The sequence below is a fragment of the Dreissena polymorpha genome, chromosome 1, assembly GCF_020536995.1.
Source record: "Dreissena polymorpha isolate Duluth1 chromosome 1, UMN_Dpol_1.0, whole genome shotgun sequence".
NCBI classification, from domain to species: domain Eukaryota; kingdom Metazoa; phylum Mollusca; class Bivalvia; order Myida; family Dreissenidae; genus Dreissena; species Dreissena polymorpha.
In genome coordinates, this window is record NC_068355.1 from 178,224,888 (window position 1) to 178,337,060 (window position 112,173).

General features: G+C 36.4%; 5 protein-coding genes and 1 long non-coding RNA gene across 18 annotated transcripts in view; 3 read left to right on the forward strand and 3 right to left on the reverse strand.

Annotated features, from left to right (window-relative positions):
- Positions 1-6,181, forward strand: part of LOC127863001 (citrate synthase, mitochondrial-like) — a 21,011-nt gene extending 14,830 nt beyond the window's left edge. Inside the window, exons 7-11 of the mRNA XM_052402341.1 lie at positions 1-71; positions 1,048-1,177; positions 1,717-1,818; positions 4,186-4,395; positions 5,267-6,181. The exon at positions 1-71 is cut by the window's left edge and continues 129 nt beyond it. Of these exons, the coding sequence (XP_052258301.1) occupies positions 1-71; positions 1,048-1,177; positions 1,717-1,818; positions 4,186-4,395; positions 5,267-5,437 (684 nt within the window). The 3' untranslated portion in view covers positions 5,438-6,181. The remainder of the gene's footprint in view (positions 72-1,047; positions 1,178-1,716; positions 1,819-4,185; positions 4,396-5,266) is intronic.
- A 2,369-nt stretch (positions 6,182-8,550) lies between these two features.
- On the reverse strand, positions 8,551-13,533 carry LOC127863056 (mitochondrial ribosome-associated GTPase 1-like). The gene is made up of 2 exons (XM_052402464.1): positions 13,390-13,533; positions 8,551-9,466 (listed from the first exon to the last, which is right to left on the reverse strand). Exons 1-2 carry the CDS (start codon positions 13,472-13,474, stop codon positions 8,580-8,582), a joined length of 972 nt encoding a protein of 323 aa, XP_052258424.1. The 5' UTR covers positions 13,475-13,533; the 3' UTR covers positions 8,551-8,579.
- Positions 13,534-16,590: 3,057 nt separating this feature from the next.
- On the forward strand, positions 16,591-25,119 carry LOC127863072 (uncharacterized). Its single transcript, XM_052402465.1, has 5 exons — positions 16,591-16,839; positions 19,967-20,078; positions 21,472-21,585; positions 23,007-23,085; positions 24,018-25,119. The coding sequence occupies exons 1-5, from the start codon at positions 16,748-16,750 to the stop codon at positions 24,107-24,109; spliced, it is 489 nt and encodes a 162-aa protein (XP_052258425.1). The 5' UTR covers positions 16,591-16,747; the 3' UTR covers positions 24,110-25,119.
- LOC127863088 (acyl-coenzyme A thioesterase 13-like) lies at positions 24,351-28,972 on the reverse strand. Its single transcript, XM_052402466.1, has 3 exons — positions 28,816-28,972; positions 27,406-27,590; positions 24,351-25,846 (listed from the first exon to the last, which is right to left on the reverse strand). The coding sequence occupies exons 1-3, from the start codon at positions 28,903-28,905 to the stop codon at positions 25,690-25,692; spliced, it is 432 nt and encodes a 143-aa protein (XP_052258426.1). The 5' UTR covers positions 28,906-28,972; the 3' UTR covers positions 24,351-25,689.
- A 5,436-nt stretch (positions 28,973-34,408) lies between these two features.
- LOC127863114 (uncharacterized) lies at positions 34,409-96,422 on the reverse strand. Of its 12 annotated transcripts, XR_008040939.1 has the most exons (10): positions 96,354-96,422; positions 95,950-96,071; positions 94,733-94,949; positions 94,064-94,183; positions 90,763-90,965; positions 89,243-89,443; positions 39,274-39,312; positions 37,523-37,645; positions 35,400-35,509; positions 34,409-34,933 (listed from the first exon to the last, which is right to left on the reverse strand). It is a non-coding gene; the product is annotated as an uncharacterized LOC127863114 (long non-coding RNA). The 12 variants fall into 12 exon arrangements; XR_008040937.1 differs by lacking the exon at positions 96,354-96,422 and having other exon boundaries at positions 90,763-90,962; positions 95,950-96,338; XR_008040927.1 differs by lacking the exon at positions 96,354-96,422 and having other exon boundaries at positions 89,243-89,410; positions 95,950-96,338.
- LOC127862989 (polypeptide N-acetylgalactosaminyltransferase 13-like) lies at positions 38,598-80,418 on the forward strand. Of its 2 annotated transcripts, XM_052402293.1 has the most exons (16): positions 38,598-38,732; positions 42,493-42,720; positions 49,185-49,307; positions 56,272-56,437; positions 57,861-58,033; positions 59,644-59,748; positions 60,642-60,744; positions 61,469-61,639; positions 61,996-62,113; positions 63,839-64,019; positions 64,808-64,947; positions 65,269-65,367; positions 66,254-66,268; positions 71,424-71,549; positions 75,926-76,004; positions 80,348-80,418. In XM_052402293.1, the coding sequence occupies exons 2-16, from the start codon at positions 42,522-42,524 to the stop codon at positions 80,401-80,403; spliced, it is 1,854 nt and encodes a 617-aa protein (XP_052258253.1). In that variant the 5' UTR covers positions 38,598-38,732; positions 42,493-42,521; the 3' UTR covers positions 80,404-80,418. The 2 variants fall into 2 exon arrangements, with proteins under 2 accessions (XP_052258253.1, XP_052258264.1); XM_052402304.1 differs by lacking the exon at positions 66,254-66,268.
- Positions 96,423-112,173: the final 15,751 nt, after the last annotated feature.

Here is a 112,173-nt window from a genome sequence, read left to right on the forward strand (position 1 = left end):
TTTGCCACCATGCTCGGTTATGAGAACGCGGACTTTGTGGAGCTCATGAGGCTCTACCTCACCATCCACAGGTATCGTACCAGTGTTGTAATGCTCCCGGTAGGGTGGCATATAGCAGTTGAACTGTCGGACAGTCCGTCTGTCTGTCCGTCCGTCTGAAAACTTGGTCATACCTTTTGCAATATTAAAGATAGCAACTTGATATTTGGCATTCATGTAATCTCATGAAGCTGCATATTTTGAGTGGTGAAAGGTCAATGTCAAGGTCATCCTTCAAGGTCAAAGGTCAAATATATGGCCCCAAAAGCGGCGTCAAACTTTAACCTTGGTCATAACTTTTGCAATATTGAACTTAGCAACTTTATATTTTGCATGCATGTGTATCTCATGGAGCTGCACATTTTGAGTGGTGAAAGGTCATGGTCATCCTTCAAGGTCAAAGGTCAAATTTATAGCTTCAAAACGGCACAATAGGGGGAATTGTGTTTCTGACAAAAACATCTCTTGTTTTATAATGTAAACTGCCATTCACCCCTGACCATATCATGTATAGCTTGAGTGGAGATAAGTCATTAAATAAGCCTTGTTTTGAGAAAACTTAGTTAAATACATGTGCGTACAGGTCATCCAAAATTAGCCGGTGCAGTCTGCACTGGCTAAGCCGGGACGACATTTTCTGCTTAAACTGGATTGTTGCTAACTAGAGACTTCCTTTAAATATAGACTACCATAAAAGCAAAATGTGTCGTCCCTGATAAGCCTATATAGACAACACTTTATACTTTATAAAGCCAAAATCAGAGCTCATATAGTAATTAGCCAAGTACTACCTTTGTGTGCCTCATAGCAGGTATGGCATCTGCCTAGCAACCATAAGGTGATGTGATCATTGATCCCTATTGTGGAAGCTTTCTTTTGATCGCTCCCAAAGAAATCAAGTACAGGTTCCACCTAGGAAATAGACTCAAGAGCATTTCAATAAGTCATAGGCTTTCGATGCCATCGAGATAAAATAAGTAGGTTTAAACTAAATCAAATAAATTTCAGTGATCATGAGGGAGGCAATGTGAGTGCCCACGCCACACATCTGGTGGGCAGTGCCCTGTCAGACCCTTACCTCAGCTTTGCTGCAGGAATGAACGGACTTGCTGGACCTCTGCACGGATTGGCTAACCAGGTACACAGCTGCATCCTTTCTTTAGCAGGGCCTTATATGATCTTATTTTCCTCAAGTATCATGGTTACTTTGAACTTTGTTTTCCCGTTTTTGTTTTTGTAGATTTTTAGTCAAGCCCGTTTAGGGAAATCTCATTATAGCAGTCACTATGTTAAAATGTATAAAGGTGTCTGCGTCAGAGCTTGTACTTGCTGCGCTCGACTGTATCTTTGTCATTTATTGTGCAATTTTTAATTAACTGAACTGTTCACCATCATGAGATGCTGTGTCTTGTGTAAAATCCTTCTCCCTACCTCAAATGTCAAGGTCACACAGAGATCAAAGGTGATAAAACAACTGTTACTGTGTCATTCATTCATCATGTCGAGAGATACAGAGATAAAAGGCGATAAAACAACTGTTACTGTGTCATTCATTCATCATGTGGATATGTTGGTAACGGGCATCTAGTTCATTGCTAGATCTTTTATAACCAGAGTTGTTGTACAGGAAATGCTTTGTTGTTGTTGTACAGAAAGTGCGTTGTTGTTGTTGTACAGGAAGTGCTGGTGTGGCTGACCAAGGTACGAGAACAGGTTGGAGACAACATTACTGAGCAACAAATGAAGGACTTCGTGTGGAACACACTCAAGGCAGGACAGGTAGGCACACAACTGGTTTCGGTAGACAGGGCTTTTTATGTCTCCCACCACTATAGTGGGGGACATATTGTTTTTGCCCTGTCTGTTGGTTTGTTTGTTGGTTTATTTGTTTGCCCCAACTTTAACATTTGCCATAACTTTTGCAATATTGAAGATAGCAACTTGATATTTGGCAAGCATGTGTATCTCATGAAGCTGCACATTCTGAGTGGTGAAAGGTCAAGGTCTTCCTTCAAGGTCAAAGGTCAAATATATGGGTCAAAATCGCTCATTTAATGTCACTTTTGTAATATTGAAGCCAGCAACTTGATATTTGACATGCATGTGTATCTCATGGAGCTGCATATTTTGAGTGGTGAAAGGTCAAGGTCATCCTTCAAGGTCAAAGGTCATATATATGGGGACATGGTGTTTCACAAACACATCGCTTGTTTTCCCTGTTTTTGTCCAGCAGCCTTTTGTCTATCGTTTTGTGAAAAAATGAGTTGCAAACTTTTTAAATTGTGGGTCATTTTCCCATGTGTTTGTGTTAAACTCATGGATTGGTCAACAAATGAAATCAACAAAAATTGATGTCATACCAGTAATAATTATTTTACAGTTTTTATGTCCCCCACTATAGTAGTGGGGGACATATTGTTTTTGCCCTGTCTGTTGGTCTGTTGGTCTGTCTGTTTGCGCCAACTTTAACATTTTGCAATAACTTTTGCTATATTGAAGATAGCAACTTCATATTTGGCATGCAGGTTTTTTTTCCCACTTTTTGGGAAGATAACCCATGGCTTTGGAATTGGGAATTTTATCGGCATTTTCATGAAATTGGGAAAATGAATTCATTAGCCTTTTTTTCCCCACATGAAAAGTCCACTGATTAGGGAAATACTAAATTTGATATAACTCTTTATAATCATTCAAATTAAAAGAACAAAATCATATAATACTTTGTTAGATGTAATTGAATTGAAATTGAGATGAAAAACGCATTAGACTTCTTTCTAAAAAAAAAAAAACATTTGTTTTTTGAAATTGGGAATCTTTTGCCACATTTTGGGAAAAAAGTATACTTTTTGAGATTGGGAACATAGCCGAATTTCGGCTATAAAATCGGGCCAAAAAAAAACCTGGCATGCATGTGTATCTCATGAAGCTGCACATTTTGAGTGGTGAAAGGTCAAGGTCAAGGTCATCCTTCAAGGTCAGAGGTCAAATATATGTGGCCAAAATCGCTCATTTTATGAATACTTTTGCAATATTGAAGATAGCAACTTGATATTTGGCATGCATGTGTATCTCATGGAGCTGCACATTTTGAGTGGTGAAAGGTCAAGGTCAAGATCATCCTTCAAGGTCAGAGGTCAGATATATGTGGCCCAAAACGCTTATTTTATAAATACTTTTGCAATATTGAAGATTGCAACTTGATATTTGGCATGCATGTGCATCTCATGGAGCTGCATATTTTGAGTGGTGAAAGATCAAGGTCATCCTTCAAGGTCAGAGGTCAAATATATGTGGCCCAAATCGCTTATTTTATGAATACTTTTGCAATATTGAAGATAGCAACTTGATATTTGGCATGCATGTGTATCTCATGGAGCTGCACATTTTGAGTGGTGAAAGGTCAAGGTCATCCTTCACAAGGTCAAGGTCATCCTACAAGATCAAACATCTTATAGGGGGACATTGTGTTTCACAAACACATCTTGTTGAATGCTGTTTAAACATTGGCTGTATTTATTATTCTTGAGGGTATCGAAAGTGTATAAAGGTACTATAGTCTATTAGAACTCAGAGTGGTGAGAGTACGTGTTGTGGGTTGTGCTGTATAAAGGTACTATAGTCTATTAAAACTCAGAGTGGTGAGAGTACGTGTTGTGGGTTGTGCTGTATAAAGGTACTATAGTCTATTAGAACTCAGAGTGGTGAGAGTACGTGTTGTGGGTTGTGCTGTGATACATATAAAGGTACTATAGTCTATTAGAACTCATGAGTGGTGAGAGTACGTGTTGTGGGTTGTGCTGTGATACATATAAAGGTACTATAGTCTATTAGAACTCTGAGTGGTGAGAGTACGTGTTGTGGGTTGTGCTGTGATACATATAAAGGTACTATAGTCTATTAGAACTCAGAGTGGTGAGAGTACGTGTTGTGGGTCGTGCTGTGATACAGAGGCTGCACTCTGGAAAAACAGGGCTTAATTCTTGGCATAAAGTGTCATCGCAGCAAAGCATGTGCAGTCCACACAGTCTAATCAGGGACAACACCTAAAGCACATGTATTAAGCCCAGTTTTCCAGTGCAAGGCTTGCTGATTACAATTTATATAAATTCATTAACGAGTCCCTGTAAGTTATACCTGCTTTTCAAGGTTGTGCCGGGCTACGGCCATGCAGTGCTGCGTAAGACCGACCCCCGATTCACCTGTCAGCGAGAGTTTGCCCTCAAGAAGCTGCCCAACGACCCGATGTTCAAGCTGGTCTCCAGCCTCTACAAGGTGGTACCGGACATACTCCTGGAACAGGGCAAGGTGCAGAACCCATGGCCCAATGTGGACGCACACAGCGGTGTACTCCTACAGGTAAACATCTCTAGGTGGCCAACCCATGGCCCAATGTGGACGCACACAGCGGTCTAATCATACAGGTAAACATCTCTAGGTGGCCAACCCATGGCCCAATGTGGACGCACACAAAGGTGTACTCCTACAGGTAAACATCTCTAGGTGGCCAACCCATGGCCCAATGTGGACGCACACAGCAGTGTACTCCTACAGGACGGTAAGGGATCTTCATTTTATGTCCCACAATAGGGCGGCATATTGCAGTCACATTGTTTGTTCGTCTGTTCTTCAGTCCATCTGTCCATCATTTGTTTCTGGAGTGTTTTCCTAAACATTTTCAGATATTTATCCAATTTATGGTGTGCGAGTCTGAACAGGTCTTCAGTGAAACATGTTAACCGGTTAATATCTTGTTTCATTTACGTTTATTGATCAATGTTTTAGAAGTCTTAAACATCCCTAATTGTTTTTAATTCAAGTCTTTTAATACGATTAATATTAGTAACTAAGCTACTTTTTAAAACAACTATCATTTATACCTATCATTTTTCTGTAACAAACATATTGTCCTTAAGGAATGAGCGTAAAGTGTCGTCCCAGATTGGCATGCATAGCATAGGTTAATTAGGGATGACTATTTCCCCTTGTATGGTATTTTTGGTTTATAGAAAGTCTCTTTAGCAGAAATCAAGTTTAGCCAAAGTGTCTTAGCCTGTGTGGACTACACAGCCTAATCGGGGATGACACTTTACGCACATGCATTTAGCCCAGTTTTCCCAGAAAAAGGCACAAATGTTCCTCAACTTTGTATTACAAATTGTCAACCCAAAAGCCACAGACTTTTGGCTCCAAATTAATAAGAAAAGAATAATCTGCCCTTTGCTTTCAGTACTACGGTATGAAGGAGATGAACTACTACACCGTTCTGTTTGGTGTGTCAAGAGCCCTGGGAGTGTTGGCTTCTCTCGTGTGGGATCGCGCGCTGGGCCTGCCCCTTGAGAGACCAAAGTCTTACGATACACCACATCTCATAAAGCTTGCACATGCTGTCAAAAAATAGACTCGCCCTTAATGTTCCATTGTGTAGATTTGCTGTTAAGCGTAATGGCAAGAAAAAGACTATATTCAATTCTGATATCAAACCACATCGTCGCATAGCGCAATTTCTCTGCAGTTAATTGTGAAATATATCAATGCCAATATGCCATACTTTACTGTGTATGACGCACAGTTTTATAGCCCTAACATGGTTGCATGTAATACATGTTAAATTAGCTTAAGTTGTTATAACGGACACAAATATAAATGCATCTTCATAGTGTGTGTGTTAATTTTAAAGATTTAAATGTTAATATTTAGTAAATTATAATTAATTAATTTCATGAAACTAAGTTTGTGTATATTTATGATGAATAAAAAATATTGTTGGACATTTTGACCAGCATTCTAGCATATGGACACTTGTAATTTACTGAACATTATTTATAAGAAACTTTTGTTACTTATATGCAGTGTTTGTTTTCTTACCATTCTTCCTCCTTGACAATGCTTTCTGCCTCTTATGATAAATGATTAAGAAATGAAAATGTGTAACATGTTACAGATTGTTATTGAATACTAAAATTAAGATTGTAATTTTTCATGATAAATATGCAATCTTTGTTTTCGTACTTTTTCTTCTGGATAATAGCGAATAATTTCTGCTTCTTGTATTGTGTGTCACCCTATGTTTGTTTTAATTAGTAATTGTAAATTTGGTATAAATAGTTGTTTAAACGAATTGAACAACTATTTATTTATTTTCCTTTTTGTTGTTGTTGTTCTTTATAGCTGATGTGGGCACAAAGTGCTCACGGGGAGCTTTTAGGATACCGTGTTGCCAGTTGTCCATCAAATTTTGGTCAAAAATGTCAAAGTTGAAGGACATCAACCAAACCTCATTTTCTTAGTGAAGATAGAAAATACCAAAATCAGGGACCACATTTTCTGTTTTATGGAATTTTTTGTTGAAAGTAGGTATTTTCTAAAAGAAAATCCACTAAAGACAGAAGGTATCATTCAAGATAAGCCTGTGCGGACAGCACATACTAATCGGGGGCAACGGTTTATGCACAAGCAATTAAGCCCTGTTTTCCCAGAGCAAGGCTCATATTAAATGGGCCATAATCTGTGAAAAAGGGGTTAAATGCATATGCGTAAAGTGTCCTCCCAGATAAGCCTGCGCATTCTGCACAGGCTAATCAGGGACAGCATTTTCCGACTAAACTTGATTTTTGCTAAGAAGAGTTTCTTGAAACTAAAAAATATAAAAGCGGAAGGTGTCGTCCTTGATTAGCCTGTGCGGTCTGCACAGGCTAATCAAGGACGACACTTAACACACATGCATTAAACTTCAGTTTCACAGAGCACGGCTCAAATAAAAGTAACTTGTCTTCATGTCATCGGTGTACAAACTGAAGAAATATCTGCTCATTTTTAGCTCATCTATTTTTTGAAAAAAAATTATGAGCTATTGTCATCACCTTGGCGTCGGCGTTGGCGTCCGGTTAAGTTTTGCGTTTAGGTCCACTTTTCTCAGAAAGTATCAATGCTATTGCATTCAAACTTGGTACACTTACTTACTATCATGGGGGGAATAGGCAGGCAAAGTTAGATAACTCTGGCGTGCATTTTGACAGAATTATGTGCCCTTTTTATACTTAAAAAATGGAAAATTTTGGTTAAGTTTTGCGTTTAGTTCCACTTTTCTCAGTAAGTATCAATGCTATTGCATTCAAACTTGGTACACTTACTTACTATCATGAGGGGACTGGGCAGGCAAAGTTAGATAACTCTGGCATGCATTTTGACAGAATTATGTGCCCTTTTTATACTTAGAAAATTGACAATTTTGGTTAAGTTTTGTGTTTAGGTCCATTTTATTCCTTAAGCATCAAAGCTATTGCTTTCATACTTGCAACACTTACTAACTATCATAAGGGGACTGTGCAGGCAAAGTAATGTAACTCTGACTGGCATTTTGACAGAATTATGTGCCCTTTTTATACTTAGAAAATCGAAAATATGATTAAGTTTTGTGTTTAGGTCCACTTTATTCCTACAGTATCAAAGCTATTGCTTTCATACTTGCAAGATTTATGAACTATCATAAGGGGACGGTGCAGGCAAAGTTATGTAACTCTGACTGGCATTTGGACGGAATTATGGGCCCTTTATACTTAGAAAATTGAAAATTTGGTTAAGATTTATGTTTTGGTCACTTTACCCCTAAAGTATCATAGATACTGCTTTCATACTTGGAACACTCACAAACTATCATAAGGGTACAGTAAAAGGACAAGTTGCATAACTCTGGTTGTCATTGTTACGGAATTATGGCCCTTTTTTGACTTAGTAACTTTTAATATATGGTTAAATTTTGTGTTTCGATCCACTCGAAGTATCAAGGCTATTGCTTTCAAACTTCAAATACTTACATGCTATCATGAGGTTACTGTACCTGGCAACTTGAATTTTACTTTGACCTTTGAATGACCTTTACTCTCAAGGTCAAATTATTAAATTTTGCTAAAATTGCCATAACTTCTTTATTTATGATTAGATTTGATTGATACTTTGATGAAACTACTCTTACCTGACATACCACTATAGACTTCACCCAAACCATCCCCCGTGCCCTCCCCCCCCCCTCCCCCCCCTCCCCCCCCCCCAATTTTTTTAATTTTTTTTTTTTTTTTTTTTTTAAGATCATCTCACAAATGACCACCACACCCTCACACTATACCCCCACCCCACCCCCCCCACCCCACCCCACCCCCCAAATTTTTTTTTTTTTTTTTTTTTTTTTTCGCTTTTTTGGAAGATAATGTAATAAATGTCCACAACCCCACACTATACACCCCTCTTCACTCCACTCCTCCCTCCTTTGTGATTGAAAATGAGAGTCCCTTCACCTTTAAAAAGAAAATAGATGAGCGGTCTGCACCCGCAAGGCGGTGCTCTTGTTATACGTAGACGTAGTCTCTCACACGATTCCAGGAACATAAACAAATGCAATATATCTTGATTAAAGTTTTAATAGATAGTTGCTACAAATAATTGCGTATGTTTCTTTCATTTATGTCAAAGACGCAGTCTCTTTCAAGATTCCACAGACATAAACAAATGCAATAATTCTTGATCATAACTTTAATAGATAGTTGCTACAAATAATCGTCATCAAACATCACCAGGCCTAATGTACCCTGCTGAAAATCTTTCAAAACAATTCTACTCGCTGCCACAAAGTCCACCCGGTATCTGTTTCCTCCAGTCATCGAGATTTCATTTGATTTCATAACCAACTTGTGTTTTAGAGCAATATGTGATAGGAGCTTCAGCACGTCATCAGTGGGTTCGGACAGTCCGTAATGTTTCACATACTGAAATAACTGAGATTTATTCAACTTAAAGAGTAAATAGTCCACCATAGTGTCCTCTCCCACACGTGGGCTGGGTATACACTCGCATAAAGTCAAACGCAGACCCGTGTCCACGTTGCCTATCTTCGGACTCAATATTCCCGGAGTGTCGACCACAAACATGTCCGGGTCAAAGTTCACGCGCACTTTATTCATGACAGCTCGTGTAACCCCCGGCATCGCACCGACAGGTGCTGCCTTACGATTTGTAGTAGAAGCCTGTCTTAACTTGTTCAATATCGTTGATTTACCCACATTCGGCACTCCAATAACCATAATGTTGTAGTGATTGTGAACGTCCGGTCGAAATCTCGGTCTTGCCTGAACTTCACGTAGCAATATCGGCGTCACAACATTTTTCATCACTTTCAGAATGTCTTTACCACCGCATGATATAAACTGAACATTAGCAATTCCCTGCTCGGTCAGTTTGGTTTCAATTTCACCCTTCCTCGAGAGGTCTGCGAGATCACTCTTGTTCAACAGCAGGACGTGTGGTCTCACATGAATGATGTCTCGAAGCTGGTTGTTTCGACCAGAGAACGGGATCCTTGCATCATGAACTTCTAGGACACCGTCGATATTGTGCAGTGCCGCCTGGATTTGTTCAACCCCCTTCTTCATGTGACCTGAAAGGTTATCGTCAACTTTAACATTTATGAAATCTATAAGGAAAAAAAAAAGTTAATCTCCACTTAATGCCTGTAAATTATAGCATATTTCGAATATTTCGGCAATAATGGCTTTTAAATGGTCACCAAAGTTCATGGACAAAAATTGCTGAAAACTTGACCAGGTGATCATCAGGATATAGAGGGTTTATCATGTTTGTCCAAACATGTGAGGGCATCAGTGTCTGACACATTTCTAGTTTTATTTGCATGATTAAAACATGTCTAAGCATTTATTTTAAAAAAAAATCATAAAGTCTACAGAACAACCAATTGTTTGTTTTGACATTTACTCTGTTAGTCTAAATCACTCCCAGACATGTGCTTTCATATCTTTATCGCATAATATTTACTGTTGTTAGACAGCATGTTGTCATGATCACAAATATAATGAGCAAATGTTGCAATCTAACTACTGGGTATATTCAGAGTTTCTCTACAATGCAGGAATAAACCTGAAACCTGAAGTAATATGCGTTCTGAATAAACCTGAAACCTGAAGTAATATGCGTTCTGAATAAACCTGAAACCTGAAGTAATATGCGTTCTAAATAAACCTGAAACCTGAAGTAATATGCGTTCTGAATAAACCTGAAACCTGAAATAATATGCGTTCTGAATAAACCTGAATCCTGAAGTAATATGCGTTCTGAATAAACCTGAAACCTGAAGTAATATGCGTTCTGAATAAACCTGAAACCTGAAGTAATATGCGTTCTGAATAAACCTGAAACCTGAAGTAATGTGCGTTCTGAATAAACCTGAAGCCTGAAGTAATATGCGCTCAGAATAAACCTGAAACCTGAAATAATATGCCCTCAGAATATACCTGAAACCTGAAATAATATGCGCTCAGAATAAACCTGAAACCTGAAATAATATGCGTTCTGAATAAACCTGAATCCTGAAGTAATATGCGTTCTGAATAAACCTGAATCCTGAAGTAATATGCGTTCTGAATAAACCTGAATCCTGAAGTAATATGCGCTCAGAATAAACCTGAAACCTGAAATAATATGCCCTCAGAATATACCTGAAACCTGAAGTAATATGCGTTCTGAATAAACCTGAAACCTGAAGTAATATGCGTTCTGAATAAACCTGAATCCTGAAGTAATATGCGTTCTGAATAAACCTGAATCCTGAAGTAATATGCGTTCAGAATAAACCTGAATCCTGAAGTAATATGCTTTCTGAATAAACCTGAATCCTGAAGTAATATGCGTTCTGAATAAACCTGAAACCTGAAATAATATGCGTTCAGAATAAACCTGAAACCTGAAATAATATGCGTTCAGAATAAACCTGAAACCTGAAGTAATATGCGTTCTGAATAAACCTGAATCCTGAAGTAATATGCGTTCTGAATAAACCTGAAACCTGAAATAATATGCGTTCAGAATAAACCTGAAACCTGAAATAATATGCGTTCAGAATAAACCTGAAGTAATATGCGTTCTGAATAAACCTGAATCCTGAAGTAATATGCGTTCTGAATAAACCTGAAACCTGAAGTAATATGCGTTCAGAATAAACCTGAAACCTAAAATAATATGCGTTCAGAATAAACCTGAAACCTGAAATAATATGCGTTCAGAATAAACCTGAAACTGGTCTTGAATAATATTAATGAAATATCAATATTGTAATTTTATGGGAAAAATATTTACATGTAAATCTAGATGTTGGCGGAAAAAACAGAACTCTTATATTAATCTAATTTACCTATAGTCAAAATAAAACCATTTTCACAATGGATTAGTTTCTAAAGGGCAACAGTTTTGTTGTTGTTGTGTTTTATTTAATAATTTAGTTACAATCAAGTCTTAGTAACATCGATATTTCATACTGATCAATTTTTTTTATATGATCCTGTAATTATTAACCATCTAGCATAATTTTTGTTTTTTACTGATTATTTAAAAATATGTTTTATTTAGAACGCATTCAGTACAAAAAGTAAGAGCATCTATTTAAAACATAGTTGCTCATAATTTAACCTCAATTTTGTAAAAGGCATACATGTACATTTGCAAGAAGATTTAATTTTGGTTTAAACAAGTTCTGCTTTAAAGGGATCTTTTCACGCTTTGGTAAATTGACAAAATTGAAAAAAGTTGTTTCAGATTCGCAAATTTTCGTTTTGGTTATGATATTTGTGAGGAAACAGTAATACTGAACATTTACCATGCTCTAATATAGCCATTATATGCATCTTTTGACGATTTTAAAACCTAAAAATTATAAAGCGTTGCAACGCGAAACGATTGAATAATTTGGAGAGTTCTGTTTTTGTCGTTAAATTTTGTGAAACTACGAAGATTGCTTATATAACGTATAAAATACGTTTAGCATGTGTTCTCGGCGGAATAGCTCAGTAGGTTAAAGCGTTTTTACTTCAGGACTCTGGCAGGACTCCAGGGGTCACTGGTTCGAAACCTGCTCCGGGCAATGTTCTTTTCCTTTTTTTAATTTTATTCTTGATTTTTTACTGGAGCTTTTACGATCCAATGTTTACATTTATCAATATAAAGCATTTAATGAATAAGTTAAAAAAAAATGCCAAAATCTGTGAAAAGGCCCCTTTAAAGTTATACAAATGATTATTTGATTTGTTTTGGTCAAAATATGGTTACAAAAAGGTTTATTTTTACTCATATTTGAGTAGTGGAGCAGTGATGCAATCAAAATTGTGGTGGAAACTTGCCCTATAAAAAAGAGAAGAGCCTATTGACTCCAAAAGTATTGCAGACAGAACTTTTCATTGACTATTCCACTATGCTGACCAATAATTTATATTGAAATAGCAGGGATTTTCTTCTTAATAAAGTACCTGAAAACTGTACTTTTCCCAATTTGGCAAAAAAATCACTGAAATAGGTACCCATCTCTATTGGATATTATTGTTTTATTAGTTTTATTAGCAGACAATTAACCTCTTGTTTTGAACTTGTAAATGAAATTACCCATTTAGTTAGCGAGGGCCAAAATGCCCTGCACATTACACAGCACATGGTATCAATTTTATAGTTTGCACTTCAAATATGATTTATTGAACAATTGATTTTACAGTCAATAAACCCTCAAAGAATTTGTAAATATTTTTCCTTCTACTAAAAATGGACTGTAAAGAAAATGGCTCAAACCATGTCTGCTTGCTTTGGATTGTTTCATGTAAAGCGCCGGAAATGGCATGATAATGTGTCACAGGGTGAGAAAATTGTGCAGCCAGTCTCAGACTTGAGCCCAGGACACCTCACTAACAGGGCCAATGCTCTCTCTAATGAGCTAACTGGGCCGTTACACAACTTCTCCCCTAACGTGACCAAGTTTAGACCGTGACATACACCCCCACTTGAAAATGTATTTGTCCTCTAATATAGGATTTGGGGCGATATATATAATTAACCATGGGCCTCCGTAGGAGCATACCCAGGTAATGTAACGGTCCGGCGTTGGGCGCCAAATGTCACTGGGTGAGAAAATTGTGCTGCCAGTCCGGGACTCAAACCCGGGACACCTCGCTACATATTCAAGTGGGGGTGTATGTCAAGGTCTAAACTTGGTCATGTTAGGGGAGAAGTTGTGTGATGACCCGGTTAGCTCATTACGGAGAGCACTCGCCCTGTTAGCGAGGCGTTCCAGGTTCAAATCCTGGACTTGCCACACAATTTTCTCACCCTGTGACACATGCACAAGGTATTTTTACATATTTTTGTTAACTATAAATTCACCTCCTCTGAGTGTTTACGTTAAGAGGCATACAAACTTCAACACTCCGGCAATTTGGGACGAATCTGACTGAGGGCTAAATTGTAATTTGAAGATCAGAGTTTTTATGCACTTAACATATGAACATGAATGACTGCAGAGTTACATACCTGGAAACCACTGGATCTTATTTTTCTCTGGCATAATAAACGCATTGCGCATTGCGAAAGTTTTGTTGACAAAATGGTTCGCCATGTTTCTTGCTCAAGGTTACATTCCACTAAATAATTTCGTATGGAATTTAGACTAAGAGACGATACGGGCCGTAAGGACAATTCGATACGGACAAGATTTGCACGGACCATATCTGAAATGATAATAATTTCGTATTCATTCAATATTGTATTCATCAAATCAATAAAATATTAAAGTTGCTGTAAATATAAAGCATACTTTAATATGATTGCATCCTAAATCGACACACATATGGATAACCGCACGTGTGCAAATTCACGTATTATTCGTATAATTGTATGACACACCATTCCGAAAGACGATAAACAACAAAATGAGGCAACTATCTGTTATACACGTTTAAAGAAGCACCTTTATTTGTAAAATACATTCAGTAAAATAATACATTTCTAACGATTTTATGACATCTAGAGAAACGAATGTGCAATAACAAACATTACAAGTACATCGATCATATTACAAAAAGAAAACAAACAAAAATACACATATATCTACACTCAATCATTCATATAGGACAATACATTTTACAAAACTCATCAAATAAATCACTCGTACTTATTTCCTTCAGCCCGTATCGGTTCCAAGCCGCAAAAATCGGCCCTGCACGTTACGGGTCTGTTTGGCTTGGTGACATTACTTGCGCTCGATTGGTCGTTGTCGGCTCGGGTACTACTGAAATGAACCCCGGGTACTCTTAAGTATACTTAAATGTACCCCGGGTACGGAACATATACGTACACGTACCCGGTCAATTAAGACTGTACCCGAGATGTATTTCCGCCTAAAATCCGTTGTCGTAAAACGCGCTACGGAATACAAAACAAAATTATCTTTGGAAAAAATAACTTCATCAAAATGCTTTTTGAGCAGGAGTTCCGATTATATAAAGGCCACTTTACAGAATATTGACATAAACATGAACACAATTAATTTGAAAAAAAGCCAACAACAATTAAGCGTTAGAATTCCTAGGTTCGTTTCAGTATATTTTCCGTACTCGGGGTACATTTAAGTATGCTTAAGAGAACCCGGGGTACATTTCAGTAGCACCCAAGCCGACGATGGCTTATCGAGCATTACTCGCAAGTGGGCTTTACTCGCGAATCATTAAATATTGCAAAGAAGTATAAATTCTCAAATGTGGACGAACTTAAAAAGCGTTATCGTTTAAAAACATGATAATTGCTGATATGGACGGAGTTTCTGTGATATCGATCAGGGATATTATAACACTTACAAATATTTGGTCAGCGTCCAAAATGCGACTGTGCACTAATGGCATAATAAATTACAAAACGATAGTGTTTAACCTGTTATTGTTTTTGTCTATAAGTTGAACAACGTTTCTGACCAAGCACGACAGCTCAGTTTGTAAGAACGACGTCTACACTCGTTTCACTGAAAGTCTCCTACGTCAGGAGTCCTATACCTACTTAGTTTTTTCTGACTTTTTGCGTATTTGTCATTTTTGTATTACATTATATTTGATTAACTTAATATTAACCCCTTTGAGTAAAAAGTTTTTATAATTACCAGGTACTTAACACGCGGAGTTAAGTTTGTATTTGCGATCGTCTCTCTAAGACCCTGTCATTTACATGTGTACACACGTGTATTTATATTTTTAAGAATTAACAACTCAATATCAACGAATATTTCGTACAATATTTAAAAAATAAATAAAGTGAACACATAACAAATCAACTTTCCTGATAGCAATAGCCAAAATTCCAACGCTAGATGTGGTCTGCCTGGTAACATAGATTAAAGCGATACAAATTTCTCGTTTTTATTTTTTGTGTCACAATATATCTAATGTGAATTTCCGGCTGTGATATACGAACATTCACGGGCCAACGCTAGAAAGGCTTCGGGCAGTTTCGGAAGCACGACGTAGTTGTTATGAATATGTCGTGAGAAAGTTAAATACGAATTGGCGTAATACATTCGTCAGTGCTCTGAAAGATACATTTAAAACCGCTGAATCTTTATAATGAATGGCAGTATTCCAAAAACAAATGGCTGAATGCATGTGCGTAAATTATCATCCCATATTAGCCTGTGTTGTATCCCATATTAGCCTGTGTTGTATCCCATATTAGCCTGTGTTGTATCCCATATTAGCCCGTGTTGTCCGCATGGACGACACTTAATATCCGCTTACACTGAATTTTCTTAAATAAGATACGTCATTAAAAAAACATCAATTATTAAAGCGAGCTGCACAAGCTTATCTGGGACTTTACGTACATGCATTAAGCCCCGTTTTCCCAGAACGCGACTTGAAGTGTTATTATGCGCATCTATATAACAGTATAATCTATGCTTATAGGTGTCTATCGCAACCGTTGTTTATTTTTGGTGTTTTCACTTCATTTACTCTTATATTTGTTAATGCAGCACCAACATACTAAAACAATCTTTCGGAACGAGAAAAATAACGCATTATTATGAATATCAACCGTGCTTTCGTTTGACAACTGATCATGCATGAACGATGTGAATCTAAATTTAGTTCTAGTCCAGATTCGTTCATACGACAAAAGACACAATTTTGTTTTACGGATTATTTTAATTTCCTGCAACGATATCTATCCATACGACACACGAACACTAACTCCGATCCTCATAAAAAGACAGTTTCGCTCGGCTTAGAGGACTGGGACAGTCATGTAAAATATCGAATATAATATATTTTTTTATAAACAACTGGAAGCAAGATGAGTTGCAGATAATTGGTCAGTAACCACGTTTTAACTTACTCTTTTGACCTGTTAATTCTTTTCAGCTAAATTCAACAGTGAACATGCGCATAATATCACTTCAAATATTTAAATAATGTAGTATCAATGTGACATGAAAGAACAGACACGCAGCATGCTGATACGGTAACTTTATCATTGCATTTCAATTAAACCTAGTTTACTACTACATGTAAATAATGCCATAAGAAACCACCCAATATGAATGACAATTCACGCAGTTACATATGCATACGTTGAAAAAGCCTCATTTTAACAATTGTGGACTGCAATCTTTATGCACTAATCTGGCCTGCATTTAAAAACTTCCGCAAATACATGTACACGAATATCGTATATTCTATAAATAGACAACACTATAGATCATGTGACTAACATTGATTGTGTAACACACTCATGACTCTTGTTCCAGTTAGTGTTATTTCACGGATTCACTGATAAGATTGCTCAAAGTGCAGGATTTAGAACTGTGGCAAGACTCAGTTTATTGTTCCTCTGTATACTGTACGCTATGGAGATCTGCGCTGTGTTATTTACCTGCCTCGTCGCTGGACTTGCGCTCACTCAGGCGTATCCGCTTCACGCATCATGCAAAGTTCAGTGGTATGTAGCCTATCAATGTACTTTAATATGTCGGGATGAACCGCACAATTTACAATGTAAATACAGACAAATATTTTAATTTTCAATTTCTACTATTCCGTTTAATTATATTTGAGTCGCGTTCACAGAAAACTTGGTATAATGCATGTGCGTAAAGTGTCGTTCCAGATTAGCCTGTGCAGTACGCACAGGCTAATTAGGGACGACACTTTTCGCTTTAAGGACATTTTTCGTTTAAATGAAGTCTCTTCTTAGCAAAAATCTAATTTAAGCGGAAAGTGTCGTCCTTGATTAGCCAGTGCGGACTGCACAGGCTAATCTGGGACGACACTTTACGCACATGCATTAATATGTCCAGTTTTATCAGAACACTAAATTTTAGACTCTTATTAAACGTTTTCAAGAAAAGGTCGGAACGGCGCTTTATCTTTTAAACAAACGATTTATGTTCAAGAACATTGCGTTCTTGCGAGAACACGATAGCATTTAAGAGAAACGAAAATATGACTTTGATTAAGAAACTAATGTATTATAAATCCAAAAACGCACAGTAGTCTTAATAATACATTTTTAAGGCGACTTGAGTATAAAGTATATATGAGCCACGCTCTGGGGATTTAATGTATGCGCGTAAAGTGTCGTCCCAGATTAGCCTGTGCAGTCTTGATTTTTGCAAAGAAGAGACTTTCTTCAAACGAAAAATATCATACAAGCGTAAAGTGTCGTCCCAGATTAGCCTGTGCAGTCTTGATTTTTGCAAAGAAGAGACTTTCTTCAAACGAAAAATAATATACAAGCGGAAAGTGTCGTCCCTGATTAGCCTGTGCGGACATCTTGGACGGCACTTTACGCACATGTATTAAACCCCTTTTTCTAAGAGCAATGCCCATGTGTTTTACCATGTGTTAACAGGTTAGACTTTGATGTTAGGCGTTTTTAACACTGAAATGTAAAGGTTTGACAAAATAACAACTCATAGAATAAAAAAGGTATTATGTTCAAACAAGCACAATAGAACAACCGACTAAGAAAAAAGTTGAATATTATACATGTATGTTGATTTTATTGAAAATGATCCATCGAAATCAGGATAAATGGCATACGTTGTTGAAGCTCTTCATCAAAAACGTTTATTACCGACTTGAAATTTAAACCATTCAAATTTATAATAATGCGTAGCGTAGTGGTAGATAGATTTTGCTTCAACATCAGTGTCTGTTATATAAACTGTATCATTGTATAACATGTATAATGTAAACAGCTTTTTTTCTTACATACGCGTAAGTGTTTTGTTGCATGATTAAATTTTATAACAAAATCAAAACTTTCCTCTTAAGTGAGCATCTGCACATGTTAGATATTAAACATACACCAACTATATATAAAGTGTTAAATTACGAAAGGCGTTGTGTTTTTCTCTACTCATTAGTCAATCACGTCAGTCAAATGATCCTATAACACCCGAAGTGTTTGTACTTATGTTGCATGTCTCTCTTGTATTTTAATGCGGATATTTGTATTGTGATCGTGATACAAAAGGACTGACTTAGTAAGATACACGAAAATCACACATCTTAAAGGACCTCTTTCACATATTTCGTACTAAGATATAAAAAAGTTTTTATGTTCCTGTTTTGTTAAGGCTTGCAGAAAATCACATTCCCTGTGCGACTTTAAATTAATGACGGCAATGCATTGTGTGTTTTTGTGGAGAAGTGTTGCCATCTCATTAACGTACTCAAGTACAAATGTCCTTATTTTCCATAAAATGCATCATATACTGTACATCAAACTAATCTATGGTCTGCAATCAAAACGACAGTTCCGTCAAAACCTTTGGTAAAATTGTACATGTTAATCGCTCATTTTTAAAATTTGAAAAATATTTCTTTGAAAATATAATATTAAAAATAACAAATAGAAGAATCATAATCTCAAATGTATCACTGAACAGAACCTAGCATCTCAAACGTATCACACACCATATATCATGACGTATCACACACCATATATCATGACGAAACAAAGCGTAGCAACTATGTGTAGTCAAAATACTCATATATGAACAAACGCAGCAAATCATGGTAGATTTTATGGATTTATAGGATTACAGGGACGCACTGGGTATTTTTCGGCCGCGGGATAGCCGGAGTCTCCAGTACAGTGTGTGTACATTGTGTTTTTTTGTCATTCAAAATCGGGTCCGTTAATCGGCCCCATTCCCAATGGAATAAACAGTATATATTTTATTTTGCCCTAATGGAAGTTATAAAGCTATAAATTCCAAATAAAAAGTTTCAAAATTTTTTTTTTTGGATCTCAGTATTTTATTTAACGCCCATCCATATAAGTTCAACCTTAGTAAATATAGTAGTGGAAATACTTGAAACTCAATTTTGACGCATTTTTAAGCAAAACAAAAGCAACACTAAATTCCCAATTTTAGTCAAAACTCCGCAAATTTTCCAAATCCAAAGGGACCCGGCCCATTCCGAAAATGGTGAAAAAACACTGTTTAGTACCGCCGATGAGACTCTTGTATCTCTCTGTAGAACGCAACGTTGAAACATTTGTGCGATCGGCTTACTTGTATAATTTGATGATTTGATTCATATAATGTTGTTTTGTTTTATTCATTGTCAACATATCTTTATTTGCTTGTCGTTAAATAAGACAAGAATTGTTAACAACTCGTCACTTTTAAATCACCTGAATGTGAAGCTTTAGCAAACAATGAACCAGTTTTCTTGAACATTTGCTACTATTTTACTCTTAATTTTTTGGCACACCGCAGTCTTTCATCGTTTATATATAATAACAGTTTTTATGAAAATAGGAGCCTTTTTTCTTGAAACAAAAAACTGGGCTTAATGTATGCGCGTAAAGTGTAGCCCCAAATTAGCCCGTGCAGACCATACATGCGAATCTGGTACGACACTTCAGATTGATGGAATTTTTCATTTTAAGGCAGTCTCTTTTGTATCGAAAATCCAATTCAGGTGGAACGTACCGTCCGAGATTAGCATGTGCGGACTGCACAGGCTAATCCAGGACGACACTTAATGCACATCCAATAAACCCAGTTTTCATTGAACGAGAACCACATGTCTCCATCATTTCTCTACAGGAGTCTGCCGTCAGTGAGTTGCCAGTCGTTCTCTTCCAAGATTATTGCGCAGGCTAAGCTATGGGAAAAGGAGGACAACTGCGCAGGGGGCGGGGAGAGGTGTCTATATAAGGTAAGGAAATCAAATGACTACATGAGGGTCGCGCTGTGAGAAAACCGGGCTTTATGCATGTGCGTAAAGTGTTTCCCTGGATTAGCCTGTGCATTCCGCACATCCGAATCTGGGACGACACTCTACGTACAGGAATTAAGCTCCGTTTCTCTGAGCGAGGCTCATGAGTATTTATATTCGAATATTCGATTGAATGGTTTAGCGAATATTCGAATACCGATATAAGTATTCGATGTCATCCCTATTTAATAGAACATGGTACGAAAGAAAAAATGTTACGAGATTTACATACGTGATTCAGATAAATAAGGGAGAAGACAGATTGAATGTTGCGCATTTTCAGTAACAGTACATGTATAAGCTTAACTTAGTGACTATTGCCTGACGTTATCAGTAACGATATCAGACCCAAAGACGTTATTAGTCTGGTTATTCAGTCCTATGAAAATGTCAGCCATGTTATGCAGACCGAATAGCCAGTTATAAGGTTGGCAGGCAAGTTTTCAGCCTTAATGATGCTGTTGGTCTAATTCAGTTATTCAGCAACTATTACTCGTGTAATTATTATTAGTTTTATTATTATTATTATACCGGATTTATATAGCGCCCTTTTCACGCAGGAGTGCACGTTCAAAGGCGCTTTACTAGTACTCTAAAACTCAAACTATAAGTACTACGTAAAAAAAAATGCACAATAACCATAGATTAGAAAGATCAGCAAGACAAAACATAGATAAAACAGAGACAGAGACACGGGTAACGTCAGGATACCATTACCACGAATCCACAAACCCCCAAAGGAATAATCATGCTTCCTTTAAAAGGGTTATTTCAAGTTCATGCTGATTGAGACAAGGGTAACGTCAGGATACCATTACCACGAGTCCACGAAACCCCAAAGGAATAATTATGCTTCCTTTAAAAGGGTTATTTCAAGTTCATGCTGATTGAGTATTAAATGTATTTGTCACAGTGCGTTTTGATAGTAATGTATGTAAATGACCCGGTTTGTTCTGTCAGTAGAGCACTCGCCTTTATAGCGAGAGGTCCCGGGTTTTAATCCCGGACCGGCTGCACAATGGTCACCCCAGCATCTTTATGAACCTCGTTGTGGAAAACCAGGGCTTAATTGACGTGTCGTTCCAGATTAGCCCATGAAGTCCGCACAGGCTAATCAGGGACAACACTTTACTCTTAAAAATTAATGGCGATTTTCGTTTTAAAGACATAATCTTCTTTGCGAAAATTTTGTTTTCGCGGAAAGAGTTGTCCATGAATAGCCTGTGCGGACTGCACAGTCTACTCTGGGACGACACTTTACGCACATGCATTAAGCCCCAGTCCCTCTAGCATATTGGGAACATGTATTCAGCCTCTCCGACATGCGTTCTAGATTACAGACCAGAGTGCACAGGAAATCAAGGGGACTCACATGACCCCGGTCAAACACTACGTGGACGACATCAGCTTCAAACTGACACCCGCCGGCGCCGGCTGTAACGTCGAGGTACAGTAGACCAGAGATGAAAGAGTTTAACCCATTTATGCCTAGTGGACTCTCCCATCCTTCTAAATTGGATCAATTTATTTTCAAAATTAGGGATGTCTAATATATATATTTCTATATTTATAATATTTCTTACGGAAATTCCTTTCAGCAAACAGCGCAGACCCTGACGAGACGCCGCATCATGCGGCGTCGCATCTGGGTCTACGCTGTTTGCCAAGGCCCTTTTTTCAAGACGCTAGGCATAAATGGTTTAATACATAAAAATACAAACAACGCGACATAAACATAACAAATGATTAAAGTTAGTTGAATTTAAGATATGTATTTGGTCTCATAGGAATCAAAGAATGTCTAGTAACGCGTCACAGGCGCTCATGTTTCAAAGGAATATTTTATCATGCATTTTGCAAACGGTTATTAAAAGAACATGCGAATCTATCTGCGGTAAATAGAAGTATAATTATTTTGATAGTTACAAGTTGCAAAATTATCTGAATAGTCTGTTTTTCTAAGGGTATTTATCTATATATTTAGCTATATATTTATAAGAGTTTTAAGGAAATAAAGTCGATTGATTAATGTGATACAGTGTTATTGTTAACGAATATTTGGCAATCTTAAGACTGTTTTGGCTACTCGCGACTATTTGATTGTGGCGTTACTCAGTCAAGTTTAAGGAAATCAATTGAGTCATGCTCTGGGAGAACGGGGCTTAATGCATGTGCGTCCCAGATTAGCCTGTGCAGTACCCATAGGCGAGTGAAGGGCGACACTTTTTGCTTGTATTGTATTTTTCGTTTAAAGGAAGTCTCTTCCTTACAAAGGTCCAGTTTGGGCGGAAAGTGTACTCCCTGATTAGCCTGTGCGGACTGCACAGGCTTATCTGGGGCGTCACTTTACCCATATGCAATAAGCCGGGGTTTCCCAGGACGCAATTCATTTGTCCCAATTGTCCGTGTTGGCACAGAGCATAAATGGGCAAGTAAACATGTGGCGGAATCTGGTATGTAATTGCTTTACAAAAACGTTGAAAAAAGCATAAGGGTTATTGAAAAAATAAATACGTCATGAACTATAAAATTTATCCTGCCGTGCTGTGCTTTTCCCTACTGTTTTATTCAATAGGGCCTCGTTTAAGGAAACTTGGCTTAATGCGTTTGCGTGAAGGGTAAATCCCAGATTGGCCTGTGCAGTATACAGACGCTAATCCGGGACTACACTTTACTCCGAGACTGGAGTTTCTTTAAGAAGAGACTTCCTTTAAATGAGCATTTCCATACAGGGCGAAAGTGCCTTACCCGATTAACCTGTGCGAGCTGCACAGGCTAATCTGGGACTATAATTTATGCAAATGCATTTAGCCCAGTTTTCTCAGAACGTCTCCAATATCCTGTAACGAGTGCGTGTTTCTCGTGCAGGGTTTCTCCACATCTGAGACCTGGTACGCCTACCTTGACTACGGTACCAACTACTGCAACCTCGAGAATCTGATTACAGGTACGAGTTCATGTGGAACCCGATTTAATTAACCCATTTATGCCAAGTGGACTCTCTCCTCCTCCTAAATTGGATCAATTTATTTCCAAAATTAGGGATGCCTAGTATATTTATTTCTACATTTAAAATATTTCTTACAGAAATTCCTTTAAGCAAACAGCGCAGACCCTGATTAGACGCCGCATCATGCGGCGTCTTATCTGGGTCTGCGCTGTTTGCCAAGGCCTTTTTTCTAGACGCTAGGCATAAATGGGTTAATTTAGTATTATTGTGGTACTCTATATGTATTTATTTCATTATTTTGGCAACAGACCTTTGCTTACCGGTACTTTAGGTAACATTCTGGTACCCGATCTTTGCTTTAGTGATGAGCTGGTACCCAATCTTCACTTACTGAAGTAGTATTCTGGTAGGTATACCGCGTGGACTTAGTAGCGCATAAATAGGAACATTTTCAGATAACGTTTAAGTGATTTAATTTTATGTAGGTCGGCATGAAATTTCGTGTTGTTTTTTTTCAAAAAATGACTTGTGTGGACACAAACATTCGTGCAATTCTGATTTTGGAAAAAAAATGCTTCGGTCTCTGTCGGATGTGTTAAGTTTAGTTTAAACCTATTTATTTTAGCTCGGTTGCATAGAAAGCCTTAGGCTTATTTGAAACGCGCTCGAGTTCGTTTCCTGGGACTATAATCAGTAATTGGTATCTATGGGGGAAATCTTCAGCACGCTTCCACTTTGGGGATCGAACCCGTGACCTCCCGATCGCTAGGCGGACACCATATCCACTACACCACCGTCGGATGTGTTTCTGTTGAATTCGTGGATCTGTCAACCCGCGAAATCAATGAAAATTAATTTCCCACGAACAATAACGCTTTAACAGTATTTCGAGGCAGCAAAATAACCCATATACTGCGATGTCGTTTCAGGTGCCGGTTTGAACACCTCTCAAGGCTACACGGAGACGACCAATGACAACGTGTGCACGCAGTTCTCGAGCCACGACTGCGACAAATACTAGGCCACCTTCAGCGACACCCATAGTTATATCAGCTGCGTTTTGGAAAAACCGGGCTTTATGCATGTTACATTAAAACGTCGTCCCGATTTTATGATTTTTTTTCCGTTTTAAGAACGTTTCTTGTATAATAAAATCCAGTCTAGGCGGAAAGTGTCGTCACTGATTGGCCTATGCAGACTGCACAGGCTTATTCGAGACGACACTTTACGCATATGCATAGATACAAGTTTTTCCAGAAAGCTTTTCATATTGTTATGTACGTTGGACCTACCAAATGAACACAGTTATCAACAAAGTAACTTGTATGTTTAATAAAGTTTGTTAAAACTTAATTTACAAACTGCGGAATAAAGACCAACACATTCGGCGAAAATAAAGAGCTTGTACTGAAGAGAAAACTTATCTTACATTGGAAAATACAGCAAACAAAGAAGTGGAGATTCGTAAATACATATAAGTGGCAAATACAAAATAAGACACGATAAATAATACGAACAACGCTGGAATAGAAGAAAACTTACAACTGGAGAATAAAACAACAAGATGAGATTTTTTTAGAACACATAACAACATGCGATTGGAGAACTTTGTAGAACACGTCATAACATGCAATGTTTTGAAATCATTCTATATTTAGTTTCAACATGTCCTTATTCATAAAAATGTTTTTATACACTAATCTTGAAAACTATTTATCTTTGAAGCAATATGGACCGCTCCCTGTGAAAATCGGTCTGAATGCATGTCCGTTAATTGTCGTTCCAGATTAGGCTATGCAGTCTGCACAGGCTAATCAGGGACGACACATTTCGCCTTAATTGTATTTTCCGCTTAAATAAAGTGTCTTCTTAGCAAAAATCTGATTATGCAAGTCCTAACCCTAGTTTTTTCCAGAGCGCAGGTCGTGTCAACGTAAAATGCATAATATAACATGTATAACTGTACAGGTTCACCGGTATATAATGCTGGAAATTTTATAATTTGATTATATTAATAAATCACAAAATTTACTTTTAAACTTCTTTAACAAATGCTGCACCAGCCTAAAATCGAAATTTAATGAGGTAGATATTATGTAAATATTCGACCTGCTTTTATTGGCTTCTCTTCTATTTGGATGATTACTTGATAACTAAGATTATGAACTTATCCATTCGTGTCCCTCACCAAATGTTGTAACAAAATAAACTCTACCGTCAGGGGAATTTCGCGGTTTATTAACATAAGTGAACATGCATGGTCGGAATTTATTCTTTTTGTTGCTTCAAAATTAATCTTACATTCAAAGCGAAAACTCAAAAAGTGAAAAAGGATCATGCGACTGGCGTATGTTGTATAGGACCGAACTTGACATTTCAGGCTTACTTTGTTGCTTACGCTTACATTATCGTAATTTTACGGACAAACTCGGAGACCGTTCGGGATGACGGAAATGAACGAAATATGGTGATAATAAACGAAGTTCATTTTAGGTTGAGATCCTTAATCCGAGCGTCAGGTAGGAAGATGATCCTTTTAAGTACGTTTAAATCCTTAGCCCGAGCTCTTGCTCCAATGATTACCCTTTAAAGTACACTTCACTAGGAGCCTACATATTTGGTGTGCTTGCCCTGGGCTAGAAGTGTTCCGTCAGCCATGTTGGTTATGTCCACGGACAGGAAGGCGAGTCGCTTGCCGCGTTTCAATATCCGGGCATCTACCACAATCTCCTCGCCGACACGTGCCCCCTTCATGAATCTGGAATTTAAACAAACTGTGAAGCCATAAATAGCCGCTCTCTTGGAAAACGGGGCTTAATGCATGTGCGTTAAGTGTCGTCCAAGATTAGCATGTGTAGTCCGAAAAGGCTAATCTGGGACGACACTTTCCGCCTTAACTTGATTTTCGGTAAGGAGGGACTTCCTTTAAACTAAAAATACCATAAATGCGGACAGTGTCGTCTCTGATAAGCCTGTGCGGACTGCACAGTCTAATCTGGGACGACACTTTACGCATATGCATTTAGCCCAGTTTTCTCAGAACGCGACTCATATATTACTATAGCAGTTATAATAAATACAGGTAGCTCTATACTTTAAATCATTATTATAAAAAACATCAGGGCATTTTTCCTTCTGTGAGAGTGGCCATTTTTCAAAATGTTGGGAAATTCGCGACTGAAATTTTCACAATTTCAAGAAGTTTGCGTCCCTAATTTTCACAATTTATGAAAGTTCGCGACTCATTTATTCACAATTAATGAAAGTTTGCGACTCTTTTTTTCACAAAATTGGGGGGGGGGGGGGGGCAAGGCCAATTCACAAAAAGCCCTGTTATAAGGCAGGCATTAACATGACTAATTTTCGTTGATTTCGTTGCTTGATCGAGCCGCGAATGCAGCACAAACACATCGGAAAAGGACCAAAGCTAATTCCTATTTTTTTCCAAAATCAAAAATCTATGATGTACACGTCAACTTTTTTTTCTCGAAAAACAGTGAAAGTTCATGCCGTAAAATATGAATTAATTTACAGTTCTTTAGTTGTGACTATCGAAAGTTCATATGCTTTATTTCCAAAATGTCTTGCGGCGATTGAATCAATACGTAAATATAAGTTTTCTGTACTAAGCAGAAGTTTATCAGGCGAGGCTAAGAAACAGTGGCGAAGTGTTTCGTGCTGAACATACAAAAACCTAGCGCCGAACTGGATAACCAATGTTATCTGAAGCGTTATGACACATGTTCGTGCCGTTTGAATGATTTTGTATAAGTAATTATATAATCAATATATCATCAGGTAAGTAAGCAATAAGAATATCCGGTGATAGGAAACAAACGAGCGCATGGCCACGATAAATGGAGTCTCGTTTTGAGAAAACTGGACTTAATGCATATGCGTTAGATTTCGTCCCAGATAAGCCTGCGCAGCCGGTCCGCACGGGCTTATCAGGGACGACACTATTCGCCACTGTGTTTTTTTCGGTTAAATGAAGTCATTTTGTATAAAAAAAAAATCAAGTTACATCGGAAAGTGCCGTCCCTCATTAGCCTGTACGGACAGCACAGGCTAATCTGGGTTGACACGCACATGAATAACCCAGTTTTCAGAAAAGGCGGCGCACATTATTTTTGATAACAATGTGATTAATATGTTACTCAGACCAGGATAGGAAACAGACTGACGACGTGGAGCAAAAATAAATAGTTTGTTCGGCCCCTGTTACAATACTCACGTTCCCTGTTACGATACGCACGTCATCTGTTACAAAACTCACGTCCCTGTTACGACACTCACGTCCCCTGTTACAATACTCACGAGACGCTCAGGTCGACGCTCACGCCCGCTACCGGCTCCTCTGTGGCCATCAGTGCCCACGTGGACACGGCGTCTACCAGCGTGCACGTGAGTCCGCCGTGCAGCGTTCCGCCCCTGTTCTGATGCTCTTCTCCCACGTGCAACGCACATTTGCACGTGCCACCACCACCACTTAAAACACGCACCTGCAGGCATATTGAATGAGTAGTTATTATTGTTGTGAAAAATTGTGTCAAAATAAGCGTCATTTATAAAAACGCCGGAAGCCAGAAAACCTTCTTAAATGATAAAAAATAAATAAACGGAAACGTTAACAATTTCAAATAAATCGAACCAACAAGAACGCCGACAGTCACTTATTACACTATAGACCTTGAGTAAATAAAATGTTAAACAGGTGGTTTATGATTTTAATTTGGAGATTTCTATAAGAAAACATTCCCCACCCATCCCAATTGAGAGGTTAACTGGATATTTCATGATTGCATGTTTTTTTCTTTCTGTCCGAGTGTCCGTCTCCGTTGTCCCATCTGTCTGTGTCTGACTGTTGATACAAACTTGTCATCCGTTCCCAGACACTATTCAACGAACACAGCCTGATAATAATTTAAGTTGTACATGTTCAATATATTTTCCCACGAAAAAAATCTAACAGTGCGCAATAGTTAACTGTCTTAAAAACAACTACTTCTATACGTATTAGCTCATGCGGGGTGGGCGGCATTTGTCACGTCTGATGCAAGATGAATAATATTCACTGAATAAGTTGTTATATAACTAAGTCAAAGACTAATAGATTTACTTTGAATGGTATTTTCAGTTCTCCTGAAATCAACCCATGCCAGCGAATAAAACACACATTTCTGTAGAATCATTATTTTCGTGGGACATTAATTTTCGTTGATTGCGTGGGTTTACCGAGCCGCATATTTCACTTAAACACATCGGTCAATGACCGATTCAAATTCTATAGATCTGTTTGCTGTTTCAAAATCAGAACTTTAATGCCGACAGATATAAATGATATGAAACATTCGTGGATAAAAAGCCATATCCAAGGAGCCATTAGTCAATATAAATTGACGCCTAGGAGTCTTTTGATGATTTTTGCTTTGGCAGACCCTCGACTCAGATTTATTCTGAACGCGAATTATTGTAGCTAAGGAGCCATAAGCCCCTAAAATGTGCTGGCCCCTTAGATAAAATGTAAACACTTCTAAGTAATCTATACCAGCACTACTGGCAGAAAAACATGTGTGTAACTATGGATACTTGTTAGTTTATATCACTCCTAATGTTACCATTATAATAAAGTTTGTCCGAATAATCAGTTATCCGAAATAATATGTCGTTTGTAAGATAGCAGGTTTCGGGCTGTTTTATGCTATGTCCCTAGTGTAGCGTTCTTACCGACTTCAAAACGTTCTCGAAGCCTTTATATTCCCTGGTCGATTGTTGAACAATCTTCCTCAATATCTGTAGACCTTGAGATGTACTCATTGTTAATGGACTGACAGCTGCATTGAAGAGTATTTTTGTTTGAGTTTATTTCAGTGCAAAATTTCAAGGGAGATCAATGTTAAAAGTTTGCGGACATGATGTACGCTTAACTCCCTTGTGTTGTAAAATGATGACAGTGATGATGATGATGATGATGATAATGATGATGATGATGATGATGATGATGATGATGATGATGATGATGATGATGATGATGATGATGACGATGATGATGATGATGATGATGATGATGATGATGATGATGATGATGCTGATGGTGATGGTGATGATGATGATGGTGATGATGATGATGATGATGATGATGATGATGATGATGATGATGATGATGATGATGATGATGATGATGACGACGACGACGACGATGATGACGATGATGATGATGATGATGATGATGATGATGATGATGATGATGATGATGATGATGATGATGATGACGACTGTATAAACGTGTAACCATGTGTGGACTTATAATGATATTACGTTGTACTTGAAGCTATGAAACATGATTTCAGCGTTTTCTATTAATTTGTATTTCGTTCAATAAGATGTAAAAAATAATAAGACATTTTAATAAACAAAAGTTATGTGTTTGTACGATTTATTTATTTTTATTGTTTAATAAGATTCATATCGAGACTTTAATCGTATGACATGTGAAAATATATATGATCATCGCTCTGTGAAAAGGGGGTTTAATGCATGTGGGTAAAGTGTCGTCCCAGATTAACATGTGCAGTCCGCACAGGCTAATCTGGGACGACTCATTCCGGTTTTATTGTATTTTTCGTTAAAAGGAAGACACTTCTTTCAGAAAATCCAATTAAGGCGGAAAGTGTTGTCCCTGATTAGCCTGTGCGGACGGCACAGGTTAATCTGGAACGACACTTTACGCACGTTCATTAAACCCCCTGTTCACGGTGCACGGCCCATATCTCGTGCTAAGAGTTTAGAATTGTTGTTCTCTACATTTCATCCCACGAAAATCCCTCGAGGAACTTTCTTTTATCGTACATGGGTTCATTGTTCGCTTCATGATTTCTTTCTTCATTGTTTTACATAATACTGCAAATTTTTGCCACGTATATCAAAGTATTATGGGCAAATTTAGAAGTATCATACTACGGTATTTTTTGCATTGATTGCAAATTTCAAAAAAAAAAATGATTACCATACCATGTACATCACTTAAATGCGGAAATTTATTAATAAAGATTCCGCTTTCATATGATCAGCATCAATGCAATTATAAGCTCGAGTGAAAAACATCCGAAAGGTCATAATACATTCTACTTCATTAACGCATGCAAATAGACAGGAAATGAATTCATAATTGAATTAATGAACCGAACGAACAATATAATGTTATTTCATACGGCATTTGCTATAAATGTCAACATATAGTTTGTAAAACTTTTTTTCATCTTATATGTCGAACGAAAAGAACTGATTAAACATAAATATGTATTCAATAGCGTTTTGTGTTTAATAATGTCGTTTAGATGACGAATAATGTCGACACCATAGGCCGTGGTGGTAATTTTAAGAAACTATAGAAATAAAAAATCCATAAATAATAATTGTTGCCACGTTAGTTAAAGAAACCTCTTCACAGAATTCGGCATGTATTAAAGTTTTTCGTTAAATGCTTTAAATTGATAATAAATATTAATATTGGAACTACATAGCTCAAGTAGAAACACAAGAATTAAATTAACGAAAGAAAAAGGTAAACCTCCGCAAGGCTCGAAGCACGGACCCTTGGAGTAAAAGTCTGGCACGAAAACCACCCGGCCATCCGTGCTCAAACAGTGATCATTTTTATATTGTATATAAGCAATTCTCGTAGTGTCACAAAATATTACGATTACAACAGAACTCTCCAAATTATTCAACCGTTTCGCATTTGAAACGCTTTATTATTTTCGGGAGGCGGAAAACTACAACGGGCGAGGCATGGTCAGGGGTGATAACCCCAAAAAAGGGTTAGGGTAAGGGTTAGGATTAGGGGTCGGGTTAGGGTTAGGGTTGGGTTTAGGCTAACCCAAACCCTAACCCGACCCCTAACACTAACCCAAACCCTTACCCTAACCCTCTAATCCCCCCTTGCGCAATACCAAACCATGCCTCGCCCGTTGTAGTTTTCCGCCTCCCGAATTATTTTCAAAAGATGTATATACTAGTAATGGACATTTTAGCGCATGTTAAATGTTCAATATTACTGCTCTCTCACAAATATCATAACTAAAATGAAAATTTGCGAATCAAATTTTTTTGTTGGCAACTTACCCAAACGTGAAAAGGTCCCTTTAAGAAATAATTTCCTGCTAAGCGACGGTTTATGCACTATAACCGAAGGTCAGGAGTTCCGAAGCGTAGGAATTAGACCATAGTGCATCAGAAATTATAATTCTGGTGCTCCGGTTTGTATCCAACTATTAAGTAGTAAAATGGTAATTACATTGACACGTATTCCCTTTATATTGCTATTCAAGGTCATTGGAATCGTGACGCTATGAGATTACAGGGACCTTTACACGGTGTGATAAATTGACAATATTAACAAACAAGAAATATCTTTAAAAAAGATATACGGCGTTGATTGTGGTCGATGTTTATGAACGATCAAAAGTTATCTCTATGAGATAAAAAGTAGCGGATGCCTTTTTTCTGCGCAGTTGTTAGCTACATCATAAGCAAATCAATTACGGGGTGTTGCGCCAGATTTCGTGGCTTATTTTGCTTTATGTGATATCATTACTCAGATATCTATATTTACAGAATAGAAAAACACAAGAAACATGAAAATAAACGAGTGCATATAGGTCAGCCGGCAATACTCGAATCTCATTTAATTGCATAATTATAGTATAGCGAATTATTGTGGTCATGCTTAATAAACTGATCTAAATGGATAAATATTTCTAATTAATTTTATCAAAATTGGTCCTTATCATGCAAATTTTGAAACCATATTAAAAATCGATGATTGACATACCACAATAATGTCGCCGAATATCTTTATTTAGTATCTTTCTGATCAAAACAGACTTCAAGTGCACAAAGTTTACGAGACGGCGTTTATATAAAGATTTCTGCAACTGACCGCAAACTGACCTTGATACCTTGCGGATTGGAATGCAATGCATTACAGTCACTACGTTATTGTCAGTAAGACACAATGATCGCAACCCCTTTTGCGAACTCCGGTGATGAACTGTATATAAACTCTGACTTTCACAAAATGACCGCGTGTTGACCCGAAACCTCGCGGGTTGAAATGCAATGCAAGTAAGTACTAAATATGACAACATAGCCTTTAGTTAAACGCTTTTGCGCTGGTAATTCTCTGAAAATAAAAGGTGAACGCACAAACTGTATTTATGTCGAAAATTGATTGTAAAACTGTTCTATCTATTGGGCCTTTTTATTAGAGATAAAATTGTTTCATGCAGTAAAACAGTGTTACAAAGACGCGGATATGTTTCCAATGTTCTGGTGTTATACTCAAATCAGCCAATGGAATAAATGAAGTGTATTCATTCGTACCTAGCCGCGGGAAATTTTATTTGAGTATTATTGGACACTTACAAAGGTCAAGTCAGGGTGAAAAGCTGGCTTATTCAGCTTACGCCGAAAAAATGTTTCAGATTAGTCACTTTTCGTTGTAGTTATATATTTTAGATGTTAGATATTTACGAGGGCATGTTAATACTTTACATTTACTTTTCACGAACATAAACATTGTGTGCATCTGTTGACGATTTAAAACCCTTAAAATTGTTAAGCGTTACAAACGCGAAACTATTAAATAATATTGGCAGTTCTGATGGCATCGTTACATTTTGCGGCACAACGGGGATTTTTTTAAATAAAGCATAAAATGCAGCAGTATACATAATGTATATGTGAGCACGGGTGGCGGAGTGGTTTAAATGCTAGACTTTTACTCCAAGGGTCAGTGGTAAGTGCCCAGTTGAGGAGTAGAATTTTCATTCTTTAATGTTATTCTTGTGTTTTTTTCCTAAAGCAATTTAGTTCAAAAGTTTACATTTATCAGTTTATAGCATTTCATGACAAACTTCAATACATGCCAAAATCTGTGGTAATGTCCCTTTATTTTTATTTGCACGTAAATGTTTTGTGAATAATTCTGGGTTAAATGTGAGATTTGAAGCATAAAAAAACGGTTTTAACGCCCAGTCATTTACCAACCTCCGCGCAGAAGTTTGACGGGAACCAGCATAGCTTGATCAAATCCCTGCCTTCATAACCAACCACGTGATGATAGCCTAGCCACGTTGTACAATAATTTTACCGTTGTTATTTTTACTTTTGTTAGTTTACGTAATTATAATTGTTTTATTATGAATCTTAATTTATACACTATTTTCAAAATGTAGAATAAAATTATGCTACTTTTCATAATATAATATTTAAATCACTAAAATACAATTCTACCAAATCTGGATGGATTTTCTTGTGATGGCAGAGATTGCATGTGAGGAACGACAACTCTGTGTGGAGATCGATCCTTAACCCATTTATGCTGAGTGGACTCTTCCATCCTTCTAAATTGGATCAATTTATTTCCAAAATAATGGATGTCTAGTAAATTTATTTCTTTATTTAAAAAATTTCTTACAGAAATTCGTTTAAGCAAACAGCGCAGACCCTGATGAGACCCCGCATCATGCGGCGTCTCATCTGGGTCTACGCTGTTTGCTAAGGCCTTTTTTCTAGACGCTAGGCGTTTACATCGACCATTCTTAGGCGGTGACTCCCAGTTTTGTTTATTTGTGTATGCTTGTTGTATAGTTGTCATTTTCATATGTTGTCTTTTGCCCATTAGTTCATCGCCACAAATAAATAACCGTTTGTTCTAGCACGAGTTACCTCCTGCTGGCGAAGCTCAAGGTTCCCTTTGTGTATAATTGCTAGATCGCCAGTTAAACCACGTGCATTTTAACTAAACAATTTCTTTGAAAATTCAGAACTTCTTTCACAAAGCTCCGCCCAGAATATACCACACACATCTTTCTTCTTTGTCTACATATAACAAGTTGCAAATCGTAGTAGAATTTTATTTTGAAAATGTGGAGTGCGAAAAGTGTGTATAACCGTCACATAGATGCTGAGATTTCTGCATGTTATTGCATATTATTATTTAAATAGGGAATTGATGTGAATATAACACAATAAAAAACATTTATCCGACCTACGTACCCTATGTTTTCAAGCGACGTCTGTGGAAACAAATTAAATGTTCTTTTTGAAGTAGGTAACAATCAGCATTCAAAGATTTAACTCACATATGGGGTACACATTATTTAGCAACATATCATCAAATTATATGCGACACTTCCCATTTGACATCCTGTGCTAATACTTTTTGTAAATAAATGAATTAACATACCCATTTTTTTTCGCTCAACCATCAAAACATTATAAATAAATAAATACATTGCACGTCTACACATTATGGTAATTTTCTAGTATTTATTTTAGCCTATTTTGCCAATGCTTTCCAATATACATGGAACATATACTAGATGCGTCTCTGTTGTTGTTGTTGTGTTGTTTAGTTTAGTTGTTAGGACAAATCTCACAGTAGAACGAAACACAAAACTTTCTGCTCGTATATTTAAGTTATCTATGTCGATTTTACGGTGCATGTACATTCTGCGTCGATGGATGCCTGCTGTTGAAAAACCTAGGGTCGGTAGGCTCGATAAAGGCCCACCTTAAAGCGTAGCTTTTCCTGTCTCTACGTCCAACTTTTTCGCGCTCACTGATTCTATGGAATACCCTGCTCCAGTCAAAGTTGCGAACGCCACTAATAGGTTCGTTCCCCGCTCTGTTGCTTTCTCGTCCATCGTTTCTGTTGATAAGGTAGTCCGTTGCGCTCCTCCAACGTGGTCCACCGTCTCTCTTAATAAGGTAGTCCGTTGCGCTCCGCCAACGTGGGAAAAGCAGCGCGTTCTTGAAAAAATCTTGGCCGTAGATAAACCTAATCCATGTATAAAGTTAAAAGATGTTTATTATATGTGTCGTGTTCTGAGAAAACCGGGCAAAATGCATGTGTGTAAAGTATCGTCTCAGATTAGCCTGTGCAGTTCGCACAGGCTAATCAGGAACGACACTTTTCGTTCTTATGACATTTTTCGTTAAAATAAAATCTCTTGTTAGCAAAAATCAAATTAAGGCGGAAATTGTCGTCCCTGATTAGCCTGTGCAAACTGCACAGGCTAATCTGGGACGACACTTTACGCACATGCATTATGCCCAGTTTTCTCAGAACAAGGCTCATATCTATTTAATTTATAAAAGATTTGCGTTCACTGATAATATCGCCGATTGTTTATTCATTAAGCACATTAAATAACTTTTCGAGAAACACATGTATGATTTATGATTAATGTTCGTGCAATCAATAAATTATCATGATTGACAACAATTATTTCCGCGTGTCTGACCTGTTCCAACCGGTTTGGCCAAATGGCACCGCAGTCACGTGACTCAGGAGCAGAGTAACAACGAGCATGCGCACTCCTACCAGTCCGTCCATCTTGTCTGGAGTCTCCGACTGGAACAGTGAAAGGCATATTTAACACATTTTGCAAACTCATCATCACTCGCATTAACCCATTGAAGCCTAGTGGACTCTCCCATCCTTCTAAATTTGATCAATTTATTTACAAAATTAGGGATGTCTCGTATATTTATTTATATTTTTAGAATATTTCTTACACAAATTACTTTAAGCAAACAGCGAATCATGCGGCGTCTCATCTGGGTCTACGCTGTTTGCCAATGCCTTTTTTCTAGAAGCAAGGCATACATGGGTTAAAGCCCTAACACGAGGGGTAGCCAATACATAACACCAAGGAAACTGGTTAAATGATTCTAATGTTTAAGTCTAATAAAATGCGTAAATTTAATGACGCAATTTCCCATCAATATCCGTTTGCATGGTGTTTTTTGAAGCATCAAAGAACATAATTAAATCGAAATCGACTTACAGCTTATACTCTATTCCATCTCCATTTTGATGAAAAGAAACTGGGATATTTTTGTTATTACCGTGCGAACCTCAAAAATAGATCATCCATTGTAAAAGGTATCGCTTAGTACGTAGAGCTTAATTGCAACATAGCTAATTTGATTATATTTACCCTTATGAAAATGTTGCGTCTGTCAACTTTTTCACAACAATATGACCCGCGTTCAGGAAAATCGGGTCTTAAAGCATGGGGGTAAAGTGTCGTCCCAAATTCAGTTTATCACTATGTACTAAACAACTGTTTACTGTGGTCACATATATTAACTACAATGTGAGATTAACCCTTTAGATTACTTTAATTTCAATAACAATACATAACCCTTTAGATTACTTTAATTTCAACAACAATACATAACCCTTTAGATTACTTTAATTTCAATAACAATACATAACCCTTTAGATTAATTTAATTTGAAGAACACTACAAAACCCTTTAGATTACTTTAATTTTAATAACAATACATAACCCTTTAGATTACTTTAATTTGAATAACAATACATAACCCTTTAGATTACTTTAATTTGAATAACAATACATAACCCTTTAGATTACTTTAATTTGAAGAACAATACATAACCCTTTAGATTAATTTAATTTGAAGAACAATACATAACCCTTTAGATTACTTTAATTTGAAGAACAATACATAACCCTTTAGATTAATTTAATTTAAAGAACAATACATAACCCTTTAGATTACTTTAATTTGAAGAACAATACATAACCCTTTAGATTAATTTAATTTGAAGAACAATACATAACCCTTTAGATTAATTTAATTTGAAGAACAATACATAACCCTTTAGATTAATTTAATTTGAATAACAATACATAACCCTTTAGATTAATTTAATTTGAAGAACAATACATAACCCTTTAGATTACTTTAATTTGAATGAAAAGCCACTACCTTTTCGATCACTATAATTTGAATGACAACATATAACCTTGAAGATCACTATAATTTGAGTGACAATACATAACCTTTGAGATCATTATGGCTATAATGACAATTCAAACATTATAGATCACTATAATTTGAATGATTTGCATAAAGTTCAAGTTTATGTGATAAATACAATACATGTACATAAACCTTTGGATAAGATATTTCTTGTATCTTATTATGGTTATTAGCGGAAAACTTTTGACAGAGTTCCGCATTACTTTCATCGTTTGATTCGTTACCTTGAATTATATATTTTATTTCTATCGCTATCTTATGTTTTTATTATGTTACGTATTTATCCATTAGTTTCATGATAATTTCGTGAAATATCATCATCATCATTATCATCGACATCATCACCACCAGCACCACCAGCACCACCATTATCTTCGTATTCAGCTTCATTATCGTGGTTATTATTATTATCGTAATTATCAGCAGCAATAACATCAGAAGAAGCAGCTTGCATTCGTTATTAAAATAACGAGTTATTACGACTCCTGCAGTCTCTTCAATTTCAACATTGTTTTCATTATATTTTCAAACAATCGATGAGAAAGATTTATACATACTATATTAAGCCTACCTGGTTTATTTATTCGCTCCTCCTTATTTTTCCAGTTAGTTCAGAAATGCGGTCGGGCGCTGGCTGTCTCTGATCCTCATTCAGCGTCATATTTATTGCCCATCGATCTATATTGAGCGTCGACTTATTGGTGTGAGTTAGAGATATTAAAAAAAGACGTGCAGTTGAACAAATATAAGACGCGCTCTTGGAAAAAACGGGGCTCAATGCAGGGCTTTCACTGTAGTCCAAGATCGATTAGCCTGTGCAGTTCGCACTATTCCCTTTTTTTGTATTTTTCGTTGAAAGGAAATCTCTTCTTAGATAAAATCCTGTTTTTTCGGAAAGTGTCGTCCCTAATTAGCCTGTGCGGAATGTAAGGCTTTTCTGGACAACACTTTACGCACATGCGTTAAGCCCTGTTTTCCCAGAACGAGGCTTTTATCTATAAAAACACTTGTTTATTTATTTACAATTGAATTAAATATGAAAATTTCACTATTTTCGGACGGCAATTTATTAGCAAGACAAATCAGATATTAGATATGCGAGACATATTTTTATGTGAAAAACAACAACACCAGCAAAAACAAATAAAACAACAACGTTTTCATAATTTGGTTGCAATGTACCGAAAACCCAAAGTCAATATTCTATTAAAGTTGCTCTAACGCATGCTCTAACTATGGAATGGATGAATCCGACATGCAAGAGATTGACTCGAAGTACATGTATGGGTAATGATTTATTCAAACTGTTGCTCAAATATGTGATCATATTTTTAATGCATTAATAATTTGTTAAATTAAAAATCACGTTTAAGTTTTTAGCATATAACTCGTTTGTTATTGTCTTTAAAATTGTATATGGAATTGTATTAATATATAAAAATAAGAACTAAAACCGACACACGGTTATTTATTAACAATCTAACAGTTTGTTTGATTTATAAACAATGGTTTAAAAACAATCTATTGTAGAGTTTATCCTCGGATATTAATAGCACAACTTTATAAAGCTCTCATATAGGAGTTTACGTACTTGTGCATTAAAGAATATGATCGTTAAAACGTTTAAACATACTTTCGTTCTGCTACGAAAGGAATGCCAACTTTCGACGTGTCGATAACGATCAAATTATTAGTGTGAAAGTAGTGAAGAATCATTTCCGGTTTTGAGACGTGGAGAGTTGTGAATGTAAACGAAAGCCTCATTTGAAGGATTTTTTGAGGTATATAGCACTTTTATTTATGGAAATGATGTGTACAAATAAGTCCGTTTATACGAAATTATAACCATAGAAGAGTGCCATCCATTTTTATTGAATATTTTTATTAAAACACTTAGAAAGCGAGTGTCAAAAATTATTGTCAGTGTCACGACACAACTTCACAAGTGACATTGTTTTCTGTCCCTGTAATTTATTGTGACAGTCTTGTTTTGTAACAGACACGTGGTCATTAATTTGAATAATTCAATATTTCAGTAACTAAAAAAAGATCTTAGTTGATTGAAAATTGTTTATATATTTAAATGAGATATTGGTCTCAATAAAACAAAGTGACTTTTAGGGCTTGTTTGGGACTAGCCCATATAAACTGACCCCCAGAACCTTTGATAATTTTTGCTTTGACGGCTCTGGGAGTCCATATGCACCCCTTCATAAACACAATCGCAGTTCTCTGCAGCTGAACAATTTGCATCACTAAACTGACGTCGTTCGTGACAAAGGAGGAAAGCTATTAATTAATTTAAAAACACATTAAATTTACCTGAACGGCAGCCTTCAGAAGTTATTCTTCTCATGCACACTATAAAAAACAAGACGATGTTTCAACACACTATTCTTGTTGACTTTTTATGTTGAAATTCAGAACAGAACAAGTATTTGACATCTGCTTTACATCGTTATAGACTACATAAAAAATCACGATGTTAAAAAATTGATGTATGGTAGTGTCTTGTTGAGTTTTGGGTTCTTTTAGAGTCGTGGCTATATAGATCGTGGGAAATTATGTGATAGAACGTTCCCACATTATGCAGTTTTTATGGAAAAAAGATTTGACCAGGTCACCATTGTTTTGCTGATCAAAAATGCGAGAAAAACAGGTCAATATTGTTATTCCTCAGATCTATTATCAGCTATTTCCTGTTCATAGGGTGTTCCTTAATAACACAAAAAAGTTTATTTAGTAGTACTTTCCATACCTTACATACTGATTGTAGTAATCGTATTATCCCGAGTCTCTGGATTTCCCGATACATACGTGTCAACTGTCTTAATCACATACATGCAACTTTTTCCATCTTTATCCATTACTCGATAATCCCATATATGCCCGATTTCCATTTTTAAAATCAAATTATGGGTGGGTAATAAAGACGATAAGAGTCATAAACACAAACGTTTGAAATTTTTCGAAAGTGTCGAATGAATTTCGGTATATGATTCTATTTAAACTTTGGTATGATGAAATAAGCTCCCAATCAGGACCGTTGTATTGCAACATGTGTAAATCACCTGACACTGTTTGAATGCATCGTGTACAGCTATTTTAGGTTACAAATTCTACATGAAATAAATGAATTTCTTTGTTCTGATTAAAAGAGCGCGAAAATTGGTGTGGGTGTATTTATTTGTAAATAAAATTTTTGTAGGGGGTAAACATTGAGATCATTTAATTTCCACTAAAAGTTTTGTTGTGAATTTCAACTTAAGTACCGGGGTATCTCGCGAATTATTCAGCATTGACATTTCCTCTTACTAAAATATCATTTAAATACGCTGTATCGTTACCGTTATGCTGTATCAGTTCCTTCATTATTGAAACAATTATTGTATTGTATACTGACTGCACACAAGTGTCGTAACATACGGATGCAATACGTAAATTCGGACAGTACTTAAAGTCGGACACAAGTAAATAAATGATTTAATACTCTCTTGATTTCTTTGAAACTCGGTATTTGTTGTTAAAAATGGCAATTGCATTGATTAACACCATAAGAGTTAATAGTATTGATCATCTTAACGCTTTATTTATGTTTCTGACTTTATGTACTGTCTGACTTTAAGTACGCATACATGTGCACATACATGTAATATCTACATGTAGTATATGATTTTCTTTTTTACATTAACATTTAAAACGCGTGAATGACTCTTGCAGACAGGTGCGCAGCATCGCGGTAATCACGGGTGTTCCCGCTTACGATATCGTGCAATCGCGGCGATTCAGGTGTTCGCCGAACACCGAGGTCAGTAGCGTGTCCGCCCCCCGTGAATTGTCACCCATAGGGAAAAGTTAACACCACAGACAGGCGTTTTTGTTTAAGTACGCAGTGCCTGTACTGTAGTTTTGGACATATATTCGACCTATACCTCCTGCATATTTGCCCTGTAAAGACTTTAAAAATACCCTCTTGGTGTCAGCTGACAATACCTGACCATAATGGATACAAATTGACAAAGTTTGAGGAATTTTTGTGTGAACTACAAGGCATACTCAAAAAGCATGTTGATGCATTTTTTTTTAAGAAAAGTTTGTTTAAGATAAACCATACTGTTTTACGGTCATCAGTAGAGCGTTTTACGGCATCAGATTTTGGGCAGGAAAACAACTTGTGAACAGTCTAATATAGACCGGTTACGTTTAAGTATATTTACCATTCCCAGGGTACATGTAAGTATACTTAAGAGTGTGTGAATGTCAGAGTTTATTTACAGGTCATCGCTGAGTCTTCACGACTACCTTATGTGCTGACCTGCAAGTAAACTTAAGAGTACCCGGGGTACATATAAGTAGTACACGAGCCAAAAATGACTAATCGCGCCATTTAATAACACATACACCAGGGTTCGACACTAAGGCACGTCCGACAGACATTGTCTAGTAAGATCGGTGGTCGGGCTAGTAAAACTGCGAGCTAGCTTGTCCGACCGGTCGTACATAACAAATCTATACTGATTCATATAACTATACCTAACCGAAAACCTTTTTCTCTTAATGTGTAAAATAACTCTCGTATCCGTTATTTACATCAGAACAAAACTAGCGTATATAAATAAACGCGGAGAATTCACATGATTCATCGCTATTTTTAGACGCGAATGAGAGCTTCCCGCAGAAATTGCTTGTTTCCATTGGTCAAGTTGTCATGAATATTAATGATTTTCTGAAGTGTCTTAGAACTTTACATCATGTTTTTACGACTTCTATTGACAATCGGTATCATCAATGTAAACATTTTGGCGTAGCAGACGAGAGAATGTTATTTAAAGAATGGCTTTGTTCAAGATTGGATTTTGATCCGACAAATAAGTTAATAAAGAAGAATCCGACGGTAAAACTGACACAGATTATGCTGGAAAAAGGGCCTTGGAGCTGTGGTTGCATGGAGCACAGCGGTCAAGGAGGCCAGAATTTGATGACCTTGAATAAATGTCACCTGCTGTACAGACATCATTTATTTAACTGGTGATAAACAGTGAAATTATAACAAACAATTTATGTTGTTAAATAGTTTTATTTTATTTTTTACTCTTTGCATCAAAATGACTTTCTTGTGTTCACTAATTATTTACTGATAAATAATTGATTAAACAGTTACACGACACAATTGTGTTTATTTGTTATGTCATTTATGGTCTAGTAGACATCATATTCGGGCTAGTACATTTTAAGAGGAGCTGGTCCGATGGTCTGGCTGTAAAAAAAGTTAATGTCGAACCCTGTACACGCACATGAAAGCGTACAAACTATTGTCAAAGCACTTATTGTTTAGTTTAAAGTTTAACCCTATTTATTTTAACCCCAAATGCTTTGTACATGTATTTACTGTTCAAAGGTGATTATCTCAGTATTAATCAATTCATGCTTTTTAGAAGAATTTCTCTCCTGATAGTTTGTGTATTTTCACTGTTTGCTGTAATTTTTTATTTTTGTAAGGTGCTGATGACTTGGATATAGCAAAATTCTTCTGTCTTGCAGGCTAAAATTAACCACCGTCTAGAATAACCATGGTGAGTCGATTGAAACTTCAGTACTGCAAGATAATCCTGGCCACGTCCCTTGTCTGGTTCCTGCTTGATGTCGTCCTACTCATGTACTACACAGACTGTGCCACGCACGCGTCCGTTGACTGTCAGAACACAAATAACAATGAGAAACCAGTCAAAAAATCTGAGGAGTCGTTGTTGCAGAGGATTTTACCAAAAGGTATTCAATATTCCATGTTCTTCAATTAGACATTTTAGTTGTTTATCTCCCCTGAATACTTCCTAAAGACATTCTGGTCCATGCAGTTGTTTGACTTGGTTTTTGACGTTGGTCTTCATTATCAATACATGGTTCACATGTATCTCCGATATCTCTGCAAAATGGAGAACTATTTGATTTCGTATAAATATATGATTGGAAAAAGGAAAAACTATTTGGCGATCAACTCTGGAAATATTTCCCTAGAAACAGACACATGGACATAGACATGCAAACACAGGAAGCTCCAAATACAGTCATCGACTATCAAGTTTTCAATTTGACTGAGATGGATTAGTTGATTGATATGATCACATAACATGAATTATTTTCCTGCCTTTTTATAAACACAGTGTATTGGCACCTCTTCTTCATTGATGTCTGGGACATATGTAAGTTGTTATCTTATCTCCAGGTTATGTAGGTTGAATCCAGGTCCCTGGCTGTTATTGATTTAACATCAATTTTGGTTGTTTTACCGGTCTAATTAATCAGGAGATTGTTGTAGCTAGTACCGTTCTTTATCATGTTATAACGCGCAACCCATGTATAACACACAGCAGAACATTTAATGCCAAACATGGTGTCAATTATGGATATTTAGGATAGCACAATGAATTTTTCGCAAATTAGTACTCAGAATAGCCTTGTATCGATTTATGAAGTGCACCATCTTTTGAAATTGAAATTTGGGGCTTTAAAACTGCACATAATACATGGTTCTCATTACAAGTCAACTTTATTTGGTCCTGTTTTTTGGTGCATGGTTTGTTTTGATATTCTCTGTTGAACCTTTGTATAAATTCAATTAATTTTGGCACTTGACAAGTGCTATTGCTATTTATTAGGGTTGATCAATACATTATGATACTAATGTATAATATATAATTCTGTTTGCACATTTGAATATGGACGCTTGATTTGTGATTTATACAACCACGGGTGGATGATTGAAACATTCAGGGATAAGTGGTTAATGCAATCAGGGATTAATAATTGGTAAAATCATGGATACAAAGAATGGAGCACACAGACATGGGAGAACCTTTATTTTTGTTTGTTTTATGTGAGTCTCTTCTGTAGTATTGCTGTTGTAACCTTGTAAATGCTTTACTTTTCTGCAGAACAGGGCTTCAGTTATATGGTTCAGTTCTGTGTTTTATGATTTAAGATTTCAACTTTGCATTTTGTGCTTTTTGCATTAATGTTTTGGTTTGGTTATAGGCAGAAAAGACTTAAATATATATTATTTATCTGGGTTTATTTGTTTTCTCTTGCTTGCTTTGAAATGGCTACAGTGGTCAGTTTCGAGCTTGATTACTCAGGGAATTATCCAAGCTTTTCTACTCATCCAAATGTTTGTGTCAGCATTATGCTCTCGTTAAGGCAGATATACAACATCTTCTTATCAATTTTTCTAAGGCAGGTATTCAACTGATTTTTGAGACGCTCTTAAGCTAAATTTCTGGGCAGAACCAGTGCTTAGCATCTTTGGTAGGTAGAAAGAACACTTTACATTTGGATTTGGACCTGTGACCTTCTGGTGGATAGGCAGATATAGTACAGCCAAGGCGGAACAAACATATTTCGCGATCCGCGGCGGCAAGGCGCAACGAGGCGATGCTGAGTCGGCTGTTGAAGACGCATCAGTATGCGGCGGCAAGTCGCATTTCGCAGTGAAGCTTCGCATCTGTCCGCCGAGACATGCTGAGGCAAGCCGTGATCCGCAACATGACGCCGAGTCGATGCGCATCTTCAAATCAAAATCTTTTTTAAATGATTAGTTAGTAAAAAAAATATTAAAAGAACAATTATTATATTTAAAATCATAATTAATTTAATGTGCCCGTATTCAAAATAGTTAAATAGTTAACAAAAAAGCATGCTGGTGTTTTGTGTTTAGTGATTGCTTTTCGGTTTTTAAAGAAATTGCTGTAATCCGGATAGAAATAATAATTGTTTTTAAAGAATGCAAATAAAAAAAAATCGAATTTATAAAAACAAAACACGATTATCACGGATTAGTGCTGCAACAATACGCCAAAAAGTGTATTGCGATATATTGTCAGCTCAAAAACCCGTATTGCAATATATCGCAATATATTGCTTACTTGTACCAAAATTATAACTCGCCAATTACCCGATAATCCCGTATATTCCAGTTTTAAAGCAAATTCTGGTAAATGTTTACTATAAAAATGCTCAAGAATAACACAAAACACAAACATTCACCAATTTTCTTAAATATCAAATACATTTTGGCATTTGTTACTATTTAAAGATGTGAAGAAATAACTTCCAATCGGGCGTTTTTTTTTTCCTCTGAACACGCGTAAATCGCCTGACGTGATGTTCCCGTATTATACAACACAAATACACCCACACTTTGCACGCGACGTTCTACATGTCTGTATAATTTTTGCGCGCTTTCGCTTTTTATTGAGAAAAAGAATAAAGTACTTTTTTTTATTGTCGCGTTAGCATTACATTTCGGAAGCATGTTTCCGAAATTCGGATTACAAATTTAATAATGCTCATTTCAGAATCGAACGAAACATTTAGTTGTGCGTTATTAATTCAACGATAATTCGTTTAAAAGCATAGAATGAATGCTCCCATGTAACAATGCTACTCTGTATAATAGACTTTTTAGAATGCCATTTTTACGTAACAATTAATTTTTACAAAATACCGCTTTGTTTTGTTTACCTTGATATCATTATTTTGGATGGCTTTTCTGAACGAAATGTAGATGCATGTTTGTAAAATTTTCGTACCGGTATGACAAAAATCGTATCGCAATACAATATGCGGATTGCGTATTGCGATATATACCGATATACCGGTATATTGTTGCAGCACTATCACGGATATGTATTAATAAAATTGCAATAATCATTTACCCTTGTCATTTTTAGAATCGGCTAAAGTACTTTAAGTTACTTTGTGTGCGTTTATTGAGCGGTATGATTATTGTCTTTATATTATATTAAACGATCAACAAACATATTTGTTTTGGGTTTTATTTTTATGTCAACATGTATTACCATATAAGCATATTTAATGTGTCTGGCCAAGTAAGTTTGTTTCCCGCCCGTAGTGTATGTATTTCACACATAAACAAGGTCATGTAATTATGTACAATTATTTTCCCTTTCATATCGAGACATCAAGGAGACCAGGCATCTGTTTTCGCACCTAGAAGTGGTCAAGGCTCCAGCAGATGGTGGCTTTATAATTGCTTGTTGTTTTTGCTATTATATTTTGGCTGAGACAATTGGCAGTTTGAAGCCACATCAATAATCAACACTTAATTGTTCTTTTGTTAATGATCAGCTTATTATAACTATTGTTTGACTATGCGTATATAAAGTTGTTTCATTTTGTTTATATTATACAGTTGATATCGCTAATCATTACCCGATAATCCCGTATATTCCAGTTTTAAACGAATTCCGGTAAATATTTACGATAATAGTGCTCAAGACACACACACATTCGCAATTATTCTTAAGTATCAAATAAATTTCGGCATTTGTTACTATTTAAAGATGTGATGAAATAACATCCAATCGGGGCGTTTTTTTCCCCACTGAACACGCGTAAATCATTCATGTGTTATACATCACATAATACACCAAAACTTTCCATGCGACGTTCTACATGTCTGCATAATTTTCGCGCGCTTTTTATGGAGGAAAAGGATATTTTAGCACTGTTTATTTGACGCTAGAATTTGTTAATGTTGCATTAGCATTAAAATTCGAATGCGTGTTTCGGATTACAAATTTAATAAAGCTCATTTGAAAATTAAACGAAACATTAACATTGTGCGTAATTAAATCAACGATAATTTGTTAAAGAACATTACGTGCCATATCGCTTATTAAAAGGTGAAAATAATAACTATGAAAGTAGCGTAAATCTAGGTTTCTATAATACACAAATGTACATGTAGGTGTATATCTTTTCACACAGTCCGCTGCAAACGTACGCGGCGGATTTACTCCGCGAAAGTACTCGGCGTCCTTGTGCGGATCGATGCCCCGTGCCTCTGCGCCCCGTGAACACACACGAGGCGGCCGCCGCGTACTAACGATTCTTGCCGTGGCGTGACTGAGGATTATGTTTGTTCCGCGTTGGCTGTACTGTATCATATCCATGTTGTCCCGCCCTCCTTTTTGTATGCCCTTATTTTGACTTTAAAAATCAGTTTAATGTTTGTGTGTAACTACTGCATATCGCTGTTTCTCCTACAGATTTGTGATATTTTGTGTGTAACTACTGCATATCGCTGTTTCTCCTACAGATTTGTGATATTTTGTGTGTAACTACTCCATATCGCTGTTTCTCCTACAGATTTGTGATATTTTGTGTGTAACTACTCCATATCGCTGTTTCTCCTACAGATTTGTGATATTTTGTGTGTAACCTCTCCATATCCCTGTTTCTCCTACAGATTTGTGATATTTTGTGTTAAAGGGATCTTTTCACGCTTTGGTAAATTGACAAAATTGAAAAAAGTTGTTTCAGATTCGCAAATTTTCGTTTTAGTTATGATAATTGTGAGGAAACAGTAATACTGAACATTTACCATGGTCTAATATAGCCATTATATGCATCTTTTGACGATTTTAAAACCTAAAAATTATAAAGCGTTGCAACGCGAAACGATTGAATAATTTGGAGAGTTCTGTTTTTGTCGTTAAATTTTGTGAAACTACGAAGATTGCTTATATAAGGTATAAAATACGTCTAGTACGTGTACTCGGCGGAATAGCTCAGGAGGCTAGAGCGTTTTTACTTCAGGACTCTGGCAGGACTCCAGGGGTCACTGGTTCGAATCCTGTTCCGGGCAATGTTCTTTTCCTTTTTTTAATTTTATTCTTGATTTTTTACTGGAGCTTTTACGATCCAATGTTTACATTTATCGATATAAAGCATTTAATGAATAAGTTAAAAAATGCCAAAATCTGTGAAAAGGCCCCTTTAAGGTAGCTTTTGTGCTGATCTAGCAAAGGAGAGCATTTGGAGCCAGTTGGGTGAAGTTTTCTTACTAAAAATATTTAGAAAATTGCACTCAATAACTTGAGTTTGATTTGAGGTATTGCACTGAATTTGATTTGTTGCTAGCGTATATCAGGTGACTGAAAGAAAAATGACATTTTATATTTTATGAGCATCATACTGTGAAAACTGTGCTTAATGCGTGAGCGTAAGTGTTAGTTTAAACCTATTTATTTTAGCTTGATTGCATTGAAAGCCTAAGGCTTATATTAATGCTCTCGAGTCCGTTTCCTGGGCCTAGAACCAGTACTTGGTGTCTTTGGGGGAGATCTAAAGAAGGCTCCCATGGTGGGGATTGAACCCGTGACCTCCCGGTCGCTAGGCGGACACCATATCCATTACACCACGGCGACCTTAAGTGTTGTCCCTGACACTTTCCGCTCTAATGGAATTTTTTGGTAAAGTGAGGCTCTTCTTAACAAAATCCAGTTAAGATCCAAAGTGTCATCCCTGATTTGCCAATGTTGAATGCACAGGCTTATCTGGGACAAAACTTCACATACATCCATCAAGTCTGATTTTCCCAGTACATGACTTGTATATACAAGGAAGAATAGTCTGTCATGGGACAGCTCTTGTTTTAGTTATAATTGTTGCACAAATACTCACAAGAGACATTGATATACATCCCCCACATCTTCCACAATAATTGTTGCACAAAACACTCACAAGAGACATTGATATACACCCCACATCTTCCACAATAATTGTTGCACAAAACACTCACAAGAGACATTGATATACACCCCACATCTTCCACAATAATTGTTGCACAAAACACTCACAAGAGACATTGATATACACCCCACATCTTCCACAATTCCAGTTAAGCATTGCATTACTTTCCATATCAAGGATATATCCCCCCCTGTGTTGACATGTTTTAAAACCATGTATATTTCTATTGGTCACGGAAATATTTCTATAGCATCAATATTAATAATTTTTTTATGAACCATAACAACCGGTTTTCTAGTCACATATTAAAAACAAACTGTTTTTCAGCTGGTCAAGCATATCTGTTTATCTATAACAATGATAAATAGGTGATATTGTTTACTAAAGTATATTACATGTAAATGCCACAATACATGGTGCATAGTGTATAACCTATCATATGACAATTTTGTTAAGAATGTTACTGAAATTTATACAAATCAACATTTGTGGAGTAAGCAACAAAGATTCAGAGACAAATTTTCAAGACTTAAGTATTTTGAAAATTTCAAGTACAGGGTCATTTAACTCCTGGATTTCAAAAACTGATGAACTCTTTGCACCTATCTTAACAAGGCCAGCTCGAGGAGTTGTGCTAATATCGATGACTCCATTATTCAGCACATTCTGTTGTTTATCAGAGCCTGTCGCCCCGGACGAACCAGCAGGCATTCCACCCACCCGCATCAAATACATAACACCGACAAAAATGCCCAAACCAAAAGAGCCCCCAAAGCCACATAAACTGCCTGATTTTATTCCAGGTACTATTTTTAGATATCCCAATTATGCTAGACTATGGGAAAGATCTAGGAGCAGTAAAGGCCAGGGATTTCCTTAGACTTAACAGTGTTCTTTTTTCCACCATTTTGGGAATGGGGCCGAAACCCTTTAAATTTGGAAAAAATCGCATTATTTTATCTAACATGGGGGAAATTGGTGTTGTGTGTTTGTTTTGTTAACAAATGCTTAAAAATTGAGAATAAACTTTTTTGGTAAATCTTCATGTGGGAACTAGGGCTGTCATTTGGAAAATTATATACCTTTTGAGATTTGTTATGGGGCAATTAATGTCGTCAAAGAATGCGATTAAAAAAACAACACTGTTTTTGTCCATCTGTTTTTCTGTCTGAAAGTCAAAGGAAATCCCTAAAGGAATATTGTGCTGCTGAAATGGGGAAGCAGGACATGTTGGATCTATTGTGCTGACATTTTGCAATAATTTGCTTAATCCAATGTATTATATTGTTTGTAATAATCAAGATTATTTTTTTAAGCATTTATAATCTTTTAATTAGCAATATCCACAAATATTAAAGACTTAAACTGGTAAAATAAAATCTTTTCATTTAACATAAAAACATTTACAAAAAATATATTGTATTTCAATAGACTTACATGTTTTGTTTTGACTTGTCCAAAGTAGGGATGGGGGTGACAGAAAAAAGGAGCATAAATCAGTGCTCTGTTACTATAGATCTTTCCTTTATAGACCCCTTCCAAAGCAGCTTGCCAGTAAAGAGACAAGGGTGTCTGCAAAACAATCCCCCCCCCCCCCCCCTCGGCCAATACTCCCTTGAGAACCTGCAACAATCCCTTGACAACAATCCCTCTGCAATAATCCCTTGACAACAATCCCTCTGCAATAATCCCTTGACAACATTCATCGGGCTTTCCAATTCTTCAAATTAGCATGGTGTTTTGTTTAATACTGTAAAATCATTATTATTTGTTAGACATTAATTTTTGTTGATTTCGCAAGTTGACCTGTCCACATATTTAAAACAAACATTTCTGAAAATTACCTGGAAAATTTCTCTTTATTTTCAAAATCTTACATGTAAATCAACAATTGTTTTGGTCATTTGTGAAAAACACTAAATTTCACGCCGAAAAATAGACATGATTTTACAGTATTTAGTAACTAAACTGACTCTGCTTCTAATCTGTAATGTTTAATATTGGTTGAATACTACCTGAAGCAATATTACAGTGTTCTCTAGAAAAATTTCAGAAGCCAGTTATATTTTTAAAGTAGCCGGCGACTAAGCAATAAAACTGGTGTATTTGCTCCATTTCAATTGATATTTAGGGAAAATAGCCTGCATCTACATGTTGATAGAATGAAATCCCCGGCTGCCGATGCTTCTGGAGAACACTGAATATAACCTGATTTTCCTCCCATTTATTTATCCTATGTAACGTTAGTTGCTAGTGATGCTGGAAATGTAAGTGAGTTAGCATATTTTTATTTGTTCTCATGTTGGCAATAATATAATTTTCAAAAATAAATTAAGTCACCTACATGTATACAAAAAAGAAAGCTTAATTTGTATTCAAACCAGAAAAATGACTAAGAAACTGTGAAATAATTGGTAGTTTATTGTAGACCTATTTATTTGAGCTTAATTGCATCAAAAGTCCAAGGCTTATTGAAACGCTCGCAAGTCTGTTTCGTGGGTAGAACCAGTACTTGGTCTCTTAGGTGGCGATCTGGTAGCTAGGCAGCACACCATTTCCAATACGCAATGTTGACAATATTATTGTTTTGTTTAATGATGATCTGCAGTTGAAAAAGATACATCAATAAATTGATAATGAAGTAACTAGATGTAGTACCAACACAGCCGTAAAAACAAGATGAGAAATTCAAATCCTGAATGTCCCAGAGCTAGCTTATCTTATTGCAATCGTATTGTATTACTAATGGATTTATTTTTTATTTTTTTTATATAGCGCCCTTTTTCATACTCACGGGTGCGTTCAAAGGCGCTTTACATATTTTTCCCTGATCACTGAGTCACAAGTCGTCCGTTAACATCTTGGCGCAGTATGCAGCCACGGCACATTGGCTTATTTCCTTCACAGTTACCCATTTATACACCTGGGTGGAGAGGAGCAGATGTGGGATACATTTCTTGCTCAAGGAAATTCCAGTGGTTAGGGCGGGATTCGAACCCGGGACCTCTTGATCCCTAAGCCAGCGTCCTACCATTAGACCACTGCTCCCACTAATGGATATCATCAAGTGATGTATCTGTTACAATTTTGTTACAAGGTCACAACAATTTGATCATATTTTTGTCGGATAAATCTTATAAAAGTTATTTTGGCTGAGCATGCATGGCCTATTTTTCCAAGCATCGGAGAAAAAAATATCGTTCAAGGGTTATTGGAAAATTGTTGTATCTGCTCCACATTTGTATATAAGATACTAAACTTTTGCGCTCAATCTTCATTTTTAGCTCGACTATTATATATAAAATATATATAGTGGAGCTCTCCTACTCACGTTGGCGTGAGCGTCTGCGTTAGCGTGCAAATGTTAAAGTTTTCGTACTACCCCAATCATTTTCATTGTCCCTTGACATATTGCTTTCATATTTTGCATACTTGTTTACCAACATGACCCCAACCTATAAACAAGAGCAGACAACTCTATCAAGCATTTTGTCATAATTATGGCCCCTTTTCCACTTAGAATATGCAGCAAATGTTTAAGTTTTCGTACTACCCCATTTATTTTCATTGTCCCTTGACATATTGCTTTCATATTTTGCATACTTGTTTACCAACATCACCCCAACCTATAAACAAGAGCAGACAACTCTATCAAGCATTTTATTATAATTATTGCCCCTTTTATACTTAGAATATCAGGGGGGGTTTTAAAAAAAGGGGAAGACGCTGGATGCTGTGTGAAAGGGGAAAAAAGAGTGCGAAAGAGACATATTAGGGGAAAAAATAAAAACTGTTCATTTCAATGTCTATAACTCATCAAAAGAGGCTTGTCTCTGTCCTTTTTGTTCTTAAACACATTTAACACGTATTAAAGTCAAAGTCCTTAATAAAGTTGCAGGTGTAGATCTAATAATGGGAAATGTTTTCAACTATATTTATGTACTGGGGCCGGGGGACGATGTCAATTTTGTGATTTCAATTTCATGATGAATGGGTTGACGATCTTGATCTGCTACAGTATTGGAAGGGAAAGGAGCGGCAGCTGCCGATTGTCTACTTTCACTTTCACAATGTTCGATGTTGATTACCTCAGAATCCTGCTGGGTTATAACAGTTTTCGATGATTCTTTCTTAAAAAATGCCTCGATGCGTTCAGTATCTTCCGAACCCGAATGTTTTATTTTGTTTGTGTAAGAACGCCCAATTGTGAGACATTTTTTTTTTCACGTTTAAATCTTGGCTAGCACATAGCCCGGATGAAAATTCGACTGGTTTCCGGTAATTAATTGACAAAACACCCTTCTCGCGCAAGACCGGTATCCAGTAAAATTGTCACATGATTATTACGATTAGTTGCCCAGTTTACATGACTTAATTTAAGAGCTTCCCAGATTTTGTGTGTTCGTCTGGAGAGAGAGAGCGAGATCGTTGTACATGGTGCAAATTGGATAATTGTCGAATGCCCCAAGGAAAAATAAACATTTCTTTGAGAGAATATTATATTTTGGTAAAAAATGATATTTTTGGTGGGGAAATTGTATTTTGAGGGGAAAAATTCTGGTAGGGGAAGACGCCGATTATCCGGGTCACTTTCTTAGTAAAAAAACCCCCTGAATATGCATATTATTGATAAATCTATGTTAAAGTTTGCTTACTACCCCAAATATTTCCCATATCCTTTGACATATTGCATTTATATTTTGCATTCTTGTTAACCAACATCACCCCAACATATAAACAAGAGCAGACCATTGTATCAAGCATTTTTACATAATTATGGCCCCTTTTATATTGAGATAATTGAACAGTTTGCTTAAATTGCCATAACTTCTTTATTTATGATCACATTTAATTAATACTTTGACAAAGCAACACTTACCTGAATACCACAATGGATTCCACCCAAACAATACCCCACGCCCCTACTCAGAATCCCTCCCCCCCCCCCCAACTCCCCCCCAACCCCCCCCCGCCCCAATTTTTTTTTTTTGTAAACATCATTTTATAAATTACCACACCCCACATTATACCCCCTCTCACCCCACCGCCCTACCCCCCCCCCCTTTTTTTAAACATCATCTAATAAATTACCACACCCCACATTATACCCCCCTACCCCCCCCCCCCCATTTTTTTTTCCTTTTTTTATTTTTTAAAGATCGTATAATAAATAACCACACCCCACATTATATCCCCCTCTCATCCCCCTAACCCCCCTCCCCAAAATATTTTGTTTCCCCTTTTTTTAGTTTTGAAAGATCGTCTAATAAATGATTGAATATGAACAATTTCCCCATGATTGCTTACGTTATACTGTCAAGCACTCGAATAGTCAAGCGCGATGTCCTCGGACTGCTCTTGTTCATAGCCAGCTTGTCGTCTGCCGTCCGAGTCGTGCTAAAACCTTAACATTGGCTCTAAAATCAAAGTGCTTCCACTTACAACTTTGAAACTTCATATGTAGATGCACCTTGATGAGTTCTACACGCCACACTCATTTTGGGGTCACTAGGTCAATGGTCAAGGTCATTGTGACCTCTAAAAAAAAATTATACAGTGCTCTTGTTGTATTATTAAACCTACGTAATATGTTACAACACAAAATATTTATTCCATGTTAAAAAGTAAGTTGCATACTTTGCAGCATTGAATAAGCTTTAAAGGTATATTAATGAAACCCCTACCCACAGTGAGTTGAGGGATGTAATGTACCAGATTCACCATGTCTGCCTGTCTGTCTGTTCATAGACATGGACATTGTGTGTTGAAGCACTCATACACTGTGCAATGTGCCAGGGTTTCAGCAGTAGATTCATACTATTTCCTCATATTAAACACGTCTATCAACTGTTGGTCACATTGACAGACATTCTGACATCACCTTGCCCTCAGGTTGTCCTCACAATATCTCACATTCTCCACACCCAGTGACTTGTGGATGTCTGTATAACACTAGAGCTGTCTGACTGGACAGTCCCTGACATAGGAAATGTAGATGTCATAGGTCTTATGGAGTGTGTAAAGCTTCTTAATATAGATGTCACTTGTCATATGGTCGCTGGACTGTGTCTGATATAGCTGTGAACATGCATCATCTTCCTCTACATGCGTCGTAAAGGGACTTGTTCATAGAATGATGTATGTTTTTCATCGGAATTTTCAAGTATGATATTAAGTAATGTTATTTAGTAACTTGACAAAATATCACTTCATGTGTCTAAGGGACTTGTTTGTGCATATGAATAATTATGTATACATGAACACAGTGTTTTTTAATCATCTTTGTGATAAAACTTTGGCCCCCGTTTCCAATCTCATAGCATATAAATTAGTATATTTTTACCCAAATGATATTTTTTCCCAAATGATATTTTCCCAAATGATATTTTTTCCAAAATGATATTTTTTCCCAAATGATATTTTTCCCTAAATGACGGCCTACAATTTTCAAATAAAAGTTTCCAAAACCAGAAATATTTCTATAATAAATTCCAACATTGAATACATTTCCCTATAAACCCTTTTGCAAGCAGCACAAAACCAGGACAGCCTGTGAGTATCTCTCAGTCTGTTCAGGTTTTATTCTGTTTGCTGCTCATCAGTAACTAAGGGTTGGAAATGAAACCTTTAAAACGGGAATTGAGTAAGAAAGGCCTTGAATAAAATGTAAGTTTCAAAGGGACTACAAATGCGTCAAAATACGTATCTAAGTGGTAAAGGGTTTAACTGGGTAAGTTGATAACTGTCATGTGGTCGCTGGAGTGTTTCTGGTGAAGCAGTTAGGAGGCGTCAATTTTCTCTCTGTGTGTCTTACAGGGATTTGTTTATGAACTATATTTTGAAGTATGGTTTTTAATATTATAACTTGACGACATTTGGCTTCATGTGTTTAAGGGACTCATGTGTGAAGATGCAGTGGATTTGCTTTGTCAATTACACGGGGGAAAATTTAGCCCAATTCTCATTCCCAATAAGTATATGTTTTTCTTAAATGATCGCCCAGAATTCCCAACTGAAGATTTCAAAAAAAAAATGAAACGCAATATTCATTTCAAACACTTGAGAGATAAATTGACTTTGAAAGTCACTAAAAGTGGTTAGAATTATAATACTGATGATAATATGATAATTATAGGACAGTTTGTTCTACGCAAGTAACTGGTCTATTGTAGAAAATTATAATAGTGGAATAAGTTCTTCCGGGACGTATTTCAAAAGCGTCCCGAAATATCCACGGGCCCCATAAATTTCTCTACATATTACACTGGTAGATTTTGCCTAATTTTGTGTTGTTAACGTTGGCATGGGAACACTCTAAAGACCACATTTATTGCCCAATGTTCTTGAAACTTTGTAAGGACATTTGTCCAAATGATATCTAAGCCAAGTTTGAAATTGGGTCTCATGAGGTTAAAAAGTAGGCCAATTTTAAAGACTTCAATATATTGAACGCATTGTATGCCTGGTGACATGGGAAATCTTGGCTTAATGCATTTGTTCAAGGTGTCATCCCAGATAAGCCAGTGCAGTCTTCACAGGCTAATCAGGGATGACACTTTCTACACTGGAATTTTGCTCAGAGGAGACTTAATATTCCTATAAATGATAAAAAGCATAACAGCAGAAAGTATTGTCCTTAATTACATGTAGCATGTGCATACTGCACAGGTTTATATGGGATGTCACTTTCTGCATGCATGTTCATGCATTAAGCCCAATTTTCCCACAACAAGGCTAATATTGTACTGTATGTGTATATTACTCCAGGTCTGATGGGCCGGCCAAGTATGCCTGGTGACATGGGAAAGCCTGTCAGTATCCCAGCAGATAGACTGGAGGAATCCAAGGACAAGTTCAAGATCCATCAGTTCAACCTTGTGGCTAGTGATATCATGTCCCTCAATAGAACCCTGCCAGATTACAGGATCCCTGGGTAGGTTGATCATAAATAATCCCAGTGTAGATCTCCATGATGAAAGTGAAGGAGGATCTCAGATGATCCCACTGTAGGTAGATCCTGCATGATCCTAGTGTAAGTATATTCCTCATGATCCCAGTGTAGATAGATCCCCAATAATTCCCACGTAGGTAGATCCCAAATGGTCCCAGTGCAGATAGATTTCAAATGATCTAATTGTAGGTAATACCAAATTATCCTAGTGTTGGTAGATCCTGCATGACTTCAGTGTACAATGTAGGTAGATTCTTCATGAGCCCAGTGTAGATAAATCCCAATTGATCCCAATGTGGGTAAATACCAAATGATCCCAGTGTGGGTAAATCCTGCATGATGCCAGTGTAAGTAGCTTCTTCATGATCCCAGTGTAGATAAATCCCAATTGATCCCAGTGTAGATGGATTCCAAATGATCCAAATGTGGATAAATACCTAATGATCCCAGTGTAGGTAGATCCTGCATGATTCAAGTCAGAGCTACAGATAAGGTGCGTATTTGCGTAAATACCCAATGTAAAATTGCCAATTACGCATAGAAAAATAAAACTCTGCGTACCGAAACCCAATTGAAATTGCCGATTACACATATCGTATTTTTCCTCTGCATAACAAGTAAATCTGTCCCGGAAATTTCTGCATCGTCCAAATGCTTTCAGTATAACCTTCAGCACAATAATATATACGGAAGAAAGCGTCTCTGTAACTATGTTTTATTGTTGTGAAAATGTTGAAACCGCGAGGCCCTAAAAAGTGAAATATCGTATCCCAGGCACAAAAAATATTAATTTTAAGATATTTAAACGCGAGCAACACAAAATCAGAAGCGGAAAATATAGTGATATATTATTGAAATTAGCGCACCGAACCGCTCTGATAGGGAATACATGTAACAAACACCGACTCGCGAGTTTTCACACCTTTATTGGCATTACACAACAGATTAACACCAATTAGCTGTCGAGTGTCGTTTAACCTCTAATCGATTAAAATCAATTAAACGGATGGAAAAAGCAATCAAGCTGTGATCGCTGGCTTCTTTGAATTTATGAAAATACATGAAGTTGCATAACATGGATTTGAATCAGAAATGGAAGGTTGGAGAAAAAACGGGATCCAAGGACCCCCCGCGTTATATTGGACACAGCGTTATAACGGACCGCACTATATTGGAGTTACAGTGTACTCAGAAAAGTTATCTGGAGCTCTGATTCCAGCGAAGGTACATCACAAATGATCCTGTTGTTGGTAAATCTTGAATGATGTAATAGTAGGTACATCCCAAATGATCTAATTTTAGATAGATCCCTCAAAATTATAATAATGATAGTTCTAATTGGATTCTTGTTGGGGTACATCAATCCCCTAAAATTTTCTCATGAAAAAACCTTCCTTTATTGCAGGTGTCGAAATAAGAAGTACCCTCCAGTTTCCAAGCTGCCAGACACGAGTGTAGTGATTGTATTCCATAATGAGGCCTGGTCTACACTGCTACGTACCATCCACAGTGTGATCAACCGCTCTCCACCCGAGCTACTGAAGGAGATAATTCTGGTTGATGATGCCAGTGAACACGGTAAGTCAGGGGAGATAATTCTGGTTGATGATGCCAGTGAACACGGTATGTCAGGGGGAGATAATTCTTGTTTATGATGCCAGTGAACACTGTATGTCAGGGGAGATAATTCAGCTCACGGTATTGAACAGCATGTTTATCACATCTTATTTTTGTCAAAGGCACGATTTTAATCAAGAAAATATTTTATACTTTATATGCCTTGTTTTGATTTGTTCACAAACTTACCCCATTTCTGCACAGAAGCAAAGTGAATATGGCTACATGCAGCCAGCATTAAACCAGAAAAGTCTATTAAGGTTTTATGGTGTTTGCTGCTCATCAGTGTTTAAGCGTTGGAAATGAAAACGTTGAAACTTAAATATAGTAAAAAAAGGTTTTAAAATTAATTGGATTTTCAAAGGGACTTCAACATGTCAGAATGTGTATCTAAGTTACATTTTCAGAGAGAAGTCGGACTTAATGCATAATCGTATATTGGTATCCCAGATAAGTCAGATCAGTCCCCACAGGCTTATCAGGGACAACTCTTTTATAATGTTTTTTTGTTTAAATGTAGTCTTTTCTAAGCAAAAATCCAGTTTTGGCAAAATGTGTCATCCCTGATTAGTGTATGCGGACTTCACAGGCTAACAGGAACGACACTTTATGCACATGCATTTAGCCCAGTTTTCTCAGAGGAGGCTCATTTGTTCACAAAATCTAGTAAGAAAAGTCTTAAATTAAGTTTAATTGTTAAACCCTTTACCAGTAAGTAGCAAAGTGAAAATGGTTATGTGCAAAAACCCTAAAACCAGAACAGCTTGCGAGAAACTCGCAGTCTGTTCCGGTTTTCAGCTATTTACTGCTCATCAGTATCTAAGTGTTGAAAATAAAGCCTTTAAAACTTGAATCTAGTAAGAATGGTCTTAAATAAATATAACTTTGTAAGGGACTACAAATGCGTCAAAATAGGTATCTAAGGGTTAAGGGACTACAAGTTTCTAATTGGTAAAGGGTTAAGGGATTACAAGTATCTAAGTAGTAAAGGGTTAAGGGACTACACATATCTAATTGGTAAAGGATTAAGGGACTACATATATCTAATTGGTAAAGGATTAAGGGACTACACATATCTAATTGGTAAAGGATTAAGGGACTACACATATCTAATTGGTAAAGGATTAAGGGACTACACATATCTAATTGGTAAAGGGTAAAGGGACTACACATATCTAATTGGTAAAGGATAAAGGGACTACACATATCTAATTGGTAAAGGATTAAGGGACTACACATATCTAATTGGTAAAGGATTAATGGACTACACATATCTAATTGGTAAAGGGTAAAGGGACTACACATATCTAATTGGTAAAGGATTAAGGGACTACACATATCTAATTGGTAAAGGATTAAGGGACTACACATATCTAATTGGTAAAGGGTAAAGGGACTACACATATCTAATTGGTAAAGGGTAAAGGGACTACACATATCTAATTGGTAAAGGGTAAAGGGACTACACATATCTAATTGGTAAAGGATAAAGGGACTACACATATCTAATTGGTAAAGGATTAATGGACTACCAAAATGCGTATCTGAGTGGTAAAGTGCTACACTTTCAGAGGAGCTGGGAGAGAAGTTGGACGCCTACCTGGCTACGCTGCCGGTCCACTGTTACGTGCTGCGTACAGAGGAGCGCACAGGGCTCATACGAGCACGACTCAAAGGTACACACAAAGGGCATGTTATAAGCTCACCTGAGCACAATCTGAGCACAAATTATCAAAAGTTTGTCAAAAATGTGTGCCTAGAAATTAAACATTTATGTTTTGTATACCATTATGCTTCTGAAGTCCACCTTCTCAGAATAGTTAAGTTTCTTTGGGTCTCAGGGCCATGGCTCTCTTGTGGTAAATTTTAAGGGCAAAATTTTAGCCCAGTATGTAAATGTTATTTAGATTGGATCGACCTGTTGCCTCTTACTTGCTAGGTGGACACATCTCCATTTTGAGACAGTGCTGGGTCGCTGGATCCTGGTACAATTAATTCTCTTAGATCTTCTTGCACATAATGTTTTTACTTGACAATGACTCTTACTAACATACAATGTTAAACTCTTTATGAAAGATCCCATTCACTGGTTGCTAAGTTACTGCATGTTAACTGCTTGCTATGTTATTGCTGTTCACTGGTTGCTATGTCACTCCAGGTGCTGTGAAAGCAAAAGGCAAGGTGATCACATTCCTGTGATAAATAACACTACATTCACTGTAACTGCTGCTTACTATTTGCTGCATGTATGTTACTTCAGGTGCTGTTATTTTGTTGTTATAATGTGTGTTACTGCATGTGCTTCGTTCTGGTTGCTTTGTTACTACAGGTACTACTATTTGGTTGCAATGTTACTGCATGTACTATTATTTGGTTGCTATGTTACTGCAGGTTTTTCTATTTGGTTGCTATGTTACTGCAGGTTTTACTATTTGGTTGCTATGTTATTGCAGGTGCTGCTTTTTGGTTGATATGTTACTTCAGGTTCTACTTTCTACATTACCACAGGTTATACTATTTGGTTGCTATGTTACTGAAGGTGCTACTATTGGTTGCTATGTTACTGCAGGTGCTGCCAAGGCAAAGGGCAAGGTCATCACATTCCTGGATGCTCACTGTGAGGCCACGGAGGGCTGGCTGGAACCTCTCATGGCAGAGATCTACCATGACAGGTCAGTGTTTTTGTTACGTTAAATTTTAGCCAAAATTCGGTCCCATTTCAAGTCTTAACAAGAAATATGTTTATCAGAAACACTATGTCCCCTATTGCGCCGCTTTGAAGCTTTATATTTGACCTTTGACCTTAAATGATCACCTTGACCTTTCACTACTCAAAATGTGCAGCTCCGTGAGATACACATTCATGCCAAATATCAAGTTGCTATCTTCAATATTGCAAAAGTTATGGCAAATGTTAAAGTTTGACGCAAACACACAAACACACAAACAAACAAACCAACAGACAGGGCATAAACAATATGTCCCCCACTATAGTGGTGGGGGACATAAAAAGTATATATTTTTTCCAGAATTACTGCCCAAAATTTGCATATATAAGGCTGGTTCTGTTTAAAAAATAGGCTTAATGCGTGTGCCCAAAGTCCCAGATTATCCGGTGCAGACCACACAATCTTATCAGGAACAATACGTTGTGCTTTAATAGTAATTTTCATTTTAAGGAAGTCTCTTCTATACAAAAATCGAGTTTAGGGGGAAAGTCTTGTCCCTGATTAGCCAGTGCGGATTCCACTCATGCATTTAGCCCAGTTTTCTCAGAATGCAGCTCAACTTATTATTAAGTTTTTTAATTTTAAGTCCAAAAACACTGCAACTACTTATGTGTTTAATGTTTTATTATGTGATAACGTTTTAATATTTTAGTATTGATAATTTCAGGACCTCAGTGGCGTGTCCCATTATAGACGTGATCAGTGATGACACGTTTGAGTACATCACGGGGTCAGACATGACGTGGGGTGGGTTCAACTGGAAACTGAACTTCCGCTGGTACCCTGTTCCACAGCGAGAGCTGGACAGACGTGCTGGGGACCGCTCACAGCCTGTGAGGTAGGGCACCCTGTGGTCATAGTAAAGAAAAACTTGTTAACCCTTTACCAATCAGATCCGTTTTTTAAAACGCCCGTAGCCTCTTAGAAAATAAAATTAAATTAAAGAGCTATCTTTATAGATTCAAGTTTTAAAAGCTTCATTTCCAGCCCTTAGATACTGATGAGCAGAAGACTTATGTAAGCAGCATAAAACCTGAACAGTCTGCAAGTCACTTGCAGGCTGTTAAAGAGTTATGCTGGTTGCATATAGCAAATTTCCGCTTTTTTTGCAGGATAAGCAATTTTGGACTGTGCTGTACGCACATGCATTGAGCCCAATTTTACCAGAACGAGGCTGATTGTGCTGTATTTCAGGACACCCACCATGGCCGGGGGTCTATTCTCCATAGACCGAGACTACTTTTACGAAGTGGGATCGTATGACGAGGGCATGGACATCTGGGGAGCAGAGAATCTGGAGATGTCATTCAGAGTCAGTGCTTGTTCTGTGTTTTGCACGTGTTAAATTTTGGACTTAGACTTGCTCCATTCTCAATTTCTAAAAGTATATATTTTAAACAATAAGACATCGTAAAACTCACAGATGAAGATATAAAAAAAGAAGATATTTAAAAAAAAAAAAACAGTTGAGCCTAATTAAATGTTATTGAAGCCATTTTTATTGTCAATTGTCAGTTTTTGTAACTGTAAAAACAACACCCAAAATTTCCAAATTAAAGGTAGCGCACCGGTAATCTAATGTATTATTTTCTTTATCAGCATAATTTCACTGAATTACATGCACATTTTTAGGTAGGCTCCCCATGCTTTAAAAAAAAATATACTGATTTTTTAAAAACCACCCCCATGCTCGGCTTTTGTCCAGTTTATTTGCACCCCTGGCCTGGGGTATATGAAACTTCCATAATTCATCCTGATTTCCAAATATGGGCAGTCAGTTGGTGTGTACAGATGCAGTAAAGGTGTTTAAAGTTTAAACAAGATGAAATAAGTATTATTTTACAGACATTTATTATCTATAATTTGTTATCTATGGAAGAGCGCAAAGTGTCATAAAATTCAAAATAGTATCATTTTAGTAATATTTGGAACTAAGTTTTTATAGATACACTATATACAACCAAAATACCAAGAAATAGGCAGATTTACCATTTACTTTTTGAAATAAAGATAAAAATGCAACATGTATTATTCGTATTTTCAGCAGTAAATCACCCAATTTAGCCATAATGTTGTTTTTATTTTAAAATTGAAGAATGTGCATAAAAATTGCAACATATTTAACAATAAACACAGCTTATGCTATATTAAATCAAATTACGTTAGAAAAGAAATAAATCGTGTCGTAAAAAGTATGCATTGTGGGCAGGATTTGAACCTGCGCGGGAAGATCCCAAAAGATCTAGTCTATCGCCTTAACCACTCGGGCTACAACAACTTCACATAAATACCTGCTTAAATTAGATATCCATAAGTAAACAGGTAAAAAGACATCTTTGGTAAGGTGCTGATTGTCACCTGCTCTGTGTTTTAGGTGTGAATGTGCGGTGGTAAGGTGGTGATTGTCACCTGCTCTGTGTTTAAGGTGTGGATGTGCGGTGATAAGGTGGTGATTGTCACCTGCTCTGTGTTTTAGGTGTGGATGTGCGGTGATGAGGTGCTGATTGTCACCTGCTCTGTGTTTCAGGTGTGGATGTGCAGTGGTAAGATGCTGATTGTCACCTGCTCTGTGTTTCAGGTGTGGATGTGCAGTGGTAAGGTGCTGATTGTCATGTGCTATGTGTTTCAGGTGTGAATGTGCAGTGGTAAGGTGCTGATTGTCACCTGCTCAGTGTTTCAGGTCTTGCTGTGTGGTGGTGAGGTGCTGATTGTCAATTGCTCTGTGTTTTAGGTCTGGATTTGTGTTGGCGAGGTGCTGATTGTCACCTGCTCTGTGTTTTAGGTCTGGATTTGTGGTGGTGAGGTGCTGATTGTCACCTGCTCTGTGTTTCAGGTGTGGATGTGCGGTGATAAGGTGCTGATTGTCACCTGCTCTGTGTTTTAGTTGTGAATGTGCGGTGATAAGGTGCTGATTGTCACCTGCTCTGTGTTTCAGGTGTGGATGTGCGGTGATAAGGTGCTGAATGTCAACTGCTCTGTGTTTTAGGCGTGGATGTGCGGTGGTAAGGTGCTGATTGTCACCTGCTCTGTGTTTTAGGTGTGGATGTGCGGTGGTAAGGTGCTGATTGTCACCTGCTCCAGGGTGGGTCATGTGTTCAGGAAGACTTCGCCGTACTCTTGGCCAGGGGGCGTCGCCAAGATCATCAATCACAACACACAGAGGATCGTGGAGGTGTGGATGGACGAGTACAAGGACTTCTTCTATAAGATCAACCCTGGTAAGTCATTTCTACCCTAGTACTCTAATTTTTCGGATGCTTAAAACTAATTTAAAAAATGTGTTTCTGAAAAAGTAGATACAAAAAAAAATAATTTTCAGGTGTCCGAAAATTTAGAGACAACAATTAGTTGTCCGTAAATTGTAATGGTATTTAAATAAAAGCAATAAATCAATTGATACAGAACAAATTAGTTAAAGCATTTAACATACTGCTTCCCTTTTAGGGCCATATCAGTTCAAATGCTGTTGGGTGAATTAATTGTTTTCTACAGGTTAAAATGGTTATATACCCATGTATGCAAATGTTATGGTTCATTGCTCTCAGGCATGCATCTGCCAGGATTTATGACCTTAATCTGGTTCTAAAAATCCATGATTGAAGTGTCTAAAGACAAACGAACACAGTGCAGACATCTGGTAAAATAGAGCTGTAAAATATACTGTCCATAAATGTAGAGGCATTGATGATTGACAAAAACCTAATTAAAAGTCCTGAAAAATAATTACTTTGGCTAAACAGAACATTTAGAGAGTCTGTAAACTTAGTTACAATATCCTTGTATCCAAGATACACCCCACACATTATCATCTCCTGCAGGGAGAGTTCAGAGTTGAGTTACTTTGTTGGTTGGTTTGGTAGTTTTTGAGTGTACTTCTTTGATGTATAAAATTTGATGCAAATAACTTCAACTTTCTCAGGCCATGTAAGAAGTCCACCCAGAACAAGCAGTGCAAGGGCTTCAAATGGTATATCTTACTGATAAGTACTATACAACCGTATTTCAGGCGTTAAGAACACAGAGTATGGCGATGTGTCGGCACGGAAGGAGTTCAGAGAGAACAAGCAGTGCAAGAGTTTTAAGTGGTACCTGGAGAACATCTACCCTGAGTCACAGATGCCTGTCGAGTACCATGCACTGGGAGAGGTATGCAGTTGATTAACAGGGCTTCATTCTGGAGTACCATGCACTGGGGGAGGTATGCAGTTGATTAACAGGGCTTCAGTCTGGCAAAACCAGGCTATATTAATGCGTGTAAAGTGTCGTGCCAGCTAAGCCTGTTAATTCTGCACAGGCTAATCAGAGAAGACACCGCTTTTTCAGATCTTTTTAAAGGCAGTCTCTTAAAAAACCCAGTGTAGGCGAAAAGTACCGCCCAACATTAGCAGACTGCACAGGCTTATCTTAATGTAAATGATGTAATAGGGGTTATAAACTATGAAACCAGACTGGTCTGTCTGATTTCAGATCAAGAACAAGCAGACAGGGGGTTGTGTTGACAGTATGGGACGTAAGTCGGGAGAGAAAGTTGGCCTGGTCCACTGTCACGGCATGGGGGGAAACCAGGTAGGGATTGTCACCACTATTTGTATGAGCCTTGGTTTGGGCTATCTGGGCTTAATGGTATGTGTGTTAAGTTTCATTCCAGATTAACCTCCATACAGGCTAATCAGGGACAATACTTTCAGCTTTTTATGTATTTTTTTGTTTTAAGGAAAAAAGTCTAAGCAAAAAATTTCGTCCCTGATTAGCTAATTTATCTAAACTAGGATAGCACTTCACGCACATGAGCTAAGCCTGGTTTTCCCAGAACCATGCTTTAAGTTTAGAAAACACAGGGGTTTGTTTGGCCCGATTTTATAGCCGAAATTCGGCTATGTTCCCAATCCCAAAAAGTATACTTTTATCCCTAAATGTGGCAAAAATTCCCAATGTCCAAAAAAAAAATAAAAAAAAAATATTTAAAAAAAAAAAAAAAAGTCTAATGCGTATTTTATCTCAATTTCAATTCAATTACATCTAACAAAGTATTATATGATTTTGTTCTTTTAATTTGAATGATTATAAAGAGTTATATCAAATTTAGTATTTCCCTAATCAGTGGACTTTTCATGTGGAAAAAAAGGCTAATGAATTTATTTTCCCAATTTCATGAAAATGACAATAAAATTCCCAATTCCAAAGCCATGGGCTATCTTCCCAAAAAGTGGGAAAAAAACCCTGAAACATATCCAGTGAAGACAACTGTACTTATTACTTAAGACATAGGGAGTAAAGCCTTTGAAACTTGAATCAAGTAGGAATGGTCTTCAATTTAATTTTATTTTCTAAGGGTGTGCAGATGCTTCAGTGTGGGTATCGGAATGGTATCTTAGAAAAGCCTTACTAGCTATGTATTAATCTGTTTATGTGTTTATTTGTTTGACCAACTCTTAACTGTTTGTGTTTTTAGCAAAATCCCAACCAGGTATGATGAAACTGACGGTCTAGGGGCCCGGACCTGTCCATATCATATCAGACATCAGTTGTGTGTCATCATTCCTCCTGTAATGTCAGACATCCGTTTTCTATTGTCATTGCCCTTATCATGGCATTGGTGTAATTTTCATATCATTATCCTACCATCATTGAGGAGTTTTTAACTTTTATCCTGGCACCCTCAGGCAGTGGTTTGCATGTCCTTAATTGACTTAATCAAATGCGTTTTGGCGGTCATATTTGGCGCCAAAATTCCAAATCTTTAAAAGTACATATTTTTACGACATGATTGCCTACCGTTCATAATTGAAGGTATCACCCCCACTCCCTGATTTTTATATCCCTGAAGGGTGGCATATAGTTTTTTAACTGTCCGTCAGTCCGTCTGTCTGTCTGTCAGTCTGTCTGTCTGTCTGTCCGAAAACTTTAACATTGGTCATAACTTTTGCAATATTGAAGATAGCAACTTGATATTTGGCATGCATGTGTATTTAATGGAACTGTACATTGTTAGTGGTGAAAGGTCAAGGTCATTCTGAAAGGTCACAGGTCTAATATAAGGCGTAAAAGCGTTGCAGAAGGGGGCATATTGTTTTGGCCTGTCTGTCAGTCTGTCTGTCTGTCATTGTGTCAGTCATTGTATGTGTGTGTCATAAAACTATAACCTTCGTTAAACGTTTATAACTTTTGCAATATTGAAGATAGCAACTTCATATTTGGCATGCATGTGTATCTCATAGAGCTGCACATTTTGAGTGGCTAAAGGTCAAGGTCATCATTCAAGGTCGAAGGTCAAATTTATGGCTTCAAAGCGGCGCAATAGGGGGCATTGTGTTTCGGACAAACACATCTCCTGTTGTAACATAAATCTCAACTTCATCTCCTTATTATGATTTGTTAGTTTAACCTTAGTAAATCTCATACGGAAAACGCTTATTCCCAATTTTGAAGTATCTGTTTAAAAAAAAACAACAACATAATTTTCCCAATAGTAGTCAAATCAACATGATTTTTTCCCAATCCAAATGGCCCCAGATTCATTCCCAAAAATGTGGTGCATTGTTCACAACTAGATTCAATATTAAGAACCTGTTATGTACTGTATGTTACAAACCAATTATCATGGAAATGTTTCTCTAATATGTACTTAAACAACATCAGAAATCTGTATGTAACTGTTTAAGTGCTATTTTACATGTCTTTCTCATTTGATAGACTGCAGGGCTTATGATTTTACATTGATATGAATTCTTTGTCCATAGTTATGAAATAGTTGTAACATTTAATTCATTGTCAGTTATTGTGCCTTAGGTGAAACATTGAATTAATTATCAGTTTCTATACCATAGGTTTAAGTTTGAAAACATTGTCCCTATGTGTAATATTGAATTTATTGTTCATAGTTATCTCATAGGTGTTACATTTAATTCAGTATCAATAGTTATACTATAGGTGAACATTGAATTAATTGTCCATAGTTATGTCACAGGTACAACATTGATTTCATTGTACATAGTTATGCCATATCATTAATTTTTTTATCCATAGTTATACCGTAGTTGTAACATTGAAGTCCATATTTGTACCAAAAATGTAACATTGAATAAACAGTCCATAATTATGTTCTAGGTGTTATATTAAATTCACTATCCATAGTTATGCCATAGGTGTAACATTAACTTCAATAACCATAGCTATACTATAGACGTGACATTGAAATCATTGTCCATAGTTATAGGTTCAATGAATTCATCGACATGAATGTGCCAAACTTGTAACATAGAATTTATTGTCCAGGGTTTATTTCGTGTTTAACAATATTTCTATTAGAGATACATACTAGCATTAGAAATATTATGTTATGACATGCTTATATTTAGTTTAAAAACTAGCATTTTTAACTACTTTTCAGACAGAGGAAAACTTCTGCTTATGAGTTTAAACTTCAGTTTCATCTTTTCAGTTACAGTTTTAGTTTATGGATTATCCAGAAACTTGGCAGGCCTTTGATCGTGTCAGAAAGCACAAGTTCTATCATCAAATCTTAAATCCATTTCATAGTTTCTCTGCGGATCTTGTAGATATTCTCGTACACCAGTAAGCAGGCCCTGCAGACAGATGACGTGTGTCTCGATGTGTCTGCAATAGGCGGCCCCGTGAAGCTGTTCCAATGTCACGGGCTGGGGGGTAACCAGAAGTGGGAGTATAGTCGGGAGGTAGGCGCCCCCTACCCCGGGGACTGGCGCCAACAAATCAGCTGGCCCAAACTGGTCAAATATTGGCAGCTGGGTCAATCTCACTGTTGGCCCAAACTGACTGCTGGTCTAATCAGCCTTCTGCCCCAAGACAATCTCAGACTCAGTTTACCAAAACTGACAGTTGGTCCAAACTGATCTAAAGGCACATGACCTTTACTGAAAGCTGTCCAAAATGGAAGCTAGCCTAAAATTACAGTTTACCAAACTGATGGCTGTTGCAACTGACCCTGCCTTCCTTGAGAAAAGAAAGCCTGCCTGCCTTTCCCTGCCTGTGGCTCGTCATGTTCTGTGCATAGTGCTACTAATCTTTGTTAATATTGTAGTGCACCACTTTGCATGATTTTGTAGTTTGTATTTTGAGCATGTTTATCTGGTCAGGGATGGAAACGTTACAGAGCCTGCTATTGTGGGTCCATTGTATTTACGATAGGAACATTTTAATGAAAGTGCTTTTCTTTATGGGCATTCTTGGGTTAAAATATATTTTAAAAAGCATTTAATTAACAATGTTCCAAATGGCTCACTAAATATGATAGAAATGGAGGAAAATAGGTTGTTTTAGAAGGCAAATTTGATCCGAAATTTGTATATGTGTGAAAATCATAAAACATTCATTGAATTGTATGTCATAATAATAATAATGTTTAACAGTTCACTGATAAGTGAATTAAATAAGCTATACAACCATGGTAACCGTTCTCATTCCTGTCCATCTATCTCCATGATGGCTCTGTTTATTTTCATATTACCATTTTACCATGTTCCATTTTTGTTAAAGATTATACGTGATATCGTTCATTGTTGTGTATCCACTGCTTTATGTAAGATTTAAGAATACAACATCAAACTTGATTATGATAATTGTTTTACCCTTGATTTTTTGAAAATAATTCAGAGGAGAATATATTAATTTAAAGTCATTGAGACTGTATAATTAATCCAACATCATTAATGGTATATTGGTATCACAATATTCATTAAATATTTCGAAAGAAATACTCATGGACATTTTCTAATAAAAAAACACTTACAACAATATGTTTGGATTTAACGCACTTCAATATCAAACGACATGAATTTGTAAGCTATATCTTTACAAATTAAGTTTCTATGTTTAACAAAGTATTCTAAACTTCACATAAGGCAGTGATTGTGAGTTGCTGTTTCAACCACTAGTGCCTTGCAACAGCTAACAGTAGCATGTGACGGGAAATATACTCCTACTAACTGCAGTCTCTGTGAATATTCAAAATCCATCCCTACTAACTGCAGTCTCTGTGAATATTCAAAATCCATCCCTACTAACTGCAGTCTCTGTGAATATTCAAAATCCATTATGCAAGGAACCATTTGTTTCAGTTTGCTCAATTTAACTTACATAAAAAGTCCCAAGAACTCTCTCCAAGAAAACTTAATCAAGTACACCTTAAATCATACCTTCCCAATCCACACTATAATATTAAAAAGACCTCAGCTTTCCTGATCAGTCAGTTGCTTTTTGGGGCATTGTGGTCCATCACTATACAGTCGAAACCTGCTGACTCGAACTCGTCGGGACCGACAATAAATGTTTGAGCCATCCGGAATTCGAGTCATCCTATTTCTTATACACTATAAAATTTAATGTTTACTGACGTGAATCTGCAATAGATTTACCTCCCCTGTCGAAGAGTATTCATACTGTCTGAACTCCTTTCTACTTTCTGATTTTGATTGAATAAGAACCAAATATCTACTTACTATTGTTATAAATCAATATTTTAAAACTGCTACAAACACAATTAAAAAATATCATATACTAAATGTATATTGTATTTGCAAGTTTTTTACGTAGCACATGTCACATGTACGGGTAAATGTTAGAATTAGCACGTAAAACAAAACATTCATAAGCACTTTATACTCATAGCTGAATATTAAACAGCACCACATGTATTTATTTATTTGCTTCCTTTTTTAAAGAATAACATCATGTCAGTATGTGTTTTGTTACTGAGTTGTCATATAGACACAACGATTTCTATTACATCAAGTTGACATTGTACAAAGTGTAATTCAGCAATTCCATCCATACTAATACTTCATCTACAAAAAGAACGCTAGATTTTATACAAAATATTATCTTGTGCTATCAATTATAGATTTGGTCGATGACACGTTTGCATTATGGCTTGCCTCCAATCAAGTGCTCCGTATCGATAAAAGCTTAATGCGACCCTAAGCAAGTTCAAGCCAAATGAACAAAAAAACGTGTGAAATTTGTGACCGGGGCTGTGAAAACAGTTCAAGTCATCCGATAATTGACCCTCGCGAATTCGAGCCATCTGACAGAAATTCATATGAATATATAGCAATAAAAATTGGTGCTTCGATAAGAGTTCCAGCAAACCAAAAATTCGATCCAACCGAGTTTGAGCCATCGGGTTTCGACTGTACTATAGAAAGCCATCAGTGATATGCCTTTAAAAAAATCCCTGCCTATGAACCATTTTCACATGTTTCCCTATTAAAAGTAGGTCAAGGGTATTGTTTACTTCAACCGGACCTCAGACAGTTCAGTTTTACTGATCTATATTGAAGGTTACGTGACCTTTTTCGGATGGTCTTAAACTTACCCAGAGACTGCTATTTCTGTTAGGTTTGCAAGGTCACAGTGACAGTCATCGAACTTAGCAACCAAATAAGCCCATATATATATATAAACAACAACCAAGACAATTTCACCTGTCCGTCTGTATGAAATATTGAATCTGAACATGTCAGGTTCTAAGTTGTGTTGCATCTAGATTCATCTGGATTGCAATACAAACGCAGGATGGTTCGAAATTCTCCAGTATGGGGCTTGCATGCTTATTTCGTTGACGTGTTGTCTTGTGTCTATCACAGGTGTTTGCCTTTACGGGTAAGGGTCAACTAATGATGGATGATAACGTATGTATCACGTCAGCGCGGGGCGTCATAAAGTTCCAGACGTGCGAGGCAGATGGCCCCAAGTGGGACTATAACAAAGAGGTAGCACTACTGGTCAGGGTATCCAGACATCGGCTCCATTAACAATTGTTCCTAAAATAATGTTGATACTGGCAGACATTGGATCCTATGTATTTTTATCAACTTGCACATTGGCTCCCACATTATTTTGAAACCCTGGTCAATGGTGCCTACATTATTTTGACAGAATGGACAAAATAATTTAGGAATCACTGTCCAGGCTGTAAAAATAATTAAGGAATCATTGTCCAGTGTGTTGATGTGTCAAAAATAATGTAGGAACCAAGGTCTGTTTGTGTCAAAATTAGCATATGAACGGTTTATCATAGGAACCAATGTCTGATTCCGCATGCAGGCGCAAGGGGATGGTATGGATGGTGAGGGCCATGGAGGAGTGGTGTTTTTAACATGTAACATCTTAAACTTAACCACAATAGTCATGAACATAAAAGACTTGTGATTGAAATCTCAAAGGGGTCAATATAAGTGAAACACTGTCTGATATTCAGACATTTCCGTTCAAGCTGTTTCTTTATATACCTTGCTTATATATGTAGACATAACGGTTATACCAGCAAATAGATTCCTAGTCAGTGATTTTTTTTGCCAGAAATTACAGCCGATATTCGGCTGCTTCCCAATTGCAAAAAATGACGTTTTTTCCCAAAAAATTGATTAAAATTTCCCAAAAAAAGACAAAATTTTCCCAATGAAGCCAATAAGATTACAATGTAATTTAGCAATAATTTTGAACGAGTGCCGATCGAGTTGCCGAGTCGTCGCCGAACAACAACTGACTAACGTATTTTTCGCGAATTTAGCCGAATACGATTTTACGTTGCTATCCACATCTCTCTCTATATTGCGGAGGATACCGACGATAGTTGATGTATCCCGATTGTAAACGCCTGTTTTTACACACACCCAAGATGGCGGCAAGCAGACGAGAAATTTACGATGAGCAGCGAAAATGATAAATAACATTCAAATTAACAACGGATATCATATCGTTATTACGGAATAATTTAATGCGTGTGTCAATTAACGCAAAATACAATGTTTAAGATAAAAACAACAAATATTTATTACAAATCTTCACAGTGAATGTGCATCACGGAAATCAGTGTTGGGAAATTGGAGTTAGTCTACCGTTACTCACAAAGTTAATGCATTTAAGATGAGTATCGTTCGAAAATGGAAAGAGACAAACATGATATGATTTATATGTTAGTGGATCTGTGTAAAATCAGATTCATATGCATATTCTGCTTTATTATGTTTGTCACGCTTTACAGTTCACTGAAATAGTATTGAAGTGCAAGATGTTGAAAGGTAAAGAAATGAAATTAATTATTTTAACTCTATTTAATACATCATTGACATAGCAAGACCACTAAAGCGTTTTTTTATAAATATTTGTTAATGTTTTCACCATATGATATTTAATTTAAAAGAATACTGAATTAAATTCTTACTGTTAAAGAGGTTATGATTAAATGGTATATTTAAGAATCTATATAGATTATTGCAAGTTCAATATGAATGTGGAAGGATATTAACTTAACATTGTCTTCATTAAAAGAACACATTTAATTAGCACTTTATAATATAAAAATGCTGTCAAACATACTTTAATAATTTTAATTCTGTTTTTATAATCGTATTTATAATGTTTCCCAATTTCATGGTTTATCGCGCTATTTTTCCCAATTTCATGGTTTATAGCGCTAATTTTCCCAATCCAAAAGGCACAGGCTGTAAGAAAAAAAATCACAAAAAATCACTGCTAGTTTACAAAGATTTTCGGAAACTGATAAATCGTTGACCTTTGACTATTCTATATAGAGTTGTTTGCGCTTTGCATGCCATTCTTGTACTTCTAATTTTGTTTTCCTGAACCAAGTGCATACTGTTCCTAAAACTGTGTTAGGCTTGACTCGACTGACAGTACCTTAACTATTCTAGCCATGGCAGTACCTTAAACTGTTTAAGTTGTATCTCAATTAACTACACTTACACCTGCTTGTCTTTAGTAACTGTTCCTTAAACTCTGTTGGCCATATCTCAATTGACTATACCTTCAACTGTGTTTGCGATGTCTTAAATGACTGCTTCTCTAACTGTGTTTGCCATGTCTTAACTGACTGCACCTCCAACTGTATTTGCTATGTCTTAAATGACTGTAACTCTAACTGTGTTTGCAATGTCTTAACTGACTGTACCTCTAACTGTGGTTGCCATGTCTTAACTGACTGTACCTCTAACTGTTTATGCCATGTCTTAACTGACTGCACCTCTAATTGTGTTTGCCATGAATAAACTGACTGCACCTCTAACTGTGTTTGCCATGTCTTACCTGACTGCACCTCTAACTGTGTTTGCCATGTCTTAACTGACTGCACCTCTTACTGTGTTTGCCATGTCTTAACTGACTGTACCTCTGATTCTATGTCGTAACTGACTGTACCTCTAACTGTGTTTGCCATGTCATTACTGACTGTACCTCTAACTGTGTTTGCCATGTCTAAACTGACTGTACCTCTTACTGTGTTTGTCATGTCTAAACTGACTGTACCTTTAACTGTGTTTGTCATGTTTTAACTGATTTGCACCTCTTACTTTGCTTGACATGTCTTAACTGATTTCACCTCTAACTGTGTTTGCTATATTGTATCTGACTGTACCTCTAACTGTGTTTGTTATGTCTTAACTGAATGCACCCCTAACTGTGTTTGCTATGTCTTAACTGATTTCGCCTCTAACTGTGTTTGCTATGTCTTAACTGATTTCGCCTCTAACTGTGTTTGCTATGTCTTATCTGACTGTACCTCTAACTGTGTTTGTCGTGTCTTAATTGACTGCACCTCAAACTGTGTTTGCTATGTCTTAACTGATTTCACCCCTAACTGTGTTTGCTATGTCTTATTTGACTGTACCTCTAGCTGTGTTTGCCATGTCTTAACTGACTGCACCTCTTACTGTTTTTGCCATGCCTTAACTGACTTCACCTCTAAATGCATTTGCCATCTCTTAACTGACTGCACCTCTAACTGTGTTAATGTGTTTGCTATGTCTTAACTGAATGTACCTCTAACTGTGTTAGCCATGTCTTTGTTGTGTGTATCGTTCAATATATGAGCACTGTTTGAGTGACTGTTCCCAAAACTGTGTCATTCATGTCGTGATTGAATATACCATAAACCTTTTTAGCCATTTCTTAACTTATTGCATATAAAACTGTGTAAACCATATTTTGACTGACTGTTCATAAAAGTGTCAGAGCCATATCTTGTCTGACTTTATCTTGAATTGTATAAGTCATTTCTTAATTGACTGTACCGAAAGTTTAGTTTGCCATGTCTTGACTGGCTGTATCTTAAACTGTGTGCGTCATCGTTTGACTGACTACCTTAAACTGTGTTAGCAATGTCTTGACTGATTATACCTGAAATGGTGTTACCCATCTTTTGACTGACGATATCTTACATCTGTGCTAGTGCTGTCTTGACTTACAGTACCCTAAAACTGTGTATAACAAATCTTTTTAACAACTAAAGTAATTAATGTTTGTTGTTGTTGAATATGGAATGACACTGCGTGATACTGGAAAATCATTTTTATTTGTGAGACATTAACGTTCGTTGATTTTATGAATTGACCTATTCACAAATTTAAAACAAACAAATTGGAAAATAAACAACACAAATCAAAGAAGTGATGTGTCTACCAAAGTATTTTTTTTCAAACGATAGAATTTCTTTTACATGAATGTAAAAGATTTTACAGTATTTACAATTTGTTGCATGTTTTATAGCTAGAGCATGACAATAGTCATCTGCTGGTTGCCAAAATTGCCTGTAATCAACAATGCAGTCAATTCTGATTAGCCCTTTCTTCTTTGAATGGACTAATACTTAAGTTTCTTTTCGGTGTACCTATTGGTAGATATAATCTATGTTAAGTTTAGTCAATGGATGATGTTTGCATTTTGAAACAATGGATGGTGTATGCATGTTGGGTCAATGGATGATGTCTGTATTGCTTGTCCATGTACTTAAATGCTGCCAGCTAGGCCAGTCCCCGGGGGAAAGATTTTTAGGGCTGTTTTGTTTTCTTTTTAAAATTAAGTTTTTATGATATTTTATAATTGTAAGTGTATGCCTCAAAATGACAAGCATTCCTTGTTTAGACTTTTTTTACAAAAGATTTCCTAACGAAATTAAATGTATTTGTAAATAATAAATTATATTTATATTAAATGTTTTTTTCAAATTAAGAGTGTCCCTTTACTGTGACAATTTATGTTAAATCATGGATTCAAATGTTTTACACTTGTATTGATTGTAAGTTACTTATAACAAAGCTCAAATAAGATTTTGAGACATGTTGTATTTCAGACTCACGAGTTACGGCACGTGAACAGTAATCAGTGTCTAGGAAAGGCGAGCGATGCAGACAAAGAGGCGCCCTCTATAGGTGAGTGCGGAATTTTCAATGTATGTCAATTTATAATTGACAGTTCCTAAAAATAATGTGACTTCAAGCTTGGCATGTATGATAATATTAAATCTTAGGGTGATAGTGGGACATTAATAAAGGTTAATGCCAACATACATAAACGATTTTGCAGTAAGTTCAAATTCAGCCTGTCTCAATGTTTCAAATGTCATCCCAACATTTTATGCAAGGTTACAAATCTCTTCCCAATTTTTATATGCAAAGTTACAAATCCCTTCCCAACTTTATATGCAAGGCTACAAATCTCTTCCCAATTTTATATGCAAGGTAACAAATCTCATCCAAACTTTTTATGCAAGGTTACAAATCATATTACCAACTTTTATGCAAGGTTACAAGTCTTATACCAACTTTTTATGCAAGGTTACAAATCTCTTCCCAACATTATATGCAAATTTACAAATTTCATCCCAACTGTATATGCAAGGTTACAAATCTCTTCCCAATTGTATATGCAAGGTTACAAATCTTTTACCAAATTTATATGCAAGGTTACAAATATCTTCCCAATTATTTATCCAAGGTTACACGTCTCATCACAACTTTTTATGCAAGGTTACAAATCTCTACCCCACTTTTTATGCAAGGTTACAAATCTCTTACCAATTTTTATATGCAAGGTTACAAATCTCTTCCCAACTTTTTATGCAAGGTTACAAATCCCTTCCCAACTTTTTATGCAAGGTTACAAGTTTCATCCCAACTTTTTATACAAGGTTACAAATCCCTTCCCAACTTTATATGCAAGGTTACACATCTCCCGCACTTTTAATGTAAGGTTACAAGTTTCATCCCAACTTTTTATACAGGGTTACAAGTCTCTTCTCAACTTTATATGCAAGGTTACACATCTCCCGCACTTTTTATGCAAGGTTACAAGTCTCATGCCATCTTTTTATTCAAGGTAACCAATCTCTTTCTAACTTTTTTTATGCAAGATAACAAATCTCTTCCCAACTTTATATGCAAGGTTACAAACCTCTTCCCAGCTTTATATGCAAGGTAACAAATCTCTTTCCAACTTTGTATGCAAGGTTACAAATCTCTTAACTTAATATGCAAGGTTACAAGTCTCTTCTCAACTTTATATGCAAGGTTACCAATCTCATCCCAATTTGTTACTAAAGGTTACAAAGCTCTTCCCAAGTTTATATGCAAGGTAACAAATCTCTTCCCAACTTTATATGCAAAGTTACAAATTTCATCCCAACTGTATATGCAAGGCTACAAATCACTTCCCAATTTTATATGCAAGGTTACAAATCTATTCCCAAATTTATATGCAAGGTTACAAATATGTTCCCAATTTTTAACTCATCTATTTTTTGAAAAAAAATAATGAGCTATTGTCATCACCTTGGAGTCGGCGTTGGCATCGGCGTCCAGTTAAGTTTTGCGTTTAGGTCCACTTTTCTCAGAAAGTATCAATGCTATTGCATTCAAACTTGGTACACTTACTAACTTTCATGAGGGGACTGGGCAGGCAAAGTTAGATAACTCTGGCGTGCATTTTGACAGAATTATGTGCCCTTTTATACTTAGAAAATTGAAAATTTTGGTTAAGTTTTGTGTTTAGGTCCATTTTATTCCTTAAGTATCAAAGCTATTGCTTTAATACTTGCAACACTTACTAACTATCATAAGGGGACTGTGCAGGCAAAGTTATGTAACTCTGACTGGCATTTTTACAGAATTATGTGCCCTTTTTATACTTAGAAAATTGAAAATTTGGTTAAGTTTTGTGTTTAGGTCCACTTTATTCCTACAGTATCAAAGCTATTGCTTTCATACTTGCAACACTTATAAGCTATCATAAGGGGACTGTGCAGGCAAAGTTATGTAACTCTGACTGGCATTTGGACGGAATTATGGGCCCTTTATACTTAGAAAATTGAAAATTTGGTTAAGTTTTGTGTTTTGGTCCACTTTACCCCTATAGTATCATAGATATTGCTTTCATACTTGGAACACTCACAAACTATCATAAGGGTACAGTAAAAGGACAAGTTGCATAACTCTGGTTGTCATTTTTACGGAATTATGGACCTTGTTTGACTTAGTAACTTTGAATATATGGTTAAATTTTGTGTTTCGATCCACTTTACTTCTTAAGTATCAAGGCTATTGCTTTCAAACTTCAAATACTTTCATGCTATCATGAGGTTACTGTACCTGGCAAGTTGAATTTTACCTTGACCTTTGAATGACCTTGACTCTCAAGGTCAAATTATTAAATTTTGCTAAAATTGCCATAACTTCTTTATTTATGATTAGATTTGATCGATACTTTGACAAAACTACTCTTACCTGACATACCACAATAGACTCCACCCAAACCATCCCCCGTGCCCTCCCCCTCCTGCCCCCCCCCCCCCCCGAATCCCCCCCCTAAATTTTTTTAAGATCATCTCACAAATGACCACCACAACCTCACACTATACCCCCCCCCCCCACCCCCAACCCACCACTCCCATTTTTTTTTTGAAACGGTTAAAAACACAAATATTTATTTTTATTATTTTATTTTTGAAATACCGTCCAACCATCGCACCCAAGAATCACCTCCCCCCCCCCCCACTACCTCCCTCCCCGAATTTTTTTATTTATTTTTTTGCATTTTTTCCCCCATTTTTGGAAGATAATGTAATAAATGTCCACACCCCCACACTATACACCCCTCTTCACTCCACACCTCCCTCCTTTGTGATTGAAATTGAGAGTCCCTTCTCCTTTAAAAAGAAAATAGACGAGCGGTCTGCACCCGCAAGGCGGTGCTCTTGTTTATCTAAGGTTTCACATCTCATCACAACTTTTATTTGCAAGGTTACAAGACTCTTCCCAACTTGTTATGCAAGGTTACAAGTCTCATCCCAACTTTTTTTACAGGGTTTCAAATCTCTGCCCAACTTTATATGCAAGGTTACACATCTCCTCAACTTTTTATGTAAGGTTACAAGTCTCATCCCTACTTTTTATTCAAAGTTACAAATCTCATGCCAACTTTTTATGCAAGGTTACAAATCTCTTCTCAACTTTGTATGCAAGGTTACAAACCTCTTCTCAACTTTATATGCAAGGTTACAAATCTCTTCTCAACTTTATATGCAAGGTTACAAACCTCTTCTCAACTTTATTTGCAAGGTTACAAACCTCTTCTCAACTTTTTATGCAAGGTTACAAATCTCTTCTCAACTTTATATGCAAGGTTACAAGTCTCATCCCAACTTTTTATTCAAGGTTACAAATCTCTTCCCAACTTTTTATTCAGGGTTGCAAATGTCTTTCCAACTTTAAATGCAATGTTGCACTTGTCTTCCCAACTTTATATCCAATGTTACAAATGTCATCTTTTCATTTTACACAAGGTTACAAATCCTCACTTCCTTTATGCAAATTTACAAATCACATGTCTAAATCGAAGGGGATTTATTCCACTAGTTCATGTCGAAAAGTACTAATTTGGGATATATTTCAACAATGCATGCTAATTGGGGATTTATTTCAACAGTGCATGTCATAGTGTTTTAATTGGGGATTTATTTTAACAATACATGTCAAAGTGTACTAATTAAGTATTTATTTCAGCAATACAGGTTCAAGTGTACTTATTGGGATTAATTTCAAGAATACATATCTTATTCTATGCACAGGGGTTTTGTTTCAGCCAGGCATTATTTAATCTACTCATTAACTTAAAGGGGCCTTTTCACAGATTTTGGCATTTTTTTAACTTATTCATTAAATGCTTTATATTGATAAATGTAAACATTGGATCATAAAAGCTCCAGTAAAAAATCAAGAAAAAAAATAAAAAAAGGAAAAGAACATTGCCCGGAGCAGGTTTCGAACCAGTGACCCCTGGAGTCCTGCCAGAGTCCTGAAGTAAAAACGCTTTAGCCTACTGAGCTATTCCTTAGAGTACACATTCTTGACGTATTTTATACCTTATATAAGCAATCTTCGTAGTTTCACAAAATTTAACGACAAAAACAGAACTCTCCAAATTATTCAATCGTTTGCAACGCTTTATAATTTTTAGGTTTTAAAATCGTCAAAAGATGCATATAATGGCTATATTAGAGCATGGTTAATGTTCAGTATTACTGTTTCCTCACAAATATCATAACTAAAACGAAAACTTACGAATCTGAAACAACTTTTTTCAATTTTGTCAATTTACCAAAGCGTGAAAAGATCCCTTTAAGGATTTATTTAAACAAACATTACTAGAGTATAGATCTGTATACTTAAGCTTGCCAAGTTGGACTTGACTGTTATTGTATACACTTGATATGTTTCAGGCCCTTGTGACGGTTCAGAGGGACAGAAGTGGACATTTTCTGACATGAAAATGTGACATACTTGAGTGATAGGGCTATACAATCAAACCAAATCATGGGTTTACTGGTTCGAACTCAAGTACGAAACCTTACATAAAAAGCTAAAGTGTGATAAAACAAATTGTAGGTATTACAATTTAAATGTTCAATGCTGTCTAACATGACAACAAAGTGTAACAAAACTAGAGAAAATAAACTAATTACGTGTGGAATGATATCATTGGCGGTAAATGTATTTCTTACTTAAATACATAGTGCGATAAAGCTGGTGCAGTAGATACGTAATTTGTGGGTATAAGGATTTGAATTTGAAAAACAAAACATTCTTACATGAAAGCAAAGTGTGATATACAACAGGTGGAGTAATTTGGACAGTTCTTGGCAGTTCCACTGCTGTGACGGTTGCATGTTGTTAAGGAGATTAAATCGCTATGGTGCTGTGTGTAGCTGTGAACTGTGGCTGTATGAATCTAGTCTGCAACTGGGATTGGGATCACCAAAGGTTTCCAAGAATGGGATCCAATAATGGGATCATCAAATTGTCATCCCATTATATCTGCACTCTAGCCATCTTGTGTGTCCCTGGATTCATGCGTTTAAGTGTGAAACTTGTTGATTGTGTACAGCAAGAAGGGGCCTTCCGTCGCTTTAATATACCATTTAAAGCATTTAAATGAATTTTAAGGTGCAGCCATGATTGTTAGAAGTACAGGCATTGTTGTCAGTTTAAAAGTAATTGCTGTCAGTTGTCAGCAAAATCCTACAAGCTCAATGACCCTTAAGTATAAAGTTAATCAGCAAACAATATTATATTTTGTTCTTACATTGTCTCAAGTGATAAAATTAAGATGTGTTTAAGTTTTTTTCCTTGACAAGCCACTTCTTTGTTTATTACACAGCTCTGTTTGAATGGTATTGCCATTTTTATAATAGATATTTATACGGCGTTATTTATTTGTCCACTAATTAGATAAATGTACATCTGTATTTAACTGTATTGTTCTCTTAAGAGTGTGTGTCATTTGTTGTTGTACTTTTTTACATTGGATACCTGCTTAAACGGTTTTCTGCTTGTGAATAGTTGTAAGTCTATAGTGATTCAATTTGAAGATTTTTTATACCCTTTTCCACTTAGATACGTATTTTGACACACTTGTAGTCACTCAGAGAGTTAAATTTAATTATAGACCTTTCTTGTTAGATTCAAATGTTAAAGGCTTCATCTCCAACCCTGATTTGCAGCAAAAAGCATACAACCTGAACAGACTGCGAGTTACTCGCAGGCTGGTCTGGTTTTATGCTGGTTGCAAAAGCCATTTTCACTTTGCTTCTGAGTGGGAAGGGTTAATGAAGTTTTGGAATGATAAGAGAGATTTATGTTTTTAAGCGTGTCTGTGTCTGGCATTGTCTAGTGTAATCTAAGCTACTTAGTTGAGGGTAGTTGCAAGGAAGGCTACTGTGTCAAAACAATCGATTACATTGAGCATGGCTCTGGGAAAACCGGGCTTAATGCATGGTGCGATAAGTGTCGTCACAGGACTGCACAGGCTTAATGCATGGTGCGATAAGTGTCGCCCCAGGACTGCACAGGCTTAATGCATGGTGTGATAAGTGTCGTCCCAGGACTACACAGGCTTAATGCATGGTGCGATAAGTGTCGTCCAAGGACTGCACAGGCTTAATGCATGGTGCGATAAGTGTCGTCCAAGGACTGCACAGGTTTATCAGGAAAGGCACTTTCTTCAGAGACTGGAATTTAGTTTAAATAAAAAATTCCATAAAAGCGGACATCCCTGGTAAGTCTGTTCAAACTGCACAGGCCAATTTTGGCCGACATTTAATGCACTTGCATTAAACCCCATTATTCCTTGAGCACTGCTCAATTATAAAGCTGGATCTTGAATTTAAGCCCTTATTAAGGAGTTCATTTGTTGCCTAATTATTGTTTTCTTTTATCTTGTCATCATACCAAGTGGCCACAGGTGTTTGGCTCATGGCAGAGTCACTAAGACACAATCAATATGTCATGAAACAATTTTCATCGCCATGACCAACAAAAAAAATCTGATATATTATATATGTTCTTGTATATATAATTTTTTTTTTTTTTTGTCAAAGTGATTGATAGTGGTTAAGTGACTTGGCCACGCGCAAAACACCTGTGCAAGCTAGTGACTTGTCAATATTGTTCATGAACATTCCATTTATTGCTTTAGCTTGTACATATTAACATGAATCTTACATAAATTATTTCCTGAAGGGCAGTACGTTTATTCTGTAATATCTGTTAATTTTTTAAGGGTTAGAGTTAGGGTTAGGGACCTAACTCTGAATGTTACATAAATTATTTCCTGAAGGGTAGTACTTTTATTCTGTAATATCTGTGAATTTTTTCATAGCAAAATCCTGTCTTGGGGAAAGTTTCTTGCGGACAGCACAGGCTAGTCTGGGACGAAGCTTTACACACACATTATTACGCCTTTACTGACAGAGCAAGGCTTGTTTTTATACCTTAACGGTTGATTACATTTTAATGTTTCTGCTATTTACAAATCAAGCTAGTAACATTTATATAGAATAAAGTACGTTTGGCTTTGTTGTGATATCTCATTATGTCCGTAAACTCAACATATTGCCTACAATAAAATTTTAATGGAGCATTTTAAGGACTTGAAACACACGTAGATGTTTTTGTCTTTTAACAATTATTTTGTTATGAGTGATAACAGTACATATTATCAAATGCTAAACCTTGCCGCTATTCAGTATTTTTTACATAAAAAAAACTATTCTAGCAGCGTGTTATGTAATGCTTATATTTAACCATATATTTTTTATGCCCCCCTTTGAAGAAGAGGGGGTATATTGCTTTGCTCATGTCGGTCGGTCTGTTGGTCTGTCGGTCCGTCCACCAGGTGGTTGTCAGACGATAACTCAAGAACGCATGGGCCTAAGATCATGAAACTTCATAGGTACATTGATCATGACTCGCAGATGACCCCTATTGATTTTGAGGTCACTAGGTCAAAGGTCAAGGTCACGGTGACCCGAAATAGTAAAATGGTTTTTGGATGATAACTCAAGAACGCTTTTGCCTAGGATCATGACACTTCATAGGTACATTGATTGTGACCCGCAGATGACCCCTATTGATTTTCAGGTCACTAGGTCAAAGGTCAAGGTCACAGTGACAAAAATCGTATTCACACAATGGTTGCCATTACAACGGACAGCCCATATGGGGGGCATGCATGTTTTACAAACAGCCCTTGTCTCTAGGTTATTGCTTGGTGTGCTATTTTAAATTAATTGGTAAATCAGATATTTATCAATTTACCTCTTATTTTAATTAGGTAAATAAGTCAACTTTCCTGTATCAATTTTTTTGTATAACGCCCACTATCTTCATTCGGTAAAATATTTGCGATAACTTACTTTTATAATCAATTGCATAAATTATATTTCCCAACAATTGTTTGGTATCTATTTTATTTGTTATGAGGAAAACTTTACTGATGTAACTTGCTTTCTTAATGAATTGCATAACTTGCCATCTACAAGTGTTTTGTATCTATTGCTTTTTATGTGAGAATCTTTACAAGCGAGCAACCAAACAGTTTTACTTAAAATATAAAATAACCACAGCTAGTGTTCTTTCCTCATCAGTGTGATTGTTATTATTTGTGTTTGTTTTAATGTACGATTTTATGAATGAAACAAAAGAGAGGGATACGTTTGAATTGTTTGTTTATTTGAGCCTGGCTCTGGGAAAAACTTGGCTTTTTGCATGTGGCTTAAGTGTAGTGCCAGATTATCTTGCGCAGTCTCAACAGGTCAAACAGGGGCGATACTTTCGGCCTTAATTTCGATACACTTGAAGTGGAAAGTGTCACCCCTGACCAGCCTGTGTGGACTGCACAGGCTAATCTGTGACTACACTTCGCACATCCATTAAGACCCCTGACCAGCCAGTGCGGACTAATCTGTGACAACACTTCGCACATCCATTAAGACCCTGACCAGCCAGTGCGAACTGCACAGGCTAATCTGTGACTACACCGCACATCCATTAAGACCCCTGACCAGCCTGTGCGAACTGCACAGGCTAATCTGTGACTACACCGCACATCCATTAAGACCCCTGACCAGCCAGTGCGAACTTCACAGGCTAATCTGGGACTACACCGCACATCCATTAAGACCCCTGACCAGTCTGTGCGAACTGCACAGGCTAATCTGTTACTACACTTCGCACATCCATTAAGACTCCTGACCAGCCTGTGCGGACTGCATAGGCTAATGTGGGACTACACTTTGCACATCGATTAAGACCCCTGACCAGTCTGTGTGGACTGCACAGGCTAATCTGTGACTACACTTTGCACATCCATTAAGACCCCTGACCAGCCTGTGCAGACTGCACAGGCTAATCTGTGACTACACTTCGCACATCCATTAAAACCCCTGACCAGCCTGTGTGGACTGCACAGGCTAATCTGTGACTACACTTTGTACATCCATTAAGACCCCTGACCAGTCTGTGCGGACTGCACAGGCTAATCTGTGACTTCACTTCGCACATCCATTTAAACCCCTGACCAGCCTGTGCGGACTGCACAGGCTAATCTGTGACTACACTTCGCACATCCATTAAAACCCCTGACCAGCCTGTGTGGACTGCACAGGCTAACCTGTGACTACACTTCGCACATCCATTATGACCCCTGATCAGCCAGTGCGGACTGCACAGGCTAATCTGGGACTACACTTTGCACATCCATTAAGACCCGTTTTCCCAGAGCGCGGCTCATGTATATTGTTATTGTTATAGGGTGTAAAAAATATTGGTATGTATGGCTTATGGTAAAGATACCAAAGGGAAATATATTATGGTACGTTATAAGTTATAAATATATATTTGGTACCAAAATCTTGTTTTGAAGATATATTAAAAATGCAGATATATTAAACATGCTGTTTTTATAGTATAAATAATATATGTGTGTCATGTCATATTTGTTTATTGTATATAATGTTACAAAATCAAATAAATTGTTTTGTTAGTATGGATCCAAAAAAAAACACACGACTTTGTGTTCAGAGATGTATTCCGATATAGGTGGCTGTAGGCTTACCCTCTGTCCATCATCGTGTCTGTCTGTCTGTTGGTAGGTCTGTCCACAAAATGTGTCTGACGTTATTTGATAAGAGAGGGCCCTAAACTAAAATGTCTTAACAACAAATCTGATTTATAGTTGTTCTAAGTCTGTTTAATGTATACATGATATAATTGTGTGTTTGAAGTGGGAAATGATTCAATATATTATACGTTATTATTATCAATATATGTATTATATTTATGAGTATTTAAAACAAACAAAAACTGAAACTACAAAAGGGAAGCTTAGTTGTGCCTTAATGTATGTGGATGGTTGAATTAAAATGGCGGTAATGAAATTATCCCTCTTGAATCTTAACCTGAAAAATCGATTCATTATTGGTACATGCTATGGTACATATACCAAACGACACAAATTAACATGATGACATAGTTTCAACAAGCAAATTCGTTGAATTGATATCCCCGCCAATATGCTTCTGGACACAAAAGTGTTATATTTGACACTCAAAAAAGCATTTTTTCAAGATACAAAGGGCCATAACTCCTTTATTATCCAATGTTGTACACTGCTTTTTGGTGTGCATCATCCTCTTATCCATATATATACTCATACCAAGTTTCAATGAAATCCGCCAAAGCACTTCTAAGATATGGCTCCGGACACTAAAAAGCATTTTTCCAAGATACAAAGGGCCATAACTCTGTTATTAACAGATGGTGTACAGTGCCATTAGGCGTGCATCATCCTCTTATCCATATATATATACTCATACCAAGTTTAATTGAATCCGCCAAAGCACTACCAAGATAGGGCTCCGGACACAAAAAAGCATTTTTCCAAGATACAAAGGGCCATAACTCTGTTATTAACAGATGGTGTACAATGCGGCCCAGGCCCGTACCCAGGCACTGGGCCCAGGGGCCCGGGCCCCCCCAACTGGCTGTCGAGTTATGATTTTTTAATAATGGGCCTACTGCAAATTTTCTCACATGAAAGGGCCCACAGTACACCCTGCAATACAAATGTGCAGATTTGTTTTATTGCCCCTGATACACAAGGGGATTAGCGCTAATTTACTCGCCAGTGGAGATAAACCCCTAGGCATTGTTTTCTTATCACCTTGTACACACATCCCCGATCTGTCAATTACCCATTGTGCTCAATGCTTCATCTTTTGATGGTGGGTGTAACACGTCTTTTGATTGGACAAGGAAAGAGAAACAGCGAATGGATGGAACTGATACAGAAGGTCGTAGGTCTGAACGATAATAGTGTTTTCTCTTTTGAATTCAAACCTCCTCTAGAGTCACAGCTTATTAAACATTTCTGTGAAAACTGTCTTGTAGATGATGAACATTTTATAATGAATTTAGTTTTTAATTTTATATAGAGGAGGTTTGATTTCAAAGAGAAAATACTAGTAGGTTATGTCAGTTACTGACAAATAACCATAGCAGTATTTTCTCTTTGAAATCAAACCTCCTCTACAGTCATACTTTATGTTTACATTTCATATTAAAGATTTTTTTGTTTCAAAGGTTGCTTTTACTGTGTGTATGTGTGTGCATTTCACACCAAGGGGTCGTTGATAAAGCATGTCACGCTTTTTTTCCCATTTTTACCCCGGCATGTCACAAACTGTTACACAATCTTGGACCCCCTTCCCTAAAGTACGTAACAAACTCACACTTTCAAACATTTTTTTAAAATTAATACTTAATTAAAATTTAATCTCAAACTCAATTCACTATTAAACCGTATTGAAATTTCACTTACCGGTAAAAGAACTTTCACATTACAGGCTTTTATAACTGTAGGGTTGTTACGATGAGCAGTATGAATATTTATCCACGTGTTAACCTCTAATAAAAACGAAATTATAATTTAGATTTTCTTTCAACCCTTTACTAACTAAAAATGGAACAGTCCAATTATTTCGTCATTGAAATCTGTGTGGAGGTTGTGCCTATTGAATAAGCCGGCCCAGCCAAGTTGCCTATAAAACATTCGAACAACAGAATCAGGAGATACGCAATTCGTCTTATTTTGACATAAAACTAATTCAAATGTTTCACAAATTTTTGAAAATTAGTTTTAAATTCTACTAAAGAAATAATAAATAAATTATACATTTTTTAAATAAATGTGTGACATCACACGTGGCCTGACTCCCCTCCCCCATGTAACAAACTGTCACTTTCTTACTCATCCTCCCCCCCACCTGGAGCGTGACATACTTTATGGACGGCCCGTAATGGTTAAAGCTTTAGACTTCAGAAAGGTGCTGATTTACTTGTTATATATCCATAAATTTATAACACAACATATGTTTCTATATGCATTAAAATTCACCTTGAACAGTGCCTAATAACAAAAATCTATTGGGAGGGGCAACCCCTCCCGCACCCTCCCCGTTTGGGCCCCCCCAGTCAACATTTCCTGGGTACGGCCCTGAATGCCATTAGACGTGCAACATCCTCTTATCCATATATATATACTCATACCAAGTTTCATAGAAATCCGCCAAAGCACTTTAAAGATAGGGCTCCGGACACAAAAGTGCCGGACGGACGAAAGGACAGACGGAAAGACGGACGGACAACGCCAAAACAATATCCCTCCGCCTATGGCGGGGGATAAAAAGTCAATTCCAATTAGCTCATAGCTTTAAGGTTGCGAGTGACATCGACCGTTGGAAACTTCGTGTTAAAGTTTCCCGCGCACTGCGTTATCAGCAGACGCCGCGATCACTGCGTGGGCGTTAACAACCTCCATGTAGTTTCTATAGGTCGCAGTTTCGCGTCTAATGACGTCATCGTGCGGATAAAACACCAACAGGTCAGTGCCCACTTAAGTCCCAACTGTATAGATTTTTCCACATCCGCTGAAGTACAAATTTCGACGACCCAGCAGGATTTGACACCTGGTCGCGATGACCGGATATCGAGGGGATTGAACTGGACACGTTGCACCGGAACGTTGAGTCTGTATAAGGTGCTGCACCTGTTCGTGATTTTATATAAATAGTAGTTGTAGTAGTGGTATGATTGGTTGGTGGTGGTGGTGGTGGTCGGTGGTGGTACAACTACTTACGCAGTATGACGGATATATTTGACCAAAGTCCGTCTTTGCAATTATAATACATTTTGTGATTTATGTCACTTACAGTATCGCTCGATTGGTCATTGACCGCTCGTGCACTACTTAAATGTACCCTGGGTATTCTTAAGTATACTTTAATGTACCCCGGATGCGGAAAATATACTGAAACGTACCCGAAAATTCTAACGCTAAAATGGTCGTTGTTGGCGTTCTTTTACAAATGAATTATGTACACATTTATGTCAATATTATTTAAAATGGCCACTATACTATCGAAACTCCTGCTCAAAAAAGCATTTTGAGAGAGTTTGTTTTTTTCAAAGAAAATTTTGTTTCGTATTCCGTAGCGCGTTTTATGACATCGATTTTTAGGCGGGAGTAAAACTCGGGTACAGTCTAAATTGGCTGGGTACGCGTTAGTTTATTTTTCGTATCTGGGGCACATTTAGTAATTAGTACCCGAGCCGACAATGACCAATCGAACATATGTAGCTGGTAGATACAATTTAAGTTCTTTGTTTTAACTAACCTCAGATCATTAAATAAGGAACAAAGTTTGCGAACATTATCAAAAACTCGAAATAGAATGTAACAAAAATGCGGTCGTGTAAGTGGAGTCTAACAATTTTACCTTCGAGTGACACACGTTTTCGTTGTTCCGGAAACTGAAAACTGCGGCATTCGGACGACTAGGTGGTGTGTCACTGCGCATGTGCAGACTTGGGGCGATCCGGTCGATATTGTCACTGCGCATGACATCGGCCTAGGGCAAGCTAGATCATCCGGCGTTGCCGCGTCACTGAAACCATGAGGGCTGCACCGGCTTAAGCGACTTAAAACAGGAAAAAATAATATAATAATTACGTAACTAAATTGTTAAAGAAAAAAAACGATAATGCAATTTTCAGCGGCGGGCATTAATCAACATGAGACAAACATATAAATGGTAACTCGTGACCAAAGACCTATAGATAACATGTTATCTAGGTCTTTGCTCGTGACAAAACATATTTCAAATACTTGCGTTTAAAGAGATAATCTTACGCATTTGTTTTAATAAGTACATGTAATGTTAATTACAAAATTGTCACGATTAGCATGTGCGTTCAACTGTCAAAACATTTTCGTGCACGTGAAAATCGTTTTGTGTATAAAACATCGATGCAGATGAAACCAAAAAAACAGAAGTGTTTAAAAAACGGCAACTAAAATGAAATCATCAGTGACTATTACAAGGCGTTTTCTTTGACAGATGTCGCCATTTTTCATGTAATAACGCTGTTTAAAGGTAATTAATATTTGTTACATTTGCTATTCACTTACAACTGATTTAATGTAAGCATTACACATATTTTCTTTTTACGATTATTAATAAAATTGTAAATGTTATTTTTGAAAAAAAAAATTGCATAGACTGTGAGTTAATATGACTGTATAACGGTTTATTATTTTTCGTGTTTTTTGTGGTAATCAAATCAATTCCGCTTTAATGGAAAAATTAATGTTAAAAGGAAGTGTCTTCTTAACGAAAATCCAGGTGAGACGGAAAGCGTCGTCCCTGTTTAGCCTGTGCGAATTGTACAGGTAAATCTGGAATGACAATTAACGCACATGCATGAAGCCTAGAATTCACAGGACGAGGCTCATTAAATTTTATCGGGGAAAAAGGGAAGATTTTTTTTGCAGTTTTTCTATGGGAGCAGTGGTCTAATGGTAGGACGCTGGCAAAGAGATTGTGAGGTGCCTGGTTCGAATCCCACCCTGACCACTGGAATTTTCATGAGCAAGAACTTTAACCCCATTTTGCTCCTCTCGACCCAGATGTGTAAATGGTTACCTGTGAGGGAAATAAGCCAATGTGTCGTGGCTGCATACTGCGCCGAATGTTAACGGACGACTTAAGGCCCAGTGATCTGGGGGTAATTGTGAAGCGCTTCTGAACGCACTGTATAAAAAGGGCGCTATATAAATGTGGTAAAAAAATCCTGCATAGCGCCCGATGGACTGAAAAGTGATCTAAACCGACGACATGCGGAAACCTGATAGCGAACAAACGATAAATAAACACCCCACAGACAGGCCACCGTGTGAACGAGTTATAGCGAACAAATGATAAACATCAATCATTTACTTATGACACGTGACACTTACATTTGTGGATCATCAGCGCTCCGCGCCGCGGTCCCGCTTGTTGCGTCCGGTTTCTGCGGGCTTTCCTTCCGGGATCGCGGCGCATGCGTACTACAAGCGCGGTGGCTGGTGGCGTCATACACGCAGTCCGGGTCCAGCAAGAGGGTACTGGACCGGAAACCAAGAGCGAGTAACTTCTGATACTGGAAAGGACTGACCGGCTGCTGAAATATGAGAAGTCAGCTAACTGCGCATGCTCGGAGCGAATACCTCCCAAAACAAAGTTTTTTTAATTAAGGAAATCGCGATAAAGAAGAATACTGTCTGTGTAGTGATTGTGAAAAACTTATGATTGCACTACTGTAGTATCGTATCATGTTATGAGTATTCAATGGTCTAAGGGGAGTAATTCTGTTATACATATTACAAGGATTATTGTTAGAGTGGCATCCCCTGATATGTACATGTTTAGAGGGCGCTGATTAGATTGTGGAACCTTCAATGGTGTCTTGTGTTGTTTTGTCTATCGTTATTTGAATCCAAGTAATCGGCCTCGAGCCGGGTTTGACACTACAACTACCGGTACTATGGGAAATATTTCATTTTTTATATCAATGTGAAATGAGTTATAATAAATATACCACTTTTGTCTTCATTAATTGCATTTTTGCGCTGAACATTTAACATTTATTCGTAATTCAGTTTAGTTTTTGTATAGTTCGCTAAATCAATTGAGAAAAATCATACAGGCCGACAGACTAAAGTAATCGCAGCAGTTATATCCTTTTTGCTGATCGAAAACTGCTTCGAGCTTGTCGTAAGTTTAATAATTGTGAGCGTGTTTATATATATTGTTTGCAGTCAATTACCTAAAACGTATCTCAATAATGTTGACTAGAGCCGTACGTGTTGTACTAATTGAAACGAAACAATATTTTTTTAGAAAAAAAAATAAGAAAATAATAATCGATCAAAATGACGCCATCGCATACTGTTGTTTTTATTAGAAGGACAATGTGTTGATCGGAGAAATGATCGGAACCAGTGACATATTTGATGCTCGAAACCAGTGACGTGTCTAAATAGAAACATGTCGAGTCTGTGTAATTACGAGACATGCACCGATTTCTAAAAGGGAACGGAGAAGCCGGCATACGACTAAATTCAGTGTTTTAATTCAAAAGCTTTGTGTAATCCAAAGAGTCTTCATAAAAAAACGTGTAAAATATGTCCCATCTAAACGAACCAACACAATGATTTAGGACATATTCATTATTAAAATTAAGAAATTTCCTTAGGTTTCAAAAGTTGCCTTGGTAATTTGTCATCAAATTTTGTACGAATAATTATAGTTACGGCTTGAATTTATGCTCACTGTTATTTCACAAAATAATATCCTTAAATAAAGAGATTGTAAATTATTGTCAGGAATTTAAAAGAACTATTGAAAGTAAGTTATCAGAGAGGTTGAGACCTTGTTATTGTACTTCGTCAAAATCGCACCGTAACTTTATACGAAACCCGCATGGAAAAAAATGGGATTAATGTCTGTGCGTAAACTCAAGTGTCGTCCCAGATTAGCCTGTACAGTACGCACAGGCTTATCTTGGATGTCACTTTCTGTCTGATTGCGTGGTATGTTTTGTTTAAAGGCAGTACAATAATTCGCGAACGTCTAGTGAACTGCACAGGCTAATATAGAACGACACTTTACGCACATGCATTAAGGCCGGTTTTACCAGAGCGCTGCTATAATAAATTTCGTATGATGTTCTATAAGACGGCCTCTATTCAATTACCAACCATACATATGTATCGTATGGTGTTCTATAAGATGGGCTCTATTCAATTACCGACCATACATATGTATCGTATGATGTTCTATAAGACGGGCTCTATTCAATTACCGACCATACATATATATCGTATGATGTTCTATAAGACGGGCTCTATTCAATTACAGACCATACATATATTTCGTATGATGTTCTATAAGACGAGCTCTATTCAATTACCGACCATACATATGTATCGTATGACGTTCTATAAGACGGGCACTATTTAATTACCGACCATACATATATATCGTATGAAGTTCTATAAGACGGGCTCTATTAAATTACCGACCATACATATGTATCGAATGATGCTCTATAAGACGGACTCTATTCAATTACCGACCATACATATATATCGTATGATGTTCTATAAGACGGGCTCTATTAAATTACCGACCATACATATATATCGTATGAAGTTCTATAAGACGGACTCTATTCAATTACCGACCAAACATATGTATCGTATGATGCTCTATACGACGGGCTCTATTCAATTACCGACCATACATATTTATCGTATGAATGTCTATAAGACGGACTCTATTCAATTACCGACCATACATATGTATCGTATGATGCTCTATAAGACGGGCTCTATTCAATTACCGTCTATACATATGTATCGTATGATGCTCTATAAGACGGACTCTGTTCAATTACCGACCATACATATGTATCGTATGATGCTCTATAAGACGGACTCTATTCAATTACCGACCATACATATGTATCGTATGATGCTCTATAAGACGGACTCTATTCAATTACCGACCATACATATGTACCGTATGAAGTTCTATAAGACGGGCACTATTTAATTACCGACCATGCATATATATCGTATGAAGTTCTATAAGTCGGGCTCTATTCAATTACCGACCATACATATATACCGTATGAAGTTCTATAAGATGGGCTCATTTCAATTACCGACCATACATATATATCGTATGAAGTTCTATAAGACGGGATCTATTCAATTACCGACCATACATATATATCGTATGATGCTCTATAAGACGGGCTCTATTCAATTACCGCCCATACATATATATCGTATGAAGTTCTACAAGACAGGCTCTATTCAATTACCGACCATACATATATATCGTATGAAGTTCTATAAGACGGACTCTATTCAATTACCGACCATACATATATATCGTATGATGTTCTATAAGACGGACTCTATTCAATTACCGACCATACATATACATCGTATGATGTTCTATAAGACGGGCACTATTTAATTACCGACCATACATATATATCGTATGAAGTTCTATAAGACGGGCTCTATTCAATTACCGACCATACATATATATCGTATGAAGTTCTATAAGACGGACTCTATTCAATTACCGACCATACATATACATCGTATGATGCTCTATAAGACGGACTCTATTCAATTACCGACCATACATATGTATCGTATGATGCTCTATAAGACGGGCTCTATTCAATTAAGGACCATTTACCTCTAAAGAGATGGACGATCTGTCTGGTCCGGCGGTGAAGGGCCGACATCAGCCGGAAGTGGGCCGGCTGTTCACGTTATAAACTTCCGTGGAGGAACCAGTCCCGCCCAGTGCACACCACTTTGAGAATAGAAATTGTGCATTATTAAGGTAAGATTTTTTAGGCCTCGTACTGAGATTAATTCATGTGCGTAAAATGTCATTTCAGATTGGCCTGTGCAGTCCGCACACGCTTACAGGGATGACACTCCGCAGAAATTGAATTTTCGTTCAGAAGAGAATTCCTTTTAACGAAAAAATCTAGTAAATCGGAAAGTTTCGTCCCTGATTAGCTGGTGCGGACTGCACAGGCTTATCTAGATTGACTCTTCATGCATTATCATAAAGATCAGCTTTCCGAGAATAATAGTCTTTATTTTCCCTCCCCTTTCCTCACGCAATTGACGTATTTTCTATAACATGTGTTTATAAAATTATGTCAACACTATATTTGTTTTCAGTATAGGTCATTTCATTATTATTATTTTCTTTGTTATTGTATGATTATTAGTCGTTTTTTTACATTTGAACAAAAGTTAACTTTAGAATTTCGTTGAAATATTAAATTCATGACGTCAAATTGACGTCCTTCTCAAATTTTTAGTCGGGCACACTTCGTTGTACGGTTACATGGTATGATTTCGAGTCCGGAACGAATGCGAGGCTGCTGGTGTAACCCCTTGGTAGCGTTTGATGTCTGAAGAGTTGCGCAGACTCGCGCCTGAGGGTATACACAGCGTCCCGGTTTGGCACGTCCCGACCAACTCCCACAAGCCTCTGCTCCGAGTTGTAGACGGTCACGATGCTGCAGCGGGCCGGGGTACGGAACGCGCACTGTGGACCCGATCTTAGAAAAGAAAAACAGCAACAATAAAAAATTAAGCGCACATTGAGTGTTATTATACTGATATAAGACTGATAAAATGCAACACTACACATGAGATGCGTTGTGAGAAAACTGTGCTTAATGCATGTGCGTAAGGTGTCGTCCCAGATTAGCCTGTTCAATCCGCACAGGCTAATTAGGGATGACACTTTCCGCTTTTTTGTTATTTTTAGTTTCAAGGAAGTCCCTCCTTACCGAAAATCAAGTTTAGGCGGAAAGTGTCGTCCCTGATTAGCCTGTGCGGACTGCACAGGCTAATCTGTGATGACACTGTACGCACATGCATTAAGCCCAGTTTTCTCAGAACAAGGCTCATATAATGTATATAGTATTGAAGTTGCTGGTAGTTGTTAGAAGTACGTAACGCGCAAAGGGAACCCGATCTATAAACATAGCAACCGTAGCTTCATGACAATTACACGCGCACATTGAGTGCGATTGTACTATTTAAAATATAACGCTGCAAAATAAAGACGAAAAACTAGTTTCCAATTAAACATCAGTTTAACTATGAAAAGAAAGCAGCAGTAGTGGCGGTAGTAGTAGTAGATGTAGTAGTAGTAGTAGTAGTAGTAGTAGTAGTAGTAGTAGTAGTAGTAGTAGTAGTAGTAGTAGTAGTAGTAGTAGTAGTAGTAGTAGTAGTAGTAGTAGTAGTAGTAGTAGTAGTAGTAGTAGTAGTAGTAGTAGTAGTAGAAGTAGTAGTAGTAGTAGTGTAGTAGTAGTATTAGAAGTAGTAGAAGTAGTAGTAGCAGAAGAAGTAGCAGTATCAGTATCAGTAGCAGTAGCAGTAGTAGCAGCAGCAGCAGCAGTAGAAGCAGCAGCAGAAGCAGTAACAATGATAGTAGTTTTAGTAGCAGTAGTAGTAGTAGTAGAAGTAGTAGTTCGCGCATCATAATCACCACCATCAAAATCACCACCACATCACTATCTAAATCATCATCAGAATCACGTTCAATATTACCTCACACCTGTCGGCACAGAGCACTGAGATCCCGACCGATGTCCCGACGACGTCGGTCGCACTTCATCCTCCGTCACTACGCCTTTCTTAAGTATGAGCGTCTGGCTCGATTTCGGCATTACCTAGGCAACGGAACCGGATTTTAAATGGACTTGTTTTTAGATTGAATAAACAAATCATATATTTCAAATGAAGTGTAAATATGACAAAAACAATGCGAGTATGGTTGTATAAACAACCTTCTTCTACCAGTGGCCGATTCTTCTCTCGACAAATGTACATTTAGGACGTCATAATTGGCACATATTACAATGATATGATAATTTCATTCCAGGCAAATATATGCTATGATAAGTGGTTAAGCTTACAATAAAATATAAAATGAATAAATAAATAATACTTACCCCTCTGATACCGGCCCAACTTGACAAAACACGTTCAACCCTGTTACCATGACGCTCGACGTCATTGACGTCAATTACAACGGCGTTACGTCAGCGATATAGTGACGTAATCTTTTTGTATTCAGATTGACGTCTGAAGTCCGTCTTTTGTGTTATAACAATTGTTGAAGGACTAATTTAAGTAACATTTATGAAGAAACATCAATCAATACACATCAACCTTATTGTTTACTTTATTTCAGGAACGTTTAATTAGAATCACTCAGGTGTGCTTTTTTTAGGAATGTATTCATCATAAATGTCTTTCTGTTTTGAGCTAAAAAATATACAATCATAACCTTGCTTAAAAGGAATTTTTTGTATTCAACAGGGTCAAATCGGTATGTTTTGTTATGTTAATGTGATATATTTCACGGATAAAATTCGAAACTAGTTAATGTGTTCAAATATTAAGGCAAGTACTTCAAAAATTCGTATTTAAATAAACATACTATTAAATGTGTTTGTTTTACAGTATGCACTTTTGAAAACGAACATTAGCAAACTATATACCCGCGATCAGAAAAAGGTAATTTCTGTAAGGATTTTGACATCAGTTATCGTTTTCGAATTTCATGAACCCGCCGTATATCATCATGATCACGATCAGCAGTGTATGTATTATTATTATGTTCGATACTTGAGTAGTTATCTTCCGAATATCCAGCTATAATATAAAAAAAAAACATGTTTTCTTCAAAAATTGTTTAACATAAAGCATCAGCTCGTTAACACGCTCAGCAAGAAAATTGCTTCCTCTGGAAATTATTTCTAACACAATACAAACAAACCGCATCGTAAATCGGTTAATAAATCACAATTTGTTAACCTTTTTATACTGAAGACGCGCTCTGCAAAAACGGGGCTTATTGATTGTGCGTTAAGTGCATTTGGAATTTTGGATCTATTTGGATCAACATTATTGAGTGTTAAGTTTGAATAAATTCCATAATTACAGTTTAAAAATTGTGGTTTTTGCGTTTATTTATTACTTGTTGAACTGTTGAATTTCAATAACCATGTAAATCAAGATTAAACATAGTTAATACACGGCGTTTTATTTAACTTATTAAGTATCAACATATTGATACATTACTATTAATTGTACATGTCTTCTTTTCGACCTCCCCCCCTCCCATTAGTACAGTGGAACAAAGACTGTCCCCCATTAGGATCCTTTAAGAGTCCTGTAGGCCTACTGAAAGTAGAGCTCTAGAACGACCTAAAAGCTCATTTCAGTTGAGACCGATTCAACTTGCCGTCTCGACCTAAATATATGTTACTTGTTAAAGATGTAAGCAACGTTCTTCAAAAGGAGATTAATTTATAACTTTCTGCGGAAAATCGTCTACCAATGTAACAATGAAATAAACAGTTTCCAGATGAAAAGGTAACTTTCTCTTACTTCTCCAACTGATACAACTAATAGTGGGTTTCTGCGGTCCACAAATACGCGTTCAATCGACCTTCGTAAACACGCAATTATCACTCCTCCAGGTACAGTATCCTAGATTTATGTGCGAACTCGGTTTTCGTTTATACTCGGCATTTATTAATACAGGAAACACTGTCATGGGCATTTATGTTTCATTGATAAAAATATTACCGAGACCAAATATCATAAAATTTAAATCGCTAATGTCCATCGATTCTCACAAATACAGTACGTACAGGAAATTTTGTTTGTTCGTTAAAGAAATATTGAAACAGTTTTAATTCATAACGTGTTCTAGGTGTTTGCTTATCTATACATTTAATGATTGTATGTTCCCCATCAGCTCTCAATGTTAAAATATCGTTTGTATATGTTGTATTACATATAAATAATCTCTATCTTTAATGTATAATTGCTGTCAGCGCCCTCTCTTGTCGCCAGGCGAAGCCACCCACATCACTCATGAGGGGTAATTTTCGCATCGATTACCTTTTATGGGGTATTTTTTTACGTAGTTTCTCATTACTTCCTTTTCAAGTTTTGTACATGTTTGCACTTTATTCCTTTGCTTTTTTAACTGAGTATATCTGACACTCATATAAGACTATACTGTTATGATGTATTATAAAGTTAATGTCAATATAAAACAGAGGTGAACCTTTTGTTGTTCTCTCCTATTTTACACACTTACATATCTTTTATTTATGGCAGTTATCAGTGCTCAAATAAGTATTGAAAAGACACATCTTCTTTTCTCATCTCTTAACAAGTCAGCGCATATGTTTTTTTATAAATATAAACTGTTGGATAAGAGATGACTGTATCGAGAAGTGTGAATAAAATAGAAAATACTTGTGATAAATAAAGATATAACTTTATTTATTAAACAAACGAAAACAATTTTCAACAATCACAATCGCGTTCGCCGATGCATGTGTGTGACAGTCTGTTTCATGATTTTGCACATCTTCATCTTCAATTTCTATCGAGTTGTCATTTGATGACGCGGTCGCCGATGCCTGTGTGTAACTGTCTGTTTGTTTTTTATGAATACTATCTAATGCAGTTTGTTTAAAAAGAAAATCTATTTTTTGCAGGAAAAAAATCATTGTTTTCATAAGCATTTTTTCAGTATGACTAAGCATTGTGTATTATTTTATTATCCGGAAACGGTGTAGATGTATGAATCATGCAGGTGCGCGAAATGTTATATTTCCCATATACAGCCGTATCGATAAGGCTGGAAAACACGAACAATATCTTTTCAGTGTTTCGGGTTTTGCGTGTGTTTATTTTTTTTCCTTTTTTAGGGATATTTTTTTCCACAAAATAGGGTAAAAAGGATACTTTTTTCATGGGGGAAGCCGGCGATATTCGACGGTAAATTTGGCAAATCGAGGGCCCTGGCTGTATAGTGTAGCCCCTTCAACTATGGTCTATTGATGCACTTTGTATAAATGTTGCTAATATTGTCATGTTATGCATGAACTGAGCTTTAAATTAATAAACTTGGAAACTTGGCATGGGTGTGAAATACATTATTCATTATCACTTTTAAATGAAAGGGATCAAGACAATACATTTATGTTCAATTATTTTATTTTTAGCGAACACGATGAACACAGCTGTAGATATTATGGGTCTGTGGTGATTGGCCGTGTTCGCCTTATATCAAACAGCTCCAGCGACATATTTGATCTGAACACCCATCGCGGGGTTTATATTTGTAAGCGAACACAGTGAGATGATCATCGCGGCAAGTGGCGTTTGTGTAAGTACACTGCGCCTGTACTGTAATCACAAAAGGCTTGGTTGCGATTGCTTAATAGCATTTAAAATATATGAGGGAAGGAACTGTGTAGAAAAAAGCACTTCTTTCGACCACAGAGGGATACAAAATTCTTAAGTGTAATGGAACCTTGAGCTTTACTTCAGAAGTTTTGACTGGTAGAAGGCTAACTCAAATATTGTTGCTTCAATTCATGGTTGATTCAGAATCCAAGCAGAACGCCAGATAAGGTTTTGTGAAATTCTTAAATTACTACCAGATTTTCAAAAAGAATTCTTAACTCTGAAATTTTATTCTTAATGTTACTACTAAGATCAAAACATTGGAAATTATATGTTAACTACTTTTTTACGTCTTTTGACTGCACAATTAAAATAACAAAGAAAAATGTTTTTAAATGTCAAATGACGTACATGATGACGTCATAAATGGCGTTATATAAAATGGCGCCAAAAAATGTAAAAATTCGCCAAAAATGAAATGACGTTAAACACTTACATATTGTGTCTTAATCTTATGTTAAATGTGTGCTTTATATATTTAATAAATTGATATTTTACAATAAAACAATCATCATCATATGTAATTATAATCTACCTAAACTTATTATCATAAATTAAATAGGTTAAACTTATTTAATGACTCTAATTGTTTCAATCCATATCTATTTAAATATTATAATGATATTTGATTAAATAATCATATATACTTGCTATTCTATATATCATATACACATTATGGCCAAGATAAATTGCATAAAGTACTATTATTTTTACATTCATTTATGTTGATGATTAATATAAAATGTTTTTCACATATATTTTTTACAAGATAGTTTCCCGTAACAGGACATCAAGTTGATTTTTTGTATTTAGTTCATTTGGTGATTGCGTTTAAAACTTCTTTATGAATTCCAATTCTTTAATAAGTCTGTAATAATGGGAACTGTCTCTTATTTGTTAAGACACAATATGTAAGTGTTTAACGTCATTTCATTTTTGGCGAATTTTTACATTTTTTGGCGCCATTTTATATAACGCCATTTATGACGTCATCATGTACAACGTCATTTGACGTTTAAAAACATTTTTCTTTGTTATTTAAATTGTGCAGTCAAAAAAAGACGTAAAAATGTAGTTAACATATAATTTCCAATGTTTTGATAAAGGCATTATGCCGAAACGTCAATTAAAGGAGTATAATCAGAGAGTTATAATTATTTAATATCCCTTGGATAATTCAACTGAGTTACTACTAAGTTTTGGAAAATAATTCTTATTTTTATAAATGACCTAAAAATAAATAATAATGGTAATTTTTATGCAAAAAAATCAAAATAAACATACTAGCAACTTTATTTATACGAGTTCAACAGTGTCTTTTCAGTATTATACAATTTATTTTTCAAATACCTTCATATGCCCAAACTGTGCTTAGATTGCATGCCTTAGATGAATTTTTACATACTTCACAATTAAAACGGGTCTCCCCTTCAATCTTTTCAACAATTAGCCACAGAACTTGTCCCTTCCACTCGTTCAATGTTTTTTTTGTGTTTAAATTTGGACCGGTCGTGTCGTGTTTTTGTTTAGCTTTTCCGACTGTGTCGGAAACTGAACATACAACATCGTATAAGATCATTTCTATAATGTCTTTCTAAACATTTAACTTCGGCTCACTTTGCGTACAATATGTTAAAAGCGTGTTTTTGGACGCTTTGCAGTTTTTTAGGACGCTCTCTGGGCGCCGCCATTGTTTTTTAACAGATAGACTGTATACGCCGCTTTTATTGGAAAAAAATGCGCTTTATTAAACAAACCCGATAACCATTCTATATAAGCACCGCAAAGATCTTTAATTCGCGAAAAGAACTCAATAAAAATCGATACGAACCGATGTAAAAATAATATTCGTAACTTGATTTTGTAATTCTTAATGGTACGACAAGATTTTAAAATAAATACGTAACAGACTTGAAAATATTTCGTAATTACGAAAATACGACCCTTATCTGGAGCTCTGTCCAAGCTAAAAACATTTCATGTACATCAACTTAAGCATTAGGTGTTTACACTCATCTCAAAAGTTCAAATAAAACTCAACGGGTCGCGTAGTGTACTTAAAGGGTATTGGTCACAGTTCACAGATTTTGTATTTTGGGAAAATGTCATTCAATATGTTGACCAATAAATATATTATAATGTTTTGAATGTCTTAAACTAATTATTTTAGCGAGAAGATAAAGTCGATTAAAATACTATGAGTTCGAAGCAGAGGCCTCTTGAAGTTAAAGCTAATACGCTTCCGCAGAGCCATGCAGGCTTTAGTATTTAAAGGCAAAATATAAACGCTGATCAACTTATTTTCCAGATTTTTGACAAAAATTATTACAAATGCTTTATTATTTTATCAATATCATATGGTTATCCAGGAATGAACCGATATTGTTTACATTTCTTTTAGTCAGAACCAATAGTGTTAGCATTTCTTTTAGTCACGACCAATATTTCTGTGTAGCCTGACTATGGACAGGAAGACATATAGGTGTTACTTGCTTTGGCGGTGTCAGCAGCGTCCACGGTGTCACACTTTTCGAAAAAGGCTCATCACTTTTGTGTGCCTTCAGATATTGCTTTCATATTTGGTATGCATGTGTATCTGGAAAACACCTTTCCACATACAATGTTTGACCCCTGTGACCTTGACCTTGAATTTGAGGTCAGCGTTCAGGTTTCAAAATCTGCAACAAAAATAATGTTCATAACTTCTATGTCTTGAGCTTTACTTGAAACATTAATAATTTTTTTTAAATTTTTTATGCCCCCGGCATCACCATGATTCGGGAGGCATATAGTGTTAGTCCTATCCGTCCGTACAAAAATCTTGGTTAACCCATTTTTACCGTTTCGTTTGACATCAATGCCATCAGGTGACAAAGCTAATTCGCGGAGTTCTAGTTTACATTTCATTTAGTAAGGAGTGTCGTTTTTCTTGTTTCAAGATGAAAATCTCAAACACATAGCATACCATCACAAACACACAGCATACCATCACAAACACACAGCATACCATCACAAACATACAGCATACCATCACAAATATACAGCATACCATCACAAACACACAGCATACCATCACAAACACACATCATACCATCACAAACATACAGCATACCATCACAAACATACAGCATACCATCACAAACACACATAATACCATCACAAACACACAGCATACCATCACAAACATACAGCATACCATCACAAACACACAGCATACCATCACAAACACACAGCATACCATCACAAACATACAGCATACCATCACAAACACACAGCATACCATCACAAACACACAGCATACCATCACAAACACACAGCATGCCATCACAAACACACTGCATACCATCACACACTCACAGCATACCAAAACAAACACACAGCATACCATTACAAACACACAACATACCAAAACAACAGCGTACTATGGCAAGCACACAGCAAATTATTATAAGCACAAATGATTTAAACCCACATTATTTCCATGAAAAAGCCGATGTATCAACAGTCAAGAGAAGACAGACAAGGCGTTCAACACTAACTGTATATGTTATCTTGTTTTTATCATTGCATACAAATTTAAAAGTGAAGATTTTAGTTTTAGTGATTAATACTCTTGAATACTGATGATAAAATGCTGCTTATTCATAGATAAATATAATAGATGAAATTAGAAAATAATTAAATTTTGATCTGGCAAATTGTTGAAAAAGTCAACTTTGATTCTAACTTTTATTAATCATATTTTTGTTTCATGAATACACATGTATAGAGTAGTTTAATTTTGTGTTCATTATGTTATGAATGTTGTTGTTATTCTTGGATAAAAATATAAATAAACAAGCACATTTGTTACATTGATATCACCCACCGAATGCTTGCAACACCAAATTCTGTAAACAACTACTGCTCTAGAGTCATTCATTGATACACTTAAATAAAGGTTTAATGAAATCATTAAAGCAGTAAAAATACAAACAGGTATTTTCAAGTAAAAAGTGGCCATAACTCCATTATTGACCAGTTGTTTGAGTTGCAATTTTACCTTCACCATCCTCTTATCAATATATACACTCATTCCAAGTTTCAATTAAATCTGCTCAAGCAGTTCCAAGATTTCGCTCCAGACACAAAAGTGTGCTTATTTTCTAGTAAAAAGGGCCATTACTCTGTTATTTGTAAATGGATTGCAACAGCATTTAACACACAGCATTCTATTATGATATATACACTTATATCAAGTTTCCATGAAATCGGTTCAAGCAATTTTCTGATATTACTCTGGACACAAAAGTGCTCCAGACGGACAATGCCAAAACTATATCCCTCCACCTATGGCGGTGGATAATAACATAAAGAAAAGAGAAGCTATTTTTTTAACTTTTATTTATTATTATATCTTACAACAAAACATTACTGCAAGAATGTAAAGGGAACAAACTATAATAATAACATATTAGATCAACACCATGTATAAGAGAATATGCATAATTTAAAATCCAGACATCATAAAATATAACATATGACATTTAACTGCATCATGATTTAAAATGTGAATAAATTGATACTTTATTCCATTATTATGTAAATCATAACAAAATAAAGCAAATAATCATTTCTATACAAAATTAAATCCAACTGTACTGTTTTATTAATCATAAATTATTAAATTGATGATTAAATGTTATTGAAACTTGGTCAGAATGTTCATCTTGTCATTATAAAGGCTATGTCAGAATTAAAATCAATAGTGGTCAAAAACTAGAAAACCTAGTAATGTCTTCAACAATTGATAACCAATTTTTCAAATCTTATTTAATCGAGCTTATAATACAAACATTTGAAAAAAACAACACTCAACACAATAAGATTTGGAACAATTTTTATTCTATGATTCATGATTTCAAAGTAGTGTTTGGTATTTAATAAAGAATATAAATACAATTAATGTAGATACAGGTATGAATTTTTGAAAAAAACTTATCTTTTAGGTGCACTTTTTGCCCTAACACGTGGTCTACTTAGTGCAGTCAATCTTGTATTAAGAGACCACTTAAGGGAGTAATCAAAAGTGGTCACTTAATAAAATGGTCTTTAAATAAAAAAAGGCCATTCTGGAAGAATGCTTACCCTCAATTTTAATCTGTATGAAGGATAATCTCTTTTGTCAACAATGATTTTAACTTTTATAATAAAATGAATATAAACACAATACATAAACAATATTTAACTTATAATGTGTTTTATTTTTCACTTATTAAAAATTACCATTTAATTATTATAAATGAATTGTGTGTACATATTTATTTGCAAAAACAACATAGACAAGGAAATATTTTTCGCGTTTTTTTTCACCTGACACATTATTTTCCACGTCTTCAAGCACCTCAGCTTTACGCATAAGAATGTTCTGAATTTGAGTTTTACCGACTCCAAACTCATCTGCGATTGTACGCCCAAAACCCGAATTTTCTCGTTCAACGTTAACACTTTTCGTTTTGACATTTTAATTTCTGCATGTTCGCTTAAGGAAATCTGACTCGATTATGATACATAATGAGCTGAAAAATTAAAACACGACAATTGAAAACAAACAAACAGACCTGATTTTTTAAGTAAATAACAATGTGATTGGCTAACAAATATCTACTAATTAGCATAATTACAAATTGGTAATGTACGGATTTCGACAGATGTTGCCGATTAATAGTTTATTTTCCGCACTTCTCAGGAAATGTTTGTCGCGTACAGTGCATTGTTTCTGCACCTGTTATCTATACTCAAGAAAAATCGGCGTTGTCTTTTAACGTTCCACATCGTAAACTATTTAAGCTGTAGACTGTGCGCAATACGTTCCTCTATTATTCAACTCAATAAATTAATACGCAGTCTACAACAATACCGGTCAGAACCGGTCAACGAGACAAAACACAATCATAATGGTTGGTGTGAAAACATAGCAGAGGTGTAACAGTACATCTTATCGGCTTAGATAAACAATTAACACGGATTTGTCCCTGAAAGATCAATAGATTAACCACTTTTACCTCCTAGTGGTCGCTTAATTCAAGATTCAGACATCAAAATACACAAAAATCAGCGGTCGCCGGTCCCCGTAAGACAAAAGTCGTTTAATACAATATCATTATATAGCGAAAAAGCTCCGTGGGATTTCAAAGTTGCATAAGACAAAGGTCGCTTAATACAAGTAGTCACATCCACAAGATTGACTGTACATGTATGTAGAGAACAAAATGGATTTCTTTACAAATAATTTTACTTACTAAAATCAGATTAATTATCTCATTCATTTTTGTTTTTGTATATTCACAGTTGATGTACCGAAGGCAGATTGGTCATCCAGTGAGACATATTCTGTGTATTGAGAATAAATGGAACTCTAGCCGGATACTGGACATGTACTAGTATACTTCTAACCTCCTTTCCTGTCTAGATGGAAGTGACTGTACAGTAGTTGTAATAGTTGCCAATTAAGCAGCATAATGGAACTCAAATCAGACACTGGCAGTGGCAATGCACTGACATGATCCAAAGTGTCTAGGTGACATTGACTGCTTGGAATAGTAGTCTAGTGAGTAGTGGTACCAGAACTAAATCAAGACACTAGACATGTACGGACCTCCATCATGTCTTGGTGGAAGTGACTGAGGTTGGAATAGTTGTCAAGTGAGCAGCAGGAATTGAACTTAAAGTCAGCCACTGGACCTGTACTGACCTCCAACTTGTTGAGGTGGAATTGACTGTGCAGGGATAGTTGTCAAGTCAAGAATTACAAGCCAAGTCTTGTCAGGTAAGATAAACTATATTTCAATAACAGCCACAGCCTCAGTGGCATGCAGCCGAAGCACATATTGCGTGCTGAACTATGGTTTAAGTTCTAAGGTATGGGATATTGTGATCCGTCATTGTCTGCTGTCAAATGTGTGTTGCCTGTCATTTCAAGTAGCACTTTTGGCTTTTGACATCTTCCTTTAAACCACAGGAAAATTTGGACATGTCTTTGCAGTCCTTACCCAATTGAGAAGAAATCCATATTTGATACTGTGTGTTGAAAATTTGTGTTGAACATTGAAGTTTAAGACAATTATTTATTAATTTCAGATAATAGCAAGTTGTTCTAAGCAATTCATTATCAAGCCTGTTATTTATCACCAGTATTAATGTGGTCAAATTATTTTGAATGAGTATTTCATAAATTCCATATATTTACCTCAAACATCATGTTTATGACTTTAGTTCGTGTCTAAAAGTATATTCAGTATGTATTACAGTTTAATAAAGACATTAAGAACTTCTACAATTCCATGAAGTGAAATTAAGTAATAATTCCTGGACAAACAGAGAAGTTTGGTAAAAAAAATAATTTTGAGTTATCTCCCTTGGACTGGCATTACTCGTATATGTCACTCCATTATCAAATGTAGCATGATCCAACAAGGGAGGTCACATTTGGGTTGTTTACCAAAAGTGGTTCTATATAACTTCACTTTACATGAGTCTAACTAACTTTAAGAGCTCTTTTCTAGTTGGATTAAACAGTCTGAAATCACCCACTCCAGAAAGTCGAAACACTTATCTGACAGAACATTCAATTCCATGCTACATGCAAGCTATTTACATCACAAAAATTGTAAACCAAAAAGATTGGAATATTTGTTTTCACGGTTATAGACAGTGTTCCTGATTGAAATCAACGTGCTATTGCTTGAAAATCATTTATTTATTGGTATACACAAGAAATGTCATTATGTGGTAGAATATTTGCAGAAATAAGAATTTTGAAAACATTTTGTGCCTGTCAACATTTTCCGATTGGTTTCAGAAGTTGCCGATCGTATTTATATACACTGTATTGATAAACATAGGCCAAAGGACAGAATATCCGTCATATTTCAAGTGTGTCTGCCTTGATATTGTCACTTTATTAAATGAGAAGCAAAATCATACATGTACGTATCAACCCGTTATAGTCAGTAACATTAAAATATTTTTATGTCCCCCACTGTAGTAGTGGGGGACATATTGTTTTTGCCCTGTCTGTTGGTTGGTTGGTCTGTTGGTCTGTTGGTCTGTTGGTTGGAGTGTATGCGCCAACTTTAACATTTTGCAATAACTTTTGCTATATTGAAGATAGCAACTTCATATTTGGCATGCATGTGTATCTCACGAAGCTGCACATTTTGAGTGGTGAAAGGTCAAGGTCAAGGTCATCCTTCAAGGTCAGAGGTCAAATATAGGTGGCCAAAATCGCTCATTTTATGAATACTTTTGCAATATTGAAGATAGCAACTTGATATTTGGCATGCATGTGTATCTGATGGAGCTGCACATTTTGAGTGGTGAAAGGTCAAGGTCATCCTTCAAGGTCAGAGGTCAAATATATGTGGCCCAAATTGCTTATTTTATGAATAATTTTGCAATATTGAAGATAGCAACTTGATATTTGGCATGCATGTGTATCTCATGGAGCTGCACATTTTGAGTGGTGAAAGGTCAAGGTCATCCTTCAAGGTCAGAGGTCAAATATATGTGGCCCAAATTGCTTATTCTATGAATACTTTTGCAATATTGAAGATAGCAACTTGATATTTGGCATGCATGTGTATCTCATGGAGCTGCACATTTTGAGTGGTGAAAGGTCAAGGTCAAGGTCATCCTTCAAGGTCAAGTATATGGGTCAAAATTGCGCATGTAATGTCACTTCTGCAATATTGAAGCTAGCAATTTTATATTTGAAATGCGTGTGTATTTCAAGGAGCTGCACATTTTGAGTGGTGAAGGGTCAAGGTCAAGGTCATCCTACAAGGTCAGCATCATATAGGGGGACATTGTGTTTCTCAAACACATCTTGTTTATGGGTGCAGTCATTTGTTTTTTGTAAACCGCTGTTTTTTCGCAAAAAAAGGGAGATCTGTAATTTTCGTAACCATTGGACATTTCACATCACAAGCTAAATGCGTATGTTTTCCTTAAAATATTCTACAACTTTCTTGGTGTATGCCAATACGTTAATGATTTAAAAGTAATATTACCTTGATTTTGGTCAGGAAGTCTTTATATAATTGCTTAAAAAAGAAGCCCCAAATTGAGTGCATACAATATTTGAACCACCCAGGCCCTACATATTTCATGCATGTCCCATGACCCTAACAAAACCAAAGTACTCACCTCCGAAGAACATCTATGGAAACGCAAGGTGAAAGAAGCAATTGAAATTAAACAGCGGCGGCCATCACTTAACAGGGACGAGGGACTCGAGCTACCCCGGGTTTATGACAGTCTCCTCATGTCACGTGACCCTTCACCGGTTATGTGACTGTGACGTCAGTCAGCCAGTGATCAGCTGATGAAGAAGATGTGATATCTTCGAAAATTCCAAGGTAAAAAATTCGGCTCTGAGTCCAAGAATCTACTCAATAATACATATTTCATGTTATTCTTTTTTCGATAGTTTCATAAATTCCTATAACTTCGACCACCCACTTATTTTGGACATTATGCCACATACATGTATCTGATAAATCTTGAGTTATTTCTTTGTATTTAAAAATGCTATCACATTATTTATTTTTTTGTTAACAAAATATTATAATTATATACAGTTTGGAAAAAAGGCCTTTGTTTAAGATTTAGCTAAATTTGCTACACATGTAAAATAAAATGCCAATAATTTTTAGAATATTCACTTTAAATCAGTACATTTTTATTTATTATTCTAAAACATTATTAATTTATTGATTTATTAAAAAAATATTACAAACATAAAATGTTTTCCTAAAAAAATAATGACATAACAGATTGATTGTAACATAGGAACTAATCACTGGGTTGCTAGGGTGCCATCCTAGGATTGTCATGTTACTATTAGAAAGTACCTGATATGTCAATTACTTTGCCTTTATTTTGTTGTTTAGACATGGAGTGTTTAATGAAATGTTTAACTTTTCTTGAACATATTTTTATTCAGTATAAAAAGTCAATGAACTCTGCATTGTTGCTGAATATACAATGCACTTGAAAATAGGCTTTATGCTGATTGAAATTAAAAACAAAAAAACAACTTTAGCATCAGTATCTGTTCTTTCTAAGCAAAAGTGGCATTTATTGTTAGTGAAGAAGATACATTTTCAAGAATAAACATCAGAATTATAAATGTTTTTTAGAATGTGAGCATTTTATCCAGTAATCTCATATATTATTTAGGAATCCAATAGCATTATTTAAAAGTTTGCAATCCCTTGTTCCGAAATAAAAATCATTAACAAATACGCGGAATAATTCATTTAAACAACCAGAAAATGCATTCTGAAACCCTTAACCCTTTCAGTGCGGGAACCGAATTTTAAAGGCCTTTGCAAACAGTTTGGATCCAGATGAGACGCCACAGAACGTGGCGTCTCATCTGGATCCAAACTGTTTGCTATTCTGATAGTATTCTTTGAAAAAAAATGAAGAAAATGCTTATTTTAGAAATTCAGCAGACGACATTTTAGCAGACGACAAATTTCCCAGCATGCAAAGGGTTAATATAGAGCTCCAGATAAGGATTTGTGAAATTAGTAACGGTACTCCCACTGACAGAAAGAAAAGGAGTAACGCTATAAATCAATTAGTACCTGTACTACCATAATCTAAAAATACAGGTAGTACTGTACTACCTGTGTTCTTGGATAAAGAAGGGTGTATAACTGACTTTACAGTAACATTTGCAGCAATTATAATAAATATATTTCGTTTCTTAAACAGTTATTAGGTTTTCCATTCTGAATTATGATCCAAGTACAACTACACATTACAACTCATGACTAAATACTATTTCTTTATTTTTCTTGACAAGAAAACACAAGCCATCTAGTAAGCTAAGTAAATGAACACTAATGTCACTGCCTCATCTCAAAAGAATCATTGCTTTACTAGTTTTGCAGTTAAGTGTCAAAGTTGGCATAGCAAATTCCACAATTTAACCGTAATACGTCTTCTATTTTCTCGGTGACAAGCCAATCATATTTGGGTTTGCAATCGCAATCTCAAAGTTTTTGTTTGGATCCGTTTCCCATCGTGTTTTCTTTTTAGCCACCGATGCAATCAAATCGTTTAATATCAGGGCGACAATATCTTTTTCTGGGTTTACAGATTTAATGTCAGGATGGTTAAATGACAGTATGTAGCCATTATATGACAACAAAGTGTTTTTTTGAACCGCTTTCGGTTTTTCCGGCCTTTCCCTTGCACGCAGACATTGTTTTTGACGGGTTTACGAGTTACCGGAAATCATTTGACAGAATAGACAAGAATACCGGAACCCAGTCTACAATTTTTTCGGTAACGCGGACGTATCAGTACGGCCTGATTTATTCGTAAATGCGTAAAAGGGATATTAAAGTCGTAATTGTACGTCCAGTTTATAAAAATAAATGCGTAAACCTTCATGAAAAAGACGTATTTACGGCTGTACGGCCCTTATCTGGAGCTCTGTTAATAGGAGTCCTGCAATCATTTGTAATCAATAACTTATGTTTTAAAAAATCATTGGTTCATGCTACCAATTGTAAAATATTGCAACCAATCCCTGAATAATGTAAATATGCCATTACGTTGGAATAACATATATCCCGATCAGACTAGAATATTTAATATACCCATTTTCTGTTATAAAAAATAGTAACATAGGTCACAACTCAAATTTCTCACTTTGTTTAAACTTATTATAATTTGTAAATTATCAAATGGTAGGAGAGAAACATACATTTATGTTTGTTCTCCCTTTCTTCTGTTTGAATCACATTCTGAAGAAGTACATGTTTTTGAACTTATGTAAACTACTTTATAATTTTAACAAAGGAAATTAAAGCAAATTTTGTTGCAGAATTTTATTTTATTTTGTATACTGTCTTGCTATACCATTCGACCCTAACATATTGACTGATTATATTCATAAATGTAGCAATATTTGTATGTTTCTTATTGGCTTTTGTGGTCTTGTGCTTCATTTAAATAAAAAGCCTGTGTGGTAAGAGTGGTACAATTGTGTAGTAAAATATGACACCCTGATGCCTGTGATGTTAATCAAGATTAAAGGTAGAGGTAAATATTACTCTAAGAGGGATTTGCAGGACTGTTATACACTTAGAAGCATGATGATGATCATACATGGTGTAACCCCTTAGAAATGATCTATGTAAATTGATGTGGGGGCGCTGCATAAAACAACAATAAGGTCTTGTGTTTGCTGCATAATACAACTAAATCATGGCGATCCATCCCATGACAAAGAAATTAGTTTTTACAGTAATGTATGCAATTGATTTTGCGTTCATTTGCTGTCCTTGTTGATATCCGAGTTTTTCAAATGGCAGCGTTATATGTTCCCTTTGATATATTGCTCAAGAGCTAGAAGGTTACAACATTGCAGGGCATAGACCTCATTTTTGTAAGTTAATACATGTTAATTATCCAAAAACTACTTCATTACATTTC

Excerpts from the sequence above, each read along its gene's own strand:
- LOC127863056 (XM_052402464.1), bottom strand. The coding sequence starts at position 13,474 with ATGGCGAACCATTTTGTCAACAAAACTTTCGCAATGCGCAATGCGTTT. Across the intron at positions 9,467-13,389 it reads TAAGATCCAGTGGTTTCCAG|GTCACATGAAGAAGGGGGTT; the intron begins GTATGTAACTCT and ends ATAACCTTTCAG.
- LOC127863072 (XM_052402465.1), top strand. The coding sequence starts at position 16,748 with ATGGAGATCTGCGCTGTGTTATTTACCTGCCTCGTCGCTGGACTTGCG. Across the intron at positions 20,079-21,471 it reads GGGAGAGGTGTCTATATAAG|ATTACAGACCAGAGTGCACA; the intron begins GTAAGGAAATCA and ends CATGCGTTCTAG. Across the intron at positions 23,086-24,017 it reads CCTCGAGAATCTGATTACAG|GTGCCGGTTTGAACACCTCT; the intron begins GTACGAGTTCAT and ends ATGTCGTTTCAG.
- LOC127863088 (XM_052402466.1), bottom strand. The coding sequence starts at position 28,905 with ATGAGTACATCTCAAGGTCTACAGATATTGAGGAAGATTGTTCAACAA. Across the intron at positions 27,591-28,815 it reads TCGAGAACGTTTTGAAGTCG|GTGCGTGTTTTAAGTGGTGG; the intron begins GTAAGAACGCTA and ends ATATGCCTGCAG. Across the intron at positions 25,847-27,405 it reads AGCGTCGACCTGAGCGTCTC|ATTCATGAAGGGGGCACGTG; the intron begins GTGAGTATTGTA and ends TTTAAATTCCAG.
- LOC127862989 (XM_052402293.1), top strand. The coding sequence starts at position 42,522 with ATGGTGAGTCGATTGAAACTTCAGTACTGCAAGATAATCCTGGCCACG. Across the intron at positions 64,948-65,268 it reads AGTACCATGCACTGGGAGAG|ATCAAGAACAAGCAGACAGG; the intron begins GTATGCAGTTGA and ends GTCTGATTTCAG. Across the intron at positions 76,005-80,347 it reads CAAAGAGGCGCCCTCTATAG|GCCCTTGTGACGGTTCAGAG; the intron begins GTGAGTGCGGAA and ends GATATGTTTCAG.